Here is a 139,955-nt window from a genome sequence, read left to right on the forward strand (position 1 = left end):
ATCTTAATATTTTATTATATTTTATAACATATATAAACTAATTTTGTATTAACTTTTTGATAACTTCAAGAAAATATTACAATATTAACATCACTACTTGCGTTGTACTATAGATTTGGACTCTTCAATTATAAAAATTAGCATTTGATGGTGTGGTTTCTCCACCAGTTTGGATCACAACTTCACAAAATAAAGGTGATTAGGCAGAAATAATTCACTTTCGGATTCAATATACCGAATCAATAACATGGTCATAAATCAAAACTACTAATTAATGGTGAATACCGTAATGCTTGCCAGTGGAACTTATAGATGATTACTTGACAATAGTTAAAGTCAGCCCCAAACCAGACGTGTAAGTTGAATGAGATACTCAGGAAGGATTCCTGATGAAGTCAGAACAATAAGCCAGAGAATTGAAAAGACTGAAGAAAGGAATTGAGTATTTTATTGAATAAAAATGCCATATATATATTGCGAGGTGACGAACAAGATTGCATCATTATATATAGTATATACATTCATATATTTATGCTGACTTGCTCTGTAAGTGCAAAAATAGGATCACTGCTTACGCCATCCAACACTCTCTGCTCTTGGGGAAAAGTCATTACGTAAAATTGAGCCAGGGCTGCGAAAGATAAAGTGGCTGTATACATTAGACCTCATCAGACATATTTTTTAACGCCCCGTATTTTTCATGCTATGACTTAGTAGCCCTATTATCGTTCGCACAAAGTCAAACCGAACAAGGAACTAAACTTGAATTAACTTACATTGAATCTAGACATGCCAATCAATCAGATTGGGTCGGTCTGGTCTATCGGGTTCATAGGTAATGCGTCTTCAAATGGGGTCAGCTAGGGGATGTTTAAAGACCTAAGACTCTACCCTATATATAAGATCAACTTAGGCCTCAATTTGGTCGGGTCAATCTAAATGAATATTTTTTTTTTAATTTTAATTAAAATTTTTAAATATAAATTATTTTTAAATTATTAAAACAAAAGATAGAACTTCAAATATTTTATTTATAATCTCTTACTTATGAGGGAGAAATATCACGGTTACATGATAAAAAATATTATAAATTTATAACATAGTATAAATAAATTAATTTACATATTATATAATTATAAATATAAATAAAATATATATATCATATCATTTATCTACTCGTCCTCAACATCCAAATTTCTGAATTCATTTGTAATATTTTGAAATGATAAAATTTAAATGAAAATGAAATTATAAACATAAAAAATTATTATTTGTAAATTCAGATAGTTTTTTAAAGAGAGTTCATGAGAGAAAATAAGATTGAAAATATAATGAAAGAATCAAGATCGAGAGATTTGTAAATAAAATTAGAAATAAAAAAATTTTGAATTAGTTTATATAAAAAAAATTAAAAAAATAAACTCTTGCTTCTGCCATTTTCTTTTTTTTTTTTAATTTTTAAAAAGTACTCAACCAAATTAACTTATGACCTTAATATCAAAGTTCACATCCCAGCCTTAAAAGCCCATGAGTCAGGCCCATGATATTATAGTACTTGACTAAGCCAAAGTTTTGGACGTTGGGTCGAGTCTCTATTCGACCCAGTCCAATTAACATTCTAATCGAATCCAAGTCAAGTCTTATTCCCTTCCTAAGAGGAAGCATCTTTATATTATTATTATTTCATTGGGTTAATTAAAAGCCCATTACATTAGTCTTTGGAATAAAAAGAGAAAGCCTAAGTTTTGGAACTTCAGCCCACCAGCTAAAGTTGAGCCCAATGTATTTCATCCACCAGCACATGCCCTCAAAATGCAAATAGCGTGGGTTCATTTCTATCCGAACCAATCTCAAATGAAAAGACTTGAGTCTAACAGCGCCAATTCCGGGCCAGAAAAGGTTAGTTTGGGATAAAACTAAATTTGTTTTGATTTATGAATTGTTTTGTTAAAAAGAAAAGAATAGTCGAATAACGAGAGAAAAAAAAATCATTAAATTAAAAAATAAATTATAGCTGAGACAAGCTTTCCAACAACAATGTCAACTGGACGCCGGTCTCAAACGGAAATTTCTTTAATTGGAATAGGACTGTTCACTTTATAATATCTGGCGATCTTTCCGATACGGATACAGATATTTTAGTCTTCTCCAGCATGTAAGTACGAAGTTTCGTGGACTCTCACGTATGCTTGTGATCTACGTGGCTGATCATATTCACTAATAGAAAATACCAACGTGTAAAACACATGTAATTCAATACAGTTCCCCATCCGTCAGCCCAATAAGATTTGTCGCGGCGTCCTTTTTCTCACAAAAAATTCCGCAAATTTAGCTTTCTCGATATTTGCAATTTTTCTAACATTAAAATGTGGGACCACAACCGACCAGTCTCATCCACTTATAAATGGCAAATCTGATATGACGATTATACCCTCTTATCACCTTACACGTAAGTGATAAAAACTTGGATTTTTTCTTTTTATTATTAATAATGTGGCCTTTTTCTTTAATGGAAATAATTTCTTATATCTAGTCAAATTCCATTGGCAGAAAGAACAATTTGATTTTGGCTTCTTTGAGTATTAAATGATTCTTTTCCCAATTCTTATTTTCAATATTATTTTAAGAAAATAAAAATAATCTTATGAACAAGTAGTAAAAAATTTTCGTATGAATGTTATAAATATTGTAAAACTAGATTTTATTTGAGCTAAATTAAAAAAAATCTAGTTTAAGATTAGTTCAAATTTAAAAAAAAAAAAACTTTAAAATTAATAAACTGAGAACTAAACTCATTTTAAAAATAATTTTATTTTAAATTTAATTTAAATTAACTCATTTAATAAGAACGAGCCTAACTTTTAATTCGGTCTCAACTCTCTTAAACTAACCTCAAACAATTTGGATCAAATCTAACATAATAATTTGATTCAAAATTAAAACCACATTTAAATTGATAAATATTTAGAAAAGTTAAACAATGTGAAAGTAAGTAATCAAATTTAATTTGTCACTAAATAATTAATATTTTATATGAAAATATATTTACTTAAAAAATAAAATAATATTTTCAATTAAAATTAAATTTATTTAAATGTTACGTAAATAATTTCACATTAATTGTTTTTATTTTGACTTTAGAATTTTCTTACTCTCCTCTGAATTTTCCAAAAAATAATCAATTTTATAAACAGCGACAAACAAGCATTCAAGTAATAATATGAAAACTTCAAGGTCATATCCGTACTTTAATGAACAAGCCACTTGCACATGCAGGGACAACATCGTAATTTCGATTCATCAAACTGTCTATAAAAGCACATTTAAGCTCTCGTTTCAAAAATTTATAGATCTTCAAAACTCAGAAGCACCGTTTTCTCCTAAGAAGTTCTCCAACTGTAAGTAAATATCTCTGCTTTATAATTATTCTCTTTTTTAATATTTTCGAGATTGGCTAGGTGGTATAAATAGAAAGGTAGGATTGATTTACATTTAGTTTTTACTTGTAATTTGTAGTTTCTGGTTTATAATTTGATAAATTGTAACAAAAATGAATACTGGTAGCTGTATTGGAATCTCAACCATGAAGCCTTGTTGTAGAATCTTGATTAGTTACAGAATCTCCTCAATGTTTGGGGATTCTTGTATCAAATCAAAGGGTTTAGTTACAAATAATTTGTCGAAATCACAACTGAATCCAGTTCTCCATAACGGTGATGTCAGATGTAAGGTTATAGGTTATAATAAGTGCGTAGCTGATCCGAATCGGAGGGTTTTTTGTGTATCCGATTCGAGTTGGGGTCTGGTTAAAGGTTTAGGAAAGAGTCGTTTTTGTGTTCATAAGGATAGGAAAAGGGGTTTTTTAGTAATTCCCAATGTAGCATCGGATTTTAGGAATCACTCAACATCGATTGAAAATCATGTTAATGAAAAGGGTTTTGAGAGTATTTACATTCAAGGTGGTTTGAATGTGAAGCCTTTAGTAATTGAAAGAATTGAATCAGGAATTGAAGTGGTGAAAGAAGAAGATAACAGGGTAGAGGTTAACGGGCTAGGTGTAAATTTAGATAATTTGAAGCATTTAGATGAGAATGTCAAAACTGAGAGAGAGGCATTGGAGATTGAGGAGGAAGCTTGGAAGTTGCTTCGAGATTCGGTTGTGAATTATTGTGGGAATCCTGTGGGTACAGTTGCTGCTAATGATCCTGCAGATAAGCAACCGTCGAATTATGATCAAGTGTTCATTCGTGATTTTGTACCTTCAGCACTTGCTTTCTTGCTAAATGGAGAAGAGGAGATTGTCAAAAATTTTCTTCTTCACACACTGCAGTTGCAGGTACTTTGTGATCTAAATACTGTAAAATCGTCTCATCGTATGCTGCAATTTTTATTTACTTGTTAAAAATATAGTGGTGGTGAATTTTGATCATTATGTTCTAATTTTCTTGGACAAGGAATGTTTCTGGCTTTCAACATTGAATTTAAATATACAAGTTTATTGCCTGGACTAAAATGCTACAGAAACTTGCTGGGATTAATTTATTTGCTACCTAGAGAATCTCCTGGAATGCAGTGATTTGGTTAGGACGTAGAAGGCTGCCATTGTCTAAAATGGTCTCAATTATAAAGCTTGCCTAGAAGCTCATTGATTAAAATATGCATTTGAATTTCCCTCATTAACTTGTGTATTTTTGCCTTTATATGGGTGGTAGGGAAATTATTACCTATCTAACTAGTAATGAAGAGATTGCTGTTGTAACAAGGGAAATAGCCTCCTGTTTTGATCGTTGTTTACATCTCAACTCATGACTCTATATCTTGAAAACTTGTACACAATAAAAAGTGGGGAGAAGGAGAGAATTTTTATTGAAAAATTGTCTTGCTTTTAGGCTGCTGCAATTTTTCTTTCTAATTAACTCATCCAATGTGCATTTTACTTCCTATGTGAGCTCTTCCAGGTTATCCATTTTTACAGTAAAATGATTTTTTCTATCTTTTCATTGTCAGAGTTGGGAGAAGACTGTGGACTGCTATAGTCCTGGGCAAGGGCTGATGCCAGCAAGTTTTAAAGTTAGAACCGTGCCTCTAGATGGAAGTGATGGAGCATTTGAAGAGGTTCTAGATCCTGATTTTGGTGAATCAGCCATTGGTCGAGTTGCACCTGTCGATTCTGGTAAGATACTGCTTAGTTCTGTTCAATGTGGAATTATTGATTTACCGTTAATGTTGATTGAAAAGTTTTCTTTGTTGTTCAACACCTTTCTGTTTATTGAAATTTGTTCTCAATCTTCTGCCAATTTAGAATACAGCAGTTCTTAACACTTTCTTCACTCTTGAAATATTGGCATGGGTGTAACTGGAATTTGATTAATATTTTCATCGCATTAATAGGGTTATGGTGGATCATTTTGTTGAGAGCATATGGAAAGATCACAGGTGACTACGCATTGCAAGAGAGGGTGGATGTCCAAACGGGCATAAGGCTGATTCTAAATTTGTGTTTAACTGATGGATTTGACATGTTTCCATCCCTGTTAGTCACTGATGGTTCCTGCATGATTGATAGACGAATGGGTATCCATGGTCACCCTCTTGAAATTCAAGTAAGTTTATTATGCTCAATGTAGCAACAAAATTAACATAAATCTGAAGTAGATACCTTATTCTCTTAGTTCTGTTCAGAGGTGGCTGAAAACCAAAATTTCATACCTGCTTTTGTTGTCCATCTTTATTAACCAATGCCAACGAAGATTTGAACTAATAATGCTTTTGCGAAGTGTAGTACAGATGAACCTCATAACAATTTTACCTACTGACCCCTCTAGCCAACATATTTTATCACTATGTATTTACTTTTTTCTTTTACATGTTTGCTATTGCCTCTGGTTTATGTTTTGACGATCTGATTTTATAGGCCTTATTCTATGCTGCGTTACGCTGCTCACGTGAGATGCTCATTGTCAATGATGGAACTAAGAACCTGGTAGCTGCTATAAATAATCGGCTTAGTGCACTCTCGTTTCATGTTAGAGAATATTATTGGGTGGATATGAAGAAAATCAATGAGATCTACCGATACAAGACAGAGGAATACTCTGCAGATGCTGTTAACAAGTTCAATATCTATCCTGATCAAATTCCTTCATGGCTAGTTGATTGGATACCTGATGAAGGTGGCTATCTCATTGGCAATCTAGAACCCGGTCATATGGATTTCAGGTTCTTCACACTTGGAAATCTTTGGAGCATTGTTTCTTCTTTAGGTACTCCAAAGCAGAATGAGGGCATTCTGAATTTGGTTGAGGCCAAATGGGATGATCTTGTTTCTCATATGCCTCTTAAGATTTGTTACCCTGCTTTGGAGTATGAGGAATGGCGTATAATCACTGGCAGTGACCCAAAGAACACGTGAGGCCTTCATATGCTTGGTTACATATATCTCCTTGTTCATATGGATAGAATTATTGATATGTTGCTGTGTCTATATGCAGCCCATGGTCATATCATAATGGTGGATCTTGGCCAACACTCCTATGGCAGGTGAGAAGAATAGTAATTCAAGCGGAAATTTTTCCTGTATTCTGTTCTTTTGTCTGCTTCTGGGATGTAGTCATCTTATTTAAGAGAAGTTCTTGAGTATTGGCCATGTCATGATCATATGAATTAATACAGTGTACTCACTAATTCTTTCACCGATATGATTTTTCAGTTCACTTTGGCCTGCATCAAGATGAGAAGACCAGAATTAGCACAAAAGGCAGTTTCTATGGCTGAGCGGAAGCTATCAGTGGATAAATGGCCTGAATATTATGACACACAAAGTGGGAGGTTCATAGGCAAGCAATCCAGGCTTAATCAAACTTGGACAATTGCTGGTTTCTTGACTTCAAAGATGCTTCTGAAGAACCCAGAGAAGGCATCCTTGTTGTTTTGGGAGGAGGACTACGAGCTCCTTGAGACATGTGTTTGTGCACTTCGCAAAGCCGGTCGGAAGAAATGCTCACGCATTGCCTCAAGAACCAAGATTATCATTTAATCTCAAGCAAACATCCCTTTACTGCCTTTTGTGACCATCAGTAGCATAGTTGGAAAGTTTAAAAAAAGAATAAAACCCTGGAAGAGAACTCTCCTCTCTGAACAAATTGTGGAGTTGAATTCATGTTTAGCAGCCAATATTGCTGTAAATCTTTGATATGTTGTCACATTCATTGGAGTTATTTAATTGATTTGATTAGGTGGCTATGTTTTTTGATGGCCACTAACTCTATTTATGGCTGAAAATTGCATACGCTCTTTGATGCAAGCAGTTGGGCATCATTGTACCCGACTTCATTTGTATATATAAGATTTAAATCATTAACCCTTGTTTGCTTGTATTGCTTTGCAAAGGAAATGCTAGTATTCATTAGATTATTCTAACTGATCAACAACATGCTTGTGTGTTTTTTGAAGTGGTTACATATGGATAGATTCAAATCAAATTAAATTAAAATCAGGTTAACTCAAATTCAATATGAATTTATAATGAATAGTTTGAGACTAAGTTTGATTTGTTTGATTCTTGATAAGAAAGTTGAAAAGCTGACAAAAAAATTTTTAAGGAGAAGATCAAAAAAGAAAAACAGCCAATGAAGATGACAAAATGTCATTTTAAATAAATAATAATAATAATAATAATAATAATAATCAGTCATCTTCCATTGATAATTCAACTACAATAGCGGAATATTACATTACCAGACATCGCGCTGGTCCCATATATTAGTAGGCTAGCACTAAAATTCATGATTATTAATATTATATAATAAATCACATATATTATCGGAACATAATTCAATAAAATATAGAAAAATGTCGCGTATTTTAATATATATAAAAAATTAATATAATATTATAAATATATAATATGATATATATTATTAATATAGACTGAGATGATAAATATATAATACAAAAATTTATATTTACTATTCACAATATAATTTAACATTCAACTAACATTCCAAAATTAACTATTACCTCAAGTTTTATTTTATGAACAAAATCCCCCTTCCAAGGGTACAAGAAAAGGATGGATTTTGAAGCCTTTCAAAGCCAAAACTTACACTACCGCCCCTGATCTATCAAGCTTCTTCTCGATCATTATTTGTACATTTTCTAAAGAGATTGAGACGGCTCTCTCCAAGCCTTAAAGAAAATGCAGTATTTTTGTATTCAGCCCAAGTAAAAGGCTCATACAGGGAAGGCTCCTTAGCTGTGACCATTTCTGGAGGTGCCATTATCTTTGCGTGAAGTGGGGGTCCTGCGAAAAAGGCCATCGACATTCTTGATTTACACGAGTTGCTCATAGCTCTATGCCTCACGCTCACAAACCTCCCATTAGTCATAGCCTACAAAATGAAGCAGTGCGTGGATATTTTGTTAGAAAAATAAAAGGACTTTGAAAAATGTCTTGTCAATTTCCTTCTCGATATTTTTATTCCTGCGTTCCTTAAAAAACAGAAAACAGAAACAAACTTATGTGACAGCATGATAATTAGGTAGATTTGATCACATTCAAATCAAATGGATTTAAATAAATTATATTTTTAATTGGATAATTCAGTTTGAATTAAACTCATTTATCTCTCTTATAATATCATATACCAGTTTAAACCATTTCTTCTTTGGGTTCACTTCCAATCTATCCATAAATTTACCAATTTCCAAGACCCATAAATGGCAACACAATAACAGAGGGTAACCAACCAACCAACTAAAACCAGGGACCTTTTTAGTTCCATTTCATCTCAAACATAAATAGTGAACCTCAACTACCCAACTCCCAGGTGGGGATTGGATAAAAACTGATACGTGGGGTGCCACATTGTCATCAAATCAAATGCTTTCAGCTAAACTTTCGCACCTTGTGACTCGGACCGATTCCCAATAGGCCAATACACATCACTCTAGTCCTCACTCATCAGTACTATCCAATCCAGTCCAGTCCTACCCACCATTATTGAAATAACAAGAGAAACGAAAGCTAGCCAGAAACCTACCTGTAACAAGTCACCAACATTAACACAAAAAGCAGTGGGATCAGGAGAAACCGGGATCCACACACCATCTTCCACCGAAATTTGCAAGCCACCCACATTGTTAGATCTTAAAACAGTGAGAATCTGAGGATCCGAATGCTCTCCAAAACCGATTTGATTGTTATTGTGATTATCTTTACAAAGAAGAAGAGATGGGTAGTGATTGAGCCTGAAGAAGGAATCATTGTCCAGGTCTCTGATGAGATTGCTAAACAGTGACTTGTCATGGACCCATAAACCGTCTGCCATGAGATCCAAGATCTCACATGCTAAGTCTCTAACAGCTTCAATGTAACAACTCACAGCAGACCTGTCAAGTACATAAGCAAATATCACACGTCAATGAAGTAGGGAGTAGGGACTCCTTTCTTTTTCAGATTATCTCTCTTTTTTTTTCTTTTTTTTGGGGTCTCCAGTCTGCTCCTTCTAGAAACTGTTACTTTCTCTTTTTTGGGTAAAAATAAATAAATTGGCTTTGATTTGATTGACGCTTCATTGACATGCTCTCTTTCTTCTTTCAACTTACACAATGACTCAGACGCAGGGCATGTGCTTTCGCTTCTGCTCGTTTTACTAGTTAAGTGAACAAGTGATAATTCATCACTGAGATGAGTTATCCCAAAACACTAAATTTCTCATCAGATGTCAATTTTCTCTATTGAAACATTTACTATTTGCAATTGAATATACCAGGCTTATTAACTTGCTTTCAAAATAAAACCAAAAAAAAAAAAAAATCTTAATTGTGTTATCATTAAAAAAATGAAGTTAAATCCTTCAATAACAAAAATTGATATACCTCTGAAAAATTTTATATATCCCCTCTTCCTTAATAAGTTACTGTTTATTTTAAATAATTAAATTCAATTGCCCTTCTAAGGCAAAATAATTTTATACATAGTTGAAGCACAGATATCATAAATTTTATTGCCCAATAAACAAAGAACGAAGATTATTCATATCAACTTCTTTTGAAAACAGATGAGAAATGCCTTGTCATTCACAATCTGTGTAAACTATTATATATACTACCAGCATAAAACTTGTAGACGGGAATGCTTTTAAACAGATTGAAAGGTGAAGTTGAAAACTCATAGAATTTGAAGAAGCTGGAAAATGGCAATAACTTACAAGGATTCTCCATTGAACTTATAAACATGCATGCAGAAGAATCAACAAGATTTATCAATATTCATGAACTGCAGAAGCCAACTGGTACGCATGCAGAAACTGATATAATAATAATAATAATATTATTATTATTATTATTATGAGTAGTTTTTAGTTTTATTACCTGAATTTTGATGTGTCATTGGAAATGGACTTGGATCCTTGAGCAATGGCGAGCGGATTGGTGTGAAGAAGAAGATATTCAACCTCTCCCATGTCACCATTGAAGCCGATATTCTTACAGCCATAGCCAAAAGGGTTAGCGGGGCCAGCTTGTTGCTTCTCGTTGACAGGCTTTGCAAAGAAGTTGAAGCTTTCTTCTTCCATTCTGGCAATGATGTCCTCGTGAACACCATGGTTGATCACCTTGAAGAAACCGTAATCTCGACAGGCTTTAACTATGAGGTTCGAAATCTGTGACCTTTCCCCTGAAAGGTCTACGATAGGCAGCTGAATAGCTTCCAGTCTTTCGCTTCGTTTAGGAGTTGCAGAAGCCACCACCATGTTTGAAATATTAGAGAGTTGGTGAGAGAGAGCTGAAGGAAAAATATAGAGGACTGTAGAGTTTTATTTATTGAGAAAGAGAGAGGGAACACATATATATATAAATATATATTGAATTGAAGAATAAAAAGAAAGAGTCTGCATTGGATTTGGTAAGTACAACTAGCAAAATCCTGTCAAGAAAATGAAGTTGACTTTGTATACTAAATTTAGACTTTAGATATTTTTATTTTCTATTAATAAAAAGTAATATTATTATAATAACATTTGGTAAGTGGTTTTATTGTTTAAATAAATAAAATTACGTGTTTAAATAAATTTCACTAAATCTATTTATGCAATGCAAACTAGACCTGCCCACTCAACCCACAGGCTGAATTTAGTCTAACATGGCGTGACGCATCATGCCATGGATCAAGGTTATGGTGGGTCAATTACCCCCTTAAATTATGTCTCGATGAGGTTTTTTTTTTTAATTTTCTGTAAGCCAACTTTGTAGGCTCCCGACAAAATCAAAAACCCTAAACCTGATTTTTTTTTAGTTCATATTTTTTTAATTAATACAAAAAAATAATGTGACAAAAAGTGATAGAATAATATAAATATATATATATATATATTTTTTTTACTTTAAATACTAATAAATCTATTTATACAACAACTAAGCAAGTAAGATGGCGACTTTATCAACGCAGGAGAGATTTTTGTTGTCTACTACACATTTGATCCTAACCCCACTTGTCTTTCAGTGTCTCTCTGTAATTTGCAGGTAACCCATTTTGGACCAAATATCGCAGCATCCGTAATATATCTTGCCCTAGCACTCGATTCTATTGGCCAAGCATTACATTCCATTCCACTCTGGCTTTGTCTTTTCTTTTTTCCTTTTTCTTTTTAAGATACCTTTGTCTATTAATTTGTGTTTTTAGTTAACAATTCGCTAGTGTTTTTGGTGATTGTTTGTTTATCATTTAAAAGATTTTTCATAATAAATTATTATTATTATTATTATTATTATTATTATTATTATTATATTCAATAAAATCAACACATGTAAATAATTATAAAAAAATATTTTTAACAAATGTATAATTTTTTATTCTCAAATATAAAAGATTATTATAACTTAAAAGATTACCATATGTAAATTATTATTTATTATTATATTCGGTTGATATTATTATTTTACCTATATATTAATAAAATATTATTTTGGTTATTTTTTAAAATATTTTTTATCTTTTTAATTGAAAATAATAGCAATTTTGTTCTAAAATTTTAATAAATAAAGATAAAATTGTAGCAAATCTAAAATTATATAGTAATTTTTTAATGCTTAACATAAAAATAATAATTATATTAATTCTTATATTACTTATCATATCATTTTAGCAATGGAAGATATATTACTTTGAATCAAACATTTTTAACTATAATTAATAATGGTTATGAACTAAAAATATCATCATGTAATAAAATAATTGATTTCAAAAGTTTTAAATTTTAATTTTTGCTTTATATTTGAGTAATATTACATCTAAAAACTATGGTAATTAAAAGGTACAAATAAATTAGCATATTATTATATCATTATTAAATTTTTTGTATGATATGAAGTATTATTATTTTGATTTCATGTGATTTTTCATTTTTAATCCTGATTTATTTATTTATTTATGTGTTTTAAAAGGATAAATACATATTTTTTTATTTTTTTTTCTACTATACACATGTTTTAAAGGTGGTCATTTCGAATTAACTGCCTTGACATTTCCTTTTTAATTTCTGGGTTATGTAGACTCTAATTTCAACAATGTTCCCAGCCTTTACATCACATTTTGTGCATGCAATTACCAAAATAATATTTGTCTTTTTTGAATAATGAATTAAATGAGTTTGTTTTTTTTTTAATTTTTTCTTAACATAATCTAAATCCCTTGGCATAAAATAACTCTCATTTTACTATTTTTACACACCTAAATATTATAGCAATATGACATTCATAAATCAAAATAACTCAACACAAAACAAAACAAAATTGATGTAAAATTATTTTAAGTATATGTGAAAATTAATTTTTGAAAATAGTGAAAAATAAGAGAAAATTCACATTTTTTGTCAAAATAAAGACTTTTAATTAATTTTTGTATAAACCCTTTAAAGATGGATTAATTTAATAAATATATATATTTTTTCTTAATCTATAATTTTCACATTAATATAGTCAGACTCCTGTCTAATCAATATCTATTATAATGTGGATTGGAGTCCTACTTGTATTATAAATATTTAAAATATCAAATCATCCAAACTTATTTTATATCTAGCTACAACTTTGTAACAATATATAAACGTGCTTTACATAATTCACCTATTTACATATACATTTTTTTATTTATATTGTATCATATTATGTATATATAGTGAATATCAACAAACTAACGTATCATTATATAATCGAATAATTTTAAATTAATGATCGAATAAATAATTAGATTAGTCAATCATATAAATAATACGTTAATTAATTTGTACATGTTATAATTCATCATTTATACATGTAATATTACTTATGATTGAAGATATGTACGATTAAAGTCAAATCAAAACTAGGTCAGTTCTAACCCAGATTGAATATCTATGAGTGTTTCAAATTCATACGTATAATATCAACAAAAGACTATTAATGAGGTAAATAATATTAACTAACGAAATGAACACATGACATTGAATTAATGAACAAATAAATTTATAACAAAATAATATATTTAAGTTAAACAAACTTAGAAAATATCTAGACTGACTCGTGATATTTATAAGATAACCAAGAGTTTGTATATACTATTGATTAATTTATAAAACTAAATGAGAAAAATAATAGAGAGAAAGGAGCAATGATAAGGCAAAGGTGAGTGAAATAAAAAGTATGGTTTTGATATATGAATTGAATAGTATGGTTCAGTTTCAAACTCATTCTTTTCTTTATGGATATTGGGGCAGTTGAAGTAGATTAGGAGCACGGGCACCTAATCCATAACTAAGAGGAGAGATTTGAGAGACTCGAGAAAGAAAGAAGGAAATGCCTTTTGACTTGAAAGTATTTGTTGACTTGACAAAGGTCTTAAAAGGTTTGCATTCCCATGCAATTTAACACTTATTTCAATACTTCAAATCCAATGCCCAATGTAAAGTAGATTTTATTTAATTATTGGGAAATGGAAGGGAAACTTCCTCATCTCTCTCTTCCTTGTTATCACTTGTAATGGGTGTTTGCCACGTGGCACTCTCTTTAACATAATTACCTTTAGGCCAAAGGACTATTTCCTTATATCCCTAAGTTTTTTTTTTATTTATTTTGAAAATCCTGAATACCCATCCATAAACAGTTAAAATTAACAAAATTTTAACCCCTTAAAATTTTATCTCTTTTTACCTTCTTAAACTTTAAAAATTAAAAGTTTCTCTCAACATAAATTTTAAAAAATAATAATATCCTTATAAGGTTTTGTTTTTAGATCTCTGATGTTATCTCTAACTCTATTGCCGATAATTTTGCTCTCCTAAAACTTCATCTCCCTCCAACGGTCTCTCTCCACCTATTTGAATTTTTAATCGACATTGAAGGAGTCATGAAAGACAAAGAGTAAACCAAATACCAATATGTCAAATATATATAAAAAAGGTATAATATAATATTTATAAATTCATTATTAAATATAAAATTTTATATATTTGATATAATTAGTTTAATCTTAAAAAGATAATTCAATTTAAACTGTCTATCTTAGGTAAAATTTCTCAGATAAAAAAAAATGATAAATGTTTAAAAAAATTAATGGTTTGTTAGTTGAGGTTCAAACCAAACACCAATATGTCAAATATATATAAAAAAGGTATAATCACGGACGGACGTCCAATAATTGGCCTCCTACAGAACAGGCAACATATATTCATTAATTAATTTCTTGTATTAATAATTAATGATGTAATAATTCTTTATGCACCAACTTTAGACACATATTGTAAATAAACGCACATAATTATGTAATTTAAAATTAGATATAGATTAAATAATTCAATTATTTTAAACATGTGTATTTCAGTCGTTTAAAATGGATCAACTAATTGGGCGGCCTGGTCCAAACTTGCCTCAGAACTAACTAACTAACTAAGGCAATTGGATCAAGATAACAATAGTTGAACCCCCTAGAACCATCTCAATATATATATATATATATGATAACATCAGAGTACAAAAATTAGACTTAAAATAAACACTCAATGCAATTTTGGGTAAATTTAATCCAAGTTTAATATTTAATAATAAAATAAGAAAATTTATTTTAAACATTATTTTTAATTTATTAAATAATGCATCAATCATTTCACTATCGATTTACTCAATCCGTCCGACCCTTTCTTATTCTAATATATAATTTGAATATGAAATATTGATTTATACATATAATATTTTTCTTACCGACATTGGCTTTAATAAATAAATTTAAAAACCAAGTACACTCTTCATTAATTTATGGATTTTTGTAGCTTGCATCATCTAAACAGTACAGATTACTCTTTTATACTATATACTATGTAGTCCAAATGTCCAATCATACCAACAAAAAAAAAAAAACGAAAAACAATATTAAGCCCATCAATGCTGTGAAAACAACAGTTGTTTTCATTTGGTGGGAATCTGTGGGTGGATGGGCCAACAAATTGGGCCATGGGCCCATAGAAAGGACACCTTTGAGCCCCAAGTGCCACCTAACTTGACTTGGATGTTTGTATTTTAACAATTTCTCATTCTCCTCTTTCTCTGCCTAACCAAATTTAATAATGTTCCTTTCATTTTCAGGTTTAGTATATAATTTTTCAATAACACTATGTATAATAGTAAATACTAATATATGCACTAACAATATAAAGATCCGACCTAACTCATATCAAATCTACCACAACTTGATTCCCCTATATTTTATTGTTATTTAAAGATCCCTCTGCCTTCCCTTCCTCTGTCCACATATACATCAAATAATTGATGATGGGATAAAAATATAAAAATGATTTGCTCCAAACCATTGGCATGCTTTGCTTCTTTATGAACAATGAATAGCTACTAGATACAAGTCTTGTTTATATAAATATAAATATATATATAGTCTGATATTATCTTGAACACTCTATTATATACTTTATGCATGTCATCAATATTATATGAAATTATGCCTATCATATCATTTGTTAAGTTTTTCAAGTCTCTTCTGAATGAAACCTCTAGAAATTGATTGATTGTTTCTCATAATTTTTATGTTTTTTCCATTGATGGTTGATACAAGTTGGAGTAAATCATATTTAAGCTATTTGAGTTTGAATTAAATAAGGGTTTGGTTCACTTTCATAAACATATTGAGTATAAACTGAATCAGATTAAATTCAAAACTAAATTATTTTTTAGTCAATTTCAAGTTTTAACTCGTTAATTTTAAATTAGTTTTTTTGAATTGAGACTGATTTTAAGTTAAATCTTATTATAATATTATCCAAATTGAATTCAACCTTCAAATATACATAATTTTAGTACAAAGGTCTTAACTTAGAAATATTGGGACAGATTTGGGTTTAAAATAACAGTCAAAATCACAAGAAAAAGAATAAAGTTACGAAATTAGGTGAATGATTAGTGGGATAATTATAGACAAAGAAACTGCCTAATACGTTCGTAACTTCATTGCCTTGTGTTTCAAAACATTGGCACAGAGAATCTGAATTGTCTTCCAATTGACACAACACAACACAGCACAATTATTAGTGCTTTTTGAAATTAAAAAAAATAAAAAAAAGTTTCTTTTATTTTTATTGCTTATAATTTTGGAACCGTAGCAAACACAAAAAAGTGAATTTCCCAAAATACTCACTTTTTTGCAAAATAAAATTACTACCTATCACCTTGATGAGGATTTTATAAATGTGGATAAATAAAAACGTGACGTAAAAACACGAATAACCTAGTTGTGTGTTTGTCCAATAAAATCTCTTTTTGTTTATGTATTAAAATTATAAATTTATTAATATAGGGAGGGAGAGACAAAGTGAAGGATTAAAAAAATATTAATATCAAGAATAAATTCAATTTAGAGTGAACGCGAATAAGGTATAATTTGCTCAAATCCACAAAAGATAACTGGAAATCCTTAAGTCATGTCTTGAACTTATCTTGAAAATAATTTTATTTTAAATTTAATATAAACTTACTTAAACTTGAATGTTTATATGTTGAGTTCTTTTTATAGCTTAACGTGAGAGAGAGAGAGAGAGAGTTAATCTGAGTGAAGAGTTATTAAAACTTATTTTGGGCCATGAAATAGTTTGAAAAACTAAATGTTCAGGCCTGTGAAGAATGGAGCAGAATAATTTGAAACATGGTATCTGTAGAAAAGCAGGAAAGGTAGTGGCTCGGGCTAGCCCAAACCAGGCCTTTGACCACATAAATGGAGAAGCCGAACGGCCTATTCAAAGGGAGAGTATAGGTCATTAGACCAACAAGAATCAGTCCTATCATATAATTTGTCTCCCCAATAAAACTATATATACCCATTTTTGATACATAATTTATGTACACAAATAAGGTGTTATCATGTGATTGGATGTTTCTTTATCATATGATGACACATGTTTTAAAATCACCTAATTACATGATAACACATCACTGTGTACATGAATTATGTACCAAAAATGGATACACATAGCATTGCTCTTTATCTCCCATTTTCAATACATGATGACCATTTTGTCCAAAATTTGTGCCAATAGTATTATATAAGGGGTGATGATAAGGGGTTGAAATTGTAATACTAAACAATAAAAATAAGGTTGGATTTAATTCAAATTGTTCAAACTTAAATTTGAGTTTGATTTAAACGAATTAATCAAAATATTTGAGTTTAAACCAATTTTGGTCAAATCCAAAATTAAATTATTTTTAGTTGAGTTTGAACTTCAACTCATTGATATTGAATATATCACAAACTAACTCTTTAGATTAAAGTTGATTTCAATCTAAGTCTTGTTCAGACAACTCACGTGTCAAAGTTAAAAAAAATTAAATACCACAGGTGAAATATATATTTTTGAAGAATTTTAGCTCTCGTACAAAAGTAGTTCACTTATATAAAGAATTTAAATATATTTTTAGATAGTTTTGTTCTAAGGTTTATATTACTTTACAAAATACCCCTATTTTATGCCATAAGGTATTAGTTCACTTATAATAATAAAAGCTTTAAGCTTCCATGTATGGCTAGATAACACAATTGAAGCATCTTATTAGATGGCTATCGAAATGGGTCAATTATGAATTTTCAATTTGACAAAAGGAAATATAATGTTGTTGAAAAGAAATGACGAGGGGAAGAAAGTAGTAGCAACTTTTATAGATAGAGAAACTACTCCAAATAAAAATTTCCCATTAAGCACACCTAAAAGTGAGGCAAAGTTAATTATGATTTACCTCTAGTTGTTTTGTGAGAAAACATGACTATGTTTCATATTTTATCTAGACATATTGTTCTTATTGCCATTTGAGAGGTCGTAATAGGAGATGATTTGAGCTCAATTCGGATATGTAATAGTTAATTTGAGTTATTGTATAATATTATTGAAAGATTGTTAATGAGATAAGTAACATCGTTGGATAGATATACAATATATTTGAAGAAACATATGAATTAAACATTGACTAAACTACTGAATTAGAAATTTAGTTTAATTTTGATTTATTCAAGCTAAACAATGGATCTTGAATAGTATAGTGTAGTTAAGTGCACTCAAATCCTATGCTTTAGGAAGGGTCATGAAAGGAATGATTTAGGGAAAAAGTAAAAAGAAACCAATGAACGAGGCATGTTAGCATGTTACCTAAAGATGGCAAAGCCTTTGCAAAAGAAAAAAGGGACCCATTTTGCTTTCAAAATTCTAACGCAAAAAAGGGCTAGAGCTCAAACACTAGTAGTAATAATATAATAACAAGGCAATATATATGATTAGTCTGTGCCTCATTTCAAAAGGTTTTTCCATCAAAATAAAAGGCCAGAGAGCCGGTAGAAAAATGGCCATTAGTCAGAGACAAGGCAAAGTCATTGAGCTTTTCAATGCCCACTTGGGAACATCATCATTATGTACTTGAACTCGAACACTCTTTTCTAGGAACTCTCTTTTATTGAACTTTGAGATATCAATGGGTAGCATTAACATTTATCGAACCATGTGGATCGAATTTCCTATGTTCTTTTTGAAAGGTCTGAATTCATTTTTTTTTTAAATTAAAAACCCTGGTTTTTCTTTTCCTTTTTTTTTTTGAAGGAAGATCAAAATTTTAATATTTTTTATTAAAAATATTAAAAGTAATATAATTAATTTAACATCTTTAATGGAAATTAATGAAAATTCACTTTATTTAAAAGGATAATATTAAAGTTTGGTTTATTTAATAAATTTTTTTTGAAATTTCAGTTCTTGCCAAATAGAAAAGAGCAAAATTCAGTATAAATAAAATCCACAACTAAAATTAGGAAACAAGGTAGATCATTGAGGTAGATTTGGCTGTTGCAAGAATACTTAAAGCAAAGTTCACGAGGAAAGAAAAAGATTAAGGTAAATACCTGTGCAAAATTTGAAGAGTAAATTCTTTTAGACTTGGTATGCTTGAAAAGACAACAATGGAAACATGATTACCCTGGAAGAAGAAAAAGTGCCGGTGGTTGAAAATCATCTTAGTGGTATAAAAGACTAAAAATAGTCCCAAGTAAACATAAAATTTATAGTAATTCATTCGATAGCTAGCTATGTCTACTTTCGGCTATGGAAAAAATTACAAGAATCTTTGCAAAAGTCTCACCAATTGACCCTCTTCTAATTGTGCAACTGTATTTTGTTGTGCTCCATTTTGTAACTCTTTAAGTTTTCACCATTTACTATTTTTACTAGGATTCATAATGAAAAATATCTCGAATCTTGTTTGATTTTTGTTACAATATAAAAATTGTTTTTTAAATTAATTTTTTTTTTAATCAAACTCAAGAAAATAATATAAAATAGACAATTTACCCTACTCTTATAACAGTTAGTTATACAAATTACATAAAACAAATTCTTTGCATGTAAGTTTATAATATAATGCGGTTTAAAGACAGTTTGTTTAGACTTTTTAAAATTCTTTTCATCTTAAATCATTAATTTTTATTAAATTGAGAACCCATTTTATTTATTTAGTAAGTGGTAGTATATATTCCGTACGAAATCTTATAATTAAAAATTAATAATATAACAATTGAGACATTGAAATGAAATGAAATGAAATGAAAGAAATGATGGATGGAGCTCCATGTGACATGTCCAACCAACTATGTCTCTCAATCAATACATATCAATGGATGGACGTATGATAATGGTTGAGACAGATGTCGAATCCTCAGGTAGCCTCTCAGGTAGGGCTACCATTTTGCAGAGGCCGGGGAATAATTGAAAATTAGGTTAAGTCATCATTATTACTTGAATTTGGCCAAATAGCTACCCAATTGGCTTGTATATATCTTTCTGTCTTGTTTTTCAATTCTTGATGTTGACCTTGTTTTCCAACACTAGTGTAGGAATCTTTTTGCCTCATTATGCCATGTTTAGCCTGTAATGATAGGCACAAGTGGGTACTGTACAACGAATATATTGTTGGAATTTTGTTTACGATGCGCTGTATTGCCTATACAATCCAAACCTACTTAAAATCTAATCTATAATTTAATTTTTGTTAAATTTTTTTATTAAAAATAAAAATAAAATTATTATTTTATTATTAATATTAAAAATATATAAAATTTAATATTTTTCCTCAAATTTTAAAAATTAATAACTTCATCTCTATTTAAAACTTTTTAATTTTAAAAAATAACATTTTTTTCTTAAACCTAATGATATATTTTTCCCCCTCTTTGGATACTAACAACAATGTTTTTATTTGTAGACACATCTACCAATATGTCTACATCTCTTACCCTCTTTAGCATGTGACAAAGATGTCTCTTCATCGATTTAGATGAATTAACATATCTTTATCAATTTGTCTGAAATCAATGAAGATACGTCTTTATTATACACCGGAGAGGGTGAGAGATGAAGGCACATTGACTAATGTGTCCTTAGGTAAAAATATCATCATCGATGACTAAAAATGATGACCGAAGAGGGGAATAATATAAACCCTATATTTGGAAAGAAGATATTACTTTTCAAAGTTAAAATACTTTAGATAAATATGAAGTTGTTAATTTTTAAAACTTTGGAATTTTTTTTTTTGAATTTTATATATTTTTTAATATTATTGATAAAATAACGATTTTACTTTTACCTTTAACAGAAGTTAACTTATGGATAAAACTTTAGATTTTTCAAATTAATGTAAATATATATTTATATTGACATTAAAACTCAAGCGAAAAATAGTCCTTTGGCCTTTAATCTACAAAGAATTACTTTAATAGTTTTTTAAAGAATTTTAATAAAATTTCACTAATTAATAAAAATTCTAATAGAGTTTATTGCAAGAAGAAGAACTATAATATAAAATAGCGCATGTTTTTATTTAGTTTGTTCTTATATTTCCTTTCACAGGTCAACAAAAATTTCCGCATGATTTTGTATATGAAGTAAAACTCATTTTGATTGATCACCCATTTGTGTATCTTGCATCATGGTATTTTTGGTGGGTTTTGCAGAAGATAAGCAGAGTGCAGAGAAGCATGAAGAAATATAGTTTTGCAGAAACAAAATAGAGTCAACTGTTTTAGTGCTTAGAAGTTTATGACCTGTCAACAGGCAAACCAAGGAAGATCACTCACTTTTATCCCACTTTGTCTTGCATAAAAGAAGAAAATATATTAAAGACCAGATCCAAATTAAGTGCTTTCATGGGCTGCTTTTTGTTTCTGGCTTTCTCTGACCTCATCCCCATCACATTTACGAGGAAAACTTAAAATTAAACACAGTGAGCGTGTAACATTACCAGACAAGTTTCACTTCCACAAACGTAACCCATACTGCTATGATGTTAGATAAGATTGGCTTAACAGTTTATATAAGAGTCACTCTGAGTGTGCTGTTAAACAATAATGAAGCAAATCTCATCAATGATGCCAGGTCTCATATACAAAAGATGTGACTGTATATGGGTTTCTCACATTATGATGTTTAGATAAGATTGGTTCAATAGTTTATATAAGAGTCACCCTGAGTGTCCTATTAAACAATAACGAAACAAATCTCATGAATGATGCTAAGTCTAATATACAAAAGATATGACGCTATATGGGTTTCTCACACCACCGTTTGAAAATGTTAAAATAAGACTGAAATAATCGGCAAACTCCTAACATGAACCAGGATGTCACAGAAGGCTCCGAAAATACAGTGGAAAAGCTATGGCTAATGGCTATACATAATAAGAGTAGTCACGAGGAGAAGTCTTACTCTTTACACGGTACAGATCTGAAAGAATATTTATTCTTCTGCTTATTTTTCTCAGAAAACAACATATAAAACAACGAAACTGAAGCCTGCAACAGCATATTTCTGCACCCCTCACATACTTACAATTGAAATTGATGATCTTAACAGAATAAGAAAGCGATTTTTCACTGTCAAATAAATAACAAAACAAACTATACACACAGACACAAAGACTTTATTTTTTATTCTACACAACTCTTTATCTCAATTTCACGATACAATATCTCTCCAAATCATGTGACACTTTATTGGAACTAATTCTAAGTGCATATAACATCACTTTTATGCGATAAAAACTGAAACCCCACATGGCAAATATGGTGTCTAATTGAAGAAATCATTATAATTAAGAAGAAAGATCGAGCAGCTCAGGAGGGATAGACAAGGAAGGAGAAGATGAGTTGGGCGGAAACGGGGAGAAATGGAGATCAAACTCTATATCAGAAAATTCCGATAAAGAGTTTGTTTGAAAACAAAAATAAGAAAGAAAATACGCAAAATGGGGTCTTACAAGGTCAAGAAAAGGTCTTACAAGGTCAAGAAGACTAGAACCAGAAAGAAAATAAGAAAAGAAAGAAATTAAAAACAAAGTGAAAAATGAAGAAGAAAAGAGTAGTTGAAAAAGCTCAGGTAGGATAGCACCAAATTAAGATGAAGATGAAGCAGCGGTAATTGCCTCATCTTCCATGGAGTCTTCAGCTTCAGCTTCTGCTTCTGCTTCAAATTTACCTGCATGAACATCATCATCAGATAAATAAATTTATGTACTTTACCATAATTTATTCAATCAGAGTTTTCCACTTTAAACAGATAATTGATACCTTGAAGAAACCTGTGCCTTGGCTCCATCTGGGAAAGTGTTCTTGTGTTGAAACTCAGACTCTTTTATCTCTCTCCAGGGTTGTGTGGGAGAGAGAAAAGAGAGATTAATAATAAGCAGAGAAGAGAAGAAAGTGAACGTGATGTAAGGGAAAAGTGGGCAAGGACGGTAGCTTTTAAAGAGGGAGTTTGATGGAGATTTTGTACACCCAACTGGGCCTTCATGGACCTGTCATTGTCAGGTAAACACAGGCCCATAAAGAATGTAAACAGTCACTGACCGCCCTGCCCTTCTCGGCCGACCGATGGTCAATCGATCCTGCTTGTTTTGTTTTTGTTTTTCACAGAATGTTATGGCTGTCATCCAAATAAAATTTAGGATAGTCATTGACTGTTCTACCCTGCTCAATCAATCGATTGTCAATTGATCCTCGTTGTTTTGTCCTTGTCCTTGTTCTTCATAAGATATTGTCACTCATCTAGAAATTAAACTTAAGATAATTGATGTTAAATAATAATAATAATAATAATAATAAATGGGTAATATGTTGATATTATGGATCCAATAAACTATATTTATTTATAAATATTAAATTTTATATTATAATAATAATATGTAATTATATGATTAATTAATTTTAAATTAATATTAAAATAATATCTAATCATTTAACAATATAATATTATTAGTTTTAAAATTGATATTAATTATAAGGGTATATAATAATACTTGTAGAAATATACATAAGATTAATAAATTATGGGTTAAAGTTATCCAATGGATTTTCCATCTATGCTGGTAATTTATTTTTGTTCCTTGTAATCTTTTTATCCAAGTGGCGGCTTGTGTTCATCACATAATTTATTTATCTTTCAAATAACTTAGATGTTTCCATTTATTTTTTAGTAACTACCATAGAATACTTGAGATGGGTTAAGGTGTACCATTTCTTAGTTCAATGAATTTGTGATTTGACTTGAATATGGCATCAATGAATTATTCAAAGTTTAAAATCTTATACTAAAATCTTCAATTTTAAAGGACCCATTTGAAAATAAACACAAAGCCAACTAATTATGATTAGAAATTAGTTGATGTATACTTTAACCCAACCAGTTTAATCTTAATTGGTATTTGATTCGATTTAAATTAAATTTAAAATAAAATTTTAATTTAATAATTAGATTTGAGTTAAACTTGAATATTTCTCTGATGATATTGTTTAATATTATTAAATATTATTTATTTTATTGATAATAATATTCATCCCATTGATAATCTTTTTAACTATATCTCTAGTTAATTATAATTCAATTCAAACATACTATAATGGATTTAAATTTAATTTAAATCAACTTATAATCATCCTGACTTGGTTGAATCTAATCTTAATCAGAATGAATTAAATGCTAATTCCAGTTTTTGTGGTGATTGACCTTGTTGAATTGAAAAGGGTGGGTTCATTTTGCGAAAGCTAGTGTCGGTACAATTAATATCAAGTGATTGATTGAGGTTGTCTATTTTAATACAATGAATAGAGCACTAGAATGGGGAAATGGGATTTATTGGTAATGGCAATTCAAGGCTTGAATTTTATAATTCTGATTTTAAAATTCCTAATTTTATAATTAAAGTTAGGTTGATTCAAATTACAATAATCATTTCCATCACAGTCTTCTAAATTATGGTCAAAATATTTCAAAAAGAAAATCTCACCTTCCCCCTTTCCTGGCCTGCATTCTTTGTGACAATTAATATAGATGATTTTATATTAAATCAAGCTCCAAAAAGAGTTAGGTCAAGTTTAATTGGAATCAAAAACAATAAATTCAACCTTGATTGAAACAAAAATAGTCAATTTGAATTGGGTATGAGTTTGTCATAAAAATTGTTAAAGAAAAAAAAATGTTCGTAACGAATGAAAATAAAAAATTATCAAAAATTGTTTTTTAAAAATTTTTGAAAAATCATAAAAAAAATAAAAAAATTGTCAAAACGAATAAATAGGTAGATTCAAATTAAGTCAAATTTAACCAAGAATCAGTTTGAACTTAACTCAAACCCAAAACAATTATATCAAAGTGATACTAAATTTGTTAAAGAAATCATCGAAAAGTCACAAAAAAAAAAGGGCAAATCCTAAAAAATGAAAATGAAAAATCACATGAAAAGATAAAAAATCATCAAAAAAATATAAATCTATCAGATTTTATTCAATTTAAATTTAAGGAGAGTTATTCTTGCTCAAATTTAGCCTGCTCAATGTGAACACAAAATTGAACCCAAGGCAGCTTGGACTCCTCTCCTCTAGTCCTCTACAGCCATCAGTTAAGACTTATTGTTAATCTGTCGGAAACTTTTGGTAAAGAGACCAAAAAGGAGAAAATTCGGGAAAAGGTGAATGGCGTTGAATCATTGGGTGAATGAGTTTGTGTCAAAATAATACGAGCACACCATTGCAGATTTAGCAAACGCATGAATTGAAGCAGCAAGGTGCAGAAGGTTGACCTGTTGTTGAATCATTAATGAAGAAATTGTCCAGTAGTGTACAGAGAGAGGGGATGACTGATGAAAATAATACAGCTAGATTTCCATTATTCTCTGCAACTCCTCTGAACATACCTGACAAAAGAAAAGGCCAACACTGTTCACTCTCTTTTTTGTCCAGAGTCACTGTTACCCTTTCATTCCCCTCTCTTGCCCACACTGTACATTTCGGAATAATTATGACATCACATTTATATACAAGACACATGACAATCTATATAAAGATAATTTGTGCGGTTAAAATAAGACCTTCAAACTATCAAATATATATATGAATTGTAAATTAAAGATAAAAAAATATTGGAAAAAGAAGAAGGTTGTCATATAAGAAGGATAAGGGCCAAAGAAATAAAAGGATTCATCAGAAAAAATAAAAAATCTTTAGATAAAATAAATTTAAGCTGATACAAATCAAATTCAAAACAAACACTAAGTTGAGGCCAAAACAATTATACTGAGAAGCCAACCCTAGCTACATATACATGATACATTCATCAATTTCCAAGAAAATGTCTCTATAGAATTACCATTAAAGTTAAAAGAAGCAGGATGGGCCACAACCCACGACAGAGCAAATTGTTTTGCCTATAATAGAAGAGGAATTCGATGTGACTGATGAGTCCTTTGATCCGTGAACCAGTTTTGGTTACAAGGAATCCTTCCAATGCTACCAGACAACCACTAGTTGAATGAAGACGCATGTGCATGCATGCCTTTAGTTATGATTGAAAAAAATAAATCCAAGACAATTCGATTTGAATTACTGGTTGACTTGGTTTGAATTCTCTTATTTCACCAATTTCTCGTATTGGAGTTCGTCTCACCGAGGATTATTCTTTTTTCTCTTTTTTTTCAATGATTTTTTTTAAATTTGAATGAGTTTTCTCTGTTGTAAAACCTACAAAGTGTCAAAAAATGAGTTGATTTGGTGAATTGAGGAGAGGTCCATTGGGGAATAGAGACATACAAAACCTGCAACGATTATCGCAGGGAGCAAAGTATGTGAATAATTTGAATTTTGGTTTCATGGTCCAACTACAATTTCCAGTTAAAACGGTGACAACCCATGTGGATTTGTGACCTTTTTCATTCAACAATTTTAAAATTCGGCACTGGACGTTTGTACCGTAACCAGAACTTCAACTCAATATCCATGGTAATTAAACGTAGGGTAAATTACATGTTTCCATAATAGGCATGACGAAATCCCAACTTCCAATAGTTTAAATGTTTTCAATCCTAACTCTTAATAAAGATAGATTTAAACTGAATTAATTCAAATTTAATTATCAATTCAACATATTCAAACTCGAAACTTAAGCCATGATATGCTCGACTTAATATAAACTCGAATAGCTCACATATATATATAAAATAAACTAAAAATGTCATTAAATAATACTATATATATATATATATATATGTTTTTAATATATAAAATGATACATATTAATATATGTTATTATATAATTTAATATTATTTATTTTTAATTTAAAATTATTTAATTATATAATAATATATATCAAATAAATATTTATTAATATATTTAAAATGAATATATATAATTTAATTGGAAGTCATTTTTCCTTAATCCCCAAATTAAAAATAAGAAATTTGAAAGAGGATAAAAATAAATAAATTTTAAAGGCACGCAGATTGATTGTGACTTATCATTGTAGCTAGGGCTACTTTATCTTTATACGTATGTATACACACACACGTACATTTTTGTGTTTGTGGTAGTACAAACAATGGCGTTTGACATGTGAAGTTATTCATGATTGGGCTGGACCATCAAATCCAATTGTTCATGGACCACAAGATCATGTTCAGCTAATAATTACTAGAAGAATGTTGTCACATAATACTTACATTACATTTTAAATTAGGGTTAAATTTGACAGAGCCAAATATAAATAATGATTAGTTTAAATTCACATTCAAATTCAAAAATAGTTTGTTTAAGATCGATTTTAGCCCATGTGATTGACAATAAGTTTTTCAGATAAACTATCGGAGATGAAAAAAGAGAAAAAACTAAATCAAAAAAATGAATCTATTGATGATTTTTCAATTGATTTGAACATGATTCATTCTACTTGAACATTGATTTGATTTTGGGTAACTCAGCTCCAATTCACCACTATATGAAGCATAATTTTTATTTGAAACATCTCTTTTTTAAACACTTAATAATGCTATATATCTTTATAATAAATATCAATTTATGTATCATTGATATATTATCATATGATTAAATAATTTTAAATTAATATTAAAATAATAACCAATTACAAACTGTCACCTAAATTTGTAAATATAAATTAATAAAATTTATTTATATACATAATTTTATTTATTTATTCTAATTATTAAGAGCCGAGAAATAAACTGCTTGTTATACCCCTACAATGAATCGGCCCATTACACAGTGAATTATAAACTCGCCACGTCACTTTGCAGAACTCAATCATTGATTTTAAAATTTACCGGTCATGGCAGGGGCAGAGGTACTTTTCGGCCATTGAATGGGCAATCAGACGAAATGACTTTGATAACACTCTTTGTGTCGGCGACGAAACTCGCCGGAATTTTAGCGACTGTTACAGTAGCAGCTAATGCTTTCTCGTTTTCTCGTTACCGACGAAAGAATCTCCGACGGTTTCGGTCTCCGATCAACGAGTCTGCTGATATTCTGGCGTCCTTCGATATTGAAGGTTAGTAACTGATCTTTTACTTTAAATTTTATAATTGACTTCACAATTAGTGATAGAGTAAGCAAGTAGAAGAGTGTGAAACTTAGTATCGCAATATGTTATTATTGAAGAAAGCTTTTCATGGTGCTGTTTGGTTGGTTCGCGGTAAAACAGAATGATATCATTTTTGTGCATTTGCGATGTTGAAAAGACTATTTCGGGGTACTTTTGATTTGCAGTTTGGAAGAAGATGAGAAATTTAAGAAAGGTATCATGCTTACTAGGTATCAACATAAACTTATGTGGCACGATGTGATTGAAGCAATGAGATTAATAATGAATGACGCATTAGATTTTCTATGTTTATCTTTAGTAAAAAGTTTATTTTTATCTAAACCTGGTTTTAGTGTACTAAAGAAAACACTGTCCTTAAGTTACTCGTGTATGGATATTGTACAAGTGAGGCGTAATTGTTTACAACAATAATTCTGCTGCTAGCTCGCTTGTGGGAAATTGAGACTGTTCTGTTTCGGTGAATTGATAAAGCGCTGGGGCTTTCAAGTTATAATAAGTGGTGCTGTGTTCTATGGTTCTCAGGTGAAGGGGAGAATGGGTTCTTCTTTGGGTTGGCAACTGCGCCAGCCCATGTTGAAGACAGGCTTGATGATGCCTGGCTCCAGTTTGCAGCAGAAGAACCTAGCCACGCATCAGATCAGCAAGGCCTGCAACCTGCGGATGCCATAATGGGTTCTGCTACGGGTGATGGTGGGTCTCAGCAAGCCCCAATGTCAGGTACATCAGTTAATCATGTGGTGAAGAAAAAGAAGCCTCTTAAGATAGCCATGGAAGCTATGATTAGGGGGTTTGAGAAGTACATAGAAGGAGAAGAAGAAGTAAATGCACCAAAAGAAGAATTGCATCATAAAGTTGCTGCATGGCACAACGTTCCACTCCCGTAAGCAATAATATGATGTCATGTGATGTTTTAAAATTTAAAAGTTGAGTGCATGACGAGAAATCTTTCTTAGGTCTAGCCATAGCATCATTATCTATAATCATTGTATTGGTAAAACTTGTATTTTTGTATTGTTAATTTGATAAATGGATTGCTTAATTGGTTCCAGTGAGGAAAGGCTACGATTTTGGTCTGATCCTGATACGGAACTGAAGCTAGCCAAAGGTACTGGTATATCTGTGTTCCGTATGGGAATAGATTGGGCAAGGATCATGCCCAAGGAGCCAGTCAACGGCCTTAAGGAAACTGTAAGTCTGATGTTAATTACACATTTATCTTAATGCATTTAAAGTGTTCCAATTCTATAGCGGAACTTGATATAATTCTGGAGTTTAACTTACTGCTGTTATATTGGATCGATTGTCCTAGTTTCTCTCTGTGATTAGCTGTACAAAGTTAATATTTTTCTCTTCTAAAGAAAATTTTCAGCTAAGTTTATACTTAATTAAGCTGTATTTGTTATGTTTTAGGTTAATTATCCAGCACTGGAGCGATACAAGTGGATCATCAATAGGGTTCGGTCCTATGGAATGAAGGTGATGCTCACTCTGTTTCATCACTCATTGCCACCATGGGCTGGTGACTATGGTGGTTGGAAATTGGAGAAAACTGTTGATTATTTCATGGATTTTACCAGGTTAGTATTTTTATAAGTGAGATTTATTAGTATGTTGCTTTACACTGGTCAGATTCCATTTTACATGCTCATGAGTTCTGATTTGGAGCTGATCACTCTAGATTTCTCATTTGCTTCCCATTATAAGCAAAAAGACCATAATAACATAAAGTTGTGAATGCATTAATATTGATAAAGCTGTAGCTTTGTTGGGTTCTCATTCATGTCCTAGCTCAAAGATTTATTGAAAGTAGTATTTCAAAACAAAAATGTAGTGACCGTGATCAGATTGTAAGAAGTTAGAATATGTAAATTTCTTAGTTACTCTTTGGTTTTGCTTGTTGCATTGAGCTCATATGATGGTTCTTACTTTGGGAAATCAGTGGAATTACTTGTATCTATCTTATTTGCGCTGATGCTTCTGTTTTTTTGCAGGCTTGTTGTTGATACTGTATCCGATATGATAGACTATTGGGTAACCTTTAATGAGCCACATGTCTTCTGTATGCTTACATATTGTGCGGGGGCTTGGCCTGGTGGTAATCCTGATATGCTGGAGGTTGCTACATCTGCTCTGCCAACTGGTGTTTTTAATCAGGCCATGCATTGGATGGCCATTGCACATTCCAAGGCCTATGATTATATACATGAAAAAAGGTTTCTCTTCCTCATCAAAGCTCTAAAGAAAAAAGAATTTTCTGTAGATTTTTCTTATTTGTAGAACAGAAAACAATACATACACAGAGAAGTGTTTCTAATCCAAACAATAGACTCAGTAAACTTCTCGTCATTCTCTAAATTGTTGTGATTGAATCATGCTTTAATTCCAACAACTTGCGACAAGTTACGGCACTGAACCTCTTGTATCACTATGTTATTTAGGGCTTTACCTCTGAAAAATTCATGGGGGGCCATATCTTTCCCCACCATAAATATTGTCTTTTATTTTGTCTCCCTGCTCACTCAACAACATAGCTATTAAATTAGATACAGAATTCTGTATTTTTTTCCCTTCTTATTTGCTTTTCTAATATTCCATGTTCTTTTTCAGCAGCACGTTATCAAAGTCAAAAGTTGGGGTCGCACACCATGTATCATTTACACGGCCATATGGTCTCTTTGATGTTGCTGCAGTTACACTGGCTAATTCTCTTACCCTCTTCCCATTTGTGGATAGTATCTCTGACAGGCTGGATTTCATTGGCATTAATTACTATGGACAGGTTCTTATTTATTTCTCTTTCTAAGAACACTGTGACCGTTTTCAGAGTACAAAGGTACTAACACTTAAATTTGCAGGAAGTGATATCGGGCGCTGGCTTGAAGTTAGTAGAAACTGATGAGTATAGTGAATCCGGCCGAGGTGTATATCCTGATGGCCTGTACCGCATGCTGATTCAATTCCATGAAAGATACAAGCATCTGAATGTACCCTTTATCATTACAGAAAATGGGGTTTCTGATGTGACTGATATCATTCGTCGACCATATCTTATAGAACATCTACTTGCTGTTTATGCAGCAATGATGACAGTTTTGACTCTCAACTTCTCACTAGTTTCTGATTGGCTAGCTTTCATTAGTTCATTTCATCGTCACTCAAGACCTTCCCGTGGTTGATTTACAGGGTGTTCCTGTGCTTGGTTACCTGTTTTGGACTATTTCAGATAACTGGGAGTGGGCTGATGGTTATGGTCCCAAGTTCGGTCTTGTTGCAGTTGACCGTGCCAATAATCTTGCCCGGATTCCTCGTCCTTCATACCATCTTTTTACCAAGGTTTAAATTCTTCTTGTTTTCATTAGATTCCTTTGTCTTTTTTCTCCTCCTCTTAAATGGCATAGGTTGCATCTTGATTTCAGGTGGTGAACACTGGTAAAGTTACTCGCGGAGACCGAGCACATGCATGGAATGATCTCCGAGTTGTGGCTAAATTGAAAAAAACAAGACCTTTCTACAGGGCAGTTGACAAACATGGTTTAATGTATGCAGGTAAACTAAGCAGCTTAAATTCTTTAAATTCTGGGTCATATTTCATCTTCTTTGTTTTCACTCATGCTATTTGTCCTCACAAAACACCATTTTGTCTTATTTATCTATTTTTGTTTAAATACCTTAATTGTTTACAATACAATCTTTTCATTCTGTTCTATTGACAGGAGGCCTTGATGAACCAATACAGCGGCCTTACGTTGAACGAGACTGGCGGTTTGGACACTATGAGATGGAAGGTCTGCAAGATCCATTGAGCCGCTTATCAAGATTCATTCTGCTGCCATTCTCACTCATAAGGAAAAGAAAACCTCAGAAAGATGATGCTGAATTGGTTCTTCAAACTCTTGAATTTAGTGTCTGATTAATTAACCTGTTTCCTGTTGGGTCAAACTTTTAAGACAAGGTCCAGCAACTTCCCCTTTTGCTTTTAATTGATGTGTGTTCTTCTACTAGCATCTTAGTTTGGTGCCTCCAAAAGTTAAAAATTTGTAAAGGTAACTGCATCTTTAGCATGTTTGTCACAAATGCCTAGCATGAAATTAATGAAATCTTCATTCCGCCTAAACAATTGTCAGTTCTCTTGTCTGCTTTGAGCATCAATGGCATGATTTACCTATGCAAGTACTTCTTACTTAATCAGATATGGGTAGGGGGTGTATCCAAACCGAGTTTCGACTTAATGTTTGGCTTAAATGAGTCAAATTCGATTAGGATAGTTCTAGCTTTAGTTCAAGTAGAGCGAGTTGGCAAAACGTCATTGACAAATTCTTTTTCAATAATGATTTTTTAATTTTTTTGACGATTTTTTTTAAATATCTGATAACCCTTTTTTTTCTTCTCCAATGATTTCTGGCGGCTTTTTTGACAACTTGTTGCTAGCTTGAGCAAGCTTAAGCTTGACTTTCTAGATGTCAGTTGAGCCCAAGCTGACTCCTTTTCGGGCTCGAGTCATCTCAAAGTCACCTCCTCACGGCTCGTAATAACTGGTGGACAATCCATGTTCATTATTTACAATTTTTTCTTCATATTATTATTATGTATTAAATAACTGACATCTTCTGTGCAGCCTAACGCTTCTTTAATCTCTTTAAAAATAGCTAAATGAGGTTACAAGAGTTGTGAAGATTAGAAGCAGGGCAGCATTCTTTGCAACTTAATTGTGATCACTGTGATTGAAAGTACTGCTGTGCATTGGTTTTGTTTTTTTATAAGTGGTATAAAATCAAGTCTGTAATTTCTTCTCAACATAAATCAGGTATATTATACATATAATAATTTTTTTAATGTGTAAAATTGTTTTCTTATTTGTTATGAGACTTATATAATAGGGGCGGGATGAAACTGAATACTTAATCCTTATCTTTGTCACCGTTGAAGAGATCTTTTTCCATCTCTCTTGTCTCTTATACAGAGATGATGGAAAATCCCTATCTTTGACCACATGAAATTTAGTAATTTCTATTTTTATTTCCATCTCCATCATTGTTGTGGACTTGATTTAGAGGATCAAATTGTTATTTCTATTACTTTGTATATAGAAATAAGGGCGTGGATAGATCAGTTTTGTTGGGGTAATTATTCATCATCATTTGTTGCAACAAAATTTGAAGATGGCATGATCAATCACATTAAATAGGAGTGAATTTGATCCAGATGGAACCATATTTGCTGTGAATGAAATATGTGACATAAAGTTTTGTAGGTGTATTTAGATGTTGAGACCCTGACTTCATTCACTAATAACAGATATGCGGCACTGAACGCACTAATTACACATGGAGCACATGTAAGAATTGTTTAGCTAGTGCCAATCATTTTTAATATCCATATCCAACCTAGTCCTTGACCAACCAAAAGGTTGATAGATGGTTCATTTAGTTAGGTAGGCCGATATAGTATGTATAGCCGGTTGAACTCATGTGGCCTCACAATTGAACTGTAACTCTATAAAATTCATTTATACTCATGACATGACCGTTTTACTATGATTTGATAAGATTCATTTCTTTCAATCCGGAACTAGACACATCAATTGGGTCAGATCGAATAAAAACCCAATACGAAGTATGAAAAAAAAACACGATACGAGAAGATCCAACCCAATATTGTAGCATACTGGGCTAGGCCCATGAGCTTATTTGACTTTAACATTAAACCCATTGATTGACTCGATACTGTTTAAAAATAAATTTTTTGTTTTTTGTTTCTGCCTTGTGTGCTTTCTTCTACTTTGCGACAGAAGCCTTGCTTCTCTCTATTTTGTGGCAGAAGCCTTGGCCTCCTTAATTTTTTTTAATTAATTTTTTTTGTCTATATAAACTCATTCAATTTTTCTTTATTTTCACTTTCATTTACAAATCTCTCAATTTCAATTATTTTATTATATTTTCAATCTCATTTTCTCTTGTTAACTCTCTTTTAGAAAATATCTGAATTCACAAATAATAATTCTTTGTGTTTATAATTTTATTTTTATTTTATCATTACTAAATATTACAAATTGATTAAGTATCAAATGAATTCAATCCATTTGAATATTATCATAGTATATGTTTATTTATGTTTTATAATTTATATAGTATGTAAATTAATTTATTTATACTATGTTACAATTTATAATATTTTTCATTATGTAACTACGGTATTCCTCCATCATAAGTGAAATATTATAAATAAAATATTTGGGATACTGTCATCGGTTTTAATAATTAAAAAATAATTTGTGTTTAAAAATTTTAAATAAATTTTTTTAAATATTGATTAAATTGATCAGACTGACCTATTTAATGCCCTACTTGACCCACTTAAGGTCTATTTTTATATGGGTCGGGCCTTGGGCCTTTATATATTAATGAGTCGGACCGCTCTGAAAGTCTATTACTGTTTAGGCTTCAGGCTCAACCCGACCCATTAACCCGATGGGTCGAGTCTGAGCCACTCTAGCCCGGCCATTGACACCTCTGTCCGGAACTAATCCAATCTAAAACAAGTTTTAGTTATTTTGAATGAAAAATTCATACCCACAATAAATGAAAATTTCAAATATTCACTCATAAACTAACTACCGTCTAAATTTTTAATTAGAAATAGACGTAAAATTATTATTTTACTCATAAACCCTAAAACCTTAAAATTTATATTATTTTTTTCCTAGGTTTTAAAAACTAACGTTTCAACATATTTTCAAAGTTTGAAAATTTTAGATTTCACTTCTAGAATTTATTTTCTTTTCTAACCACCGTCATTCTGATTGGCGATAGCCCTTATTCGACTATGAAGGATAATAAAGGTCAATTGTCCAAATGCAATAACGAAGAATGATGTTATCTTTTATTGAGTCTTCTCGATCTGGACGATACTTCATCGTCTATTGCTTCTTTTTTATCTTTAGTCAGTTTCTTAAGCCATTGGATAAAACTTGAAAAGCAGAAGAAGTAAATTTTTTAAAGTTTAATTATGAAGGATAAATGTAAACTTTCTAAATTAAGAAGGAAAAATGATATAAATTTTTAAAATTTTAAGATTTATAAATAAAATAATAATTTTTTGATATCAATTAAGTATTTAAAATTTTTATTTCTTGTAAATATGATTTTAAGTTTAAACCAAACCTCGGTGGAAAGTCGTCCATTTTCCTCTAATTAAATCATAATATATGATATATAAAAAATATCAAAGCAAGTTCCGATATTCAAGATATTTTCTGATATCCACCCAATCATCAAACTTCTATCTGCTCGAGATTCACCTGACAATAAATTTCAACCGTCAGATCATTCCACAAAATGTCTCCTCACTGCCTGAAACCACATACAAAATACTCATCGCACGCTTCATCGTCCTATCAAAGAAAATTCTAACTTTCCAAGGACTGATCAGACGCCCCTCGATCATAATCATAAATTTAAGGTACGTTGTCAATACTGCACCAGCGGCTCAGGGGATAATTTCATCCTTAAAACCCTAACATCCGATAAAATTTATTTTCAATTCCAAACCCTCCTAATTTTTTCCATCGTTTCTTCATTTTTATTTTTTGTTCTAGTCACTAGAAGGACTAGAACAAGGCCTCTCCAATTTTTAGGGTTTACATATTTAACTTCCTTTTTTTTTTTTTCCTTTTTCATACCACCACCAATTAGAGGACAATCAATTAATTCGAAGCTAGATAGAAAGAGGTATGTGACCTTGACAATTTTTTCATGTAATTTTTTCGTAAATTTATAATATCTGTATTTTATTTTCTAGGGTTTTTCTGTTGGGTTTCGATTTTTATATCTGGGTAATGCGTAGATTTTTTGTAGGCGTCATCTGTCTACGGAACGAGTTTACGATTTGGTTGAGTATCGATATGTGAATGGGATGGTCTGTATGATGATTATATATGAGCCTTAAAATTAACTTGTTGGAATTTGGGTTTTGTCTATCCGAGTCCAAGGAGGGTTTTCAAATTCCGAAGCAAAATTTACTTGTTTAGAGAGCTAAGATGGATTCGCATAAATTGCTGTAGGATAATCTGTTGAATCAGCTGATTTTTTTTTTTTATTTGAGTGGTAGTTTATATCTTAGACAGAGTTTGAAGAAGGATTTGTGGGCATTGTCAATACATTATAATCATCTAAATTTTGTAGGCAAATATTTATACGGCAATGGCAGAAGCAGCTTCAGCTTCTCTTGGCCCGCGGTACGCCCCTGATGATCCGACTCTTCCAAAACCTTGGAAGGGCTTGATTGATGGAAGTACAGGTCTTTTATATTATTGGAATCCAGAAACTAACATTACCCAGTATGAAAAGCCAGCTGCATTACCCCCGCCATTGCCGCCTGGCCATCCTCCTGCTACTACTACACCTAAACTGGCTCCTCTGCCTGTGGCCCATTCAATGCAGCCAAATGGGGTGATGACTCAGCATGGTCAGCCACATGTGGCACAACAACAGGGTCAACAAATGAGCCAGTTACCTCAGCAGCCGGGGCAGGTAGTGGCACAGGTTTCTGACCAACAGGATCCACAGCAGCAGGGTTCACAGTTTGGTCAGGCCATGCAACACCCGGGGCAATTTACATCGCATATGAGACCACAAATGATGCCATATCCTGGCCAGCAAATGCCTCAACAATTGGGTCAGCAGTGGCCACAGCAAGCAGGGCAACAATCAGTTCAACATTTAAATTCACAAATGACGCAACCTCAGCAAGGACATCAGTATGCACATCAGCAGTACTTGCCATATCAACAGAGTATCCATCCGCAGGGGCAACAAAGTTCACAGCAGCAGACACAACTTGGTTCAGGACAGCAATTTGCAAGTCAACAAGAATATAATAAGGCAGCAATTTCAAAAAGGGAGGAAATTGATTTTTCAATAGGAAGCCAAGTAGGGTTTTCGCCATCCCAGTATAAACAGGCTGGTGCTTCGTCTTCTCAAAACCTCCCTGGTGGAACAAATTCAGTTCAGATATCACAGACAGGTGTACAGTTGGGTCAAGCTCAGCAGTTTAGTGGATCCTCAGTCAATTTGCAACAACCTAATCCCATGGCTCATCCATTGCAGCAAACGGGAAAGGATTTGCCTCACCAGCCGCTTGGTCCTAGGTATCAAAATCAGATGGGCCTAGGAATGATGCATAATAAGCAGCCTAATGTTCCTCCATTTGGGTTAAAGATGGGTTATGAGGATAATGTGCATGGTAGAACTGGAAGTGACTACATTTTTAATGACAACAAGGAAGGACAGCAGCCGAAGCTTGCAGCCTTACCCATGGCAAGAAGTCAGCAGGTATATTGGCATTTTCAATTTTTTTTTTAAAATTTCCATTACTGTGTGGTATTACTATTGAATCCCACTTTGGAGAACTGTTGATTGGTGAATTGATTGAACATTAACTTGAAGGCAGGATCAGGAAGCTGATTTTTTTTTTATGTGTAATGGGAAGGCATGGATCTGCTGAATCTGAGTTTTTTGCCATATGCTATATGATGGCAATGTTTTCTTTATGTGTTTCTTTTCCCCCTCTATAGTTAGGCTTAACAGAACCCTGAAAGGTTGATATGTATTGAACTTGGCTACTTAGAGATGGAAATCTTGTTCCTTCTTTTTTAATTGTTTGTGATATTCAAATGCAGTGCTATGCTGCCCTCGACATCTGTTGATTCTTTCATTTTCGCTTTTATTTGATTCCTTTTCTTAACTTTATTGATTTATTGCTTGAGTAATGTTTCATTAAAGAGATCATATTTTATTAATATGCGAAGATGTTTTTTCTCCATTTCAGGAGACAAGGGTTAGTGGTGCTGCTTTTCAAAACATCACACCTGGCTATTCCGGTGGATTGAATGCTGTACCGGGGAATGCCATACATGATATGTATGGTCATGCTGGTCCATTCTCAAATACTGCTATGATGAGGCCACCATTTATGGGGTCTTCTGGTGTTACTAATCTCTCTCCTGCTGAAGTCTATTGTCAACAACATGAAGTTACTGCAACGGTCTGTATTTTATGTGAACTTTCTGGTATTTTCAAGTGTGCCCCTTCTAATTGTGATGATGCATTATGAATTCCAAATGGTATATGACCCAATTGCAGAATTGCAATAGATTTTTGGACTATATGAACAGCATAGATGTGTGTGGAATGAATTGGAGGTTACCATTAGTTGATGCCAACTGCATATAGATGTTTGAGCTAACTTATGGAATATTGACATGTATATTATAAGCTGTCATATTTATTACTTGATAGATGAGATGAAGAATTTCAGGATAGCAAATCTGGAAGGTTTGCATAAAATTTAGTAGGAGATTCAAATAAGCTAAGGGAATGAATATTTATTGTTTTGTTTTACATCAAGTAGGTTGAATAAGAGAGAGGAGATATACTTGTTGCATTGTGATCACTTTTATGGCAAAGATGGGATTGGTGGGGCTTATTGAATGAGTATCATTCGTTGAAGTCATAGATCTTGGAGTAGTGAGATTTCTTTTGGTGAAAAGGGTAGCTTATATGGTTTGCTGTCTGTCTGGATAATTTCTCTCTTCTGTAATTTTTGTATAGCTTTACCCAAAATAACTACTGTTCTGTTTGTGAGCTGTTACTATTTTTTAGCATCTTTAGCCAACTGTAGATTTTTTCTTACTTCAATATTGTGTCAAATTATGTAGGGTGACAATGTTCCAGCACCTTTCATGACCTTTGAGGCCACTGGTTTTCCCCCGGAGATACTGAGAGAGGCAAGTTTTAATTTTTTTGCAGTTTAATCCTTGACATTCTAGGATAGAAACAAAATATAAGATATGATTTAATTCTTTCTTCTATTATAATTTTGAACTTACCAGTTCTCACTGGTCGCAGGTGCGATATCTGCTCCAGAGGAGGAGCAAATGTCGTACGCTGCACTGCTATTGGCACACTTTCACATGCAACAACTATTCTGATTTTTGGAGGCTGCAAATTGGACTGTTGGAGCCTTTTCTGGGCATCTTCTAAAAGGGTGGTTGGCCCTTCGTCCAAATCACACTGATATTCCTTGATTATTGGCTCTGCCTCTTTTATGTCTTTATTGCCCTCTTTAGTTGCCACAAGTTGCTTCTGTAAGCAACTGTATACCCACTGAATTTTAATTTATTTCTTCTCTGTATAAATAGTTGGATCTGGTTTTATTGAACTTTTTTTATACCTTGGATGCATTTGGTTTGCGTGTTCATAAACATTCTGTACTCTAATTGCTTGAATTGATTGTCTTGTTTCAGGTGCATTCTGCTGGTTTCTTGTCTCCAACTCCGATCCAAGCACAGACATGGCCTATAGCACTACAAGGTAGGGATATAGTAGCTATTGCGAAAACAGGTTCTGGTAAAACATTGGGCTACCTGATCCCCGCCTTCATGCTTCTTAGACAGCGACATAATAATCCTCGATATGGTCCAACAGTGTTAGTCTTGGCTCCAACCAGGGAGCTAGCTACCCAAATACAAGATGAGGCCAACAAATTTGGTCGATCCTCAAGGGTTTCTTGCACGGTCAGTTTTTAATACTCGTGATGGTTATATAAATTGATTAATGAATTTAAGTTCCTTCTTGCTTTGAAATTATTTGACTCTTAGTCCCTGTGACAGTGCTTGTATGGTGGAGCTCCAAAGGGTCCTCAATTGAGAGAATTAGAGCGAGGAGCTGATATTGTAGTGGCAACTCCTGGTCGACTGAATGATATTCTTGAAATGAAAAAGATTGACCTTGGACAAGTTTCATTGCTTGTGCTTGATGAGGCAGATCGGATGCTTGACATGGGATTTGAACCGCAAATCCGTAAAATTGTTAATGAGATACCTCCACACAGACAAACTCTCATGTACACAGCAACCTGGCCCAAAGACGTAAGAAAAATTGCCGGTGATTTACTTGTGAATCCTGTCCAGGTGAACATTGGCAGTGTTGATGAGCTCTCTGCGAACAAGGCTATCACACAGGTATTTATAGGTTCATTTTTCACTACTGTCTTGAAAAAAAAACTTTGTGTTTTAATTAATTTGACTTGCTGCCAAAAAGGTGGTGATGATGAAACTGTATAGATATGTTGGAAACAACAAATACTTGGATCTCAACTTCCTTAAAGGTTTAGTGATTGCAGCTTTTATGTTTATGGAATCTCGTTTCCATCGAGCATTAGTTTCTATAGTTTTAATCTAATATTGACACTTTATTCAATTTGCTCTAACATCGAAGATTCTTGTTGGGTATATTGTTATGCTGCTATTTTCTTTGAGTGAATAGTTTTTCTGGTGTAGTTTTGGCAGCATGTGGAACATACAAATCAGCTGGTTCTTTTGGAGCATATGTTTTTGTTAAGCCTTTGTTCTTTTGTTAACAGGATTTAAAATTTTTGTGTTTAAATTATTAAACTTGCAGCATGTTGAAGTAGTTCCACAAATGGAGAAGGAGAGGCGCTTGCTGCAGATCCTTAGATCCCAAGAACGAGGTTCTAGGGTCATAATATTCTGCTCTACCAAGAGGTTGTGTGACCAGCTTGCACGGAACATTGGACGTAACTTTGGGGCAATTGCAATCCATGGAGACAAGTCTCAAGGTGAGAGAGATTGGGTATTAAATCAGTTCCGGAGTGGAAAGTCCCCAATACTGGTTGCGACTGATGTTGCAGCCCGTGGGCTTGACATTAAAGATATAAGGTCAGTTCATTTCTTTTCACTTGTTCATTTAAAATAATCTTTCTAATCATTGTCAGTCATAAAGGATGGTATGGCACTTAATCCATTAATTTGAGTTTTTTTAACAGGGTAGTGATTAACTATGATTTTCCTACTGGGATTGAGGATTATGTCCATCGAATTGGGAGAACTGGTAGAGCAGGTGCAACAGGGGTGGCCTACACCTTTTTCTCTGAGCAGGACTGGAAGTATGCTGCTGATTTGATTAAAGTTCTTGAGGGTGCCAATCAGCGTGTGCCCCCAGAGGTGCGAGAGATAGCTTTGCGGGGTGGGCCTGGTTTTGGCAAAGATCGAGGTGGGATGAGTCGTTTTGATGCTGGTAGTGGTGGTGGTGGTGGGCATTGGGATTCTGGTGGCCGAGGTGGCATGAGAGATGGTGGTTTTGGTGGTCGTGGTGGCATGAGAGATGGTGGTTTTGGTGGCCATGGCGGTATGAGGGACAATAATTTTGGAGGTCGTGGTGGAATGAGGGATGGCAACTTTGGTGGCCGAGGCGGTGTAAGGGACAGTGGTTTAGGTGGCCATGAAGGGAGAGGTGAGATGTTTTCTGGACGTGGAAACAGGGGTCGGGGATTTGGTGGCCCCAGTGGTGGTAATGTTGGTTGGGGCAGGAATGATCGAGGTCCGCATGACCGGTATAGTAACAGTATGGATGGGCGTGGACGTGGTCGTGGAAGGGGTCGATTTGATAATAGGAGAGAAACTGATAGAAGTAGGGGCAGAAGTTATAGTGATAGTCCAGAAAGGGTTCGTACATGGGGTTATAGCAGAAGTAGAAGTAGAAGTGGAAGTAGAAGCAGGAGTAGAAGCCGAAGTCGGAGCTGGAGCCGAAGCCGAAACCGAAGCCGGAGTCGGAGCTGGTCCCGTGGCCATAGCCGCAGCCCTAGTCATGATCGCAGCCGCAGTTTTAGCCATGATCGGAGTTGCAGTCGCAGCCGTAGCCGCAGTCGGAGTTATGACAGATTTGAGAGGTCACATGACCGTAAGGAACGAAGAGTTTCTGGTTTTGATGTTCTTCCTGAGACACTGGGGTCACCCATGTCTTTAGCTGCTCCTATGTCTACAGGTTTGCAAGGTGGTGTGGTTTTGGCAACTGAGCCTGCATCATTACCGACAGTAGAATGTTCTGAGAATGAGCCAGTGCTCCCTGAGACAGGAACAGATCTGGATCAACAACTCTAACAGATGTTGAGTGCTGACACATACTTCATGTTTTTATTAGTGATGCCCCTTTTTCCGGTTGTTCAATGGTTACAGGTTTTAGTGGTGATAATTCTATTAGCAGGTTGATATTTGGGCTACTGAAGTGAAATTACCTGAGCTCATCTGCTGCCGCTTCTTGCAGGTTAGATGTTTAGGATAGTTAAGAGTGGTTTGAGGCCCCAAGATTTTTAGGTTGCTTCAAACCCCTTTCTTTTTATTTTCCGTTTTGTTTGATTATTTCTTAGTGTTTACATTGCATTCATCTTGTGGTGATCATGCGTCGAGTGTGGCATTGTGGCAGACAAATGAACTGCCTTTCTTCTTGATTGTTTCGGTGTGTTTATGTTTGCCTGACATTGTCATGAAATTATAGTGTACCTTGTTAAAGTTCTTCAGCGCTTATTTCTTCCATTAATATTTGGTAGTCAGGCAGTGTTGAAATAATTCTGCTCTGCCTTCAAAAGGCTTTGCCAATATCCTTTTCTTGTTTGATTTATAGTCCAAAATCACGTAGTAAGTACATTCTTTAACTGAAGGGGAGACGAAGATACTCTGGTTCAATATTTGCTACCATGTAAAGTCTAAAGAGAAGAAGGAACATAATTCTTCTACCAAAAGGGTTTTCTGAAGAACCCAATTTTGCCTTGTATCTCATTATTCTCTGGTCTGGCCCAAGTTTCAAAACCTACCCAAGTAAGCTTCCATCTTGTTTCTGTCATGCCAATGGGACTTGAAAGAGATGGCTTCCTACTTCTATAGTGACTTCAATTGCATTTTATTATCTATGGGTGGATAACAGCATTTAGTAGTGGCATATTTATCCCCTTGGAAAGTGCTAATATACCTCTTTCCCAAGGGTTAAACATTGGCTTGGACAGAAATATCATAAAGGCAATCTTAACAAAATAATGTGCGGTAAATGTATCCATTAGGGCATTTCGATTTGTTATTGTCTAGGTATCTCATCATCCTTTTATGGGTGATAGCATCGTGTTAAAACTTGGATTGGTTGGTCTAATTGGTTTGATTTGATTAGTACTTGATGGATGTTCAATTTGGGTTTTCTTCTAAGTGACATAAACCATTTGATGGGTTTAACCTGTGATTGAATCCCATTGATCAATATGATCCGGTAATCATGTTGATATCAATGTGATTATTGTAAAATTTAAGCGACTCCCAACATTTGCAAGAGATGGCAGAAAAAGTTTGCAATTGCTCACGAGTCTCAGTAATCGGAGGGAATGTGTCATGCCATGCAACCTCAAGTCAATTTGGTTGTATATCATATAAATAAAAATGTTAATATCCTGATTTGATTGTTTTAGATTTGAGATAAATTAAGTCTATATATAAATTGGTCTGAATTTGAATTTGTTTAAATTAATAAACGTTTAATAAATAATATTGGCATTGAAACGAATGTTGTTGGAGGAGGAGAATTTATTTGAATCAAATTACCAAATTAAAATTTTAGTTTGAATTAAATTTAAACGATAATTTCAGAGCCCAAGCCCAAGCCCAACTAACTCAATTTAAATTCAATGCTATCGTTGACTAATTGGGTTGGGTTGGGAAAGACCGCCCTTGTACGAGTGTAAAATATTAGGGAGGGAAGAATTCTTACTCACTAAGTAATAGTGGGGAAAATTCCTCGATTCATTAATTCCAAAGCACGGGCAAAAATTCTTCAATTCTCATTAAAAGTACAAATGTAGCCTTGTTACTCCCCATATTTACGAATGCTGGCTTCAATGGCTTTTGCTTCACGCACGGCAACCCCTCATCTTTTTGACCTTTGCTTATTCACGCAGAGTTTTTCAAAAAAGAAAATATACTAAATATTTCTAAAGAAATTATAAACTCCAAAATTCATATTTTTTAATAAAAAATCTATTTAAGTTTAAACATGGATTAATTTGAGTTTGATTCAATTTCAAAAGAATTAGTTTTAATTTAAATTAATTTTTTGATTAATAATGATATCAAAAGAATTATTGGCTACTTACTCTCAACTTAAACTGAGTTATTAAATTAAAATTTTTGTTTAAATTTAATAAAACATGAATTCTAATCCTAATTAATTCAATTTAAATTCATCTCTAACTATAATTAAATTACATAAATGTCTAAATTATAAATCATAAATTGTTAATATTTATCCTAAGCTTTTTATATATTTGGATTTTGATATGGAAGAATTTTCTGTCCATTAAAACAATACGTAAATTTCATAATTTCTGGTCAATTTTGGTATTCTTCTTCTTTGAAAAGAAAATAAATTCAAAAGAGCCTCAACAGTCAACATATTACTAGAAAAAACAAATACATGAAAATCCTCACCTCACCTCACCTACTGAATGGCATTTTCGATGTTTAACAAATAAACTAGGCTAATTCCGTCATTTAAACCGAAAACCTGAAAAAAAGGGCCGAAACGAAGCGCTATTCGCTATTATAGGTTGAAGAATCTCGTTACACGTCCCCCTCTGGTTTTCAGCTCTCTTTCTCTCTCTTAGGGTTACAGATTTTGTTCACGTATAAGAAAAAGAAAATGTCACGAAGCACTTCCTCTTCTGTCTTCAAATCATCCATAATCCCTCCTCTTCAAACATGGCCTAATTGAATTATTCTATTTTTTCTGGTAATATTTTTATTTATTTTATTGTACTTATTGTGTTAAGTTGAAGTAGTTCCAGATTCATTAGCTCCGGCTTTGAAATTTTGATTGAATTTTGAGTGTAATTTACTGTTTTAGCTTTTGTTGACTTTTTAAAACTGAGTTGACTGTCGTAATTTCAATTTCTGTGTTGGCTCCATTGATTTTCAGTTCGTTGCTTGTAATTTTACAGGGCGGTGGCAGTCCTTGAATGGAAATGTATAATGTTTCTGATAAGGGGATTGGTGAAAACAATCTGGTATAATTTTTTTAGAAGTTGCTGATTGTTGTTTTGGTAGATTATGTTTGAATGGTCATATGAATCCTAATATGATTATGTGTATATGATTTGTGGGCTTGTAGAGTCAAGGTGTCGAATCAAACCCAAATTTGTTAGCTCCTGTTTTTGGACAATTCGACACAATGTACAATGAAGGAGCCCCTGGTCAGGGCTATTATTATCCTACTGCTTCAAATTATGGGTATTGTTGTACAGGTAATTTTATGGCGTGAGTATATTGAGATTTTAGAGGTATATTGTTATATGATTTGTGTTAGTGATTTAATTTGTTTTTTTTTTAGGTTTGGCATCACCCGGAGAATGGGAGGACCATTGTAAGATTTTTGGTGTAGATGGTCCTGCTTTCCAATACGTGGCAAGTGATTCTTTCTGTATCACGCTTTCATGCATTGCCATTTTTTTAGCCTTTCACATCAAGTTGTTCTCATACAGTTAAGATTTTATTTTTCAGGGTGCACAAATTCAAAGTTTGCCTTATGTATATTATACACCTAGTTATGAATATGCACAGTCTCCATACAACCCTTATATACCTGGTGCAGTAATGGGAGTCGATGGCCAATTTATAGGGGCCCAACAGTACTACGCCATGCCTCCTTATCAAGATCCTTCATCATCATCTGCTTATATTCCTGTTGTTTATCAACCAGATATCATCCCAAATAGTTTGCTAGATCCCTTATTGGGTAACGTTACATCTAGTGGTAGTAGACCTGATGGACGAGGTATCAAGCATAACATTGCATCAGCATCTGCAGCCTTCCCTATAAATCCTCTGAAATCGGCTTCAAATCAGAAATATTCCTCGAGTAGGGTATCTGAAGTGCCTAGAGCTAAAACTAGCATTGGACCAAGAAAGCAAGCTCTGACAAATGAAATTCCATCTTGTAGTTCTACTATTGCAGCCTCATCCTGTGTTCTTCAGGTACACTTGTTTAATTAAAATGTTCAAAGAAGCCCATTTTTCCTTCTACTTTTGAGGGTGAAAGGTGTTGAATATCCTTGTTCTCTGTTGGAATTGAAGTGGTATTTTGTTTTGTTATATACATTTTCTACCGTCTGGCAACTGAATGCATTAAAGAGACAGTGTATTTCAATAGAGCCCATATACATCACTTATTCACCTTTCAAGTTTATGCTATAGGCTAATAAGTGTATGAATTGGTTGTAAGTTTAATCTTTGGGTTCAAAAAGTATTTTACTGTCTGTGCACCCTGTATTAGTTTTGGAATAGGGTTGATACTGTATCTATATTTTCAGGGTAGTATTGCTTCTGGTTTGAGTCAACAAGTTGATGGCATCTGCAATGGAAAAGTTCTTCCCCATCATAACCAGTTTAAAGTTTTCCTACCTGACAGTAATAACTTTTCTGACCTTGAATCAAATGGCCGTGAACGATCAGTTGTGCATACAATCCTTCCAAAATTAGCATTCAGCAGATCTCCAAATGAAGTGAGTGGAAACACTGATGCATGTGCTTTTAGTGAAAAAAATCGGGGCCCTAGAGCCAAAAAATCAAAAGATCAGCTGTCGCTTAAGGCCTATACAACCAAAGCTGGGATTAGTGATGCTCAAGGAAACATCATTATCTATACTGACCAATACAATAAGGAAAATTTTCTAGTTGACTATGCAGCTGCTAAATTTTTTGTAATCAAATCATATAGTGAAGATGATGTTCACAAGAGTATCAAATATGGTGTTTGGTCATCTACATCTCATGGTAACAAGAAGCTTCAGAAGGCCTTTGATGATGTGCAGAGAATATCTGCTGGGAAGCCTAGAGGATGCCCTATCTTCCTATTCTTTTCTGTGAGTCCACTGACAACTAATAAATTAGCTTCAACTAGTGCTTTACAGCTTATTTTATTTTTCTTTGGTCAGAGAATAATCTTAATGAGTTATCTTTTCTGATTGGGCTAAGCTGATGAGACATGACCTCAATACAGGTTAATGCAAGCAGTCAATTCTGTGGTGTTGCAGAGATGATTGGTCCTGTTGACTTCTTCAAAGACATGGATTTTTGGCAACAAGATAAATGGAGTGGGAGCTTCCCTGTCAAGTGGCATATTATCAAAGATGTGCCAAATACCTGTTTTAGGCACATCATATTACAGAACAATGAGAACAAGCCTGTGACTAATAGCAGAGATACACAAGAGGTATATTAGGGTTTTTTTTTTAAATCTTCTTTTTGTCAAGTTCTATGAAGAAACTTCTGCAAATGAATATTTTAATCATCATTTTGTTCTTGCACACTTTTTGGCTTGACTTCTATTGGGATTGAATAGCAGATGTGAGGCCCTGATAAATCTACTATAGTTTTATGCAGTTTATCAGAATATGCTGTTAGGTTTCAGTATTAGATCTAATACATAATTTGCTGTAATGGTTCCAATTATACATAGTGGAAGATTCTGCACATTAATGATGGTGTGATCAAAGTTTGTGCCTCAAGAGCAGGGAAGGATAAAAAACAGTGTAAAGGTGAAAGGCAGCTATTTTCCATGGGTGATTTATGGATTTAGCATTTCAATAGAGCTAAATGGCTGCAACTAAGTTTTGACCAGACTTGAATCATCTCTTAGCCTTTTCTTTTAGTTATTTATATCTAATATATCAATTTTATCCTGATTTGGATTAATTTTTGAAATTTTATTTTGTATGATTCAAGATTATGGGGTTATTTATTTTTTAAATGATTCTTCATGTGCAGATAATGTTCAAGGAAGGACTGGAGATGCTGAAGATGTTCAAAAACCACCCATTGAATACCTCTTTATTTGATGACTTTATGTACTATGAAAATCGGCAAAAGTTCATCCAGGAAGAGAAAGCTAGACAGTACAAAAGTTTCAAAGGTCCAACCTTTCTGCCTGCATTTGGGCTTGACGAGTTAAATCATGTTGGTGAGATTCCTTCAAAGAAAAATGAGAAAATTAACGAGGATATTGATCCTAACAGCACAGAAGAAAGTGTAACTTCCGTCACTGATAAAATTTCTTCAAATTCTGATGTGACCAATTCAAGTGTTGGTAATGGAAATGCGGGGGAAGTTGTAGTTATAGTGGAAGACAGTATCATGCGTACCTTGAGCATTGATTCACTTGCTATAAACTTAAAGCCAGATGAGTCTAAACCCTTGGATGAAGCCACAATCAGTGCTGCTAAATCTGATCCGAATGGTGTCTTTACAGTGGGATCAATGCCTATTAAGGTTAATGGATTTGCTGAATCTTCTGGTATTTTGAAAATCGGTTCAATTCCTCTTGATCCCAAGGCACTGCAGAGGGACAAAGAAGTCGTACTTGATCAATGTAACGGGCTGTGATAAATTGAAATATTTGCTTAGGGTTATCTTGATTTATGCAATGCATTGATGTCTTTGGTGTTTTGTTTTTTCGGTTCAAGGAGGCCTTTTGCTTGCTTCTGCAAGTAAACTGGAATCACAGTGTAAAAGTTTACATTTCATTTCTTGTTCTATCATTGTGTTCAAGGAAAAAGATATGCAAATACAATGTCATGTCTGTCAGATTTGATATGAAAAGAAGAATTGTTGATGAGACGTTTATCTAGGAGCGACGACATTAATGAGATGTTTATCTTGAACAGTAATATTGGACAAAAAGAGTCAACAAGTTCAATAAGATGTTAATGAGACATCAATCTTGTGTTGATCTCGGCTCAACGGTCCCAACATTAGATATGATTGAATCCCATTCCATCATCAAATTTATTCAATTAGATTAAATTATTAAATAACAATTGGGTTGGGACACTATAAATATTTTTACTTGAAAGAAATGAATTTTGCTTGTTTTTTATTATTATTATTATTTTCTTTTTGCAGGTAGATTCAGCAAAATAGCTAAAGTTTAAAAGAAATATCTGAGAAGTGTGGATTTTTAATAGGAAATTTGCCTGTTTCCTAATTGGATAGGTGTTAAACATGCGAGAGTTTGAAGACGACCAACACAAAATCAGAACCATATTCTTAGCCTAGTGCCACGTGGATCCCCCTAACCAAACTGAACACCTGTCTTATTTCTCAACTAAACTTTGATCGCTGTCTGTTAACTGTCGACTCTTCCCAACTCCAGAACCAGAACAGTCAAACAGCTTACTCCCGTCTCCGATCAGGTGATTCGCGCTTCCATCTCCTGCTGTGCACCTCCCTTTCACAAATTTACTTTACTTCTAAAACCTCTTTTCCCTAAGAGAACGTTTTTATCTATTTCAGACTAACACTTCCAAGAAACGTTTCTTACTGTAACTTAAAAACTGACATTATTTTTGCATGTCTTTGTTGCAGAGATTAAAACTAGTTTCTGTTTCGCATTTCGTTGTGGCCTTCTGTGAATTCTCTCCCTTTCTTAAATGGTATGTGCTTATATTAATTAATTAATTAGGGCATTTTTAAACTTGTTTTATTCGTGTGCTTTCAATTTTGGAGGGTCAAAATGGAGAGAAACCAATCGTTCCAAAGACTGAGATCTTGGACTTTGAGTTGTCAGCTGATAGAGTGTACTCGAGCCATGTTGGGGTATGCCTGCGATTTGATGATTAATTTAATACTCTTTCTGTATTATTACTATTATTATTATTATCATTATTATTATTTGAAGCTTTTTGTTCTTGCGTAATTGCAGAACGACATTGCAAGTTCATCTGGAAGTAATGTAAGATCATCTTTAATTGGGATGGGATTTTCACCCTCTATTGTCAACAAAGTCATTGAAGAAAAAGGTATTTTACTGTTATTCCTAAATGAATATAAATGCTTTTTATTGGCCTATCTTATTGAAGTGGGTAAAGCTGGGGCTAGATCTAAACCGAGATGTCTCGAACTTGAAAGCCAACTTGGCTTGGTTCAAATTTGTTTAAGTTGAACTCGAACAGAACTTGAGTTAGTGGGAGTTTATCTTTGTCCGATTCATAAGCCGGAGAATGACTCAATTCACTTTGAGCTTGCGGTTTAATTCAAGTAATGTCAAACAATTGTTAAAATGACGTCAATTTGTCAGTAAACTACGAACTCGAGCTAAGCTTCGAACTTTGAATTTAGGGGCTTAGTTGAACTCGAGCTACTCTTAAATTTGTTGAGCCGAACTCAAGTCATCCCATTTTTCATTTGAGCCAAACACAAGTCAGGGTTTGTTTGGGCTTGACTTGGCTTGGTTTGATTCGTATCCACCCCTACTGTAGAGGAAGGAAAATGAAGAAAACTATTTATAAATTTGAGAGAATACTACTTTATAATATGTTAATGAATATGGTGTTCCTGATCTTTTCTTCAATTCAGGTGAAGATGACCTTGACTTATTATTGGAGACACTTATTGGGTACTCGGTAAGTGATTACAAACTCCTGGGTTGGGTCGACATGTGTTTTTGTGTGAGTATTGATATTGATATTATTATTGATAGAATTACCAGTGCTCTCTCTGTTTTTGGTTGTAATATAATAGGAGCAATAAGATTTACGTTGCAATGTTGCCTTCTTTGTATTGCTTGCTTAATTTGTTTGTGAATTTTGTATGATGTGCCAAGTTACCAACATTAAACTGTGTGCTGATACATTGGCTTCTTGTCCTATGTAGTGAATCGATACAAAAGGTTTTGATTAATGAGCTTTTATGTACCAGTGCCAAAATGTGTTCTATTCTCTATAATTTAAGCTATTTACTATGTTTCTTTCTAATGGTGCATCTTACTTTTGGTTTATTGTACTGCCTTGTGATAATTTACTGTTGGCTATAAGCACAACCAAAGTTTTAATGGCTATTACTGGGTCTGCTCTGGAGTGATAGGAACTTCAAAAATCAAATTCTCAGTCATCAGATTCTCTGGATAGCTTGTTTGGTGACAAGGATAGTTCTAGTCAGCCAGAAATTTCCTCAGTTATTAAACCAAAAGAGGTAACATGCTATTATCTCATTTAATATTGCAGTGTGTTTATATCCTTGCTTCCTAAAGAACCTAGATTACGGTGAATCTTCAGTATATCATGGAACGACTTATCTACAAATATCTGCAGGAACCAGATGTAGATGAAGATAATGATGACAAAAAGGTGTCCTTACTAAAGATGGATTTTCCTCTCAATCTAGTTGACTTTGCATTGGATAAACTTGGTGGGTTGATAATTTCCTTTATTTTTTTATTTTTATTTGTAATAAAATGTTTGCCTTTTCTTTTTGATTTCCCAATAAGATGACTTATTGAATAACATTTACATTTTCTTTCTGGACTTTGCATTGAGTAATGTTTGCTGGTGATGCTTGCACATCCTGAAATTGTTATTGCTAATTGTTCTACACTATAAGGAACTTATAGATTTGTTACTTTTTGCCTTTTAACTTTTAACATTTGCTAATTCAATATATCATACAAGATGTTGAAGTTGTTCTGCTTTCTGGTATAACTTGGCCAAAATGAATATGGTCAAAAATCTTTGTGGAAATAAATGCTTTATGAATTTTATTAGTGTTTTCTAAGGATTTTGTGGATATCCATATGATAATATGAAACTATGTATGTTGGTGCTGTCATATTTTTTATTATATCATAACTCTGCCATATTGTGTTGGTACTATACGGCTATTAGTGTTGACTCTCAGATATGCATCAGTCTCACTTATTTCACAGATATACTACTACTTTGAATTAGTGTTATGAGATCAGTGATTATGTTACTTCACCTCACATTTAAGCTCCGTTTATGTTGTGGCCATAACTTTATTTTTAACATGAATTGTCTCAAAATGCCACATTCAGGTGAAGATGCTCCCATTAATGAACTGGTGGACTTTATTATTGCTGCTCAGATAGCTGAAAATATTGAAAAGGAAACAGATGACATGCCTCATGAGGATGAAGGGAAAAATGAGGTCTTTATTGATGTTTTCATGTAATAGTATTTGTATCGATGGCATTCTTTTAATGTGTTGAGGAAATAAGCACCATTTCTTATAATTTGATCAATATCTATGTTATACCCTTGTTTTTATGTCTTTGTACTTAATTTGACTTATAGCTAATACATTGTTTGACCTTTTGATTACCAGGATGTTAGTGATGAAACCTTGTTTGGGACCATGGATAAAACACTTCATTTGCTTGAAATGGGTTTCTCTGAAAATCAAGTATCATTAGCAATTGAGAAATTTGGTAAGTAATATCTTTTAGCAATTGAATTCTACAATATTTGATAAGTAACATTAACAAAACATGTAATCAGTGTTCGGTTTTCCCCTTCATCTTTGGACTTTGTTGAATGTCAGTTTGGATCAATGAGCAAGGTGCAGCGAATACTTTGCCATGTGATTCTTGAAATTAAGTCTAAATTATTATTGAAATGTCTAGAATATTTTACATATTCTATAATCAATTTTTATTGTAGTGAGCGGCGAGTTTGCTTGCTTTATCTGGCTGTGTTTTCACTTGTACCAGCGTTCTACTACATCTTTGCATATGCTTTCTGTAGGGGTACTGATTCTATATTCCTTAGTTAATTAGGCTTTGAACAGTCAAAATATAAAGTTTTGTTTGTTTCTATACATTGTAAATAAGAAAAAACAAGTTCTATACCTACCCAGTTATTGGCCACTACAATATCTTCCTGTGTTATCACTCTACCTTCTGCCATTCATCTTTTGGAAATAGCTTTTATCAGTATAAATTCAATGTCTTTTTTTTTTTAACTGTAGAGTACCATTTTCTGAAAAGTTCTCCTTTTTATCTTTAGCACTGTTGGTCATTTGTTGATTGTGTCTTCCAACTAACTATTAGCTTTTACTCTGCTGTTTTATTTCAGGATCTGATGTTCCGATTTCAGAGCTTGCAGAGTCGATCTTTAGTGGTGGAATTTATTCTAGTCGTGTCGCTAGGAATAAGGTTCTTTTTCCATTTTTCTTTTGTTCAATTTCATTACCTGTCATTAATTTTCCACTTCATAGCTATTCTTTAGCCCATATGCTTCTTTCTTAATTAGTATGATGATTTAAGCCTAAAGGGGTCAACTACTAAAAAAGTTTATTTTCCATGCGTCAACAATGCTGGTGGCTTTGGATTTTGACACCAAAGGTTGGTAGATCTTCAGGTATGGGGATGGAAAATGTTTTAAGACATCGCTCATATGATTCAGTAAAATTGGAAACTGAGGATTTTAGTCCACATACTGTCTCTCAGTCAAGAAATTTCAACAACCAAGAGGAAGCTAGTAGAGGGAAAAGGCCAAAAGAAGTGTATTCTGGTGACTTACCAGATGGTGCTTCTCAGTTCCGGCATATTGATTTTGAGGAAAATCATAAAGGGAAAAGGCCAAAAGAAGAGTATATGGATGATTCTAGCTCTTTTCTCGACACTTCATGGCTAGAGGAAAAAGTTAGCCCCAATGTTGTCCGATCAGAAGTGCGGACAGTATTCAGATCAAATCCGTGCAGGAGTCTTGATAAAATGGTGCCCAAATCTCCATATTTTTTGTACGGAGATGTTGTTAATATATCTAGTGGTTGCTGGACCAAAATTTCACAGTTTTTGTATGCAATTGAGCCGGAATTTGTGTCTACTCAGTTCTTCTCTGCTTTGAATAGGAAAGAAGGCTACGTACACAATCTTCCAGTCTCCAATAGGTTTCACATCCTTCCAAAGCCACCAATGACCATAGAAGAGGCAATACCATATACTAAGAAATGGTGGCCGTCATGGGATACGAGGAAGCACTTGAGTTGCATTAGTTCTGGAACTAGTGGAATATCTCTGCTCTGTGACAGGCTTGGAAAGATGTTAATTGATTCTAAAGGAATGCCGTCCCCAGAAGACAAGAGAGATATCCTTCATCACTGCCAGAAATTTAATCTTGTATGGGTTGGCCAATACAAACTCAGCCCTGTAGATCCTGATTATTTAGAACGTATTCTAGGTTACCCATTTGGTCACACTCAATCTGCTGAAAATAGTTTACCACAAAGATTGGCATTACTGAGACACTGCTTTCAGACAGACACTTTGGGCTACCACCTCTCTGTTTTGAATCCTGTGTTTCCAGAAGGGCTAACAGTTTTGTCTGTCTTCAGTGGAATTGGTGGTGCCGAAGTTACTTTACACCGGCTGGGCATCAAGTTGAAAGGTGTTATTTCTGTAGACACTTCTGAAGCTAATCGGAGGATTCTCAATAGGTGGTGGCGTAATAGTGAACAAACAGGTGAACTGGTGCAGATAGAAGATATCCAGACGCTAACAACTAAAAAGGTTGAGAGTCTGATTGAGAAGTTTGGCAGTATTGACTTTATTGTCTGTCAGAACCCAGTTCCTCAAGTTTCAGGAAGTTCTTCTGCAGAGGACAACATTCTTCCCGGTTTAGACTTTTCTTTGTTTTATGAGTTTGTTCGTGTTTTGCAACGTGTAAGGAGTGCAATGCAAAGAAAGAGGTGATCATTTTCCCTCTATTGCAGTTGTTCTGGTACATTTAATATTAATGATCAGAAGTGAGGCTTAAGAAACTTATTTTAACTCTCTATTTAGTTTTTTTGGCATTCAATTACCGGTAGGAATAGAAAGTTACTAGGAATGAAACATGTAATGTAGATCAGTGAGATTAGGTATTTTGTTAACTCATAATATTAAACAAATGCTTCCTAGCCCATTCTCTGTTCCTTGTCTGTTTCGATACTTTGATAGTTAATGGCAAAGCCTCTGGTATACTGGCGCTCAGGACTAACGATGACTAGGAGATGCTTGAAAATTTAGTCTGTGCTTGAACATAGATAGCTAAGTAAGTTTTATCGTGCAAGAGGTTTTGCAATCGAGAACTCGGTCATTGTTTGTTCACAATTAATTTTTTGTTTCAAAATCATTTAATCACATGAGAACATATTAGTTTGTATAGAAAAATTAGTGAGAGAAAGTATTAAGTGTAGTATTACTCTTGATATTTGTATGTCTTTGACAATGTCCAAAGGCAAAAGAAGCATTTTGAAGTGACCTAGCTTTGCTGTGTTATTATTTCCCTTACCAGAATGTTCAATAACGAATTGAGTCTCTACTTTTTCATCTTGTTGTTAGATAATGAATCTTTGAATCTGGACATCATGAAGTTTCATATAAGCCAAAGCATAGGTTCTCTTTTTTCCATCTTTTCGACGAAGGGTTGATGGTGAGTCCTCAACAGAAAAAGTAATCACAGGATTGAACTATGCATACTGAGTTTTGTGGGTCACTCTGTCAAGGAGCCTGGAAGAAAGACCCAAAAAAGGGTCATGCTCATCAGTGGCGCCAAGTCTACGTTATAGTCAATTCATGACTCTGGACAAATTTTGTAGAGCATACTTTGGTGATACAGTTCTGTCTTTTGTTTTGAAGTGCCTTTATAATGTATAATTCAACATGTTTGAACTGAGAATTTTTGTTTTGTGCGGGGCAAAATCATTGCAAATCCATTTCAACTCATAGTAGTCCAAATAGGAAAATGTTTGTCCTTCAGACCTAATTTGCCTCAGCTATCTGTTACTCGTTTATTGAGTTCCATGTTGAGACTTTGCAGTTTGGCCATTGATAATGAATTTTGATTTACTCAAGCATAATAAAGTAGTTTTGGAAGTGCTTTTATTATTCAGTTTAAATTGTAGTGGAGTTTGTAGTCCATTTATAATAGTCAAATTTCGATTTGAGCAGAGGAGCTCAGATGAGGTACAGTTTGTGATCGAATTGAATTCAAAATAATCAATTTGAGATCAATAAGTTAATAAGGTTAGATTCAAATTGAATTGAACTTAAATATAAGTTGATTTAAGTTTAGTTTAGAACTTAAAATGATTAGTTTGAGTTCAAGTTTGAACTCATTCAAATTAGTCAGAAATATTGTTTGAGGTTGCAGGTAAGATAAATAATATTATCAACGATATAAATAGTATTATTAATGAGATAAATAATTTATCAAAGGACCATTTGAATTTAGTTATCGAACTGAAATTTTAATTTGAATTTAACTTAAATCAAGTTAAATACTAATTCAAATCGAATTAGTTTGGTTTGAACCCATTTTAAGTGAATTTATATTTTATATTTAATTTAAGTGAATTTAAATTTGAATATTTAGAATAATTTTTTTTTTCAAATGAAAATTACATATTTTTTATTCAAACTTTGGTTTACTCTATTCCAACTTAAATTTTCAGTTAAAAAGTTGGGACTGAATCTAATCCTAGTCATAATGGATCCTCAGCACAACGGGGAGAGATGTCAGATGGGTCATCTTTGTTCTTTCAAAATTGTTGGGGTTCTTTGGTTGTTGTCAGTGAAGGGCAAAATTTGAAGGTTGAGTAAAGAGTAAGTTACCCCGGGGGCCCTTTTATTATTGAACAGAACAGCTTCTCCTCCAGTGATAGTCAATTTAATTGTAATTACTAATTGGGGTTTCCAAGAGACGTGTTTCGCCGCATTTATCGGAAACATAACATCCTTCTCGAATAACTACATAATAATAATAATTTGTTCTTGTTTTATAATTGGATGGATTTTTGAATACGATGATTCTGCAAGTCAACTGTGGTCAAAACCATTTGCCCTGTGGACAAGCATTCAATGATAATACTAAAAACTAGACCAAAATATTACATAATATAGATAACGAAAATTAATTGATTATTATATAATTAAATAATTAAGGCCAAACGACTATTTCTCACCTAAGGTATGCTGTAATGACAAGTTTTCACCTTTTAACTATGGAAATATCAAATATTTACCTATGACCGATTAAATTTAACGAAACCCTAACTCCTGAAAATTTAATCTCATTTTCCCCCCTAAAAGTTTAAAAACTAATATTTTTTTCTCTAAGCTAAGTTTAAAAAAATTACATTTCCCCCCCTAGGGTTTAGTTTCCGAACCCTTTCACTTTCTCCGGCACCATCGCCGGCCATCTCCCTCTCCCAACGATTTCTCTTCCACCGATGACCCCTCTCAACTCCACCCTAACCCATCTGATGTAGAGAGACTTCGTCTGGGAAGAGAAATCGTCTTCTCAGACGACGCGACGAAGTTCTTCGTCTTCCACGGCTTCTCCAACGCCAATCGGGTGTCCAAATAGGAGGAAAGAGATCGTCGAAAGGAGAGGATGCTTCAGGAGGGAGAGGCCGTCGGCAATGGTGTCGGATATGTCGCCGGAGATTTCAAAACGAAACCCTAGGGTGAAACTGTAATTTTTTAAAACTTAGGCTAGGGGAAAATTGTAATTTTTAAATTTTAGGGAGGCAAAAGTTGATTCTATTTTAGGTTATTTTTAATATTATAGAGAAAATGATGATTTTACCCTTACCACCGTTAGAGTTTTGTTAAATTTAATCAGTTATGGATGGGTGCTTGGTGTTTCATAGTTAAAGGGTGAAAACTTGTTATTACAGCATACCTTGGGTGGGAAATAGTCATTTGGGCAATAATTCGTACCTTCACGTGATCAATATTTACAGAATTATTATAAGAATTAAGCAAGATTATGAAATGATAACATGAAAGAATATTCCAATACGAAGAGTATTGATATCATTATCATGTTCATGTGAGAGGATGAATATTCAAGAATAAAAAAAATACAAGTGTATGGGATCTGCATGTGAAAGGATGGACTAGGGTTATCCATGTGTTTAGGCAAAAGACTTTTAGGATTTGACTAGAAATTATGCTCAATACCCATAGGAATTTCAATAATCAATATGTTTGATAGGGCAAACATTAATTACACGACTCTCGGGAAATTTGTAAATATTATTGGGTTGTTTTGGAAATATTGTGGGACTCTATAATCCCTTTTTTCATTTGTTTGGCCACAAATTAATTTAAGAAAATCATTGACCAGACTGAAAAACTTCAACAATCAATATGCTTTACATAGGGTAGGGGCAGATAAAATTTGTCGGACTGGCCACACTTGACAAGATCCAGGGCCTGTTTTGGTAATATTGTAATAAGTTCCAATTTTGAAACTAAAATGCAGAAATTAGAAAACAAAATAACAAGAAAATTGTTCTCATTTGGACTAATTTTAAAATAAATTTGTTTTTAAATTAAGCTTAAATATCATTTTATTGATTTTAAACTAATGCTATTGAACTGTTTTTTCAGTTAATTACTGCATAAAAAAATTAAGAATTTAATTATGATATATTGACTGTAGGTTTGAACTCATACTTTTGTGTATCAACACCCCTAACTTTCTCACTCAAACTTTCCCACAGTAAGAGAAGCAACTGGGTTGGTTCTGTCGTAAGGCCAGCTTGTCCTGGACTGGCACTCTCTGGCTTCCTCTCGTAATGTCATTCTCATATGCTAAAGAGAAGCCTTTCTTCTTTTTTTTCACCACAGTTCTCTCCCTCTACTTGTCCTCGCTTAAAGCCTGAAGCTAAAAGATAAAGTAGAAGAAAAGCCAACATTTTCATTTCTTTAATTTGGTGGGTACTCTTCTTCATCCGTCTACATTGGATCACTTTGAATCTTCTGTCTTTCTTGATTCTTACTAGCTTTTTTTTTGGGGTATTTTTATTTTTATTTTTTTTGTTGCTGTTGAACTTGGAGCTTTGACAATGATGCTCCCTTTACTTCCTGTGACCCATATTGTGACTTTCCGCTAAAATCCTACAGTCATCTTCTCAACCTTTTCAGGGCTGTATATTTGGAACTTCCTTTCTTCTCTGTGTCCACATGCTTTGAAGGTAGATCTTCAATATTAAAGTTTTCATCTTTGTTAATAGCTTAATCATTCGATACTTATATCATTTTAAACGTTTTTCTCCTGTGTTTTGAAGTTTGGATTGCTCATAAGCCTAAGAAATCTCAAGATTTAATAAAATGTTGTAGTGATTTATGATTCTGGGTTGTGCTTAAGAAGCGCAGATTTTTAACTTTCTTTATGTGTTATGTTGCATTTTGTGTCTTTAACTTGGTTGAATGAATAAGTCCTTTTAATTGCTTGTGTTGATTTACTCAAATTTATCTGCTTTTTTGACAGGTTTAACTTGTTTATTCAGCCAATGCCAACTTTAGTCTCCTGTGTAATAGCACAATGAATGCCATTTCTTTGTTGACAGCATAGTGGTCTAGTTTCATACTGAAAGAACTGAAGAAATTAGTCTCATTCTGAAAGCACTGAGGTGAAGTGCTTGGTAATCTGGGGTCTAAAAGAAACCATGGAAGAGAGTTTTGTACCATTTCGTGGAATCAAGAATGATATTCGGGGAAGATTGAAGTGTTATAAGCAAGACTGGACTGGTGGTTTTAAGGCAGGCTTCAGGTATATATCTTTCTCTTGTCATAGAATTTTTTAAATGTATTGAAAATATAATTTAAAGAATCTGTTCAATTTAGCTTGTACTACTGCTCATTTATGTAGTTTCATTGATGGTGATGCTAGCTTGATGATTTAGTTTAATGTTTTCAGGATTCTGGCACCCACGACATATATATTTTTTGCATCGGCAATTCCAGTTATATCGTTTGGGGAACAGTTAGACAGAGATACAGGTGGTGTCACAACATGCAATAGTTGTTCAAAGTTATTGCTCTTTTTCATTCAGTTCCTTGATTATAACCAATGCTTAATTCAGTTGATATTAAAAAATTAATTATAAATCTGGCTGTGCTTATGTTATTCTAAATTGTTGATGGTATTCACAGATGGGACTCTCACTGCTGTTCAAACCTTAGCTTCTACTGCATTTTGTGGAATTATTCACTCTATCATAGGAGGTCAGCCTTTACTGATTCTTGGAGTTGCAGAGCCAACTGTAATCATGTACACATTCATGTTCAATTTTGCAAAAAGTCGGACAGATTTGGGACCAAAGCTCTTTCTAGCATGGACTGGGTGGTATTTCCTGAAAATTTCCTAGTCATTATCTGAGAAACATCTTGTTGATTTCTGTCAATATTTGAATCCTCCCTTCCTTATATTTGGTCCACTTAACTTGGAAATTTAACTTGGCAGGGTGTGCATATGGACTGCAATCTTGCTGTTCTTGTTGGCTGTCCTAGGTGCTTGCTCTATCATCAATAGGTTCACTCGCATTGCAGGGGAATTGTTTGGCCTACTTATTGCAATGCTTTTCATGCAGGAAGCCATTAAAGTAAGAAAAAAAATCCCCATTTCTTTCTCATTCCTACATCGCATGGACATCGTGAATAAACTGAAAATTTTGCTGTTTAAAGCTTCTGAATTATTTTTGTTGTACACTAGAGTTATTGTATGACTGGGTTGAATGCATTATGTCCTTGGATAGTTGAGATTCATTTCAGTGGTTCTTTGTTGTTCATAGGATGCTTTTTTGAGTGAGTGCTTAAAATTGCTTTCTGGTTAAACTTTGAAATTCTAAACACTTCAATTTGGTTTGCTAGGGACTGGTTGATGAATTTCGTATACCAAAAAGAGAAAATCCAAAGTCAATCGAGTACCTGTATTCATGGAGATTTGCCAATGGAATGTTTGCTTTGGTTTTGGCTTTTGGTCTTCTGCATACTGCATTAAGAAGCAGAAAAGCACGGTCTTGGCGTTACGGGTCTGGTAAGCCTTATTGGATCCATGGCCTTTACAAACCTGCAGTTGATTACAGATTGCACTTCCATTAGAAAAGAACAAATCATTATTGTTGTTTTAGTTGTTGAAATTACAGAAGTGCTATAATTCTTGGTGCTTCTCTAATGAGCCCTAAGCTCTTGGCTTCCTTAAACCTGTTGAGAATACTTCTCATTCAATCTTGTGATACATGCCAAAGCCAAAAATTTCTATGGGAAACAAAGATAATCTCATTTATTTTTTCTATCAAACCCAATAACTTTAAGTTGGCTCAAGTTAGTCAAGTGTTAGGGATGTGGCAGGGGATAATGTTATGAGCTTTGTGCTGCAAAGGATCAACGAGAAGCAAATATTCTTATAATGCCTGAGATTGAAGGCCTAAAATTGCTAAACCCTGCTAAAAATCACCTTTAGTTGATTATGTTTCTTTTTCATTTTTCTGTAGGGTCGCTGCGAGGCTTCATAGCTGATTATGGTGTTCCATTGATGGTTCTGGTCTGGACAGCTGTTTCTTACATACCAGCTGGAAGTGTTCCAAAAGGAATCCCAAGGCGCCTCTTTAGTCTGAATCCATGGTCACCAGGTGCTTATGAGAATTGGACTGTCATAAAGGTATGCTGAAGTAGAAGCTTGTGGCAAAACTATTAATCTTCTGTGTTAGAAAATTTCCTGTCTGCGACATAACAAGCATCTACTAATGGTTTAATGCTAAAACTTGCAGGACATGGTGGATGTGCCAGTTCTGTATATAATTGGAGCTTTTGTGCCAGCAACAATGATTGCTGTGCTCTATTATTTTGACCATAGCGTTGCATCTCAGCTTGCACAGCAGCAAGAATTCAATTTGAGAAAGCCTCCTTCTTTCCATTACGATTTACTTCTTTTGGGGTTCATGGTACAAAGAAGTTACTACTTCCCCAAGCTTCTCCTTTTCTCCCCTGCACTTCATCTCCTTTCTCAATCAAACTGTACTTTTATAAATTTCTAATATTTAGTAACTGCATGCAGGTCATAGTCTGTGGTCTTCTCGGTATCCCTCCATCAAATGGTGTCATTCCACAATCTCCAATGCATACCAAAAGTTTGGCTACCCTGAAGCACCAGGTAGGCATGTTAACTTGTATGTTGTTCTTAAGTTTGCCAGAACTAATTTTAATTTAGATCTCATTCTTCTAAACTTTGGAACTCTTTAAGTTTACTATCAACTGCATTACTTCTAATCCTGATTAATGATACTGTAAGTATAAGATGTGTTAGATAAAATATTGTAAGAGTGAACATATTCCAGAGATGTTTCCTTTGTTTAGATAATGATTTACAACAACCTCTGAAATCTGTGCAGTTACTTCGAAATCGACTTGTGACAACTGCTCGCAAATTTATTGGTAAGAATGCAAGCTTGGAACAAGTTTATGGGAGCATGCAGGAAGCATACCAACAGATGCAGACACCACTTACTTACCAGCAACCTTCCACTGTGGTATTTGGCTTGACATTGTATTTCATTTGGAAATTCTATATAACAAGAGCCTGCACAAATTTACATCTACAAAAATAAAGACCATAGTATTGAAATTTAAGATGCCAAAATTGATTTAGTAGTTTAAATTACTGATAATATAACAATCCAGATCTGGTCACAGAATTCTTTAATAGACATCTATCAAAGTTTCTAAAGTGTTTTACACAATAACTATTCAAAAGATCTTCTTTCGTTTGAGATCTGTTTGAGTAGTCTATGCTTATAATGCTGCAATTTTGCCTTAGTGATTTTTTCCTGAGCAGGGGCTGAAGGAATTGAACACAGGGAATATTGATGCCCCAGTTGATGAGAGTATATTTGATATTGAGAAAGAGATCGACAATTTATTGCCTGTTGAGGTGAAAGAACAGCGGCTGAGTAACTTGCTCCAATCTACAATGGTAGGAGGATGTGTTGCAGCAATGCCCCTTCTTAAAATGATCCCTACATCAGTACTCTGGGGCTATTTTGCCTATATGGCCATTGAAAGCTTGCCGGGCAATCAGTTCTGGGAGCGAATATTATTGCTCCTCACTGCTCCAAGCAGAAGATTCAAGTATCTTTTAATTCCTCTCCTATCCTCTCCTCAATTTACATTATCTAACTCCTTTCTCATGATGAAATAAACTTAACCGTTTTTGTGTTGCCCTTATTTCTTAGAGTACTGGAGAATTACCATGCCACCTTCATCGAAACTGTACCCTTCAAGACAATTGCAGTATTTACGATTTTCCAGACGGCTTACTTGCTTGTTTGTTTTGGGATTACATGGGTTCCCATTGCTGGGGTACTTTTCCCGCTCATGATCATGCTTTTAGTTCCTGTGAGGCAATACATATTGCCCAGGTTTTTCAAAGGAGCACACCTTCAAGATTTAGATGCTGCAGAGTACGAAGAGGCGCCAGCTTTATCATTCAACCTAACATCTGTAAGCTCTTAACATTCTTATACTAATTTCTAGCCTAAGATTTTCTATTAACCCCCTTATTTGCTTCAGTTCTGGAACTGAGTACATAATTAGTCTCTGATGTCATACGTATTTCAAGAAATTGATTGAATGGCTTTTGGTATGCAATTTTTCTTCTTTCCGATTTTCAGATGAGTAGGAACACTTCATCTTCACAGCCGGAAAGAGAGATGAGTAGGGATACCTCATTTTCACAGCAGGAAAGAGTGATGAGTAGGGATACTTCATTTTCACGGCAGGAAAGAGTGATGAGTAGGAATACTTCATTTGCTGATCATGGAGAAATTTTAGACGGGATGGTTACAAGAAGCCGCGGTGAGATTAGACGCATGTGCAGTCTCAAATTCTCAAGTTGCAGTGTTTCATCATCTGGAGAATTGAAAAGCGTTCAGAGCCCGAGGGTCTCGGATAAGGTGTACAGTCCCCGTGTAAGTGAACTGAGAGCAGAGCAGAGTCCACGACAAGGTGGAAGAGGACCATTCAGTCCAGCAAAACCATCTAATTTAGGTAAAAGTGTTTAAAGAAAGCTGTTAGAAATGGCGATGATTGGCTTTGTGGAAATATTTGTAGAAGAGATTGTATTCAATTTGAATCTGTATTGTTATTCAACACCTGCCACCATTTATTTACGGTTACTAACAGCATAACCTAAGGCACTCTCAGCATAATCTAGTTGCGAGAAGAGTTATTTTACTAAATTCGCAAACATGCAGCAACTCGATACACTGGTAGCAAAGATGAAACATTGAATGCTAAAAGCAGCAGGTATCAGAACAGTTGAAAATACTGAAACTAAAAGCAGCAGGTGTCAGAAGACAGTACTCACTACTCATAATGAATCATTCAAGATTCTGAGGTTGAATAATTTGGGTTGAGGAGGCTCATCTACCGTTCACCTGTTATCCACTCGTGCAAATGTCAGAATTGCCGAAAGGTTTGAGTGACATCCGACACTAAGAAGATAAGAATTGGGAAAAGAGTAATAAAAGAGAGCTTTGCTGGAACATAATTGATAGGAAATGATCTGTATTTTTCTCAATTTACCTTTCATGATTGGGAAAAATTGGTGAACCTGAATCACCAACTGAAAAGAAAATGGAAAATGGAAAGTGGTGGTTATCGTATCATTGATCATGATCTTAGTGGGAAAATTCACATATCACTTCATAATATGTGGCTCGTAGGTTAATTGGTTCACAGAAAGGATGGGCCTCTTGGGAAGTAACAGTAAGTTGCCAATTGACAGTCGAAAATACTGCCAAAAAAACAAGTATAATAAAACAAGAGCAGAACAACTTTTACCAAATGTAAAAATAAATAAATAGGCCAATGCCAGCTTTGAAGTTGGGCTATACCAGAGCCTGCAAGGAAGCCCGGGGGCGACCCAACACGGTCTGCAAAAATTTTTAAAAAAGTAAAACTAAAAAATACATTAAAATTTTATTTTCTTACCCATACAGGCACAGCCCAAGAGGCTATGAGCCATGTATTGGGCCTTATGTTGAGGGAGCCTCAGCAGGATCTGCCTTTTGGCAGACCTTGACAGTTGACACAACATCACCTGTGGCATGACAGGCTCCGTCAAACATGGCCCTGCCCGTCACCACGTCCTGTATCCAGCAGCAAGGGCGGAACAGTCCCAGAAAGTTTTCACATTAATGCAGCTGAATCTTTGCTCAAACAACCTTTATCAAATTATCATTGATTGGTTAGAACCCTTGAATGTATAAGAAGCCAGCATTCAATTTCTCATGTAATTTTCTTAGCATAAGGCTTATGCAACCACAAAATTGAGTATCATAACAGTAAAACCAATGAAGCAGTCAAGTCTTGATTCTCGTTGCTCTGTTTAGGCTAAAACATCAATGGGTACATACTGAGGATTTGAAAAAAGCGGAACTCAAAACAGCATCACGAACTTTTGCTAAATTTTTTGCCAGACAACCTCTCAGACTCATATAGTATATGGTTTATAAGTCCCCTTGCAGCACTGCAAAACATAAAAATGAAAATCCTCAACATGATGTTGCCAACAGAACTTACAAAATGTGGAAGAAATTGAGGCCAGCACAAAATGAAGACTCCAAAACATAAGAAACCCCTTTTTATAGCTCATCTTTGCCCATCTAGTAATTTAAAAAATATATAAACTGATACTTACTCATCCTTTAACTTTTGAATCTTCTCTGGATCTGTCTCATGCTTGTGCTTTTTAAATTGCTGCCTCACAATATCAACAAGAAGAGGGGTATTATGTTTCTGCAAAATTAATTGAACGAGAAACAGTGTTACTAAAGTAACCCTTCAAATAACTTACCTACCTACAAGACATCTCAATTGTTCCATTTAAGAGTAAAAGCTCAATCCAAGATTTTTGATGAAGGGCAATTTACTATTTCAAGAAACTCAAATAGATGTACATCTTTTCATGCAAATGTTAGAGAAAGTAAAACTTCAATATATATGCTGGATTGGGGTCCTGCTACTTTTACTTAGAACAAGACAATCCCAAAATTCAAAGTCTAGTTCAATATATTAACACTTTAACTGTACATCTAACTTCGTAATATCTTAGTCTGCCACATTTAAGCCTAATCTCTTAAGTTATATCTATCACTGCCTGTTATTATTCGAAAGCGGTACCAATATCATGAGGTTACTTAAAAAGCTTCATAGCATCTAACTTTAAGGTCTGATGTTCAAATTTCTCACTCTTCACAATAATTCTCAAAATATGAATTCAGTCAAAATCAATCTCAGCACAGCAATCTTGGTCCAGTCACCCCACAAATCCATTACATCTTAAAATTGTATCAACATTACAAGTGAGGAAACTGGTTAAACTTAAATATTAAATTTAGGAACCCAGATCTCACCACTTTGATAACAACATGTTAGGAACCTAAGCACTCTCACTCAAACAAAGTAAGAAAAATTGAGAAAAATAAGTAAATTAAGTCTGATTTTATTGATAAATAGTCTTTACAAGGATAAATCAATAATTTGAAGAGTCGTGACCTCCCAATTCTGGCCATTTGAGGCACCGGAAGCCTCTCAAATCAGCTCTAAGGCTGCTCACAACCAAAAGTTGCCAAAACCCCCAAATTTTCCCTTCATCTTTGGACAACCCTAACTTCCTTTATATGATAACTCTACCCACTAAAATTAGGACAAGAGCCCCCTATGTCCTAACATATTCCTTCACAAAAGCTAATACTTTTGTCTCTAGTGGATTATATCAGCTCATTTTTGGATCGTTATAAACATTCTCATGCTCCTATCTACCTGAAAGCTTAAGATAATTAGTCTAAGGAACAGCACATTCACATCTCAATAACTAAATACACCGTCAGAAAGACCAAATTACTTGCAACCATATTAACAATGCGGCGCTTACCTGATGACCAATATACTTGGCTCTTCGAAGGCACTCCCGGTAAAGCTGACATTTTAAAATTTTAGGTTAAAAAAATGAATAACAAAAATTATATAAATATGAATATAAATGTAGCACAACAAGAAGAAATCAGTTGATACTAACCCTAATCACGTTATCGGCAAGTTCTGGCGGCAATGCTGTTTGCAAAGACGGCATAATTTTTTTTAAATATCGTTTTTTCAAGAAGAGTCTGATTAAAACAATATAAAAATAATTACATGAGCCTCAAAACTGTGAATGAAGAATAGACTGTAAAGATGAAGAAGTAGATCATACCTCAGCTCACAGTCGGCGAAAGAGCAGAGGAAATATCTGTCTTCGTCGAACGGCGTCGTTATCGCTGGAGTTCACTGGAAAATGCTTTTTATATGAAATGAACGGGTTTAGACTGATATTTTAATATGGGCTAGGCCGTAGAAAAAAATGGACAAATAAAGGGCCCAATAAATTGGTTATCAACTAGGTTTGGATTCCATTTCAGCTGCTCAAATTGGAATTTGAATTCAAATTGAACAAATAAAGTTTGATTAAGTATTAAATTCATTTTCATAAGATTATTTAAGTTTGAATTGGTATGAATATTTAAGTTTAGACTGAGTCAGATCAAATTCAAAATTAAATTAATTTTTGAATTTTGTTTAACCTCATATTAACTTCTTTTTATACTCAAACTAATTTCAAGTTAAGTATTATTTAAACTCAACCCCGTCGGTCATGTTATTGAAATTGAAAATTGCATCTCATATAATTCTATTATCATATATGAAGTCAAATCTATTACAATATAAAGCCAATAAACCTTGATCCATTTGCTCTATATCTCATCGCACAATAAAGGGTAAAAAACACCCTGAAAGGGATGAAGCCTAAGCAAATAATAATCAAGACCCCTAAAAGATACAAGGTCTTGTAACTTACAAAGCTATTAATCGATCAACTGCTACAATCATAAGCAGAAGATTCGACCAACTTCTGAGGCTGCCCATCTTGCAAGCAATCAATGGGAGGAATAGTTAAAGTTTCTTGAGTTCCGTAAGCGTTCCAACAAAATGGATCATCCACCAACTCTCCTTCTTGTGGCAGAAGCTCAACTTCAGCCATTACTATATCTGTGCAGGCCACAGTATCGCTGCAGGCAAAGTGGATTGGTGGGTTGCGAACGTCGTAAGTCCCCTTTATATTTCTGTATGTGACGCCCGTGACATGCACAGCTGATGTTTGGTTTAGGCATTCTTTTGATAAGCAGTAGTATTGGTCTATGATTATGCAGTTTCTGACGTTCTCCATTTGGATGTTTTCGAATGATATTCCTGATACGCAGCCTGACCCTCCTTGCCATGTCTTGATCCTCAGCCCGTTGTCTGACTCTCTTATGTTTGTGTTGCGCACACTTATGTTTGAAACACATGCTTCTGAATTGTGCACTCCTAGGCTCCCAATGCTGGAGATAATAAGATAAAGTTAAAGGACATTTTGGTTTGAGTTTTGTGACTCATATCTCCAACCAATTCGAATGAGTTCGAACTCAAACCAGCTATGTTCGAATCTAGCCTTAGATGTTAGTTGTAAGGAGTGAAAGAGGGAATATATATTTATATATGTACCTGATCCCGTGACTAGGCCCGCAAGTAACACTTTCAATGTCCACATTTGCACAGCCGGGTCCGATTGAGATGCAATCATCGCCTATTAACATTGTGAAGCTCGCATTAAAAGAGTCATTAATCAACTGTCAAATCTTGAAGACAGGCAAATTCCTTTTGACCTACCATTGCTTATCATGGAATTGTAAATGCCAACAGACTTAGTGTTCTCTATGTGAATTCCGTCTGTGTTGGGGCTGAGTTTAGGGGAAGATACGGACAAGTTTTCTATCAGAACACCTTCACATCCATCAAATTTCATATGCATCTGTGGGCTGTTTTGGATTCTTAAGCCACTCACTACCAAATTTGAGCTCATGAAGAAACGAATCAGCTGCAGAAATAGTAAAATTGAACTTGGTCACAAATTATATTCTATTATTCGTTGGTTGAATTGAGTTTAGTTTTAGATGATTGTACTCACAACAGGGCTGTCACATGGCCCTTTGGCTGTTGATCCTTCAGGACCCTGAAATCACATTTTAGTAGCAAATATTAATGATTGCTGTAATATTCTGGTTTAATAATCCGGTGCATTGTTAATTACCCTGTGCGGTTTGCAAGGAAGATCCCACCATTGCTGTCCATTTCCTTCAATGGTTCCTTTCCCTGTGAAAGTCATATCATCAAGTCTGTAAAACACAAGCCACTGCTTATGGCTATCTGCTTTTGGCCAAGTATCAGGTCCGTCTGGCGGCATTAGAATCCCATCCAGCTTTAAAATTACAAAAATCACAATCGTAAACCACAATGTCTCAGCAGAAATGAACTACAATGGTAAGAGATTCTTACCTGAAATACAAGACCTGGCTTGCATGGTCCTGAGAAGATTGTCGAAGTGATTTTGAAAGAATAATCAGATGGAGCCAGAACAACCCCTGACTCCACTGCACAAGCTGCTTTCCACGCTGCTCTGAATGCGGCAGTGTCATCGGCACAACCGTCGCCGACTGCTCCGAAATCTCTCACGTCAAAAATACAGTCAGTAGAGTTTCCGGGATCATTCGGATATGGGTCTGAAGGAATAGATGGAGGATTCGACGGTGATGAAGGGACTGTTTTCTCAGGAGCAGGGTCAGAAACAGGGGAGCTCTCGTTCTTCTGTTTTTTGTGGTGATGATATCTTCCTTCTACATTGTTTGACCATTGCAAGATAAGGACCATCGCCATGCAAATGAGGATCAACAACCCACGATCGAGCTCCATGAACGAAAATCTGGGAAAAAACTTCAGGATTTTGAAGAATGTATTAAGAAATGGTTAGAAAATGAATGAAGAAGATAAAGGCAAAGAGAAAGAATAAAGAATGAATGAGTGAAACTTGAGAGGCCTCAGATAAAGAAAACTAGCCAGCCAGGTAAAGTGAGAGACCAATTAAGCAGAGGGATCTAATTTATACTCAAATTTAAAAACTGTTTCATTCATAGGACCCACATGTAGGTGTGGATTCGATTCAAGTCAAATTAAATCCAAGACTTGCTTGAGCTCAGATCGAAGTCATATTGCCTAGCTCGAGCTCATTTGATTTCGTGCACAGTCTCAGTTTCCTACCTATTTGGTGATTGTGTGTCATGACGTGGTCCATAGATCTCTTGTTTCCTATTTTATATATGCTTTATTGCATTATTTTTGTTTTTTCCATAAAGACGAAGTTGTAAGGAAGAAAAATACAATTGCTCGATGTTGAACTTGAACTGTAAGAGAGCTTGTGAACTGCTTTATGGGAATAGATTTCTAGAATGAAGAGCCGAAACCTGGTATCATCTAGTTTAGACTTTTTGTATTAAGCTTGCAAATTTCAAAGCCAATAATAGGGAAGAAGAGAATAGAGTTAGTGTCAATTTTCTTACCTTTTACTTCGGTTACTCGGGATCTTCAGCTATATATAATACATGATTACTGCATTAAAAGTAAAATATGAAGAAAATTACATTATAAATTAACACCACATCAACCCGTTTAATTAAAACATAAGCTTTTATTAGGGTTTTTGTCCTTTGAAGAATATACTTTTTTTTAAATGTTTATTTCATTGTTTATAACTATTTTTGGAAAACAATTATAACTTGGAGTCTTCGATCACCCATTTGGGATGGAGCAAGGAGCATGATCACTAATCTAATAAACGTCGAAGAGACAAGTTCAATAACTCATCATCAGTGCCTCCCATTTCAATGTTGACATATAATAGATACACTCAGATCTATTTACGGCAGTTTAAAGTAATTTCTCTCCAGATTACACAACTTAATAAACAGCACTTCTGACGCTGGAGGGTCATAATATGTTTTTCAAAGTAGTATGTTAAAGTAACCTCCCTCTTTATTTTTCTCTCTCTCTACGCGGCTCTCATTTCAACAAGATTCCCTCTTGGAATTCTACAACACAAGTACTTAAAAGCCATTCAGTCGTAAATATCATCACAAAAATCATAATAAAAGCCAGTGATCGGCCAGCCATGTGAATCTGACCTCTGATTATACCTTTTTTTTTTTTTTTTTTGTGAATGTTGGTGATGTTGATGAATATACATAATTTATTGAATGAAAGCGAGCAGTCGTAATCGGGTGAAGATGAAATGAATATTGTACGCATATTCCTATTCGGTTGATGTAAAAGGCTAGCAAGCAAAGAGCCATCTCGTGAATCTTTATTGTTGTTTAGCTCTTTGTGGCCATAGACAGAAAACCACATAATAATGGGAACCATGTAGTAGGTTCGTGACAGTAGAATTAAGCCATTCACGGGCGCATTCCAACCAAAACAACTTTTATTTCTCACATTAAAAATCACCCTCATCAAACATGATCAAAAGTACAACTACTATAACTAAAATTCACTCGAACAAGTATATATAATAAGTTAAGCTCAGTTTATACTTTACCCCACGTCAAAAATGTGACATTTTGTGTCGGTGTTGGCGTTGGCGTTATCGCGGCTGTCGGCGAATTTTCGGGAGCTTGGGAAGTTGAGAAGGCAATGAGCTGGTTTAAGCTTTGTGGGATTGGTTTGCTTTGCTTATAGCGGAAGAGACAAAGCTTATCAAAGGAATTTTTTATAGAGGCTTTGCCTTTGCGCATGTTTTTGCATGTGTACATGTATTTTGTCTCAGTCTTTCACGTGTGTACTCTCACGAGTGGGTGAGATGGAGAATTTTGGAGCAAGTTTCTGTCCGACGCCGAGAAGCGATAGTGTAAAGAGTTTGTGGTTTTAAGATGTGACACGTGTATTTCGGCCGGGCCACGCGCCAGAAGCGCCTGATTTAATGTTTTCTTGGTGTAAGCAGGGGCCCTGCTAAGTGTCCCACGTGGCTGTATGATTGGTTGTGGGTGGTCGTGAATTTTGCCGAAATTTAAGTTGATTGAATAAGAGCTGATACGTGTCAGCTAGGAATTCACGGGTTGGTATTTTGTGTGTCACGGGTGACAACATGATTAAAGGTTGGATTATGTTAGATTCTTTTAAGCAAGGTTTGCCTGCCCTTAAATAACAATGATATCTGTATGGATTTTTAAAAAATATAATTTATATATAAAAATATAATTAAATATTATTTTATTTTTAAAAAAATGACTATTTTTCATCTAGCTTTTAGGTCATTCTCAAATCTATATCTACGAGAGATGAAAAACCTTTATTTTCACCTATAAACAAATTTCTATTATTTTTTCTGTTAAAGAAAAGGGTAAAATAGTTATTTTATTATTTATATTAAAAATTATAAAATTTATTATTTTTCACCTCCCTTAGGTTTTAGAAACTAACATTTCACTTTTATCTAAAGTTTTTAAACTTTGAAAAGTAACATTTTCATCCGCAAACCTAGAGTTTCTATATTTTTGAAGACGTAGTTGCCCCCCATAACTTTCAAAAATAACAGTTTCATCTTCATTCTTCAACTTCATCTTCTAACGTCGTCTTCGACCTCCTCCTTCTTCTGGTATGACGACGGTGGTGTGATGAAGAGATAAAGATCTTTTCATCACACCACCGTGCGACAAAGAGGTTTCTCTTCGTCACTCCACTTAGACGACGAAGGACAAGACTTCGTCGTCCTTCGTAGCTTGTTGTCTCGTCTTTCGTTTGTTCTTCTAGATTTGGATGATGCTTCGTCGTCTAGATCTAGACGAGGAAGGGTAGTCCTTCATTGTCCTTTGTAGTTGGAGATGAGAGATCGGTGGAATGTGTCGGCCATCGGTGGTGGCCGAAGAAGGAAGCAAACCCTTAGAGTGAAATCTAAACTTTTCAAACTTTAAGGATGGGTTGAGGTGTTAGTTTTTAAAACCTGGAGAGGGGAAATGGTAAAATTTTAAAGTTTTAAAGTTTATAGGTAAAATGACGATTTTACCCTTACCCCTAACTGAAAATTTGGATGACAATTTGGTCATGGGTGGGAGTTTAGGTTTTTCATCTTTTGTGGATGTGAGTTTAAAATTGGTGGGAAATAGTCATTTTTTTCTTTTATTTTTAATTTAAAATTATTTAATTAAGTGATGATATATCATATATATATTTAATTTGTATAATAAAAAATATATACATAATTTTATTGATAATTAAATCTAGTGCTTGAAAAGAAAAATTTATCAAAATGACATATTAAATTCTTTAAATTTGGCTCAAATCTAGATTAGTGAACTCAAAATTGGACTTAACTTGCTAAATTGACAATTAGTTTATTAGAAAGCTATCAAATTAAAAATAAGTTGCTAAAAATGAAAAAGATAAAAAATTGTTATTAGAAAATGAGTAAAAAAAAAAAAAAAGTTATTGGAAAAACTAGACACGTGGACAACTCAATTGAGTCAAGCTAAAACTATCTTTGCTTAAGTTTAATTTGTTTGAACTAAATATTGAATTAAACTTCTAACGCTAACTTAATGATTTATGGGTGATTTATGAAGTTGACAATCAGATACTCATATTTGATCTATACATTAAAGATTTTAGAAGATTCACAATAAAAATTGTCTGTATACATAATATACTTCTTTTTTTCTTTACATCAATGCTATTTACTCAGTTTTTTTCCCATACTGAATGCAGCAGAAAGAGAAGAAAAGAAAACAATTGGTGTACCGTATGAACCACAGCCACATGAATGCACTGGATGTCTAAATATTACACCACCCACCAATTCATCACCAAATTGTGATTCATATTTAGTAGCCCCAGCCCCCGATGGTCCAAACCAAACGATCCTCTTATATAACTGATCAGCAACAGTGGACCCTTCTCTTCAAATGGTGATTTCAGTTTATCTGCAACCTGGATTTCACCTGCCAGAAACGGTGGCAGACACGTGGTTAACTTGAGAGTCATTATCTTTGAAATTTGGAAGAAGAAGATAGTACACCAGAATTGGCGTTCATGCTGGCAAAGTTTTGAACAAAATTTAGCTGGATTTCTGTTCTGTTTAATCTTGTCTTTGAAGAATAGACATATATGTATACACAGACATACTTGGTGGTGGTGATACTGAAAGTCTTCGTATCAATGCATATGGAACTTAGCCAAATGACAAAATTTTGATGTAACTATAAAAAAAATAACAATTTTGGTGTATGTATAAAACAGCTTGTGTGCGTGTATATATATATATATAGGTTGTTGCCATGGAGGCAACATTGCTACAGTAGTTTTACACTTTTGAATCCACTCTACTTTTCCGGCAACTTTTTCATCTTTTCCAACAACTTTCATACTGTTCGACTTCTTATAAGACAATTTTTCTTCTTAATCTCTACCAACCTTTGTTTTTTACTACTATACTCTCGATTGACAACTTCATCATTAGTTCAAAAACTTTTTATATTTGAATCTAATTACGTTCGATGGAATTTGGTTTGACTGAAATCCATACCTCAACCATGGAACATATGCTGCTGAAAGTCACGCCAGCGCTTAGCTAACATGAGTTTGGGTGTTGAAGTTCAATGTCTAATATTGCTAGATGCAGCTCATTAGTTTTGTAGATATAACTTTTTCTGTTAACAATTTAAAAGAGTAACAATAGTTTTGAAGTTCAATGGTTTTGGAAATCACAAATTACTATGTTTTGAATTGTTTAACCACAAATTCTTATCCAAAACATAATATAAGTATAATTTCATTCCTCTTCCCAAAAATATGCAAAACTAACAAATTAAAAAAAAAAGAAAGTGCTTGTGATTTGGACCAAATTCAGTTTTCCCATTTTCTTTCAGGCTAACTCACATTGAGGAATGTGTGATATGGCTGACTAAGACTTTCTTTATATGTGGATGAAGGTAAAATTATAATTAAAATAAATAAATAAGGAATAATACTAAATACGTTCACAAATAGTACAAATGTTCATGTAATTGAATGTGATTTTATCTTTAATTTAAGCATATGTAAAATTACAAGATTATTATTATTTTAAAAACAAATTAACTTCATTCTCATTCTTTTACATGATGTAATTTAATTTTTGTGCCAAAAAAATCAAATTAAGAATTCTGGTTTGGGCTAGACTCTAAGGAGGCTCAGAGACCATTGCAGTAGGACAATCAGGCCCAATTAATTAAGGCCATAATACAAAAATCCGAAAGCCAGGCGTATATAAAAGGTACAACGAGAAGGGATGGTTTGTCTACATTGATATTACGTTTGAAGCCATTTAAACTAGTTTAAAATTTCAATTTGACGTCAGAAATGATCTTTTCGCCCTATATTATATATATATATATATATATTTTCTAATATATAGAAACACATAATCATGATTTGAATGTTGATAATGTACTTAGGTTTGATCTGAATTTAGATCAAATTACCCGAGTTTAAATAAAAAATTAAACTTATTTTTATAAAATGAGTTAAATTTAATTTAAATTTTAACTAACTTATATTAAATTTAAAGTTAAATTGAATTAAGTTTTAATTTATCTATTTTAATTAATTTTTAAAATTTTAAGTTCAACCTTGCTTGACAGTTTACCTTTCATTTTTGGCCAATAGAGCATTTCTAACTTCAACTAATTGGCAAAATATCCTTAAAATTTGTATCTCCATCGCTATTAGATGTATCCATCTTCAATCTGCCTCTCCATCTGATCGACTCTTTTCACCTTACATTAATCTTAACAGGTAACATCTTTTTTTATTTGTTTCTTTAAAGCAAATATATCCAAGTAAATCATATTTCACACCCAAGGTTTGAAGAAATTATAGGTTTTTCATATTTTGAATTAATAAATTACAAAATATTACTTAAGACTCAACTTCATCAAGGGAAGTGTGATCGAATTATCATATTATATTAGATTGTATTAGACTGATGATTACAATTACACAAAAAAAGATATAATCAAGACTCCAAGGGTTGATCTAAACGGTAAATGATCAATGATCATTTTTAAATATTTAAGGTTTGAATGGCTTTAGTGTGATTTATTACAATAAAATTTATTTTTGATTTATGCAATCCATAGTTACGGGCCTATAAGATTTTTCATAAAAATTCATTGGATTAATTAAAAAAAGAAAAGTTGCAGTCAACCTAAATTGCAGGATTGTATCTTTTTGGCATGATTTTGATTAGATTATGGACAGCCCTTTGAGTTTTGGGTGGTAATTATAGCTTTTTAATTCAAAGGAGGGGAACTGTGATTTCGCCAAACCATAGCATGGGTTCCACGGATCATGAACTTCTGACGTACCATTTATTTTTCAACTTCTGATAGTATGACGTATTTTACGATCAATTCAAGGGCGCCTAGAGCCATGCCAAGTCATAAAATCATTAAAAAGAGCGCGTGTGTGAACAAACGAAGTGCCATTTCGTGATTTAAACTTTTTCTTTCAAAAAACCGTCCGCTTCTCTTGCTTTCTTCTCTGTACAGATACTTATCAAAATGACTTACTCAGGGTTAAAGCTCAACTTCTCACGTGTTCTCCGATGACGACCCTTTTTCGCCTATCATTTTTTCAGTTCGCAGAAACATAATAAGAGAAGACGATAATCTGGTGCAAACCGGCTTGTCATATACAATCATGTTCGAAGCTCATGTATGAATTATTTTTCATTTTACTTTTGTTTATATATTTAATTTCGTGTTAGCTGAATTAGAGCTACGTGAATCACTGGTTTATAATTTTGATGATGGTGGATGTCGTTTTCGGTATCATGTAGTGTTAAAGCTTGACAACTTTATTACTATTATATAATCTAGCTTTGTTGCTTTAAGAATTAATTAAGTTCAATGTGAACCGTCTGATTTTTTTGGCTAATTATTTTTTTTTTTTGCATTGTCGTGTTCGGAATCAGTTACATGCGGAGCAAATTATATTGATTAAAGGATTTTAGAATTTCGTGATATTTTATTTATATTTTTCTTGTGAGTTATTGTCGTGAATTTGAGTTGTTTTTGGTTTGATTATAAATTTGTTGGTTTTATTGCTTGATAATTTATTCTTGTGTAAGTTGATGTGAATAATGGAGAGGTTTATAACGGTTCTTCACTTGTAGGTTCTGCATTTGCTTCGAAGATATTTGAGTGAATATGTCCATGGACTTTCTGTGGAGGCTTTAAGAATCAGTGTTTGGAAAGGTTAGTCTTAGAGTCTTTGGGGTACATGCATGCTGCAATTTGCTGTTGTATTTCCTATTATTTCTGAGATGAAATAAGCTTGTTAAAACTCATTGTTTTGCCCTTAAACCGTTCAAAAAAAAAAAAAAAAAAAAGAAAGAAAGAAAGAAAAGAAACGAATTATTTATACTCATGAAAGGAATCTTTGAAGTGTATTAAAACTGTTAAAGCTTCTTCCTACTCAGTGGTGTCATTGCTTGGCTGCAAAATAATGTCATGTTGGCAGTTACCTTTTTTTGACTGTGGTTTTTCAAATTGTAATGCCTTTCATTTTGTACAGGTGATGTGGTTTTGAAAGATTTGAATTTGAAGGTGGAGGCACTAAATTCTTTAAAGCTCCCTGTGATTGTCAAAGCTGGTTTTGTTGGTACCGTAACATTGAAGGTGGCTATCGTAAATCTTGTAACTAATTGATTTTCTTGACTCAAATTTTATCTTGTTTGATTAAATGTTTTAACTTAAATTTTTTTTTCTTAGATTGAATAAGTGGTTGAGTCTACCATGATTGTTTGGGAAGCTTTATTATATTGTATTCCCAAAATTGAAATACATTTTTGCACAGTGTCAGAACATTTAGTTTATCTCTATAGATTTTCATAAATTTATCTTGTTTAATTATGTTCCAGTATATATTAATTGATATGAGGGTCTATTTTTACCATAAGAACCGTTACAAAGAAATTTACATGGCATCATTTACTTAGCAAAATAAAGTTGATTACTGAACAAGTTCAAAGAACAAATTTGAGTTTCTCCTATGTAGAGTTGTTATTACCATTCTGTATGGTATGGTGTCTTATGGAATTTCAAGCTGCATTTATGGGGAATTTGCCTATGTTTGGTCATGCTTTCTTTCTCTGAGTTTTGGGACTTGGTTTTGATGGAAGAAGATTCAGTTCCTGAAGGTCATTTTTAACTATTGAGCAAAGATTTTATAATTGTTGGCATCACCATTAGGTTTTTGGTGGAGAAAAAATGTGATTCTTCTGGAGATGTATGTTGTTTGCTATGGATTGAAAGAAATAGAAGAATATTTGAGGAACATAAAGATGAGGACTGAAGTTGCTGTGGTAAAGAGTTCATATTCTTTCTTCTTCATTGGTACTGCTATTGGAACAAATTGGATGGATCTCTTTTTTCTTTATTCCAAGGGATTGGATAGCTGTTTTTTAAAATTAATTTTAAGAAGTTTTTAGTCCTGTTTGAGGGAGTCTCATAGTGAGGCTGTTGAGTTTGTGCATATTTTTTTCTATTCAATATTTCTGGTCTACCTGTTTGTATAGTCTGTTTGTTTCATTAAAACATTTTATTGGCTTATAAAAAGTAAAGTTTGTTGGAAATTGTAGGCATTAAGTCATGCTTTCTTTCCAAGTAATGTTCTGTGGTACCTTTTCTTATTCTCCAATTTCTATATTGTAGGTTCCTTGGAAAAGTTTAGGTAAGGAACCAGTTATTGTTCTCATTGATCGTGTCTTCATTCTTGCCCATCCTTCTCCTGATGCCCAGACTCCCAAGGTTGAATAATTTTTGCTTGATGAAAACGATAAATTCTTTATCGCTTTTTGCTGTACAAGGTTTGTTTGTTTTCCTTTGGGTCAAATTTTCTGGTTTCATTATTTGATGTAGGAGGAAAGGGAGAAACTTTTTGAAGCCAAACTTCAGCGCATTGAGGTGAAAATATATTTATCTATTATTTAAGTGTGCTTTTTGGCAGTTTCATGATAAACTGTGTTCTAGAAGTGCTCAATGATTTATATGATAATCATGTTTTGACACATAAATCTCAATTTGGTTACCTTGCAGTTTTATGATGCACTCATGTGTGATTTTGTTGTATTTGCAACATGCGAAGCCACTTCCTTTAAACTATGAACCCTTTGGTCCACATTGGATTCTTTCCTATGATATATTTCAAGTGAATGATTCTGTGAATCTGTAATTGATTGAGAAGCTGAGGTTTGTGATTTTTTATTTATCAAACAATTGAAGTATATTAAAGATAATCCTGACCAATGCAATTGTCTTGCAAAACCATTAAGTTCAAGTTCTGTAATTTTTGAAGCTGGAAAGTTGAAATTCATGAGAATGTTGTAAAGAGTAGAAGGGATAGATGATATTATCATTGAGGCTTGACTTTGTTTGGTCAATTTAATTGCATCATAGCTTTTGAATGACCACTGTGTGTGGGATTAAGTTGGCATAGCTAGCAATACTGCAGCTAATTAGGATCAAAAGCTTTGTTTGACACGTGCATGATCCAATTTCTAGTTTTTTTTTCTAATATTTAATGGTGTGGCTGACTAAACTATCCAATAATATTTGCAAGACAAATAATACAACAGATGGATAGAGAAAGAACACCAAATGATGTGTGTATGTGTATGCATAAATGATTTTAGTGGATTTGATTTCTTGGAAGTGTTCTGATCTGTAAAACACATTTGGCCATTTTTTCTTTCATAAGACCAACTTTTATCATTAATTAGCATGTTGGATGCTTGTTGACACAGCAAACATATTGCCTTTCTGTCTTTGAGATTTTTAGTAATGTTACCATTTTTGGAACTATGAGGTTTCTTCATACAATTAGATTATACTTTTCTTTGCATAATAAACCCAAACACGTTGCAGAATGAATATGTATCAATGACACATTGGCATGTGTGTTTCGTATGCCTCGACTTCTGGATGCTTAAAATGTTCATTCAAAACGCTGCACCATTTTTTTGTCATTTATTCTAGGATGGAAATTGCCTTACTTCTGTGGCGTTCAGGACGGTAGTTATGCAATTGAAGTTTCTGCATTTTTTTTTTCTGTTTATTTTATTATATTCATGTTTAGTAATTCCATGCAGGAAGCAGAATCAGCAATTCTAGAAACAAAATCAAGGTTAAAGCTTGGCAGTGTATGATTTTAACTTCTTGCTTTAGTTTATATAACTATTTGTTCATTCAAATTAATTTATTTTTGCCAATAAATATTAATTTATTTGCCAATAGGGATATATGTGTCGTACACCTCTTTTTTATTCATGATTGTTTGAGCTTAAATTATATATTGGGTCTTTACCATTGGTTTAACATTACTGATCAACTTAAAAATGGAAATGAAGCTTCATTGTTTCTATAATCTGTTATGTATAAGAGAGGGCTTATCGATCTGTATGCTTTTATATGTTAGAAATTATGCTTTATTTTCTGTATCCTTATGTCAGATTGACTGGTTTATGCTTCTTCTCTATGCATCCAAAATCCCATGTGGGTATAGAATGAATGATAATATGCACACATCCTTCAATTGCAATTGACTGTTGATTCTCATGCAGCCTCTTCCTGAAAATTCATGGTTGGGATCTTTAATTTATACCATCATTGGAAATTTAAAGATATCAATTAGCAATGTACATATCAGATATGAAGATTCTGTTAGGTAAGTGGTCAGTTGCTTTAAATGGTGTATTGGGTATTTAAGTTTATTTTAGACTTGTGTTTCTTTATGGGCTAGATCATGTTAGTCCTTTTGTTTTTTCTTACATCCTGGTTAATATCTGCTTATTTCATCCAACAATGTTGCATTTTGCAGTAATCCAGGACATCCATTTGCATCAGGTGTTACTTTGGCTAGGCTGGCAGCTGTTACAGTGGATGAGCATGGAAATGAAATTTTTGATACTAGTGGTGCTCTGGATAAGTTGCGAAAGGTTTGTGCATCTCTTCTATCTTTGATGAGCTGCAACTACTGAGATGGTTATGTGAAGAGAAAAGTATTTTGGATCTCATTATTGTCTTTCTAAGGCGCAGTTCTGTGTTCATAAAATTATTTAGAATGGTTTGGGCTTCTTTATAGGCTTTAATGTCTTAGGATACAAGGAAGTGCCTTTCTTCATTGTTCATCAAAATTGGAAGGCAGCAATTTTGCTGAGGAACATATTTTTTTGTAATTACCTATGCCATATAGGTGATGTGGGGAAGGCAGCAGTTTGTTTAGTATTTGTTTTTAAAATTATTTTCTGATGGGATTCTATGAGGGAGCTTTATGTATCCCATTTCAGACTATTCTCCCTTTAGTTATTTTTTTTTCTTCTTTTCAATTCTATATCTTTTTCCTTTTCTCTGAGCTGATGATTGCTTTATATAACGGAGAAATTTTTGTCTATAATACTTTAAATTTTTGTCTATAATTCCACTAAAATTTTTCTTGGTCACATTGGTATTGATCCTTTGCTAAAAGCAAAACTATATGGGCTAATAGGTATGTTGATTTTGTTACAGTCATTACATCTTGAGATGCTTGCTCTGTATCATGATTCCAATAGCTTCCCCTGGAAGATAGATAAAAGATGGGAAGATCTCAGTCCCAAGGAGTGGATTGAGGTTTGTTTTTGTCAAATTATTATCCTCTGTTATTTTGTAGTTGCCTATGTTTCCTGAGGCCAATGGAATTCATTACGTCTTCTTTCATCCCTCCTCTTTCAATTAATTTTTGTCCAGATATTTGAAGACGGTATTAATGAACCAGCTGTTGATTCTGGGATGGTATCTTCTTGGGCTTTGAATCGTAAGTACTTGGTGTCACCTATCAATGGAGTGCTTCAATATCATCGCCTTGGAAATCAAGAAAGAAATGATCTAGAGATTCCTTTTGAGAAGGCTTCTCTTGTATTGAGAGACGTTTCATTAACTATTACGGAGGTGTGAAGTTTGTTTTTTAAATCACTGTCTACTCTAAACCCACAGTCTACTTAATTAATTGCAAAACATGAGAAGTCAAGAGAGAAATTTAATATATGGAACTCCAAATTTGAGCCAACAATAGCCTTGCAATTTTTTTGTTGAAAAAAATAAAGAGTTTTCTTAAATTCTTTAGAAACTAAGCCTACAATATGCTAAGATTTAACTTAATCCCATAAGAATTCTACTCCATCAGCATTGGTACTTGATTCTATCTTTTTCTCTCTTCACCTGCAAGAGAGAGAAAAATTGGATTGAAGCTTCTTTCTTGCAAAAACTTTCCTTTTTCGGCTAGTCAATGGAAGGCTGAGTTCTTGTGTATTATCTTTTTTTACAGGAGCAATATCATGATTGTATAAAACTGTTAGAGGTGTTTTCAAGACACAGGGTATATGTTGAAGTTTCCCACTTAAGGCCTCTATTGCCAGTTTCAAAGGGTCCTCATTTGTGGTGGCGTTATGTTGTTCAAGCTTCCCTTCAGCAAAAGAAAATGAGGTATATGGTTTTATTGTATAACTCTTATTGGTTCCCCAATTATTGCTTGAACGCTTCACGTGGAATGTATTGTAATTACTACACAGGTGCACACACACACACATGCACATAAGTACTATGAAATTGATGTTGGTTTCATTCTAATTCCTTCTTCAGTTATCGCTTCTCATGGGACAGAATTCAGAATCTCTGTCAGCTTCGTCGCCATTATGTTCAGTTGTATGCTTTTTCCTTGCAACAATCATCAACTGTTGATAACTCAAAAATTAGAGAGATAGAGAAATATCTTGATTCTGAAGTAATTCTTTTATGGAGGTATGTTGATTTAACTTAGCCTGACCACTTTGGTGTTCTTTTAAATAGGTTGATTCTGTAGCAAAAGTGTGGACAATGTAATTCCATGAATCAATAACATATTATCCATATTTCAATTTGTAGAGGATTTTTAGTACATGGCCTATGCTGGGACCAGCCATTTTGTTGTTTCTAATGTTACACATTTTGTATGTACATTTAGGTTACTCGCACATGCCAAGCTTGAATCAGTAAAATCAAAAGAAGAGGCTGAACAGAGGTGGTTTAAAAAGAAAAGTTGGTTCCCATTTACATGGTGGGTGGGAAATTTTTCACCTTTTTCCTGGAGAAAAGTTACGTTTAATTGGTATTTGTGAATTGATTGTTTTGCTTGTTTAACTTTTAGCTATATTTTGTGCTTACAGGGAAATTTAGCTTTCAAATTTTATATATGTTCCTGGTAACTTATTTCTAGCTTCCTTTTATTTCAGGCTTGCAAACTCAGAGGAAGTTTCTGAGAAATCAAAGCTAGTGGAAGAAAGTCTGACCAATGAAGAATGGCAGACAATCAATAAGTTGCTAAGTTACCAGTCGGGTGAGGAGTTGATGCCGCATTCAGGAAAAGACATGCAGAATATGATCAAGTATTTGGTGACTGTATCTATAGGTCAGGCTGCAGCAAGGATTATGAGTATCAATGAGACTGAAATTCTTTGTGGTCGGTTTGAGCAACTTCATGTTTCAACCAAGGTCAAACATCATAGTACGCACTGTGATATATTATTAAAATTCTGTGGCTTATCTTCACCCGAAGGCTCACTTGCTGAGGTATATTTTTATGCTCTGTCATGGTGTTTGTATTTTCTGTGGCAGGTTTTGGTTTATTAATATTAATGATTACATACTCTGATGCGATATTCAAGGAAGGTTCTTTTAATATCTGTGTTTGTTGACTTTCAAATTTTAGCCAGCTTCATTTTTTTTTTTCTGAATTTTATTGTATTTTTGCACATTCTCTTGAAAGTTTAACAAAACATATTGCATAACTTTTATTTCAAAAGGTTAAACTAATAAAAAAATAGTATTAAACTCTTGCACAATCTCTCATGTATAGGGTTAATTTTAATTTACTGCACCTGGCTGTTACCAAATGGTGTTTTGGCTAATTTGTACAAGTTGATGTTGCTCGGTTTGTGGAAGTTCACAAATTTGGTTTCAGTGCATAGACTATATTTGACAAGTTTTTTGTTCCCTATTTGAAGAGATGTTTGTCTTTTGACAGCCACTAGCTCCACCCTTGTAATTAATCTCTAATTTCTGATGTATCATTATACATGTTTATGGTCCTCTATAAAAATTAATTATGAGGTCTGTCATATGGATCTCAACACATGCAAAGATATGTCTCAACACATACAATGGCAAACAAGGAGTAGTCCAACAAACATCATGTGATAGTTTAAAAACCCTTTTCTTCTGCTTTGGAAATTTTAATTTTGTGTTGCATGCTGACATCTGCTAGTATGTGTTTTGCAGAGTGTCTCTTGTGAGAAAAAGGTAAATGCATTAGTTGCTAGTTTTGTACATTCACCGGAAGGGGAGAATGTTGATTGGAGGTTATCGGCTACAATTTCTCCTTGCCATGTCACGGTAAGTTTTTGATTTATATATGATAATCTGTCTCTTTAATGGATGGTTATTGAGAGTTGTTGTGATTGTTTCATGATAAAAGCCATTAACCAACTTTGTTTGCGTGGAACAATTGTAGTTGGAGAGTTATCCATGTTTCCTTTGAACTTGAAAACTATGATCTCAGAGATAGAGATAATTGAGAAGACGCTATTCTATTTCAACTTACAAAATTATATGAAAATTAACTTATTCTTATATGGAAGAAGATCTCCAATTTTAGGAACTACAATAACTCCTAAAATATTACACAATTATTATTTGCTTTATTTACAAGATCTCCTAACTAAAAGTAGAAAAAAAAAATTTGAAAATTGGGAAGTTGAGAATAGGAGAATTAGGAAACCCAATTGGATTTTTCTCCTTTTCACATTGCCTCTCAAGCTGCCTAGCTTTCAAATTGTTTCTTGTGCTACCCTTTTGTTAGAACATCAACAATTTGGTTGAAAGTTCGAATATATGACATACAAATCACTTTGCTATCAAGATTTTCTTTATAAGGTGCTTTTCAACTTCAATGTGTTTTGTTTCGTTGTGAAGAACCGAGTTGTGAGCAATTGCAATTGCAACATTTTTATCACAATAGACCTTGATCAGTGGAGGAATAGGAACATTTAATTGTTCTAGTAGCCTCTCTATCCACATAACTTCACAAATTCTATGAACAATGATTGAAGTTCAGTTTCAGTCCTATCCTAGAAACAACATTTTATTTCTTTCTCCTCGAAGTAACAAGATTATCTCTTACAAAGGTGCAATAGCCTGATGTTGATTTTATATTCATAACATTCCCTGGCCAATCTGCGTAAGTGTAAGTTTCTAACTGTAGTTGATCGCAATTCCTGGAGAGTAATCCTTTACTAGGTGTTCCCTTTGGGTATCTTAGAATTCTATTGGTAGCTTTAAAGTGCTATGAGCCTAGGGGCTGCATAAATTGGCTTACCATACATAGTGCAAAAGCTATGTCAGGCTGTGTAACAGGAAAATTAGCTTAACTATAAGTCTTTGGTACTGCTCCCTAATAACAACGTTCTTCACTTCCTCTGGTTACAGTTTCGAGTTGGGCTTAATAGGACTCTGAACTGCCATTTACTCAAGCATTCCTGTTTTACCAAGCAAGTCTATAATATACTTGCGTTCATTCACAAATATTCCTTTCTGAGATCTTGCAAATTCCATTCCAAGAAAGTAATTTAGAACTCCTATGTCCTTAAATTTCAGGTTCACCTGCCAGTTTTTTCATCAAATTTTCAATTTCTACATTATCATTCCCGGTCAATCCATTAATGCTTCTCGACTCCTAGGTTCTCTTCAAAGCCAAGTGAGAGATCCATGAAAATCTCTTCTTCCAAATCCCCATTCAAGAAGACATTTTTTACACCTAGTTGATCTAATGGCCATTTATAATTCACTGTTAAAGAAAGAACACGTATTGAGCGTATCTTGGCAACAAGGGTGAATGTCTCCTAATAGTCTATCCCACAGGTTTTTATAAACTTTTTAGCCATGAGCCTTGCCTTGTACATCTTAATGCTTCCATCTGTCTTATATTTCACAATATAGACCCACTTGTGTACCATTGTAGTCTTATCTCTTAGTAAGTCAACAACCTCATAGGTTTTACCTTTTTTAAGAGCATTCATCTCTTCTTTAAGTACTAAATCAAACTATATCCTATAAATAAAATATTTTCAAATTTTAAATTTGCAGGTTTTGAAGGAGAGTTTTGATCGCTTTTTTGAGTTTATAAAGAGGAGTACTGCAGTTAGCCCAACTATTGCATTGGAAACGGCGACTGCATTGCAGGTAATGCTGTCAACAAAATGAAGTTAACAGTGTATTCGTTAGGCTGATTATTATTGCATGCCTAATGCAGATGAAGATTGAGAAAGTGACTCACAGAGCACAAAAGCAATTTCAAACGGTTTTGGAAGAAGAAAGCAGGTTTAAATTTTTTTTATTATTTTACTTTGTTCTTAGTTCTCCCTATTTACTTCTCGATGCTGTCTATGGACAACATAGGGGATGAAAACTTTCATTTTCTTTACTTTACTATCCTTCTTGCTTAACTTCTTTTGGGAAAGGAGAAAGCCAAGACCCTTTAGAAATACATGGTAGCTTTACTAGTTTGGCAAAAGAGAAGCGACTCTGCTTTTGAAGGCAAAAAAGGGGATGATACAACAACTTTTGGGATATTTAGACAATTCTATGGTCTTCAGTTTATAACATTTTAAAACTCATCTCTCTTCTTTATGGTACTAATCTAGGAAGACATTCTTAGATAGTTATTTTCTTGGGGTTTTTTGGTAGCAATATCTACTCTTGTCTTTATCCCTTGGTTAGCTAAATATGTTAAAGATACAACTATACATCTGATTTTGTTTTGCTAATATGGGACACATTTCCACCTGTGTATCTACTTGTCTTCAGTAATACAAATCTTTTATTTCTTTGTGGGAAAAAAAATTATGGCTTTGCCCAACCTCAATAATTTCATTTTTTTTCTACGGTTTGCTTCTTCCAAAGAGAATGCAAATGATATATTATCATATTAATTGTTTTGTCTGTTTTCTTCAGATTTGCTCTTGATATTGATCTTGATGCTCCAAAGGTTAGAGTTCCTATAAGGACCTCCAGCTCTTCCAAATGTGATAGCTGTTTTCTCTTGGATTTTGGTCACTTTACTTTGCACACCATGGTAGGCTCCTTTAATATGGGCTTTTGAGTTTTTGGTAGTGACATTCTCTTTGTTAAATGACACTATTGATACTATAGGGAGGCCAGTCTGAGGAATATAAGCAAAATATTTATTCTCGTTTCTACATATCTGGAAGAGATATTGCTGCTTTTTTCATAGATGGGAATTCTGACAGTCAGCAGTGCACTTCGATTATGGTAGCAGAGAATAGTCAACCAATTGTATCACCTAAGATAGAAAAAATTGACAGTTTCTATTCTCTCATTGATAGGTGTGGAATAGCAGTAATTGTTGATCAGGTATTACTTCTGTGTAATTTTTCTTGTACTATAGTCATTTTTATTTGATATTGGTTATTATCTATTCTAACTAGAGTTTATATCAAAAATCTTTGTGCACCTGCTAATTTCAGATTAAAGTTCCTCATCCAAGTTATCCATCAACTCGTGTTTCCATTCAAGTTCCAAATCTTGGCGTTCACTTTTCACCTGAGCGATATCTCCGACTAATGAAATTATTAAACATACTGCAAGGTACAATGGAAACCTGTGGTCAGCCTTCTGTTAATAATTTCCAAGCTGAACTAGCCCCTTGGAGTACTGCTGATCTTGCTGTTGATGCTAGAATTCTAGTATGGACGGTATGTCCTTTTGCGAAAGGGAAACTAAGTTAGTCATAATTTACCTTATCTATGTGTCTGATTTTAATCATGTTGCATATTAACTTTATCTAGGGGATTGGCAATTCTGTTGCTACGTGGCAACCCTGTTTTCTTGTCTTATCTGGTTTATATCTCTATGTCTTGGAATCTGAGAAATCCCAGAGCTACCAGCGATACTTGAGGTTTCTCCCGGCTTCTTTCCCTTGTGTTTCTGTCCAGTTGATATCTATCCAGCTGCTAATTATTGGGCAATTGAGACTAGTATTATTATCTTTAAAAATTGTTTTCTGGCTGTGGTGCTTGTCCCATTCTGGAATTTCTTATTTAAAGCTTATCTCAAGTCTAAAATTTATTTGTGGACGATGCAGTATGGCTGGTAGGCATGTGTTTGAGGTTCCACCAACAAATATTGGTGGTTCACCATTTTGTATTGCTGTAAGTTTCAGAGGAATGGATAGCCAGAAGGTAAGCCTTGTTGGTTTATGTGTGTTTATGGTGTTCAATCATCTGCATCACAGTCATTATGAGTGGTTATAACTAAATTGTTCTTACTTATCATTGGGTTGTTGAAACTAATTGAAATAGGTAGAGGTGCTTTCCCTAGTTAGAGGGAAAGCGTAGAGTGATTCAGAAAAATAAAGATTAGCTCTCCCTAGATTTCAATTTTTTCTAGGCATACAAAATGCAAACTCTTGCTAACCTCAAGGGTTAGCAAAACTGGTGGAGTATTAAAATTTTTAAGGTAAAGGTCAGGGTTCGAGCCACTGTCATACATGTGAAACCTTGACTTATTTAACATAATAGTTGTGGGTTTGATCACTATGCCTCGGGTTTATCTATTTAACAAATACGTGCGGGGTTCCGTTTATCTCAAAAAAAAAAAATGCAAGCTGTTGTTTTCTTTCTTGTATGGAAGAAAGTAAAACAGAAGAAAATATTTGCTGCTTTAACGAAAGTTTTAAAGGAGAGGAAAAATACAAAGGAATAACTGTAGCCCCAGTGTCATCAAATATAAAAAAATAGAAATACGAAGCCCTGGTGTCAACCGCTAAAACCTGAGAACAAAAATAATGAGTAACTTCATGCTCAACCAAAAATACATCCCAATTTTGAAAAAAAAAGGAGTTATGTTGAAACTAATGTGACTTTGAAACCCATTATGATGCTAAGAATCAAACTCTAGGCCACAAAAAATCAACTTCCTTCCCTTCTGGGTTCTTAAAACAAACATCTATATACACAGTATCTCTAATAGTACCAGCTCTTCATCACCACTGCCAGAGAAGTATATCAGTCTTAACCAATAGTGAAACACAAGAAAATATTACTTGTCATTTGATGTATCTTTTCTGTAAGGTATGATACATGAATATTATGCTTAACAAGTTCACTTGTTATAGTTGTCTTCAAAATGTTATTTTTTGTCTTAATTTGTTTTTTTTTTTTTTTTGCAAATATCAATCATTTATTTGCCAATGGCACTAAACTTTTTAAATTTTAACATGATTGATTGTTTCCAAATCTTATTATTGTGGGTTTTTAAGATCATGTCTTCTTATGGAGATTTTATCTTTGCATTTTTTGATGCTGAGGGACATATGCATTTTCTTTATAGTGCTAGAAAGTGGATTCTTCCTACCAATTTATCATAAGGTTATTATGTAATAAATGAGATTATTTCAGCAGGCTCTGGAATCTTCTAGTACCTTGATTATAAAGTTTCGGGAGGAGAGGGAGAAGGCAATTTGGCTGAAAGAACTTATGCATGCCACATATCAAGCATCTGTATCATACTTTCTCTAATATCTTTATGAACTTTTTAAATTATTCATTTGTGATGGTTGGAAATTAGCATATATATTCTTTCTGCAGGCTCCTCCAACAGATGATGTACTTATGAAAAAAAATGATGTTGTATCTGAGTTTAACAAACACCAGAGAACAAATTTGAAAACAGCGGACCTTGTCATTGATGGGGCCTTGGTGGAAACAAAGTTATTTATATATGGAAAGGTTAGCCATTTCTTTGGTGCTGAATATGTATATGGTGAATTATTTTGCCGAGATTACCTCCAAATTCTTTTCTTTTTTGAGAAGAAACATATATATATATCATTAAGGATTATCTCCAAATTCTTATACATGGGCATGGATATTTAGCTAACTGATTAGTTTACCTTTGAGGTTTTTCATCATAATAAGATCTATTTGTTCATGGTTTTATGCAGAATGGAGACAAAGTAGATGAGAAACTTGAAGAGACTATGATTCTTGAGGTTCTTGCTGATGGGGGAAAGGTTTGTGTAACTACTTTTTGTGTTTTCTTTGTTGGAATATAAATAGCATTGCCTGTTGCTATATATTTTCAGCTTTTAGGTTCAATGATTACTTAACAATCTATATGATCAAGCTGATCAGGAGATTTTATTTTCGATTCTCCCTATCTTATAAATAAATTATAAAATTGGGCAAGTGGCTTTTTTTTGGGACCATATAATGTTCTTATATATGCTGTAAATGTCTGTCAAAATCTATTGTGGCTATAGTAGACCTATAACTGGATCCTTAATAAGTGATTCATGTGTAAGTTAAATCAAGAAAGTAGGGCCTGTTTAGAAATGAATGAAGTAGTTGTGTCCCTGTATTCAAGGAAGCAATACAATCTGTAATTTCAAGAAATTTTCACCCCCTTTTTCCTAGTGTAAGTTTAAGGCTTGAATACTTTGATGAAGTCTGTGATTTGCAACATAGAATGTTTCTTTTTGCTCCAACACATGTTACCTATATATGACTGCTACCTGTAGATCTCCATGTTTGCTTACAGAAGTTGTGATGTTGAACAAGTGCTGAATGGGCCATGATCTCATTGATGTAGACATTAGTTATGTTAATATTGTTTAACAAGACGAAAAGAAACAAACATCTTTTCAATCACATTGGAACCTCTTAGGACTCACAAAATCCTTACGAAACTTGAAATCTTCCAAACAACTTGGCTGGAATGGTGTTGCGGCGAGTGGTTGCAGGTTTGTGGCGAGCAGATCCTGTCCTCAAACTTTCAACCAACTTTTCCTTGCTCTCTTTTTTTGAATTCCTCTTTTCCGTGCTTTCTTTCTCTTGCCTTGGCTCCTCTCTATGCTCTTGCCTTGGCTTCTCTCCATGTTTTGGTTGACTTGATCCTTCATTAAGTTGAGAGTTTTTTGGCTTTTTATTCACTGTCTCTGTTAACTTATTGTTGCATTATTAACCATGTATACTGTGTACTTGCAATTCTTATTTTTTATTCACTGCTGTAAACATTACACAATATTGTTGTACAGGTGCACTTAATTAGTTTGGATGGAGACCTAGGGATAAAGATGAAGCTGCACTCTTTTAAAGTTAAAGATGAGCTTCAGGACAGTCAATCTACAAATCCACATTACTTAGCATGTTCCGTACTGAGAAAGGATGATTTACTTACTCCTGATGCCCCCTTTGATACCCATGAGGAGGAGATTTCTGTTGCACATACGGAGGAGGATGATATTTTTACAGATGCCTTGCAAGAATTTCTATCTGTAACAGATACAGATTTTCATACATCAAAAGCGGATACATCTCAGAGTAGCATGATTGACGGAATGAATCATTCTGGTGAATTTGAGTCAGCTGAAGCCTTAATTCATGAAAATGATTTAATTCAAGGAAGGGGCATTTCAAGTGAGATATTTTATGAGGCACAAGGTGGTGAGAGTTTGGATTTTGTGTCTGTTGCCTTCTCAATGAGGAGTTCCAGTTCTCCTTATTATTGTGGTATAGATATGCAGGTACCTTTACGAGCATTCTGGACTTTAGATTATGTTTCCAAGACTATACTTGTTTTTATTGTCACTTCAATTATTAATATTGTTTGGTAATCTATTCAATCGAAAATTTTCAGATGAGTGTTCGCATGTCCAAACTAGACTTGTTTTGCAACAGACCTGCTGTTGTTGCTTTAATTGGTTTTGGTTTTGATCTAAGTTCTGTTAATTATGTGGTGAATGATACGGACAAGAGTAAAAGCTCAGATGAGAAATCTTTGATCAACAGTGTAAAGAAAGAAGAAAATGGGCATGTTAAGGGGTTGTTGGGTTATGGTAAAGATCATGTGGTGTTTTATTTAACTACGAATTTCGATAGCGTGTCCATATTTCTGAACAAGGAGGATGGTTCTCAACTTGCTATATTTGTGCAAGAAAGTTTCCTATTTGACCTTAAGGTACTGAGGATCTTGTCATCATCTTCTTTTCTATTTCTATGCTGTAATTCCTGTAATGCATATTCCTTTGCTATAGCAAAATTTAGTCTCTGACTTTAGATCTGTGTTTTGTTTGTTTTTAAGGGTGAAATGAAATCTCACTATTATTTTCTGGATTGACTCCTTTTGTTTTTGCTCTCTGACTTGATTTATTTTTAATAGGTCTACCCAAGTTCCATCTCTATTGAAGGAACATTGGGAAATTTCAGACTTTGTGATATGTCTCTCGGTACAGATCACTGTTATGGTTGGCTTTGTGATATACGCAATCCTGGCGTTGAATCCCTTATCAAGGTAAACTTGTCAATTTTTTGATGGCCACTTGATGTATGGGTATTAAAGATTTTGTTAAACTATTTGAGCTTTTCAGTGCTATTGCATTTTTTAACAAATTGAACTCCAGCATGATTATAGGGACATTTAATTATTGTGTTTGATGTAGTGTTTCGTTGATGCTTGCTAAGAATATTAAGCTATATAATCCATCCTTCTGAAATTGTTTGACCCTTTTAGAAATTTAAATTTCTTGGGGAATTCATATATTGCATTTGAGCAGATCTTAATTGGTGTTGATTTTTGCCCTTGGAGAATATTTTGTAGTACAAGTTAAAAAAATAAAAAAGTAGAAAGAAAATGAGTTGACTTTAAATGTGAGTAAACAATTTGGAATGGGGCAGTGTACATATGTATAGACACACATATTTTAATAATATTGTACATAATAAACTATTATGTTTTATTTATAGATGCTCTACTTACATTATTTCAGTACAAGCTTGAGAGTAATGTTTGATGCTATATTGACCTTGATACGCTTAGGATTCTTTTTTTGAATGACTAGTTGCAAACTCATATATCTTATGTAGTTGTTTGCCTTTACATTGTACTTTGAAAAGTCCTGTACCTGTTTTTTTTTATTCCTTTCAGTTCAAATTTGATTCTTACAATGCCGGAGATGACAATTATGAGGGATATGACTACAGCTTGTCTGGTCGGCTCTTAGGCGTTCGCATTATTTTCCTCTACAGATTTGTCCAGGAGGTATGTGAGAAGACAACTTGTAAATATTTTAACTAGTATCAAAGAGAGCTATGCTACTCTGTTGGGTTGCAGACAGGAATAGAGAGAGAGAGAGAGAGAGAGAGAGAGAGAGAGAGAGAGAGAGAGAGCTGCTGTTAGGCTCTTTTAGTAACAGTCAACTATCTAAACAACTTTGTTTATGGTTAATGTTTTCTAATTATTTCAATTCTCTAAAGATTGCTTAACTAATAAATGCAGTTTGAGTTGTTATTTTTAAATGGTTTCATAAAATTCTAACTCTTGGTGGTTTGACTGTTAGAATTTAAATACTAGTTATTTTTCTTGGATCTTTTGTTTACTTAAAACTGAGTTTATAATTAACTTGGTGGAAGCATACTTCTCTAGATATCTGCTTACTTTATGGAACTTGCTACGCCACATTCTGAAGAAGTTATAAAACTTTTTGATAAAGTTGGTGGCTTTGAGTGGTTGATAAATAAATATGAGATGGATGGAGCTACTGCATTGAAGCTGGACCTCTCGCTTGACACTCCTATAATTATTGTTCCTAGGAATTCATTGAGCAAAGAGTTAGTGCATTTCCCTCTAGTTCTTGTTATATGATGCAATTTTTTATCTTTTTTCTAATAAACTGAAAAAAATATATGATACCTACTTGAGTATCTTAGATTTTCACAGTTCACGTATAGCAGTAGCTCTTCCTACAGATCTTGCAGATAAAGACATTTTTATCTCGTGAAAACTTGAAACTTCCATATAAGCTTTACTTGATTTCATTAGCATCAGAGTAATTTCTTATTGTTTACTGTACATAACCTCTTCTATCTTGTATTTGCTGAATTATTAGATACAAATTATTTTAATTTGCAGCAAGCTTTAATGGATGTGTATATTTGCTATGGACATAAATAATTCGCATGAATTTTATATCTGCTTTTACTTCTTGCTTTTTATTGTAGAAAACCTTTTTATTTTATATAGTTTCCTTTGTTGATTGGTTCATTATTTTTCCTTCCTCGAGTAGACAACCTTCCCTCTAATTCAATGTAATTATAGTTGGCCTTCCTTTCTTCAAAACAAATAGGCTGGTAGACTTCATTTGTTATATGAGTCAATTAAGGGTGTTTCTATTTTTTTAAAAAATGAGAAAGCTTCTTTGTCTTGAACTTTTTTTCAGAGAGGCTTTGAATTTAACTACTTGAAGGCTGTTAGATCCATACATCTTTCTGTTCAGTTTTTTACCATTAAAAAAAGTTGTTAGATGTGTTGTTCCTTAACTGGAATAAATTTGCGCATCTGATTTATACTAGATGGATTTTATTAACCTTTATTATGCTTTGATCATTCATGCAGTTTTGTTCAACTTGATTTGGGCCACCTAAAGGTGACAAATGAAATAAATTGGCATGGAAGCTCAGAGAAGGATCCTTCAGCTGTCCATATTGATGTTCTTCATGCTGAGGTAGATCTTTCCAAGATTTTTTTGGAATTTCATTATTCTAATTAAGAATTATATTTCACTCCAGGTTATACATGCAGATTATGGGGATCAACATGTCTGTAGGACTCAATGGTTCTTTAGGTAAACCAATGATACAGGATGGGCAAGGACTTGATATTTTTGTTCGTCGGAGTTTGAGGGATGTTTTTAGGAAAGTCCCAACATTTTCTCTTGAAGTTAAGGTATTTATGTGCCTAAAATTTTTTTGTGACCTGTAGTTATATACTTTTGCATTTCAAACTGAAGAAATTTTAATCACCCCTTTGGTGGGTGGTGCTGATGTTTGTGATGGTTGTGTGCTTGAAAATTATGAGCTGCATGATTGTCTTATTATATATGAATGAACTTTAGTGTTCCTTCCTCAGTTCCAAAGTAATTTAAAATTTTTTTGGTCTAAACAGTTTTTTCTGGGATAAATTTAGCCTTTTGTCTTCTAATTTTGAAGGGTTAGAAAGTATTGGTTCACTTGATTCTTTTGGGCTTATTTTTGAGCAGGTTGGTTCCTTGCATGGTGTGATGTCTGACAAAGAATATGATGTTATTTTAAATTGTACATATATGAATTTAAATGAGGCTCCAAATCTTCCTCCAAGTTTCCGTGGCAGCAAATCTGATTCTAGTGACACTATGCGCTTGTTGGTCGATAAAGTCAATTTGAATAGTCAAATGCTACTGTCCCATAGTATTACGATAATGGCAGTTGAAGTTGACTATGCCCTTTTGGAGTTGTGCACTGGCATTATTGAGGAGTCACCTTTAGCTCATGTTGTTGTGAGTATTTTTGTTTGTTTGAGCTCAGTTCTTATTTGTTTTTGGCAAATGTTACAATTTAAATAACCACTAACTAACTTATTTTTAATCAATATTACATATTTAAATTACAAGTATCTAGCTATTAAATTTGTTGTTTATTTCAAATATTCTTTTTTCTTCATAAATGAGAATGAGGCTCTTTATTTAAAATATTATTTGGCTTTACTTAGGTTTTTATCTCTTAACTCTTTCAGCTAGAAGGACTTTGGGTGTCATATCGGATGACTTCATTATCTGAAACAGATCTCCATGTTACAATTCCTAAGTTTTCAATCATGGACATTCGCCCTAGTACAAAACCTGAAATGCGTCTGATGCTTGGATCATCAACTGATGCTTCCAAACAGCTCTTTGGTGGGAAAGTACCCCTTTTCTCAAATAAAAGAAGTTTTAAGAGACCTAATTCTAAAGTTGACTTGGACATAGAAGTACCTGTTTCTACAATGTTGTTGATGGACTATAGATGGCGATTATCCTCTCTATCATATGTGGTTCGGATTCAGCAGCCTCGTGTCCTAGTTGTTCCGGATTCCCTACTCGCTGTTGGTGAGTTTTTTGTGCCATCTTTGGGAACAATAACTGGAAGAGATGAAGCAATGGATCCTAAGAATGATCCTATTAGTAGAAGCAATAGCATAGTACTCTTTGAACCTGTTTACACGCAGAGTGAAGATGTGGTACATTTGTCTCCAAGTAGACAGTTAGTTGCTGATGCAGTTGGTGTGGATGAATATATATATGATGGTTGTGGAAAGATTATTTGTTTAAGTGCAGAAAAAAATATCAAGGATTTCCAATCATCAAAATATCGACCAATTATAATCATTGGACGTGGCAAGAGATTGCGGTTTGTTAATGTCAAAATTGAGGCATGCATACTTTCTTCTTTCCAAGTTTATATATATTGTTTCTTGTTGTTGGCTCATGTTTTTATAGTTTGTTTGGACAATATCTTTGTCTGCACTTATCTTGACTCATATATTCTAGAATATTTTTATTTTTTTATCAAATAGGATCACCAAATTTTGGTCCCTACTTAAAACTGGCATTAGCAACATTTACTTAATACTGGTTGTATTTTCCGGCTATCTAATTGTTTGTATTATTATTTTTGATGTTTTTCTCTGACAGAATGGTTTCCTTTTGAGGAATTATACATACTTGAGTAATGATAGCAGCTACTCAGTTGCTGTAGAAGACGGTGTTGACATCTTGGTTCTGGGTAATTTGTCATCTGATGATGACAAGAAGAATTTGGATCACATGCATGAATCTTCTGATACCTCTATTGTGTCTTCATATTCCCAAAGCGACTCAAATGTGATCCAAAGTTTGACTTTCGAAGCCCAGGTGAACTCTCATGGATGAATATTATTTGTTACTGTATATTTTTTGGTAAAATCTTGAACCTTGCGTTTCTTTTACCTTTCTTCAATTTAAAAAAAAAAATGGAAGAAATTGTATATTTGGACTTTCTTATAATCTTTTTAGGTTCTTTAGTATTCAAGCTTAATTTTAATAGTAGTACTTAGCCAAATGTACTAATATCTTTTGTGATTCTTAGTTTTATTGTCTGGATGATTATATATTTTAAATTAAAATTTTCTCCCTTTAGGTGGTTTCTCCAGAATTAATTTTCTATGATGGTACAAAGTCCTCTTTGGATGATTCCTCGTACAGTGAAAAGCTTCTATGTGCTAAAATGGACGTGAGCTTCATGTAAGATTGGCCACTTTAGCTTGTTGCATCTTTTTGTTAACTTCTGGTTCTCCTTTTTGAATTTGGCACACTTGGAATGTAATGTAATTTTTTTTTTCGAATTTAATTTAATATCTATTACTTTCTTTTTGTTTATGGGTACTTCTATTTGAACTTTTGTTTTCCATGTACTATCATATAAAAGTTATGCTTTTGACTAGATCTTTTTCACTGAAAACTATGAAGTTCTATGTGGAAACTGGTTTATAAGATCAGTTCTCATCTTTCTTGGTTTGTACTTCCACTTGGATTTTGGTGTTGGATGCATACATCCTACTCTTTCTCACATTCGGTCTAGTAATGACTATGATTTTCCCCTCTTCCTTTAGATAAATTTCAACTTTTCATGGTTAAATGTTTATTTCTACATGCCTTCATTGTGATGATATGTAAGACTAAGATATTAATAGCCTTGTTTTCCTTGGAGCAGGTATGCATCAAAAGAAAATGATACTTGGATTCGTGCCCTTGTGAAGGATTTGACCATTGAGGCTGGTTCTGGTTTGATTATTCTCGACCCAGTGGATATTTCCACTGGATACACTTCTGTTAAAAAGAAAACGAAAATGTCTTTAATATCAACTGATATATGTATTCGTCTTTCTTTGAGTGCCCTTTCTCTTCTACTTAATCTTCATAGCCAGGTGACCACAGCTTTGCAATTTGGAAATGTTATTCCCCTTGCTTCATGTACCAACTTTGACCAGATCTGGATGTCTCCAAAAGGTCATTTTCCACTCAACTTTATTAGAATAATTTGATGATTTGTCTTACTGTTAACAATGTTACATTCTTAGAGTCACTATAGGCTTTCATTTAGCTATGTTTGTTGTATGGCTAAGGAAATCGTCTGACTTAATCTAAACCAAATTCTTTAGTTTTAACTAACCAAAATTTTACTAGTATTTGCAGAAAATGGGTCTAGTAACAACCTCACAATATGGAGGCCTAAAGCTCCTTCAAATTATGTTATACTTGGAGATTGCGTGACGTCAAGGTAAGATGAAGATAAGTGGGAGATTATGTTCTTCCAACTTTTTTAACTTTTTCCTATAGAAATTCTATCCTTTTTGTAGTAAAAATGGTTTATTTCCATTTGTGATTTTAATTTACATAATTCTCTTTAGTTTGAGTTGATATGATGATATGTAATCTTTATAAGCAGTGAAAGTTCATCGGTTTTTTCTTTTTATTTCACATATATACTGTTACAATGCAAGCTAATATATAAAATTTTCTTAGATAGATAATCACTAACTAGAACAAGTCTATATCAAAAACAAAATATAAGATAAGATAAATTCTATTTAATAAGATTGATTTTAAATAGATAATAGATATCATCTATAAAAAATCTAATATGAGAATTTAAAACTTCTAATATGGTGCAAAAATATCACTATTCCTAGCTTAGACATTAGATTATCAAAAATTTGTCTAGGTAATCCTTTGGTCAGAATATTAGTTATCTGTTAAATAGTATCAAGTAAACAATACACAGGTTTCTCTTTTTTCTTTTCTTTGATAAAATGTCAGTTAATTTCCATATGTTTGGTTTTATCATGAGGCATTGGGTTATGTGCAATACTGATAAATGTCTTATTGTCACAGTAGAGCTTCATAGGCTCCTTGTCATTAATTTTAAGTTTTACCATAAGCCTCCTCAACTACATCAATTCACATATACCTTGTGCCATTGCCCAAAATTCAACCTATGTGTTGCTTCTAACCACCACAGTTTGTTTCTTGCTCCTCCTAGTTACCAACTTCCCCAAACAAAGGTGCAGTTACTTGATTTTGACCTTCTATCATTTATTGATCTTGCCTAGTCGACATCCATGAATGCTTCAATCTTTCGATAAATGTTTTTCCCAGAAAACAAGCCTTAACATAGAGTTTTTTTTTTTTTTTTTAATATTGCAAGATTCAATTCGTAGCCTTGAAATGCTTTGTGTTGGCTCACCACATTCATAGCAAAGACAATATTTGCCTTGTGTGAAACAAATAAATTAGCACTAGGTTTACAACCAAACATCTTAATCTCTTGTAGCAAATCTAAGATATGTTTTCTTTGTAAAACTGCAATTCCCCTTTTTACTTCTAGCAACTTCCATACATAGGAAATATTTTAGATGCCCAAGGTCCTTAATAACAAAATCCATGGCAAGTGCCTTCTTCATCTGCTCCATTTCCTTAGATTATTTCCTGTTATATACCATCCATATATCCTATTAGAATTGTGTTTTATCATTCATACATTTAAAGAAGACAATATGATCAGCCTGCCCTTGAGTAAAACTATAGCTCTTAATAGTTTTATTGAATTTGTCAAACTATGCTTTAGATGGTTGTTTTAAACAATGTAATGATTTCTTCCATTTATAAACCATACTACCAATGTTATTTCCGTCAAATCTTAGTGATAAGCTCATGTACATATCCTCGGCTAAGTTACCATTTAAAAAAGTATTTTTAACATTTAGTTGTTGCAAAAACCAATTTATATTTGTAGCTAGGGACAACAACACTCTAATGGAATTTAGCTTGGGTACAAGTACAAAAGTCTCCTCATAGTTTACCCCATATGTTTGAGTGAACCTTTTAGCGACTAATTAGGTTTTATATCTCTCAATAGAACCATCAGTTCTATGTTTCACAATAAATACACACTTGTAGGCTACAATCTCTTTCCCTCTAGGTAAACTCACTAGTCCCCAAGTCTTATTCTTCTCTAAGGCTTTCATTTTCTCCAATACAACCTTCTTCTATTTATGATTCTACACTTGATACATAAAAAGAAAATGCACAAAACCCTGAAGATAGCTTATTGTAGGATACATACTAGGAAATAAGGTGTAAAGTATAAGATCTAACACCTTTCCTAAGAGCAATTGGTAGATAAATACTATCATTAACCACAAAATTTTTGGGAGCTAAAGAATTTGTACCTTGTGGTTGTGTTAGCTACAACTCATACATTATTTTCTCTTGTGATTCAGGTTGTCTAAGTTGAGGTGATTGACCATGAGTGTCATTAGTAGGTATAATACTTTCAGTTTCACACCTTCGAGAATAGACCTTTAAACCTGGTTGTTTTAGTCAATCCTCCCCTTGGTTCTAAACTTTTAGATCTTGTAGGTACTAAATTTTCAGGTTTTATTGATGGTGTCGCATGTCAGGATGATAACATTGGTAATGGCATAGGAGTTTTGCAAACACTATTTTTTTCACCTAATAGCTCCCTTTGAAGAGGAGTGTTTGGAAAATTTGGTCGTGATTCAAAACATGTGATAACTTTAGAGACCAAAAAGTTCTGTATATATGGACAAAAACACTTATAGAGCATTAAGGCACGAGACACCTCTAGAAGGTGTCTATTCTTTCTGTCAGTCACACCATTTTATTATGGTGTGTTCACATCAGAACTTTGGTGGATAATAATATTTCTTATTAAATAGCTTCTTAAGATTGACTTGAAATATCCCTACCATTCTTTGTCCTAAGTACTTGAATTTTAGTTTAAAATTGTGTCATAATCATAGCATGGAGGACTTGAAAAATCTGACATGTGTCAAATTTGTCCTTCATTAGGTATACCCGACATAGTCTTGTGTGGTCATCAATGAATGTGATGAACCACTTTGATCCAATAGGGTTAGGGACTCTAGATGGTTCACAAATATCATTATGTGCTAATTCAAATGGATATGAACTTTTATAGGATTGACAGGATAAGAGGACTAAGTATGTTAAGCAAATTGACAAACTTCACATTAAAACATTAAAAAAAATTTGTTATTTCTAAACAGTGTAGGAAACAATTTATGCAAATAAAAGAAGCTAAGGTGTCCTAATCTATGGTGCCACATTAAAATTTCCTGATTACTAATTAGAGGAACAAAATTACACATGGATGTTTGGCTTGTCTTGAAGTACTATAGTCTTTTTCATTCTTTAGCTTTGTCAGTCATCCTCCTCAAGTCTAGATCATGAGATTCACAACTAGAAGCAGAAAATTCAGCAATACAATTCAGTAATTTAGTCAATTTACTAATGGATACAATATAGGTTAGGGACATGCAAAATTGAATGCAGGAAAAGGTCTTTTGAAATTTGAATAGTCCTTTCTCCTGGTACACTTGACATTGATCCATTAGCAATTTTAACTTTGATATTTCTATAACATGGATTGTAATAAATAAACACCCGTGAGTTACTTGATATATGGTGAGAGACTCCTAAATCTATTACCCAAGATGTTTTTGACCCATAATGATCATGTAGGGTTGTATGGGCATTATTGGTTTGTGTAATAGAATAGGAACCACTGGCATTACAATTGGCTTGGCTGATTAGTTTATACAAATGGTATAGTTGTTCCTTCAAAAATGGCAGTGGTTTTGAGTTATTAAGGTGTGACAGTGGTATACTCTCTTCAACACCAGCATGAAACCCTTTCATTTCACTAAGTCATCCCATCTTCCAGTTTTGTGGTCTCCCATGCAACTTTCAACAGGTTGCTCTGGTGTAGTTTGAATGTTATAATGATTAGACCAAGCCTCACTCTCTCCTCCTACTTCTTTGATCATTAGTAGTATAGGTATTTGGCCCTTTAGACACTAGGGTAGAGGATTCTGATTCTGGAAGGATGCTTGAACCACTCACTTCGGCTTTGCTCTCTCCTTCCCTCAGCAAAAACTTCTCTAATTGATGGTAAAATTTCTTTATCTGAATACTTCCCCCTAACTTCGTCTAGTTCCTTGTCTAACCCAACAAGGAATTCAAATACTCTTTCTTTCTCAATCATCTTGACAGCTTTCACATTAGTTTGTGGACAACTCCAATCTGCATCACAAAATAATACTAGCTCCTTTCATAATTTAGTTAGAATACCATAATACTGAGCTACGGACATAGCACCTTGTGTTGTTTATCTCAATTTTGGTTTCAACTCAAAAAGTTGAGTAGAGTTACCTAGATTAGAGTAGGTATCCCATTTATCCTTTGTTGTCGGAAAGAAAAGGTACAACTATCGAATATTTGTCTCTATTGAATTGATTAACCAAGACATGATTGAACTATTTTTTGCTTCCCATTTTGGATTAGTTGGATCATTCTCAATAGTTGCCTTAGTTAAACCAGTTAAATAACCTATCTTTCTTCATCCTTGAACAATCAATTTCATTAATTGAGAGCATGGTAAATAGTTCATACCATTCAGTTTATGGAGTGTTAGTTGAACTGCATTTTGATCAATACTAATTTGAACCATAGCCAAAGGTTGCTAAACCTCAATCTGATTGGAAAAAGCTTCAGACAGTGAAGGTACATCACTAGCAGCAGGATCAGTAGTAGGATCCTTAGGACTAGTCATCATGGCCGTTTTTACCATATCTTTATTTGAGACCAATTAGGAGACCTGACTTTTATAACATTAAAGCAGTGAAAGTGTACTGGTTTTTCCCCTTTTTATTTTATTTATATATATTGTTACAATGCAAGCTTATATATAAAGTTCTCCTAGATAAATAATCACCAACTAGGATAAGTCTATATAAAATAATAATAATAAAATCTAACATAAATTCTAGCTAATAAGATATATCTGAAATAGATATATGATATTATCTATGAAAATTCTAATCTGATAACTCAGAACTACTACAATCTTATTGAGATGTTATTGTTAAAATACACCCTTGTTATTATCGTGGATGTCTGTTTGCAATTTTATTTCCTTTAATGTTTTAAGTGAGATGCTGTATTTCTCTTCTGTAGACCCTTGTTATTGTTTTTTATTTTTTGGATACTTACAATGTATTTGTGGTATAAGTTAGAGACTACATGTTCTCTTTATTATTTGTTTGAGTTGCTTTATTTATTTGGATACTTGTAATATGTCAGGTCTATTCCTCCTTCACATGCAGTTATGGCAGTCAGTAATACATATGGACGTGTGCGTAAACCTATTGGTTTTAATTTCATTGGTTTGCTCTCTGGTGTTCTAGGAATCAAAGGTCATTTTGATGTTACTTGTGACTGTTCACTTTGGTTGCCTGTTGCACCATCTGGATACACTGCAATGGGCTGTGTAGCAAATATTGGAGACCAACCACCCCTGAATCACATTGTGTATTGTCTACGTTCTGACCTTATCACATCCACAGTATTTTCAGAATGCATATATAGTACCCCATCAAACCCTAGATTCACATATGGATTTAGCCTCTGGCGCGTAGACAATGTTCTTGGATCATTTTATGCACATTCTTCAACTGAATGCCCTTCCAAAGGCAATAGTTGTGACCTGAATCATCTTCTCCTGTGGAACTCAATTCATTCGCCTTTGCCTACTGAAGCATCTGCATCAAGTCTAACCGATGATCATGAATGTGGGCATCAGCAAACAATTACTGATGCTGCAAATTCATCTGGTTGGGATGTTATTCGGTCAATTTCAAAAGCAACTAGTTACATGTCAACCCCTCATTTTGAAAGACTTTGGTGGGACAAAGGTAGTGAGATACGCAGGCCAGTCTCAATTTGGCGGCCTATAACACGTACTGGCTGTGCTATTCTGGGGGACTGCATAACTGAAGGGTCAGACCTTTTGTCCTATGGTGCTTTCACAATTTCATTTTAGTTAGAATGGATTTATTTATCATTATCTTTTGAGTTATGTATTAATCAATGCATGGTATTGTCTTTTTGCATTTCCAGCTTAGAACCACCTAATCTGGGTATAATTTTTAAGGCCGGCAATCCTGAAATCTCTGCAAAGCCTGTGCAATTTACTAAAGTTGCCCATATTGTTGGGAGAGGATTTGATGAAGCTTTTTTCTGGTACCCAATTGCGCCTCCTGGTTATGCTTCTCTAGGATGTGTGGTCTCCAGAACAGATGAGACACCAAGCATTGATTTATTTTGCTGCCCAAGGATGGATATTGTTAACCAAGCTAATATACTAGATGTGCCCATTTCGAGATCTTCAAGCTCTAAGGCATCTCAGTGTTGGAGCATTTGGAAAGTTGAAAATCAGGTGAATCTGAATATTTATAGGATTTATAGTCTAAATTCACCAATTTGAGTTTGGGCTTTTATATTGTTTTGTGTGTTGTAAAGTTGTCAAAATTTTGAATGTTCACTTGCTTTGACAATTATCTTAATTTTGTCCTTCATGTCTATAGGCCTGTACTTTTCTTGCACGTTCTGATATGAAAAAACCATCAAGCCGACTGGCTTACACTATTTGTGATTCTGTGAAGCCAAAAACACGGGAAAATGTAACTGCTGAGGTGAAGCTGAGACGCTTCTCTCTAACTCTTCTGGATGGCTTGTGTGGAATGGTAGGAGTTTTCACTGCACTCTATTCCTTAATGTTTGCACAGTCAACTTTCTTACAATGGTTTTTGGACCCTTTCAGATGGCACCTTTATTTGACACAACAATCACCGATATAAGACTTGCAACGCATGGTCAGGCAGAGGCAATGAATGCCGCATTGATTTGCTCAATTGCTACTTCAACCTTCAACACACAGTTAGAATCGTGGGAGCCATTGATGGAGCCATTTGATGGAATATTCAAGTAAAATAATATATATGCTGTGTATATATTTCATAATTTGCTTTTAATGGAAATGGGTAAAAAAACGAAGATATAGCTGTTTTAACATATTTAATGCACTTTTATAAGTAATATTTTTTCCTTTTTTCTTTACAAGATTTGAAACATATGACACCACTGTACATCCACCTTCTAGTCTTGGGAAGAGAGTGCGTGTTGCTGCAACCACTATTCTTAATATAAATGTCAGTGCTGCAAATATAGACACTTTTTTGGAGACAATTCTTTCATGGAGAAGACAGCTAGAATTTGAACAGAAAACCATGAAATTACATGAGGTCAAATAGACTTTCTTTTACTTGTCTGCATGTTGAGAAGTTCATTAGTTGATTTTCCATTCTAATGCTTTATTTGCTTACTGTTGTAGCAGGAGACTGGTAGTCATTTTATACATGGAGAGGATGCCACTGTCTCAGCTTTGGATGTCGATGATTTCAAGACTGTAATAGTAGAAAATAGACTTGGGTGTGATATTTATATCAAACAGGTTGAACAAGATCCAGATACAGTTGCCCAACTACATCATGGTGACTGTGCATCTGTCTGTATTCCACCTCCGAGGTTTTCAGACAGGTTAAACACTGTGGATGAATCTAGGGAGGCATACTGTTATATTGGTCTACAGATTATTGAGGCCAAGGTTGTACTGTGGTCAAAAATCATTTACTACAATTAAACTCATTAGTATTGATACTGTGACCTTATAATCAGTAGCTAACTTGCTGTATTTTTGCAGGGTTTACCCATAATTGATGATGGTAATAGTCATAAATTCTTCTGTGCTTTGCGCCTGGTTGTTGATAATCAGGTGTCAGATCAGCAAAAGCTTTTCCCTCAGAGTGCAAGGACAAAATGTGTGAAGCCTATAGTTTCAGAATTCAATGGTCTAGTTGAAGGCACAGCTAAGTGGAATGAACTTTTCATATTTGAAGTTCCTCAGAAGGTGTGCTTTCTTTTGCATCTCTTATTTCCTTAATGTGCTTAAAAAGGCAGTATTTGTAGGAGTATTGATTCAGTAGACATAGTTTGAAAGACAGAGAAGTTAGTTTGTATGTTTCTGAACTGCCTTATTACTCATTTATTAATATAATATCACCATATGGCAATGAACTGCCATCAATATTAATTTGCTAAATAACATGAATACTAAAATAATGATTCATCGGAGGAGTCTAAATATACTACAATAAAAATTTGACAAGTTGAGCTTATATTTCCATTTCTTGGGCTTACCTTTGAAGCTTATATGTGTAGGTTCTAAATATTATTCGCCTCTAGATATTTTTTTTGTCTGCATGTCTAAATTTTTGTCCCTCTATTAGCATCATGGATTTTTTGGAGTTTTAAACAATTATGGGATATTTGAATTTTGGCTGTTGCAGGGTCTGGCTAAGTTAGAAGTGGAGGTGACGAACCTTGCAGCAAAAGCTGGGAAAGGTATTAGTTAGTGGCATGCTCCATCTTAGGGGTTGTTTGGTTTCGGGGATTTAAAGATTACTTTAGTAATCTATCTTTTATTACTTACATTACTTTGTTTGGTTTGTCAATAATAAAAGATTACGATAATTTTCTATTATTAATGCTGATGTGATAGGTAATATAGGTGGTAATCTAATTACCACCTTCATTTTCGGTATTAAAAGATTATCAAGATAATCTTGATTTTATTATAATTATATTATTATTTATTAATTTTTTGAGACAAAAATAAATTTATTTTTAATTGATATAACAAATAATATAAAAATTATTTAAAAATAATTATATTCAAGAATATTTAAGTAAAATAATTTATTAATATTCTTTTATTGCTTTTAATTAAACACAATAATTATATATACATATTTATTTTTACCAAATTTTATTAAACATAATAATAATTTATATCCAATAATATTCTAAGTAATCTATTTTTAAGGTAGTTTCTCTATTTTGGTAATAAAGCATTACTCAAACCAAACGCTCTTTTAGAGTTTTTTATCTTCTTCTCATAGATTTTTCTATTATAATTTTGACTACCCTTCTCTCTTAAATGGCTGATTTATGTCTTTTTGCAGAGAGCTATTAATTTGATATAGACTTATTTAATTATTCTTCTTGTGCTTAATGTCAAACACCATTCAAGGTCAAATTTGTGTGCTTTTTACCTTTTAATTTTAATTTTATGTAATGATGTGATAAGGTTTTGATCCATGTGAAAGGATTGATTGAGAAAAGTAGATCAAGATTATCTAGATATATTTCCTAAGCCACATCGAAAGAATATTGCAACTGAGAGGAAAATCATTGACGTCAAATAACTTTTACTCGGATTAATTTGACTTGAATTGGATGATGTTGAGCGGTACTTACTGCTGGTTATGTATGCATCTATGATTTTCTGCTCTCAGGCTGTTAAACACAAAACAGCATTGATTTTCAATAGGGTTCCTGATTTTCTTTGTGGCTTTTTCCTTCTGAAATTATGATTCATGAATTGGTTTTTTGTTGAGACAATTTTATTATTGATGGTACAGGTGAAGTTGTTGGTGCTCTCTCCTTTCCTGTTGGACATGGCGCTAATTTGTTAAAAAAGGTAGGGTCAGCAAGGATGCTGAATCAAGGATACGATGTTCAGGATATTTTATCTTACTCACTGAGGAGAAGGGTGAGCTCTTTAAATTCCTGTCAACTATGGATGTTAATTGTAATCGATCATGCAATTTTTTTCTTCTATTTTTTGACTTTATTGTAATTTTTTTTAAATATTGTTCTTTTTCACAGGTTCAGCCCAATAATGATGAAGACATGCAGGAAAATGGACGTTTGTTTGTTTCCAAGATGCATTTTGAGAGGAATACAATAGCAAGCTTGCATGGGGATGTCAGTACTGAGAGTCATATGGATGGAGAAGTAGGCTTTTGGGTTGGTCTCCACCCTGATGATGCTATGAAGAGCATTCGGTCATTGCTTCCATTGTCAGTAGTTCCTAAATCATTTGATAATGAGTTCTTTGCTATTGAAGCTATAATGAAGAATGGAAAGAAACATGCAATTTTCAGAGGGCTTGTCACTGTTGTAAATGATTCAGAATTCAGATTGGGGATATCTGTATGTCATATTTCGTTTGTTAATGATAAGAATGAATCTGTGAGAACAAGCAGTGGTAACGTAATTGTGGAAGAGATCTTTGAAAATCAGTATTTGCAACCAAATTCTGGCTGGGGTGATAAGAGGCCTGGCTCTTATAATAATGGTCCAGGACGTTGGTGCACCAACTTCTCATATTCATCAGATGTGAGTCTATTTATGAAACGATGCTTTCTTTTCTTGTAGGAAGTTTTACTGCTTTCTTTATGTTCAACGGTTTGCGTATGCTTAAGTCGTCTTGCTTTCTTTGGAAGGAATTTTTTGAACCTTCCCTTCCCCATGGATGGCGGTGGATATCGGCATGGACTGTTGCTAAATCCCAGTTTGTTGATGATGATGGCTGGGCATATGGGCCTGACCACGAAAGTCTAAAGTGGCCTCCAACCTCTTCCAAGTCACGTATGAAATCATCTCATGATGTTATGCGGCGAAGGTGTTGGATCCGTACCAGACAACTAGTCACTGATCAAGGTGGAAGTAACATGGAGGGTGATCTTATCATCTTAACTCCCGGATCTTCTGCTGCTTTACCATGGAGATTTACATTTAAGGGTTCGGACCAGTGTTTACAAATTCTTCCTATTGTTGATAATGAGCCTTCATATTCATGGGGTCGTGTTGTTGCTATTGGTTCCAACTTTTCATTTGGAAAGGACCAGGCTTTAGTGGATCAAGTTTCACTCTACAGACAAAGTAAATTGAAACAAGGAAACAAATTCTCTAATCTCACATTCACGTTGAACCAACTTGAGAAGAAGGATTTACTTTTTTGTTGTTCTCCTGGTACTGGAAGTAAACATATTTGGCTAAGTGTGAGTGCAGATGCATCTGTTCTTCACACTGAACTGAATACTCCAGTATATGATTGGAGAATATCTATTAACTCTCCTTTGAAGCTGGATAACCGGCTTCCATGTCCAGCTGAATTTACAGTCTGGGAAAAAACAAAAGAAGGGCATAACATTGAAAGACAGCATGGAATAATCTCTTCGCGGATGAAAGCACATATATATTCAGCAGATGTCCAGAGACCTCTATATCTTACATTGTTTGTTCAGGGTGGTTGGGTCCTTGAAAAGGTGATAATCCATTTTAAAATTGTATGTACTCATATGTTGAAGCCATACTATGTTGAGTCGTAAATTTATTAATCTTTTCTTGCTGCAGGACCCTGTTCTTGTTTTGGATCTTTCTTCAAATGTAAACATATCATCATTCTGGATGTTCCATCAGCAAAGTAAAAGGTGAGACTGAATGCAATTTTCCTTTTTTCAAGTGAAAGAGAACTCTATTGAGTTCCTCAGAGGTTTGGTTTAAGATGAAGGCATATCCACTGGTTTTTAATCATTAAAAACCTTTTAGTAGATGTATTAGTGTCATAAATGCTTTGAAGTCTTAGGAAATTTATCAGAAACCTCCATCCAGGAAGATCATTGTTAATTTTTCATATCTCATTGGTCCTAATAATCTGGAAAAACCTCAGAGTTAAATGGAACTCAGTGTCTGATATCATGTTCTTTTTCATGTAAAAGTGATTCTTGGCCTTGCTTTAGAGTTGCTCAATTACACAAAACTACACAGCGCCAAAGTTAGGAAGTGTTCAGAATCTAGCTGAATGCTTAAATCATCACAAAGGTTGTACTTAGGGCTGGATTCGAACTGAGCCAGGCTTGGACGAGCCAGAAACGAGTTGGCCCTAGCTGAGCTCAGTCGAGCTCGAGCTACTCACCTGATTTTTTAATTAAAAATTTCGATATAAAACGACGTCGTTTTGACCAATATATATTAAAACGACGTCGTTTTAATAACGAAAAACGAGTCGAGCCGAGTTTGAGCTTGGCTTCCACGAGCTCGAGCTCAACTATATGCGAGCTCCGCTCGGCTCAAATCCAGCCCTAACTGTAGTAATACCACACCTTCTGTCACTTATAAACAAATAAGAGATTTTGTTCTTTGCATAGATGTAATTTCAAGTTACTTTTTAAGTGCTAATTACAAATATTAATTGTAAATCTGAACAAAAATTAGACTTGAACTCATTAAATTGTTTTGACTATCATATTCATTTTCCTTTTTAGTTTTTATATATAATTCAATCAAGGAGCACTCCTCCTAGTTTGATGGCATAAAAAATCCAATAAATTCCAATGTTGTAAAGAAGCACTCTTGATGGTCATCCAAGGATCATATGATGTCCTAATTTTCATATTTATGCAATCATAATTGATTTGATTCTTAAAGAAAGAAATATTGAGAAGGGGAATCCATAAAATGATATATCTTTTTGTATGTCTTTTATGTTATGTTTTCATTTTTGCGTTGCTTTTTGTCAACCAAAATTTTGTTTGTGTTAAAGTTCAAACACAATTGTTGAGCCCTTATTTATTAATTTAAACTTTTAGTAAAATGATTAAATAGTTTGGCATGAAAGCCAAATTAACTGAGTGGTCTTGTGTTTAAATGCTTCCACTGCATTAATTTGTTATTAAAATTTGGGTTTTTAATTGTCACTCATGCTCTGTGTGGGCCTCTGGTTTGTATTAGATCTGTGTACTTTGCTAGTGAGGAAAAGTTTAAAGATTTTTCTCGTAAATGTAAATTGTTAGGTTAAGTGATTACTTTACACCTACCTGTAATTTTTTTCACGAATATATTTTGGTTTTCAATTATATGATCCTCATTATGAGTCTGTTATGCAGGAGATTGCGTGTGAATATTGAAAGTGACATGGGGGGATCCACTGTTGCACCCAAAACCATAAGGTTCTTTGTTCCATATTGGATTTCCAACAATTCGTCTCTTCCTTTGGCATACCGAGTTGTGGAAATTGAATCTTCTGACAATGCAGAGGTGGATTCTAAGTCACTATCTAGAACTGTTAAGTCAGCAAAAACAACTTTGAAAAATCCTACATACTCAATTGATAGGAGACACTCTGGCTCTAGAAGAAACATTCAAGTAGTTGAAGTAATTGAGGACACTAGTCCAGTGCCTAGCATGCTTTCTCCACAAGACTCTGCAGGTCGCAGTGGTGTTATGCTGTTTCCTTCTCAGAAAGATTCATATGTATCCTCGAGGGTGGGCATTGCTGTTGCTATTCGCAGCTCTGAAATTTACAGTCCTGGGATTTCTCTTCTTGAGTTGGAAAAGAAGGTGATTGCCAGCTTATTTTCTCTATTTTTTCCTTCCACTTCCTCTCTCCCTCTCTGACTCTAAGCCTTCTGCGGGGTTAGAAGGGAACTGAGGCTGTTGATTCTTTTCTTTTCTCTCTCTCTCTCTCTCTCTCTCTCTCTCTCTCTCTCTCTCTCTCTATATATATATATATATATATATATATATATATATATATATATTTTTTATTTATATTCTTTTTTTTATGTGCTGCTTTAACTTATCTTCAGGAGCGAGTTGATGTCACAGCATTCAGTTCTGATGGATCTTATTACAAACTTTCGGCTAGATTGAAAATGACCAAAGATAGAACTAAGGTTGAGTGTCTCATTATGTTTCTAAATTTATATATATATATTTTAGCATAGAGTATTATGACTGTATCCTTCATCAACAATCGATGTATTATTCTCTCTCTCTGTTTTAATCATCAGAAGAGAGAGTCATAATTTCAGTTATGTTTTTGTTTCTTGTCTTGGATATACATTCGGTTTATGCATCACCCTGGCCATCTGATAGGATTGGAAAGTTTGTTTACTGATTGTCCTTGCCAGCCTCCAGTTTGAGGTCATGTTTGGAGAAGAGTGGAATGATTTAGACTAGGAGTTTCTGACCATTTCATGAACCATAAGGCTGAGTTAGAAATTTTCTGTGGAACAATTTTTGCACTGCCAACTCCACACACACCACTAAAAGATTTCTTCAATATAATTTTTGTACTCGTCCAAGGAGATAAAAAGTTAATATTGGCTGTAGAAAGTCCATATTGTGTAATGCATATGATCTTCATTTGCATTAACGAATGACATATAAATATATGTTATTAGAAGCAATAATAATATTTTAATATTTGCAGATAGGTCATTTGATCACTAATTAACAACTACAACTGGTTGATGTTCAGGTTGTTCATTTTCAGCCACAGACCTTATTTATTAACAGGGTTGGTCTTAGTCTCTGCCTGCAACAGTGTGATTCTCAGTTTGTGGAATGGATTCATCCTACTGATCCTCCAAAGCCCTTTAGATGGCATTGTTCTGCCAAAGTTGAGTTGTTGAAGGTCTAGCATTGTTCTCTCTTGATTTGATTTCCTTAAAATATGATAGTTATGTTCAACTTGATGTAATTAATGTTAAATTTCAGTTGCGGGTCAACGGATATAAATGGAGCACACCTTTCAGTGTTAGTAATGAAGGTGCTATGCGCATTTCTTTAAAATCAGATACTGGAAGCAATCAATTGCAGCTTAGGGTTGCAGTTAGAGGTGGAACAAAGAGCTCTCGCTATGAAGTTATTTTTCGTTTGAATTCCTTTTCAAGCCCTTACAGGTTATACTTAAAGCCGAATATGTTTAAGTTTTTCATGTCTCTTTCTCTTCTGCAGGGGACTTTGCATGTTTTTACTATTTTGTTTTTGGTTGTGTATGTATATTTATCATTATTATTATTAATGTTGCATCCAAGCATTTATTTCTTGTTTTAAGTAAAAGTTTAGTGTTTCATTTGTAATCGGTGAGTTTAGATTTTTAAGGTACATTTATTTCTATTGTGCAGTAGTTAGCTCTCTTTCCTTTTGTTTTGTGTAATATTTAGTTCTGTTTCTTTTTTGTTTTGAATATTATATGCCTGTTTTCTTTTTCCCTTTTTTTTTTTTATATTAATGGTAACATTTGACAAACAGGATTGAAAATTGTTCCATGTTTCTACCCATTCATATTCGGCAAGCTGATGGTACCAGTGATTCATGGCAGTTTCTTCTTCCTAACACTGCTGCTGCTTTTCTCTGGGAAGACCTTGGTAGACGACGTTTGCTGGAACTTCTGGTTGATGGAGCTGACCCATCAAAGTCAGAAAAGTATGATATTGATGAGATTTGCGATCACGAGCCCATTATGGGAACTGGTGGCCCTGATGCAGCTCTACGTGTTACCATTCTGAAAGAAGAGAGGACACATATTGTTAAGATCACTGATTGGATGCCAGAAAATGAAGCAGCAGCAATCATGAGAAAAAGAATCCAATCACCACTGCCTCAGATTCCTGGAAATGAATCTCAAAATCAAGAGTCACTATCCTCCTCAGATGGTGAATTTCATGTTGTTGTTGAGCTGGTTGAGCTTGGAATATCCATTGTGGACCATACTCCTGAAGAGATATTATACCTGTCAGTACAGAATGTTCTTCTAGCTTATTCAACTGGCTTGGGGTCTGGATTTAGCAGGTAGGATTTTCTTCTTCAATACTCCTATCTGTAGGCTTATTAGTCTGACATTAGGAACATATTAAGTGCTTCTTCTTAACTGAAGCACTGAGTGCAAGAGTAATCTAAAGAGAAGTGTTGATTTAAATGTGGCCTAAAGATATGATCAGGTGCCCCCTCTAATTGTATTGCTCTGATTTTGTATATGGATTTTTAGTAAATCCATCTGAATGGATCTATTTCTGAAGCACTGGCTGTTAAGATGCCAAATGGTTAAATGTTGAACTCATGGTATTTTATCAATTGAGGGATGCAGCACTAGTTTCGTTCGGTGGCCCATTCAATTTGGAATGGAGTCCCGGTGTAGCTATAGAATGCATTGGGAAATATGTCACTGATTCCATGCCTGTGTTTGTATGTATAAAGTCTATTATGTTGGTAAATTATCAATAGCGGTATAAATGTGTTTCTTATTAAGAAGAAATACCAATAGAAATATGTTGGTGCAGTTACTGTTTATGCAATAGAAGCTAAGTTATTGAAGGAATAATGGTTTCTGAGTGAAGAAATTGTGATATGGCATTAACCACTGCTGTGCAGCCAATCGGCAGGTTATCCATGAATTTGTTCCTTAATTGGATTAGTACCTAACTTCTAGATACTAGAGCATTTTGTAAGTTTTATCTTCCTTTGGCAAAGATTTGAAAACTGAATTAAGCGATTTCCATGTTGTTTTATGTAACAGGTTCAAACTGAGAACGAAAACTATACAACTGGATAACCAATTACCATTGACTCTGATGCCAGTTCTTTTGCGGCCACAAAGAGCTCTGGATGAGACTGATTACATATATAAATTTTCCTTTAGTCAGCAGACAAATGGATCTTTAGATTTATGTGTCTATCCATATATTGGTTTTTACGTGAGCTTCTTTATTGTCTTAATCGAATAGCATAATGGTTATGATTTAATTTTCCTATATACAATTTTGATTATGTTTGTTTGAAATGCTTTGGATCAGGGACCTGAAAATTGTGCCTTTCTGATAAACATTCATGAACCTGTTATTTGGAGACTTATTCGGATGATCCAGCGGATGAATATTCATAGGTTATATGATACTAAAAAAACTGCAGTTTCAGTTGATCCATTCATTCATATCGGGTATGGAGTTTTATTTTCAAATTTGTCTTCTAATCTTGTATTTCATTAACTCATACATTATTAAAACTTATTACCTGTAATTACAGTGTTCTTAATATCTCGGAAATTCGATTCAAACTATCAATGACAATGTCACCTACTCAACGACCAGGAGGAAAACTTGGATTTTGGTTATCTTTAATGACTGCATTGGGTAACGTTGAAAATATGCCTGTAAGTGTTAATATTTCATATATAATTGTTTTAAAGTTTATAACGGGGGTGGGATGCATCATGTTAGTTATTGTGCTCCATTTTTGCCCATTTTTATGCAGACTGATTATTTTTGCCAGTGTACAAGTATTGCTTCAACATAAAACTTTTATTATTTATGGGGCTATTGCTGGAAATTAGAATGTTTAGAAAGAAAAAGAAAGTTAATTATTTGAGCTTGCCAATGGTTCTTTATATAGCATTCTCTCCACCTCACTCTCATTTGGCTTGAAAGGGGGTTGTAAGCTTAAACAAGGAAGCTGTGCACATACAGTGACAGACTATTTTGAGTATTATATATTCTGGTTGAATCTTATATTGGGTCTATGACAGTGCACATGGTTTATTTAGACAGCTAGTTCAGTGTTATGTCATTACTTTAGTATGTCTCATTTACTAAACATACACATTTGAGGCTTTTAAACACATTAGACATGCAAAGTTGTCTATTCATTAGTTCTCATTGTGACTTGCTAGGGATTCCTAACATGCATGATTTTCTTAATCTTTAAGTATCTCAGTATAGCTCTTATGCATTATAGAGAATGTGATAGAAATTTTGAATATGAATCATCTTTCTATATAATAATCAGATCAGAATAAATCCAAGATTTCATGAGAATGTGTGCATGAGGCGGAGTACTATGACTAATATTGCCTTAGTAAATTTAAAAAAAGATCTTCTTGGCCAACCTCTGCAACTGCTCTCGAGTCTTGATATATTGGGAAATGCAAGCAATGCACTTGGACATATGAGTAAAGGTGTGGCTGCCCTATCAATGGACAAGAAGTTCATCCAGAACAGACAGAGACAGGTTTGCTATGAGCTTGAAATTTTGATTTATCATGTTGTGCATAGGGCCATGTATTGTTTGGCATGTTGCAGAGCTGTAAACCTAAACTTGATTAAGGGAAAAATAAATAACTGGCTCTTTACCTACTAAATTCTTTACCCTTTCTTTATGTTATAATAATGCCTCTCTGTAAAATTCACCTAAATAAATTCTAAAAATAGACCCAAAGCTACAATCAATCAGATCTTTTTAAGTAGAATAGTCAAAATAAAAAAAAAAACGTTGAACACAAATTCCATATTTACTATTAAAAATAAAAAGAAAAATTCTTGGAACACTTTGTGCATACCTTTCCTCTTTTCAGCATTTGAAACCCCTGCTCTTGGGGCTAAAATGATGGTTAATTTAGTGCTAACTGTGTTGCTTAGGGACACTGCAGCTAGGGCTAGATTTGAGCCGAGCCAAGCTCGAGCTCGACTCTATTTACATATAGCTGAGCTTGTCGAGCTCATGAAAGTCAAACTCGAACTCGGTTCGAATTCAGTTCGGTTTATTTTTCGTTATTAAAACGACGTCGTTTTAATATATATTGATCAAAACAACGACGTTTTGTATCAAAATTTTTAATTGAAAAATTTAGCGAGTAGCTCGAGCTCGTATAAGGCTGGCTCGTTTCGGGCTTATTCGAGCCGAGCTCAAACCGGCTCGGTTCAAGTCCAGCCCAAACTGCAGCCAAGGCAGTTCAGAGTGGTGTCCAATGAGATTAATAAGGGAAAATGTCATTGATTTTTTTGGATTTGACCAATGCCTTGAATAGCATGAACCTTGTTGGTTTTGGAATTGCCTCTTACACAAGTGAGGATGAGGTATTTTTGGGTATCAAAAAATGAAAAAAAGTGATGAAAATCTCCTATAGTGTATACAAAGTTGAATTTTTTTTCTTTCTTTCTTTCTTTGTTTTGGGAAACAATAAGTATTATTGAAATTAATCATTAATGTTTACAATAGTAGACCAAATATCCATCATAAAAGTGCTAGACCTTTTGTTATCTGTGCTACTAAGCACCAAAAAGAAGGGAAAGATTAAAGCAGCCCACGGTTCCACAAATCGGTAGAACACATCAACTAAAAGTTGAACATTGTTTATAGACTAATTTGCTTTATCATATTTCTTGGTATTTTGAAATTGTGTTGTTTGAAGAAGGCTATGCTTTGTGCTTTAGATTATCCTTAGATGCTATTTGCATATTTTTCAATATTTGCTAATATAAGTACACTGATAAATCACAGTTAGTATTTTTTTTTTCCATGTGCTAGTGTTTCTTTTTCCGTGTAATCTGTATTATCTTGTAGGAGAGCAAAGGTGTAGAGGACTTTGGTGATGTTATCAGAGAGGGAGGTGGTGCTTTAGCAAAGGGCATATTCAGAGGTGTTACTGGCATATTAACAAAGCCTCTTGAAGGAGCAAAATCTTCTGGTGTTGAGGGTTTTGTTCAGGGTGTTGGTAAAGGAATAATAGGTGCAGCTGCCCAACCAGTTAGTGGGGTGCTTGATCTTCTGTCAAAAACTACTGAAGGTGCAAATGCTATGAGAATGAAGATAGCATCTGCTATAGCTTCAGATGAACAACTTTTACGTAGGAGACTGCCACGTGTAATTGGTGGTGATAATTTGCTTCGTCCATTTGATGAGTACAAAGCACAAGGGCAGGTATTTGTTTAGCCTTCTTAAGGAGAAAAAAATTGCCTAGGTGATTGTACTGTTAAGTTGCCATAACTCATCTGTTATAAAAGAGTGACCGTGATTTGGAACTATTACAATTTGTTGGGTTGTTCAATATTCGGGGATTTGAAGATATTGAATTCTGTTGAATTCAGATCTTAGTTCTTACAATATTTTATTTATCATGTCCGATATCTTCTGTATGTCAAATTAGCACATGCAGAATCTGCCTCTGTTTTATTGGCCATGTCTCTTGACATCACATGCTTTCATTTTGAAGGTTATGCTGCAGTTGGCAGAATCAGGTTCATTCTTTGGGCAAGTTGATCTTTTTAAAGTACGTGGGAAGTTTGCCTTATCAGATGCTTATGAAGATCATTTTTTACTGTGCAAAGGAAAGATCCTTATTATCACACATCGCAGAGTTATACTGTTGCAGGTAAGTTCAACTGACTCAAGATTATTTATGGCTTTACAGTCCTACATCAAGAGGACACAAATAAAATACGTAACTGTAATTTTACCTGTGACAGCAACCCTCCAACATTATTGCTCATAGAAAATTTAGCCCTGCAAGGGATCCATGTTCTATTCTGTGGGCTGTACTGTGGGATGACCTCATAAGAATGGAATTGAGTTATGGAAAAAAGGACAATCCAACAGCTTTGCCTTCAAGGGTTGTACTTTATCTACAGATCAGACCAACAGAAACAAAGGAACATGTTCGTGTTATAAAATGCATCAGGGAGACTAACCAATCAGTGAAAGTTTACTATGCAATTGAGCAAGCAAGGGACACCTATGGGAAAAATCTTTCGAAGGTCAAATTTTATCCCATGCTTTCTTCCATTGGTGTTAAATCTTGATTATAGCAGCTAAGGCTCGATACCTTTGCATCAATATAAGGTTCCCTGCCTTTGCTCCCACCTATTTAGTAAGGTGATTTTAGTAGTTGAGGTTCGAGATGGATCTGATCCGAACTGACTAGGATTAAATCCATAACTTGGCCCAAACAAATTGATCTTGAGTTGAATCTCTAATTCGACAATTTAGCTCGAGATCGGTTTGTTTGTTTATCCTATCAGTAATATTGTTTACACTTTTATCGAAACTATTCTGATGATACTTTATACCAATTCGAATGAATTTAAATCCGAATTTAAACTAGATATTATGATTTCAATCCAACCTCGAACCAGTTCAAGACTCGATTTTGTTCGAATCACATCCACTTGTACTTGCAGTTAGCCTGTCCAAAAGCTTGGTCTGAAGGTGGACCAAGTGATCTTGTAACGAATCTCGTGTATTAGTCTCTACATTTTGTTTTATTTTATTTTTGTATTGTGTTTAATTTACATATCTTGCATGTGAGAGATTGTGTTAAAATAAAATTTGATCATTGTATTCTTATCTATTAGTTTAAACTTTGATATAAAAATAGTTGAGATAGTGTAGTGAAATTTTTTTCACAATGCTATTCAGGAGATGCTGAAAAAGAAAGTGATGAAACCATATTCACCACTTAGCCGAGGCAACAGTGCGGAAGTTAATCTGAAATCAGGGGCTTCCATGTGGTCTTCTCAACAGGTGCTTCCATCAGAACCTTTCAGTTCATCGTCTTTCGGCAGTAGCAGTGGCTAACTCATTGCCTGCCCATAGAGAAACATGGTTCAAGGCTTTCTGATACCTTCAGGTCGTACATACACCGTCCACCAGCAGCAGTGGTTGATTTTCTGAAAATTGAGAAGTCTTTGCTCATCATGCCCCGTGCAATTTGAAAGGTACTACTTTGAATTCTGTTTTAGTACCTTTGTGCTAACTGTCTTCTCTATATTTGTTTTTATTTTGCGTAACATGGGATATGAACAACTTGATTAGAACCTTAAGAGAATAACAATTCAAAAACTAGTTATTAAAATTAAAATGCTTAAAACCATATAAATTGAGAGGTCTATACTTTTCAATATGGGTTCTAAGTATCATTTCTTTCTCTTGAAATCGTAAAACAATTGGGTATATCATCGTATAATTGAGTGATTTAATTTAAAATTATTTAATTATACGATAATATGTCAGTTTATTTATATCATTTGATATTCAACTTTTTGTATATGATTGTTTGAATCATTTTATGTGCATTTATAATGAGTACTAATTTAAATACTAATGGTGATATGTTACCATCTGATTAGTTATTATTTTATTCTCAATTCAAAATCATCAATTATATTATGATACATCATCATTAGTATCGAGATTGATATTTGTTATATGTCCAGATAACATTATTCTTATTGTTTTCTTTTCCTTGATGAGAAACTTATGATCAATGATAACTTCACCGCTGTTCTTCCTTATATCTCTTCTGCCGTAGGCATGAGTTTCCCTCACATCATTGGACATAACTTGCAGTTGAAAACAGCAAGAAACTGTATGTAGAAGTAGAGCCATTTATCTGAAGCCCGTGGAGAACAAGAATGCTCATCACCTGCAAGCTTTGAATTTAAATAGAATGAAACTCATAAAATCAGTTACAGGTATCGGCACCAACTGTACAACTTTTTTTTTTGAAGTCCATAATAAACATGTATATCTTTTTCGAATACGGGTTAGTTAATTTAAAATATGATATGATGTATTTTTTCCTGGTTAGTAAAAATAAAATGCAAAAAAATTGCAAATTTTTGTTATGATTGTAAAATTTGCATTGCTTCATCATTTTATGGGTTGAAGTGGACTTGGTGGTAACTATCAATGTGTTTAGTCGATTTGTCGGTCAACCAATCGAATGGACCAATAATATCCTAATTATTTTTAAGTTAGTACAATAATTAAATTTCAATAGATAAATCACAATTTGATATGATTTATTTGTTTTAATCTTAAATCAATTTAGTTCAATAATTAAAATGGATTTTAATTATAATTAAGTTTGGATTTATCTTGGGACCTAGAAGGATAGTTTATTCTGTGGTGTAACTATATGGATTAAGTATGTGCAAACTTTTGCAGACGAAGTAATTGTCCTAGTTAGTTGATTTGATTGGCCTATTATTGAACGATATTTGTATAATTTATTGTTCATCATTCTTTCTCATAGCAATACTGTAAAGATGGAAGAAAAATGGCACATTCTGCATTGAATGGATAAAACGTTGCACTGTTTTATTATGCCAAAGAATGTAATAGTAGAATGAATCAAAATCACAAACTGAAGAAACATGTCAAACCCTCGAGGCAGGAGACGTAACAAAATCGCCATGGCTATTTGGCTATATCAGACGGGAACACACCAAAGGAATCAATATGGTTCTACTCAAACATAAAGAATATTAAAATTAGAGTTGGAATTGATCAAACCGGAATTCTGATCAATAAAATGGAATTCGAATTAAAGATTGGATTTGTTGTTATAAAATAAGTTCAATTTAAATTAATGATAGTTTTTAATTAAAATTATGCTTCAACTTGTTGATTTAGAGTTAATATTAAACTCACTTTATTGAATTTAAACTGATCTTGAATTGAGCTTTTTTCAGTTTGGATTGAATCAAATTCAATAATAATTACCTTGTTGATATTATCCTAGTTAGCAAAAATATATCAATATTTTGAAGTTTTAGAGATTCATTTGATTTAAATTAAAAAAAAAAAGGGAAACTTCAAGTCAGAAACACTGAAAGCAAGCCCTAAGTTTAAAGGCCAAAAGACTTTTTCCCACGTAAGGTTTACTTTATTATCAAATACTCACTTTGTGAAGTTTAAAAAACTCAAATACCTACTTATGAATTATTAAAATTAACAATATTAATTAGTTTTAAAAAAATCGTTATTTAATTAATAATATTAAAAAATATAAAAATTTATATTATTTTTCTCTCTTGTTTTGAAAATTAACAATTTTTCTTACAATTAAATTTTGAAAAGTTATATTTTTCTCCTAAAATTTCAATTTTCTAACAAAACCTCTCCCTCTCCAACAATCGACACCCTTCAACTTGTCTCTTCCTTCGTCAGAACTCATTTTCATCAGAGAAGATGAGCCTTCATTTGGATGAAGATGAGAAAATCATCTTTATTGATTTTAGACAAATCGTGCCAAAAGAAAGTGACTTTCAAGTTTTCGAAAAGGGAGGGGCATCATTGAGAGGGATAGAGAGCTTCGGAGCAGCTAGTCGTTTGCTAAATAATTGTCACTGAAAACCCCTAAAGAGGAAGAAATGTAACTTTTTAAAATTTAATTATAATAGAAAATTATTAATTTTTAAGATTTAAAAAAGAAAATAAAATAAAACTTTATTTGTTTTTAATATTATTAATTAAATAATAATTTTATTATTATATTTAATAAATTTTATTATTTTTAATTATCTATAAACAAATATTTAAATTTTTAATAAAAGACTTGGGCATAGACTTAAATTGGGTAGGAATTAAGTCCTTGGCCCAAAGTTTAAAATGTTAGGTACGGCAGGCCTTGGCTTGTCACCTTTGTACACCCCAAAGCACTGGATTACTCGCATCTACCACATCAGCAGTCAGCACTGATTCAACTTTAACTCCCTTGTTCAGACAGAGACTCCAGTGTACAACCACTGGTACGATAGCGTCTTCTTCGCCCACATTTGAAGATTTGAGGTTGAACTCCTACTTGCTTCAGGTACTTAACTTTCATTTACATTTACTTGCTTTTCAAATCTTTTTAAAGCTTTAACGTTCTTTTCACTGATGTGTTACTTTGCTTTTTTTTTATTGAAAAGCTTTAACGTTCTTTTCACTGATGTATTACTTCGCTTCTTTTTTTTTTTTTTTTCCTTTTCAGCGACTTGTTGGTAACATAACTCTTTGACCAGCGCTTGAGCTTGACCACACTGCCTTCATTTAATGTGAGCTACTTGATTTTTCATGTATTCATGTTATTAGAGTACCCTTTGTTTTGGAGAAAAAAGAGGACAAATGAAGTTGCCTGCAGGAAATGATTGATGGGTTCAGTTGGTTGAGTTTTGAGCTGTTTTGATTGAAGAGCAAATTCAAAAACTGATCTGAAGTGAGCTAAAAGAAGAATGAAATCACATAAATTAGGTTTCCCTTTATTTAGATTGAAGAATTGGTCTGGTGGTTTGTTGATCACAGCTCTTGCTATAGTCTTGTTTTTTAGTTACAGCTTTATTGGAACTGGAACTCAACCCCAGCAGCTAAATGAAGATCAAAATCGGAAACCGAAGCAAAAGCAATCTGGTTATGATTTTTTTAGAAACCATCCTGGCAATGAGTCTGATACTCAAATTGAAGTGAAAAAAACACCAATAGTTGTAATACAGAAGCCGCACATTGTAAATGTTGAGGGACTTGGTGATCTTTATGCAAGAAATAATATTTCAGAAGAAGAGGCGAAGCCCTTGCTTATGTGGGCACGTATGTGTTTACTATTGTCTAGGTCTGATGCTTTGTCTGAAACAGCTCAAGGGATTAAAGAGGCTGCTGTAGCTTGGAAAGATTTGTTGTTGACTATTGAGAAGGAGAAGGCTGCTAAATCAAATGATAGTGGCGAAGTAAAAACCTGTGCCTTTTCTATTAGTAAACTTGATGAGAAATTATCGAGAGATGGAAATGTTCTTGAGCTTCCTTGTGGTTTAGTTGAGGATTCCTCGATTACAGTTGTAGGCATTCCTGATGGCCGCTATCGGAGCTTTCAAATTGAACTTATAGGCTCACAACTTTCTGAGGAATTAAAGCCTCCAATCGTCTTGCATTATAATGTCAGTTTGCCAGGGGATAATATGACAGAAGAGCCTTTCATAATTCAAAATACATGGACTACTGAGCTTGGGTGGGGTAAAGAGGAAAGGTGCCCTTCTCACGGATCTGCTAACACTTTGAAAGGTATCATTATGACTTTTGTATCCTCTTTATTCAATATCAGCAGTATAATCAATTTTAAGCAGTTTCATATTTGATAGATTTGCTTCATTCAATTGTTATAGTGCTATTTATCATATGTATAACCTTAAAGGACGAATCTTGCAATCAGGATCAATAATTTAACATGTTGTATCAACCTTACAGTGGATGGGCTTGTTCTTTGCAATGAACAAGTTATGAGGAGCGAAGAGAACCAAAATGTGAGTCATCCTAGTGGCAGAATTGTGACCAATGTTTCCCATGTGGGTGTCCTTTCAACTGCGAATTTCCCATTCATTGAAGGCAATCCATTCACTGCCACATTGTGGGTTGGTTGGGAGGGGTTCCACATGACCATAAATGGGAGGCATGAAACATCATTTCCATGTAGGGAGGTAAGGTATGAATTTATATTTAGTATGGATTGAAGTCAGAGTCTGTGTGATATTTTACTAAATATGTTGTTCTCATAGGACTGATCACTTCAACGCTGGATGTGTTTCTACTAATGCAGAGACTTGAACCATGGTCAGTTACTGGAGTTAAAGTGGCAGGTGGTGTGGAACTACTCTCTGCCTTTGCTAAAGGCTTACCTGTCTCAGAAGACCATGATTCAATTGTTGATGTTGAGCACCTCAAAGCTCCCCTACTATCAAGGAAAAGACTTGTAATGTTAATTGGAGTTTTCTCTACTGGAAATAACTTTGAGCGCCGTATGGCGTTGAGAAGATCTTGGATGCAATACAAGGCTGTACGTTCGGGAGATGTAGCTGTTCGATTTTTCATTGGCCTTGTAAGTAAAGAATGACAGCTAAAGTTATTGTTACCAAGATAATCTTCATGTTCTTTTGTGTCCTCTAGTTTTTATTTTTGGCTAATTAATGATCTACTTTAGTGCTAGTCTAAACTTTATGATTTTCCTGAAATTGAGAGGTTAGTTTGATCATCTTTCTAAATATCATCAATCTCCACATTGTATTTTGTTTCATAGAAACAGGGTAAGCTTTGACTCTCCAGCCATAATGTTAATTTCTTGGCATTTTTAACAAAAAGGAATCAAATTGAGCATGCAATTATGCAAACAGTTCTTCCTTTGGATACCTATGATTACGTTATAATTGTTTATTTATGAATAATATTATTGATCAGAAAAGAAAAGGGGCTTGACAACTAATTTTATATTGTTGTACCTGTAGCACAAGAACAAGCAAGTAAATGTTGAGCTGTGGAGAGAAGCTCAAGCATATCGAGATATCCAATTGATGCCTTTTGTTGATTATTACAGCCTGATCAGTCTGAAAACAATCGCAATTTGCATAATGGGGGTATGTTCATGCAGATATATGCCATTAAAACATACAATAGATTCATACATTAGAATTATAAAATAGAAGGATGATTCCGAGCAGCATGAATAATGACTCAATTTGAACGATTTTTCTTGCTTCTCAACTTTTCAAAACCCAAATTAGCGGTTTACCAAGGGGATCATAGAAACCCTATACTTGGCTGGAAAAGAGTCCCGTTGTTAGGCCCAGAGATCTAGTGATATCTGTCTTACTGTATGAATTAAATAGTTCTTATGAGTTATGATATGTTTGAGTAGGTGCCTATCCACAGACAGATACACTCATACACATAACTATTCAGTTCTTACAACTTTACATCATGATGTCAGTTTTTTTTTAATGATTCAAGAAGATGCTTGTTGAAATTTTAATTATAGCATCCTGTAACTCCATAGCTATAACTTGCTTCCACTATCTAGGTTTATTAAGTTGTTGACTTTTTGTCATATATGCAGACAAAAATCCTCCCTGCTAAATATATCATGAAAACAGATGATGATGCTTTTGTTAGGATTGATGAAATTCTCTCTACCCTCAAGGAAAAAGCATCTGATGGCCTCTTATATGGTCGAATATCTTTTGAATCATCACCTCATCGGGAAACAGACAGCAAGTGGTATATCAGTAAGGAGGTAAAAATCCGAGTCATACTTTACTTTTATGTAGATGGTCATTGCACTTGACGATATCTCTAATTATCATTCTTTTGCACAGGAATGGCCACATGCTGCATACCCTCCATGGGCCCATGGCCCAGGTTATATTATTTCCCGAGACATTGCAAAATTCATTGTTCAAGGGCACCATGAAAGAAATCTCAGGGTAAATTTTTCTTGCTTATGGGAACATTTTTCTATGGGAACATTTTTCTAGGACCTGTTTTAGTGTGTTTGACATCTGCTTAATAAGAAGATAATGTTTCTTACATCTTAAGAATTTTAAAGAAAATGCTGACTCTGCCAGGATTCAAAATACATGTCAATGTCTTCTTTGCCTGCATCCTCCATATTATGTGCCCAAGTATTCAAGACTGGGTAACTAGCTTGGTTAACACGGGTAGCTTTAACTTGCCATTATAAATTGACATGACAAATATTAGCAAGATGAAGTTGCATTTGCAATGAGAAACAGAAATTTCTAATTTAACTAACTTCTTTGTTTGCTAATTTAGTCTCATGTTGAATTTTCTTTTTCAGCTTTTCAAATTAGAGGATGTTGCAATAGGCATATGGATTGAACAATTTAAGAATAGTGGTCAAGAAGTGCATTACTTGAGTGACGACAGGTTTTACAATGCCGGATGTGAATCAAATTACTTTCTTGCCCATTACCAAAGCCCAAGGATGTTGTTGTGCCTTTGGGAGAAGCTGCAGAAGGAGCATGAACCTCTCTGCTGTGAGTAAATATCAACCATGAAACTTTGAATGAGTTTTAACTCTTAAACAAAGGTCAGAACCTCTAGAACAAATCTTACTTGCCATTCATACAAATATGCTATCAGTCACCGTGCGGATTTGTTTTTGCTAAAGTAAATGTTGGACTGATCTTAATTATACACAGATAGTTAGTCTTTTCTCATTTGTTCATAGTTGCTCATTGCGATTGTAATATTGGATGGAAAGGATGTTGTTCACTGTGCTTTATGTGCTTGCAAACTTCATCTTGATCTTGAATTTTGAATGGCTATTTTGAAACTCTTCGAAACCACTGTTGGGCAACTGTGCAATGCCACTGATATTTTGAACAGTTACATAGTGATAAATATCTCTGCAGAATCCAAAAATGAATCACCCCAAAAATGTCATCTCAGTGTAACTTTTCATTTGGATGACTTTGTTACAAATTACAAATTGGCTCTCTTTGAGGCTCTTTCTTTCTAAGCCACTCATTAGTGGCTCATCCTCAACTCTAAGATTCAACCACAGATAATATGTGGTTACTCTCATTTTAATTCCTAAAACAAATTGTATTTCATTGAATTTAAAGGTGAAAGGTGATCTTTTTTTTTTTTAATATTAGAAAAAAAAAAAAAAGAAAACTAATTTGACTTGAATTAGGTATGTACCAAGCACAAAAACTGGTTTGCTTCTTTTCCCTTTTACTGATTGGGCCAATTCACTGAAATACAATTTGGCAGCGCATTTGAGAGTAGAGATTGGGCCAAAGGTAAAGTAAAGATAATATGCTCTCTGCTGCAAATAATTCTAATGATTGTGGATAAACTTGAGCTAAACCATTTCTAAAGGTAAACAGCTTAGCAGGAAAACAGAAGCCAATAGGAAGATCCAGATTAAAAAATGGCCTCTTTTTTGCCAAGTGTAGAATGCAAGTTTCACCAACTTTTCCATCTTAGAAAAATCATTACCCACTTATGGGGAGGTCAGAGGTGTTATTTTCTCTAGACAAGTCATCTTTCTTCTCTTGTTATCAACAAAAGGTCACTCTCCTTTAGTTTCGTGCATAAAACCTCTACCGAAAATGACAACTTTCAACTTCTCTTTGACCCTATTGGAGAGATTATAAAAAGAAACTTTTGCCTAAAATGAGAACTTTCAACTTTTCTTGACACCACATTTAAGGTGTTTTTTTTTTTTTTTTTTAAAATAAAACAAAAACTCCCACCCCTTTTAAGTTGAAGGAAACATTGTTAAAACTGGATTGTCTCCCTTCAAAAACTTATCACTTATCTCTTGTTACAATAAAATTATGTTCAAGTATTAATTTGATATCAATAATTATGTGTTATTATGTAATTTTGGATTAAAAATATAATAATATACAATTATATGGGGACACACTATTATTAGTATTTGTTATAAGTACACATAATATTAATTCTGTCATTAATTACAAATATTCAAATTAATATATTTTGAAGAAATGATCACTTATTTCCCTTTATCTATGAAACTTAGCTTTCAAATTAAAATGATCAAGAAATGTACCATGAAAGTTGGATTTGAAATTAAAATGATCTAGAAATGTAGGCAAGGAGGTTACTAATCTGTTCATACAAACTAATGTGTATTAATGTGTTAGATTGAGTTATTTGAATAAGAGATATAGTAAACAATTAATTAAATCACACAAATACACATCAATTTATATGAATAAGTTAATTAGTAAGTGTAATCTGTCAAGAAGGTTGGAGGGGATTTGATTAAATTATAAATTAGGTGGCCTTGATTCTTACTTTTAACAGTTTGTTGGGGCATGAAAAAGAGAGCTTGTGGAGCAAGGCACTTCAATTAGTCATAGTCTTTGCAAAAAATTTGGCCAGGAAGTTAAGTTATTAGGAACTTGTGGCAGCCACTAGGTGTATGTATGGCTTTTTCACACTCAACCATAACTTAAATATGACAAAGAATGCCACTAAAAGAATGCTTCATCTTTAGCCATTATTAGTGATGCATGATCTAAATCAAAAGAGCCCCCCTTGTTTTAAAATAATCAAAACATTCTTCTCTCTCTCTCTCTCTCTCTCTCTCTCTCTCTCTCTCTCTATATATATATATATATATATATATATATATATATATATATAATTAAATGATTTGATTAAATATTATATACAATTTTACTATAAAAATGATTATATACAAAACTAAAAGATATCAATGGTTATAAATATATCATCATTTAATTTAATTTAATTTAATTTATGCATGTAATTATGTTTTGTTTTTCATATATATTATATGATATATATCATGTATTGTATATATAGTATCATCCTAATAGTATGGCGATGCTTGTAATATTAAAAAACATTTGATGCTTCAAGTAGAAGTAAAAAGACTTTTTCCCTTGGAAGAGAGCACGTGGCTAGAATAGAAATGCTTTCCCATAAAACGCTTTTACATGAAGAAGAAGAAACCCATGGAATTTATATAAATAATTATACACCAATCAAATTATACCAGAAAAATCTATGTGTATATTAATTTAGAATTATGATATATTATAATAATAATAATAATAATAATAATAATAATTTAAAATTACAATTAAAATTAAAGTAATCTATAACGAAACCCACGTGGAGTCAGTCCTTAAGGGCATGGGATTCATTCTATTTCTTTCCCCTACCCTATCTATCTAATAAAGAGTCCAAATCAGAATCCCAACCGGTTCATGTGCACGCATTAGTCAGAAAAAAGGGGTATGAACCGGTTCGACAATTAAGTGATCCTAATAATAAGTAGACTTGTAACACAAACAAACTACGCAACCAAAGCCCTAATTTCACTCAACTTTCTTCTTCTATTGCACCTTCAATCGTTATATGCTTTCACCGCCTTTCAATTCTGCTGTTGATTCTTGGATTCAAAAGCTGTGTTCATTTTGGAGTTTTGACTGTTGAAGATGATTGTGGATCAGAATATGGTGGCAGAAACGGAGATAATTTGTCAGAACATAAGTGGTGCGGTTTTAGATGTGCAATATCATGTAAACAGCTCTGCTTCGACTCCCCCGATCTTTCATGAACTCCGTGTTTCGGACTCGGTTTCATCCGAAATCTCGGGCTTTGAATCGGTTAGTATGTGTATGCTCTTTTTAATCTTTGAAATTACTCAATGTTTTTGGTGATTTTTATGAGTTTTTTTAGTGCTTCTTCACCTTTCTTTATGCGTATTCTCATTGGGTTTTGTTTGAATTGATGAGATTACTTCACTGGGTTGTTTGAATGCGTGATTAAATAATATTTTGGACTGGTTTTTACAATGAATTTATGGCTTGAATTCTTGAATTATTGCGTTTTTATCTGTAAGTACTCTGTTGGTAATGGTTACGAGTGTTTTTAGTAGTTCTTGGGGATTTCTCGATCTGTTATCCTTTATGGGATTGTTATACATGTGTAAATATTATTGTAACTATTCAGATTCTTGATTTATTATGTAAATATTTAATTAGGTAAGTGGTTTCAGTGTTCTCGAAGCTTTCTTGATTCTTATACCAAATGGGTTTTTTAGAGTCTTTAAATACAATATTGATTAGATTCTTTTGGTTTTTATATTTCAATTTTTATTTAGTCTCCTTGTTGATGGCTGTAGGTGAGTTTAGTTTTTCTTCAAGCTTTTTTGGTTGAGTTGATGGGATTTGTTTTTCTTGGTTGTTTGCAATGTATACAAGATTATATAAAATGTGTCAAATAATTGTAATATTTATTGCAGATTCTTTTTTTAATTAATTCTGTGCTTAGTTCTGGATTCAGGGTACATATGGTGAGTTATAGTTTCAATGGAAGCATTTATTTTATTATAGGCTATTGTGCTCTTTTAGGGGTATTCTCTGACATGATTACAAACTTTCTCTGTGTTTGAATGGGTATAATAACAATAAAGGGAACTATCTGAATGGTTTTAAATCTGGAGAAAGAATAAAGCCTTATATAGAGATTGGATTCCATTACAACCCACAAAAGGAATGTAGTTTTTTGTCAATGAATTTCTTTTCTCTATTTGACTAGGTAATGCATTGTGTGGATAAAGAATTATTTTTAAAGCTCATAAAGATTAAATTTCATTTTAGAGTTTGGATTATTATAGTATGTGGTGAAAGAACTATTGAATGGGAAATATCAATGAAGTTGCAGCTTGTCTGTTATTTCCTTCTGGCTTTGCTGATTAGTTGGTCTTTTGTCAGTCAGGACATCTAATAACCTCTTTTGCTTTGTTTTTGGGTTTTTAGGTTGTCAGTTGTTCGGAGACCATTAAAAGTACTGTTGTGGAGTCTTCACCTGGCAAGTCTTTTCCAAGAATCCGTTCTGGTAGCTATGCTGAAATTGGACGTAGAGTGTCAATGGATGACGACCACATTTGTATTGATGATCTATCTGCTTGTCTGGGGTCTCTTTTAAAGTGTCCTATGCCAAGTGCTTTCTATGGTGTATTTGATGGTCACGGTGGACCAGAAGCAGCTGTTTTTATCAAGAATAATGCTGTGAAATTATTTTTTGAGGATGCTGATTTGCCACCAATATCTGTTATTGATGATGTTTTTTTAGCTGAGTTGGAAAATTCTCATAGGCGAGCATTTTCACTTGCAGAGCATGCCTTGGTTGATGAACGCAGAGTTGGCAGAGGATGTGGTACAACTGCGCTGACTGCTTTAGTACTTGGAAGGCATTTACTGGTTGCAAATGCTGGTGACTGCCGAGCAGTTCTCTGTAGAAAAGGAGTTGCTGTTGATATGTCTCAAGACCATAGGCCTTCCTATCTTGCAGAACGCAGACGAGTGGAGGAGTTAGGGGGATATATTGATGATGGTTATGTTAATGGTTGTCTGTCTGTCACTCGAGCCTTGGGAGACTGGGACTTGAAACGCCCACTTGGGTCTGCTTCTTTTCTCATCGCTGACCCAGATATTCAACGAGTTGTGTTAACAGAGGATGATGAATTCCTAATCATTGGGTGTGATGGTATCTGGGATGTCATGTCAAGCCAGTATGCAGTTAGCCTTGTCCGCAGGGGTCTGAGGCGACATGATGACCCACAGCAATGGGCTCAAGAACTAGTGATGGAGGCATCACGCCTAAATTCATCAGATAATCTCACTGCAATTGTTATCTGCTTCATTTCCCTTGCTCGTGCAGAGTCATCTCTTCCGCGGCGTAGGTTCAGGTGCACAAGTTTATCTGAGGAGGCACAAAATAGACTGAGGAGCTTTTTAGAAGGCAATTGATCGTGTATACAAATTATTTCACACATTATTTACTGGTAAAGTTGAGGAGTGATTGTTTTCTGTTTTAAGGCTGTTTCAAATGGTTTAAAGAAAAAGGAAAGGCAGCCAGCAATTTTGCAGGTGTAGAAGACAGAACTCTAGGCTTTTGGAATTATTCTTGTTTCAATGAATTTGTGTTTCTGCAATAACCTATGCATATAATTGTTTCTACCTTACATGTGATCTGTACATTAACTATGACTATTGCAAATATGCTTTATTGAATGCATGTGTAATTTAGTGAACAAGTCAAATGCAAGAGATATGGCAACCAATTAGATTGAGGGGTTGGCAATTCTCCGGAACAGGATCAGGTTTTGTTGGTACTTACCTGCCTCGACCCGGGTTGTAAGTTTCCCCACCTTTGACCTCAAACTTTTGCCTTCTCTAAGTTACTCAGTACAATAGTTATAGGTCTGCTTATTTTGCTCTAGGGTTTATTTATCTAAACAATTTGATCAAAGTTCTCCAATTACCAAAAATGGAAAAACTAGGATCAACTGATGAAGCCTGAGATTGCTGATGTCTCACTCACCAATAATAATAAGATAATTTTTAAAAATAATTAGATAATTTTTATGCCGTTAGTCTTTAAAAATAATAAGATAATTTTTAAAAATAAAACAGTTGACGAGAGCTTGTTCATTTTTTAAGCACCAATTCTAAGCAAACGCACACAAAGAAAGGATATGGTAAGGTAAGGTGTGGTGTGAGGCCACAAATCCTTTTACGATTCTTTACAATAATACATGGTTCATTCTTTTTTGAGTTCTTATCACTTTAAAATCCTTAAAAATCATCGGAAGATTTTCAGCCGTTGAATTTAGACTAGTTCTACTACTGGCCCACTTTATGGGAATAAAAGAACATCGAGTTTGTAGTAGGTAATAAAAACTTCTCTATTACACCAACCATGCAAACCGGATCAACGGTTGTGATTAACAAGTATTTTTTATAATCTTGAGCACCAACACCAGATAAGGGTTGAGATTTTCGAATACACCCTATAATTTACACGTTCTAACTAATTACTGCCGTTTGGCTTCAATCTAAGCAGTTTCGAGTTTGAATTCAAATTTGGATAAAACAAACCAAATTCTAAACTAAGATGGGCTCTTTTTCAAAAAATGAACTAAGTTTAAGCTGATTTAAATATTCAAATTTTAATTTACTAGAATCAAATTTTAAATTAAATTTTCATTAAATTGAATTTAAATCTTAGTTTATCGATTTTGAATTGATCTTTTAAGATTTAAGTTTACCTTTAGTTAAGGCTTGTTTATGCTTAAATCAAACAATTTGAGTTTAAACTAAGTATTGAACTCATTTTCATAATAAAAATAAATAGAGCTTAAATCAATTAAAATATTTGAGTTTAATTTTATTTAAATTGAATTTAAAATTAAATTATTTTCAAACCTCAAATTGTGAATCTCGAACTCAATATCAAATTGATTATGTTATATTTGAACTAATCGTAATGTGAAGTGAATCTTGTTTAAACTAGGCCGGAACCAAATTAACCCTAACTATTATTATGCTAGGTTAAAAAATATACTAAAATAAAAGGGAGTTTCTAGACATTAACCACAAATAACGAAGGCTCCAGCCTCCAAATTAAAGCTGCAAATCTGTTACAGTAAGACCTTATTTTATTCGATTGATAGGTAGCGCAAAGTACGGTGGTGGTAAGATGGCGATGGCTAGTTTAGCTAGAAGAAAGGCGTACCTGCTTTCGAGAACCGTCGGTATGGATAATGTTCTCAGGTACAGTTTCAGTTACTCCGTCAGAAGAGGCTTCGCTTCGGGATCTGATGATAACGACGTTGTCGTCGTCGGTGGGGGACCCGGAGGTTACGTTGCCGCCATAAAAGCCGCTCAACTTGGACTCAAGACCACCTGCATCGAGAAGCGTGGGGCTCTGGGTGGCACCTGCCTCAACGTTGGCTGCATCCCCTCTAAGGTCACCTTTTCTGACTAAATTATATCCTAGAGTTTATACGATTGATTTTTATGTGTGGGTTGCGTTCGTGTTTATAGTTGGATCTGTATTCGATATTAAAGTTTCATTTTTTTTTTCAAAAGTGATTTTGGGTGAAGAAATTTGCGTGTTTTTGCTAGATTAGGAGTTATTTTCTGCAACATGTTTGATATTATAATTCAATTCATTTATATGAGCTGGAAATGGGTTTTGATTGCGTTGGACTTTCATGTTGTTAAAAACAAGAGCTTCTGTTTTTATGTAGCAATTCTTTGCGGCTCTTTTCTAGCTTAAATTATGGGATTTTGATGACTATATGAATAGCATAATCGGCTTTGTTATTGAATAATTTTCATCCATATTTCTTTGCAGCCTTCTTTCAATGAGACCTTTAATGGTGATGGGTCAGATAAGTGTGATAATTAAGTAACTAAATGTTGCTTTTTGTCTGCAAAATTAAATTAGAGTCACCCGAGTTATCAGTACTCTTTTATAAGGCTGTTTGTGTTTAATGTGTTTAACAGTTTGAATTAATATGTTTCTGAACTCTCAGGTTATTGGATTTTTCTTTTTCTTTCAATTCCTATTATTTTTCTTTTTGGGAGCATTTTATGTTCCACTTTTACTTTTATTCAATTATGTGCATGCGATAATTTTGTCTCATTCAAAATATGTGTTCCTTTGATATATTTTCTTATATTCAGGCGCTTCTTCATTCATCACATATGTACCATGAAGCCAAGCATTCTTTTGCCCATCATGGTGTGAAGTTCTCTTCTGTTGATGTTGATTTACCTGCTATGATGGCTCAAAAAGACAAAGCTGTAGCTAATCTTACTCGAGGTATTGAAGGTTTATTTAAGAAGAACAAAGTGAACTATGTCAAAGGGTATGGCAAGCTCATTTCCCCCTCTGAGGTCTCTGTGGATACCATTGAAGGTGGAAGCACTGTTGTCAAAGGAAAGAATATTATAATTGCTACTGGTTCTGATGTCAAGTCTCTACCTGGAATCACCATTGATGAAAAGAAAATTGTATCATCCACTGGAGCTTTAGCGTTGTCTGAAATCCCTAAGAAACTTGTAGTCATTGGGGCTGGCTACATTGGGCTGGAGATGGGCTCAGTTTGGGGCAGACTCGGTTCAGAGGTAACTGTTGTTGAATTTGCTCCTGATATTGTACCATCCATGGATGGGGAGGTTCGCAAACAATTTCAACGTACACTTGAGAAGCAGAAGATGAAATTCATGCTTAAAACTAAGGTGGTGGGAGTTGATTCATCTGGAAATGGTGTGAAATTAACTCTTGAACCAGCAGCTGGTGGTGAGCAGACCATTCTTGAAGCTGATGTTGTTCTTGTATCTGCTGGTAGAACTCCATTCACTGCTGGGCTTGGACTGGACAAGATAGGAGTGGAAACCGATAAGGTGGGACGGATATTGGTTAATGAAAGATTTGCTACAAATGTGCCTGGTGTCTATGCAATTGGAGATGTAATTCCAGGGCCTATGTTAGCCCACAAGGCAGAAGAGGATGGGGTTGCTTGTGTGGAATTCATAGCTGGTAAACATGGTCATGTGGACTATGATAAGGTACCTGGGGTAGTCTATACACACCCTGAGGTTGCATCTGTTGGGAAAACTGAGGAACAGGTAAAGGCACTTGGTGTTGAGTACCGTGTTGGGAAATTCCCTTTTCTGGCAAATAGCCGAGCAAAAGCAATTGATGATGCTGAAGGAATTGTCAAGATTTTGGCTGAGAAAGAGACTGACAAAATATTGGGCGTCCATATCATGTCACCAAATGCGGGAGAGCTCATTCACGAAGCTGTTCTGGCCATAAATTATGATGCATCAAGTGAAGACATTGCCCGTGTGTGCCATGCACATCCGACAATGAGTGAGGCATTGAAGGAAGCTGCTATGGCCACTCATGACAAACCCATTCACATCTAATAAGCAGGGTATTACATTGTTATTTTTGTTTAAAGAATTTTGGGATGTCTTACCGAAGACAGACTTTCTTGTTTTCTCAACCCTTCAACATTGAAACAGATGGTTGAATAGAAATTTGCTTTTCTTCATTTTGTTGTCGTCTATGATGACAGAATAACTTTGGTTTGTTTTCTTCTGTGATGATATGCAAAAATAAGAGTTCATGAGGTATACATGAAACTATGGAAAATGTGGCATTTTTTAGTCTGTCTTACTGTCAATGTGATGGTGTGTTCATGTTTCTGTCATTTGAGAACTAGGTTTTCTGGGGATAATAATAATAACACTCTTACATAATTTAGTGTGTTTGAAACTTTTTACTTGTTTCTAGCCCATTTACCATATGGCATCTAGTTGTAGAAGTTCCATAGATCTTTTACTACACACCCCGATATGAGTAAAATGTGTATTCATTTTGAAACAGTAACTACATTTGGTATTGTGATCTCTGTTTCTCTATAAGTTCAAGGTGGGTGTTTTTTTTGTTTGTCGGCAATGAACATCCGAAGGTTGTATTTTTTTGGCAGCAAAACGCAAACTTGATTCAGAACTGCTGGACCTTTCAGATGGTAAGAATTGGCCATAACGCAAACTTCCCCTTATCTAGAAGAGCTCAACAGAATAAAAAAAGGCTGCTCGTGGCCATAAACAATCCAAGAATAAACGGTTGTGAACAGTGTTAAACGGGTTTTTGAAATGCAAAAACGTAGCCATAGAAGATGACTCAACGGCCAACCTTCTTCGTTGACGATCTTTCCACTGACAACGTCAAAAATTAAAAGAAAAAAAAATCATTTTCTTTCATTTACGTACTTTTTTCTCGACACATAAAAGCATATAGAGCCCTCCTAATTAAAATTTATTGTTAACTGGTGATCAACGGCTACTTTTGACATCAAATTTCAAACCCTTTTCACCGTAAGTTTCTCTTCTCATATCTTTCTCGTACTAGTATTTATTTTGAGGACAAGGTAAATTATATTTATTTTGAGGACAAGGTAAATTATATTTATTTTGAGTTGAACTACTATAGGTTTCATGTGTTCAAATGATTTTGCTTGTTGAATGACTTTTCTTTTGAGCAAACAATTATGATACTTGGATTGCTAATTCAGATAACAGAATTATTGTCTTCCTTGCACTAAACATTAGCTTAATTAACAACACTTAGTTTTTCGGGTAATTAATTAAAATAAGCAAAATTTTAAGCGTTTATACGTTTTTAGGTCACCCTAGAAAAGTTTTACCAAAATAAGCAAGCCGTATTTTTTTTACCCTTTTTACCCTTATATTGAAAAACCCAGTAAAAATATTTTTTCTGAGAATGTGCGTCGGTTTATGGTGGTTACAATGGTGGCTAGGGATTTTACACTGAAACCCTAAATATGTCGAATTATGTATATGGATGTTTTTGAATGTTTCGAACGCTTAAAATGATGTAGTTTCAATGTTAATGGATGTCTGGAAGTGTAGCCGTTGAGAGACAAAAACGCGCAAATTTACAGTGTCACGCAAACTGCGCAAATTTACAGTGTTACGCAAACTGCGCAAATCGCGCAAACACTGTTCACATCGCGCAATCATTGTTTACATCGCGCAAAAGTAGATATTATAGTCTGTAAACAGTATTTTTTGCGCGATTTTGCAAGCAGTTTGCGCGATGTGAACAGTATTTGTGCAGTTTGCGTGACACTGTTCACAGTTTCGTGACACTGTTCACAGTTTACGCGACACTGTTTACTTTTTGCGTGACACTGTTAACTTTTTGCGTTTTTGTCTCTCAACGGTTACACTTCTAGGCATCCATTAACATCGAAACTACAGCATTTTAAGCGTTCGAAACATTCAAAAACATCCATATACATTCGACATATTTAGGGTTTCACTGTAAAATCCCTAACTACCATCGTAACCGCCATAAACCGACGCATATTCTCAGAAAAAATATTTTTACTTGGTTTTTCAACATAAGGGTAAAAAGGGTAAAAAAAATACGGTTTGCTTATTTTGGTAAAACTTTTCTAAGGTGGCCTAAAAACGTATAAACGCTTAAAATTTTGCTTATTTTAATTAATTACCCTAGTTTTTCATTCTAGGTTTTTCTCTAGGGTTGCTGCTAGGTGGGTGGACTTCAAATCGACATTTGGTTTGATTTGAGCTGAAGTTTTAATCCGACCATTCAACTTAAATTTGGTTTAAATCCTCCACTAGCAATATTATTCATCTGTTGGCAATATAATTTATCCTGTCGGTAATACTATTTTTCTGATTAATGACTTTTGACAATATCTCTAATCAATTTGAATTTAATTTGAGTTCACCATAATAGATTTAAGTCAATTTTAAACTAATTCATGTTTGAATTTAACTTTATTTTACCACATTTTCTTATTAAATAGCTTGGAATACGTGTGCGCACACAAATAGAATCTCATTATTATGCTAGCAATAGATCCATTACTTGTGTTGAAACCTTTTCTTTTGTTGATTTCAGATTCGACCTTTATGGAGACACTACTTTCAGAATACACAAGGGCTTATCTTTGTGGTGGACAGTAATGATAGAGATCATGTTGTTGAGGCTAGAGATGAGCTGCACAGAATGTTGAACGAGGTATGGGTGTATTTATACTTATGAGATAATTTAGCTAGGTTTTATATTTCATTTAGGAAAAATAATATCTAACGGTATCGAATTATCTTTTTTTTTTTAATTGAATGGCTCAAACTTTTTCTCAAATTAACTTATTGAAGAGACTGAACTCGTAAATTTTCTATTAAAAGAACGAATCTTTTCAAAATTTTTTATAAAATAGACCAAATTTTTAGTATTTTTCTATTAAAGGTATCGAAAAGCACAATTAAAATTATTTGTTCTGTTTTGTTTTTGAAGCAAAATGGTTAAAAAGTGAAAATTTGATCATTTTAATAAAAAAAATTAAAAAATCAAAACAAAGTTAAAAAATGCAATAGTTTGATACCTTCGGTTATTATTATTAATTTCATCTATTTATTATTACTAAAACCGAAACGACCTTTCATCATAAAGCCCTAGTAAGATGATTATTTGCTGTGGACAGGATGAATTAAGGGAAGCTGTGTTGCTTGTGTTTGCTAACAAACAAGATCTTCCAAATGCAATGAACGCTGCAGAGATCACCGATAAGCTTGGCCTTATTCTCTACGACAACGGAACTGGTAAGGTTTATAAATACCGCTACTCTCCCAGAGGAAGGCAACCAAACTTACAGAAAACATTCAAGTTTTTAAATGTCAATATTTTGCAGGTATATCCAGACCACATGCGCCACTTCTGGAGAAGGGCTTTACGAGGGACTCGATTGGCTCTCGAACAACATTGCTAGCAAGGTATATATCCTATTCAAACTTGCATCTGGGGCTGGATCTGAGTCAAGCAGCTTGGTGTTCAATTCGATTTCAAGTTAGAGTTTTAACTCAGTTCGAGTTCAGTTTAAAACCCCTTCCAGTAATTTGCATTATTCTCCCTAGGGCCATTGTTGGTACCCTAGGAAAAACCAGAGATGAATAACCTCCCATGGTGGCGGCACTACACGTGGTTGTAGTGTCATTAAAGTGAAGGGCTTTTCCCAAATACGCAACTGGCAAATATAATTTAACAGGCTCACGTCTTTTGTCGGTGTAGCTGTTTGTTTCTTGAGAATTTTCAAATTTCCCTGAAATGCCCTTGTGATACAGCGGTTGGTAAAGGACTTTAATAAAGAGGTAGTCTTCTGGATTATGCATTTGCTTTTATCTTATCGCATTTCTGGCAGAACATTATTATAAAATTTGAATAAAGAATAGGGTATAACAAATTAGTATATGAATTTAAAGGAGTAAGAGGTGGAGGGCATGTGTATTGATGTATGCTGATTTGTCCTTATTTCAATGGTGGAAAGGAACTTTGTTTCTTAAATTGAGGTGTGGTGCCGGCTGAAAAGATAAATCAGGCATGGGAAGAATCCAAAAAAGCTTTTGAGTTGTGATAGGATTCAGTCCACGTCCAAGGATTAAGTTCTTAGGTGGCAGCGGCTGAAGAGTTGTGAACTATCTCCTACTCTCTCTTGGGGCAATATTTTTTTTTATACTAACAACCGTCAATACAAAAAATAATACAAACACAAGCCAATTTAAATAATGAAGTTTCAGGATTTTTAGGCATCTCATACTCAACCTTGGAAAAAATTTACAAAGCCCCCATATCACTTTGATTACTGGAAATACAAATTGTACTTAGGGAAGGCATCCAGGAATTTTGAAATTACCTCGTGTGATAGCAATGCCCGTCCTTGCATGAGAACATTGTGGTATCTCTCTATCAACGATGCAACAACTTTCAGTTGATCAACCTCTTCTAAACAACCTATAATTACAACCAGAGCAGCCAATAAATAAATAATTCAAAGCAGTTGCGTTTAAGAAGCTCTGCATAAAGCACATCAGTTCACATCCCTGGCATATATATGCAGCAAATTATGTAAATATCAAATCCTCAGCACAATTGTTATCACATGGATATGGTTAAATGTGCATACAAAGACACAACAGCACATGAAACATGATGCCAAAGTTTTATGGTTCTATTAATAGAATCCGTGGATCTGATCTGTTGCACTAGCTGCTACTATTGCAACAGGTTTGTCTCCGTTCTTGAATATACAAAGATGCTTATCATGTCTAGGTATTCATGTATGAAAAACAATAAACTTCCTCTTTTAGCTGCTGCTATGAGTTTCCTGAAATACCATATCCCCAAATAGAGATAAGAGGATTATACCTGAAAAATTAAGGTGTCTAACCCTGTCTGATAAGGCATTTTCAAACT

General features: G+C 33.8%; 14 protein-coding genes, 2 long non-coding RNA genes and 1 pseudogene across 22 annotated transcripts in view; 11 read left to right on the forward strand and 6 right to left on the reverse strand.

Moving 5' to 3' along the window:
• The first annotated feature begins 3,345 nt into the window (after positions 1-3,345).
• On the forward strand, positions 3,346-7,364 carry LOC123220816 (alkaline/neutral invertase A, mitochondrial). Its single transcript, XM_044643398.1, has 6 exons — positions 3,346-4,336; positions 5,008-5,173; positions 5,392-5,603; positions 5,915-6,408; positions 6,492-6,540; positions 6,710-7,364. Exons 1-6 carry the CDS (start codon positions 3,551-3,553, stop codon positions 7,034-7,036), a joined length of 2,034 nt encoding a protein of 677 aa, XP_044499333.1. The 5' UTR covers positions 3,346-3,550; the 3' UTR covers positions 7,037-7,364.
• A 571-nt stretch (positions 7,365-7,935) lies between these two features.
• Positions 7,936-10,828, reverse strand: LOC123221737 (gibberellin 2-beta-dioxygenase 2-like). The gene is made up of 3 exons (XM_044644638.1): positions 10,375-10,828; positions 9,042-9,390; positions 7,936-8,390 (listed from the first exon to the last, which is right to left on the reverse strand). The coding sequence occupies exons 1-3, from the start codon at positions 10,752-10,754 to the stop codon at positions 8,124-8,126; spliced, it is 996 nt and encodes a 331-aa protein (XP_044500573.1). The 5' UTR covers positions 10,755-10,828; the 3' UTR covers positions 7,936-8,123.
• An 11,461-nt stretch (positions 10,829-22,289) lies between these two features.
• LOC123220105 lies at positions 22,290-23,446 on the reverse strand. Its single transcript, XR_006502985.1, has 2 exons — positions 23,135-23,446; positions 22,290-23,042 (listed from the first exon to the last, which is right to left on the reverse strand). It is a non-coding gene; the product is annotated as an uncharacterized LOC123220105 (long non-coding RNA).
• A 4,647-nt stretch (positions 23,447-28,093) lies between these two features.
• LOC123221674 (beta-glucosidase-like SFR2, chloroplastic) lies at positions 28,094-32,566 on the forward strand. 2 transcript variants are annotated; one of them, XM_044644559.1, is made up of 10 exons: positions 28,094-28,398; positions 28,975-29,332; positions 29,502-29,640; positions 29,863-30,029; positions 30,444-30,665; positions 31,063-31,231; positions 31,308-31,541; positions 31,636-31,785; positions 31,869-31,998; positions 32,166-32,566. In XM_044644559.1, the coding sequence occupies exons 1-10, from the start codon at positions 28,227-28,229 to the stop codon at positions 32,360-32,362; spliced, it is 1,938 nt and encodes a 645-aa protein (XP_044500494.1). In that variant the 5' UTR covers positions 28,094-28,226; the 3' UTR covers positions 32,363-32,566. The 2 variants fall into 2 exon arrangements, with proteins under 2 accessions (XP_044500494.1, XP_044500493.1); XM_044644558.1 differs by having other exon boundaries at positions 28,095-28,398; positions 31,060-31,231.
• A 3,409-nt stretch (positions 32,567-35,975) lies between these two features.
• Positions 35,976-42,817, forward strand: LOC123220697 (DEAD-box ATP-dependent RNA helicase 46). The gene is made up of 8 exons (XM_044643256.1): positions 35,976-36,179; positions 36,633-37,781; positions 38,278-38,493; positions 39,167-39,235; positions 39,755-40,024; positions 40,121-40,471; positions 40,911-41,188; positions 41,296-42,817. The coding sequence occupies exons 2-8, from the start codon at positions 36,651-36,653 to the stop codon at positions 42,407-42,409; spliced, it is 3,429 nt and encodes a 1,142-aa protein (XP_044499191.1). The 5' UTR covers positions 35,976-36,179; positions 36,633-36,650; the 3' UTR covers positions 42,410-42,817.
• A 2,062-nt stretch (positions 42,818-44,879) lies between these two features.
• LOC123220195 (YTH domain-containing protein ECT4-like) lies at positions 44,880-48,955 on the forward strand. The gene is made up of 8 exons (XM_044642246.1): positions 44,880-45,074; positions 45,283-45,348; positions 45,453-45,585; positions 45,672-45,745; positions 45,842-46,315; positions 46,651-47,202; positions 47,340-47,552; positions 48,107-48,955. Exons 2-8 carry the CDS (start codon positions 45,301-45,303, stop codon positions 48,719-48,721), a joined length of 2,109 nt encoding a protein of 702 aa, XP_044498181.1. The 5' UTR covers positions 44,880-45,074; positions 45,283-45,300; the 3' UTR covers positions 48,722-48,955.
• Positions 48,956-49,290: 335 nt separating this feature from the next.
• Positions 49,291-55,999, forward strand: LOC123220196 (probable inactive DNA (cytosine-5)-methyltransferase DRM3). Its single transcript, XM_044642247.1, has 12 exons — positions 49,291-49,530; positions 49,703-49,770; positions 49,844-49,933; positions 50,040-50,136; positions 50,693-50,739; positions 51,200-51,307; positions 51,427-51,523; positions 52,167-52,279; positions 52,457-52,559; positions 53,206-53,285; positions 53,475-54,820; positions 55,455-55,999. Exons 2-12 carry the CDS (start codon positions 49,768-49,770, stop codon positions 55,456-55,458), a joined length of 2,088 nt encoding a protein of 695 aa, XP_044498182.1. The 5' UTR covers positions 49,291-49,530; positions 49,703-49,767; the 3' UTR covers positions 55,459-55,999.
• A 2,628-nt stretch (positions 56,000-58,627) lies between these two features.
• On the forward strand, positions 58,628-64,052 carry LOC123220720 (probable boron transporter 2). 2 transcript variants are annotated; one of them, XM_044643279.1, is made up of 14 exons: positions 58,628-58,837; positions 59,049-59,098; positions 59,395-59,676; positions 59,824-59,906; positions 60,060-60,249; positions 60,370-60,508; positions 60,777-60,942; positions 61,400-61,566; positions 61,676-61,849; positions 61,963-62,058; positions 62,297-62,434; positions 62,740-63,032; positions 63,137-63,404; positions 63,575-64,052. In XM_044643279.1, the coding sequence occupies exons 3-14, from the start codon at positions 59,573-59,575 to the stop codon at positions 63,962-63,964; spliced, it is 2,208 nt and encodes a 735-aa protein (XP_044499214.1). In that variant the 5' UTR covers positions 58,628-58,837; positions 59,049-59,098; positions 59,395-59,572; the 3' UTR covers positions 63,965-64,052. The 2 variants fall into 2 exon arrangements, with proteins under 2 accessions (XP_044499214.1, XP_044499212.1); XM_044643277.1 differs by having other exon boundaries at positions 58,629-58,837; positions 60,060-60,252.
• LOC123220723 lies at positions 60,177-61,503 on the reverse strand. The gene is made up of 2 exons (XR_006503133.1): positions 61,363-61,503; positions 60,177-60,975 (listed from the first exon to the last, which is right to left on the reverse strand). It is a non-coding gene; the product is annotated as an uncharacterized LOC123220723 (long non-coding RNA).
• Positions 64,053-65,114: 1,062 nt separating the features above from the next.
• On the reverse strand, positions 65,115-67,288 carry LOC123220722. 2 transcript variants are annotated; one of them, XM_044643281.1, is made up of 5 exons: positions 67,159-67,288; positions 66,985-67,072; positions 66,841-66,885; positions 65,605-65,702; positions 65,115-65,433 (listed from the first exon to the last, which is right to left on the reverse strand). In XM_044643281.1, the coding sequence occupies exons 2-5, from the start codon at positions 67,036-67,038 to the stop codon at positions 65,355-65,357; spliced, it is 276 nt and encodes a 91-aa protein (XP_044499216.1). In that variant the 5' UTR covers positions 67,039-67,072; positions 67,159-67,288; the 3' UTR covers positions 65,115-65,354. The 2 variants fall into 2 exon arrangements, with proteins under 2 accessions (XP_044499216.1, XP_044499217.1); XM_044643282.1 differs by having other exon boundaries at positions 65,605-65,663; positions 67,159-67,231.
• Positions 67,289-67,602: 314 nt separating this feature from the next.
• Positions 67,603-69,901, reverse strand: LOC123220721 (polygalacturonase At1g48100-like). The gene is made up of 6 exons (XM_044643280.1): positions 69,318-69,901; positions 69,073-69,240; positions 68,950-68,994; positions 68,652-68,859; positions 68,487-68,568; positions 67,603-68,323 (listed from the first exon to the last, which is right to left on the reverse strand). Exons 1-6 carry the CDS (start codon positions 69,729-69,731, stop codon positions 67,816-67,818), a joined length of 1,425 nt encoding a protein of 474 aa, XP_044499215.1. The 5' UTR covers positions 69,732-69,901; the 3' UTR covers positions 67,603-67,815.
• Positions 69,902-76,076: 6,175 nt separating this feature from the next.
• LOC123220770 lies at positions 76,077-119,840 on the forward strand. Of its 3 annotated transcripts, none has more exons than XM_044643363.1 (64): positions 76,077-76,559; positions 77,020-77,101; positions 77,421-77,524; positions 78,560-78,655; positions 78,767-78,811; positions 79,996-80,046; positions 80,467-80,570; positions 80,724-80,841; positions 81,413-81,514; positions 81,632-81,832; positions 82,209-82,366; positions 82,523-82,681; positions 82,884-82,976; positions 83,152-83,488; positions 84,197-84,310; positions 86,060-86,155; positions 86,226-86,293; positions 86,927-87,047; positions 87,125-87,346; positions 87,460-87,687; positions 87,781-87,890; positions 88,077-88,173; positions 89,392-89,493; positions 89,581-89,721; positions 89,937-90,005; positions 91,029-91,517; positions 91,631-91,951; positions 92,153-92,284; positions 92,918-93,031; positions 93,416-93,600; positions 94,385-94,493; positions 94,571-94,714; positions 95,028-95,303; positions 95,540-96,214; positions 96,477-96,695; positions 96,961-97,064; positions 97,534-97,829; positions 98,016-98,100; positions 103,008-103,703; positions 103,824-104,142; positions 104,291-104,449; positions 104,527-104,690; positions 104,827-105,007; positions 105,100-105,369; positions 105,466-105,672; positions 106,112-106,166; positions 107,246-107,376; positions 107,493-108,005; positions 108,113-108,937; positions 109,026-109,102; positions 110,558-111,011; positions 111,260-111,346; positions 111,934-112,089; positions 112,173-112,357; positions 112,710-113,249; positions 113,974-114,151; positions 114,251-114,393; positions 114,480-114,606; positions 115,239-115,460; positions 116,793-117,149; positions 117,442-117,600; positions 117,695-117,982; positions 118,644-118,942; positions 119,574-119,840. In XM_044643363.1, the coding sequence occupies exons 1-63, from the start codon at positions 76,545-76,547 to the stop codon at positions 118,800-118,802; spliced, it is 12,834 nt and encodes a 4,277-aa protein (XP_044499298.1). In that variant the 5' UTR covers positions 76,077-76,544; the 3' UTR covers positions 118,803-118,942; positions 119,574-119,840. The 3 variants fall into 3 exon arrangements, with proteins under 3 accessions (XP_044499298.1, XP_044499299.1, XP_044499300.1); XM_044643364.1 differs by having other exon boundaries at positions 89,395-89,493; XM_044643365.1 differs by having other exon boundaries at positions 89,395-89,493; positions 107,499-108,005.
• Positions 119,841-121,672: 1,832 nt separating this feature from the next.
• Positions 121,673-126,118, forward strand: LOC123220312 (hydroxyproline O-galactosyltransferase GALT3). The gene is made up of 8 exons (XM_044642445.1): positions 121,673-121,821; positions 121,984-123,044; positions 123,228-123,457; positions 123,577-123,855; positions 124,259-124,387; positions 124,867-125,043; positions 125,126-125,233; positions 125,608-126,118. Exons 2-8 carry the CDS (start codon positions 122,225-122,227, stop codon positions 125,812-125,814), a joined length of 1,950 nt encoding a protein of 649 aa, XP_044498380.1. The 5' UTR covers positions 121,673-121,821; positions 121,984-122,224; the 3' UTR covers positions 125,815-126,118.
• Positions 126,119-128,560: 2,442 nt separating this feature from the next.
• Positions 128,561-131,280, forward strand: LOC123221814 (probable protein phosphatase 2C 13). The gene is made up of 2 exons (XM_044644732.1): positions 128,561-128,947; positions 130,103-131,280. The coding sequence occupies exons 1-2, from the start codon at positions 128,777-128,779 to the stop codon at positions 131,093-131,095; spliced, it is 1,164 nt and encodes a 387-aa protein (XP_044500667.1). The 5' UTR covers positions 128,561-128,776; the 3' UTR covers positions 131,096-131,280.
• A 1,436-nt stretch (positions 131,281-132,716) lies between these two features.
• LOC123221336 (dihydrolipoyl dehydrogenase 1, mitochondrial) lies at positions 132,717-135,198 on the forward strand. The gene is made up of 2 exons (XM_044644177.1): positions 132,717-133,097; positions 133,820-135,198. The coding sequence occupies exons 1-2, from the start codon at positions 132,828-132,830 to the stop codon at positions 135,068-135,070; spliced, it is 1,521 nt and encodes a 506-aa protein (XP_044500112.1). The 5' UTR covers positions 132,717-132,827; the 3' UTR covers positions 135,071-135,198.
• A 2,389-nt stretch (positions 135,199-137,587) lies between these two features.
• LOC123221338 lies at positions 137,588-138,869 on the forward strand (annotated as a pseudogene).
• A 390-nt stretch (positions 138,870-139,259) lies between these two features.
• Positions 139,260-139,955, reverse strand: part of LOC123221335 (importin beta-like SAD2 homolog) — a 9,163-nt gene continuing 8,467 nt past the window's right edge. For both annotated transcript variants that reach the window (XM_044644175.1, XM_044644174.1), the window contains exon 21: positions 139,260-139,493. In XM_044644175.1, the coding sequence (XP_044500110.1) occupies positions 139,342-139,493 (152 nt within the window). In that variant the 3' untranslated portion in view covers positions 139,260-139,341. The remainder of the gene's footprint in view (positions 139,494-139,955) is intronic.

Source organism: Mangifera indica, chromosome 7 (genome assembly GCF_011075055.1).
Source record: "Mangifera indica cultivar Alphonso chromosome 7, CATAS_Mindica_2.1, whole genome shotgun sequence".
In the NCBI taxonomy this organism is placed as follows: domain Eukaryota; kingdom Viridiplantae; phylum Streptophyta; class Magnoliopsida; order Sapindales; family Anacardiaceae; genus Mangifera; species Mangifera indica.

Coding starts and splice junctions, on each gene's coding strand:
- LOC123220816 (XM_044643398.1), top strand. CDS start 3,551: ATGAATACTGGTAGCTGTATTGGAATCTCAACCATGAAGCCTTGTTGT. Junction 5,174..5,391: donor AGTTGCACCTGTCGATTCTG/GTAAGATACTGC, acceptor TCGCATTAATAG/GGTTATGGTGGATCATTTTG. Junction 6,541..6,709: donor GGCCAACACTCCTATGGCAG/GTGAGAAGAATA, acceptor ATGATTTTTCAG/TTCACTTTGGCCTGCATCAA.
- LOC123221737 (XM_044644638.1), bottom strand. CDS start 10,754: ATGGTGGTGGCTTCTGCAACTCCTAAACGAAGCGAAAGACTGGAAGCT. Junction 9,391..10,374: donor AATGACACATCAAAATTCAG/GTAATAAAACTA, acceptor TGTACTTGACAG/GTCTGCTGTGAGTTGTTACA. Junction 8,391..9,041: donor ATGTTGGTGACTTGTTACAG/GTAGGTTTCTGG, acceptor TTCATTTTGTAG/GCTATGACTAATGGGAGGTT.
- LOC123221674 (XM_044644558.1), top strand. CDS start 28,227: ATGACTTTGATAACACTCTTTGTGTCGGCGACGAAACTCGCCGGAATT. Junction 28,399..28,974: donor GGCGTCCTTCGATATTGAAG/GTTAGTAACTGA, acceptor TATGGTTCTCAG/GTGAAGGGGAGAATGGGTTC. Junction 31,786..31,868: donor CATACCATCTTTTTACCAAG/GTTTAAATTCTT, acceptor TCTTGATTTCAG/GTGGTGAACACTGGTAAAGT.
- LOC123220697 (XM_044643256.1), top strand. CDS start 36,651: ATGGCAGAAGCAGCTTCAGCTTCTCTTGGCCCGCGGTACGCCCCTGAT. Junction 37,782..38,277: donor CCATGGCAAGAAGTCAGCAG/GTATATTGGCAT, acceptor TCTCCATTTCAG/GAGACAAGGGTTAGTGGTGC. Junction 39,236..39,754: donor CCCCGGAGATACTGAGAGAG/GCAAGTTTTAAT, acceptor GTCTTGTTTCAG/GTGCATTCTGCTGGTTTCTT.
- LOC123220195 (XM_044642246.1), top strand. CDS start 45,301: ATGGAAATGTATAATGTTTCTGATAAGGGGATTGGTGAAAACAATCTG. Junction 47,203..47,339: donor CTATCTTCCTATTCTTTTCT/GTGAGTCCACTG, acceptor ACCTCAATACAG/GTTAATGCAAGCAGTCAATT. Junction 47,553..48,106: donor ATAGCAGAGATACACAAGAG/GTATATTAGGGT, acceptor CTTCATGTGCAG/ATAATGTTCAAGGAAGGACT.
- LOC123220196 (XM_044642247.1), top strand. Junction 50,740..51,199: donor AGACACTTATTGGGTACTCG/GTAAGTGATTAC, acceptor CTGGAGTGATAG/GAACTTCAAAAATCAAATTC. Junction 52,280..52,456: donor AGGATGAAGGGAAAAATGAG/GTCTTTATTGAT, acceptor TTTGATTACCAG/GATGTTAGTGATGAAACCTT.
- LOC123220720 (XM_044643277.1), top strand. CDS start 59,573: ATGGAAGAGAGTTTTGTACCATTTCGTGGAATCAAGAATGATATTCGG. Junction 60,943..61,399: donor GTCTTGGCGTTACGGGTCTG/GTAAGCCTTATT, acceptor ATTTTTCTGTAG/GGTCGCTGCGAGGCTTCATA. Junction 63,033..63,136: donor GCTCCAAGCAGAAGATTCAA/GTATCTTTTAAT, acceptor CTTATTTCTTAG/AGTACTGGAGAATTACCATG.
- LOC123220722 (XM_044643281.1), bottom strand. CDS start 67,038: ATGCCGTCTTTGCAAACAGCATTGCCGCCAGAACTTGCCGATAACGTG. Junction 66,886..66,984: donor TTGCCGATAACGTGATTAGG/GTTAGTATCAAC, acceptor TTAAAATGTCAG/CTTTACCGGGAGTGCCTTCG. Junction 65,703..66,840: donor CCAAGTATATTGGTCATCAG/GTAAGCGCCGCA, acceptor TTAATTTTGCAG/AAACATAATACCCCTCTTCT.
- LOC123220721 (XM_044643280.1), bottom strand. CDS start 69,731: ATGGAGCTCGATCGTGGGTTGTTGATCCTCATTTGCATGGCGATGGTC. Junction 68,860..68,949: donor GGCCATGTGACAGCCCTGTT/GTGAGTACAATC, acceptor CTATTTCTGCAG/CTGATTCGTTTCTTCATGAG. Junction 68,569..68,651: donor CAATTCCATGATAAGCAATG/GTAGGTCAAAAG, acceptor CAATGTTAATAG/GCGATGATTGCATCTCAATC.
- LOC123220770 (XM_044643363.1), top strand. Junction 93,032..93,415: donor TCTACAGATTTGTCCAGGAG/GTATGTGAGAAG, acceptor ATACTTCTCTAG/ATATCTGCTTACTTTATGGA. Junction 93,601..94,384: donor AGGAATTCATTGAGCAAAGA/GTTAGTGCATTT, acceptor TCATTCATGCAG/TTTTGTTCAACTTGATTTGG.
- LOC123220312 (XM_044642445.1), top strand. CDS start 122,225: ATGAAATCACATAAATTAGGTTTCCCTTTATTTAGATTGAAGAATTGG. Junction 123,856..124,258: donor TTCGATTTTTCATTGGCCTT/GTAAGTAAAGAA, acceptor TTGTACCTGTAG/CACAAGAACAAGCAAGTAAA. Junction 125,234..125,607: donor ACCATGAAAGAAATCTCAGG/GTAAATTTTTCT, acceptor TTTCTTTTTCAG/CTTTTCAAATTAGAGGATGT.
- LOC123221814 (XM_044644732.1), top strand. CDS start 128,777: ATGATTGTGGATCAGAATATGGTGGCAGAAACGGAGATAATTTGTCAG. Junction 128,948..130,102: donor AAATCTCGGGCTTTGAATCG/GTTAGTATGTGT, acceptor TTGGGTTTTTAG/GTTGTCAGTTGTTCGGAGAC.
- LOC123221336 (XM_044644177.1), top strand. CDS start 132,828: ATGGCGATGGCTAGTTTAGCTAGAAGAAAGGCGTACCTGCTTTCGAGA. Junction 133,098..133,819: donor TTGGCTGCATCCCCTCTAAG/GTCACCTTTTCT, acceptor TCTTATATTCAG/GCGCTTCTTCATTCATCACA.